Source organism: Eucalyptus grandis, chromosome 11 (assembly GCF_016545825.1).
Source record: "Eucalyptus grandis isolate ANBG69807.140 chromosome 11, ASM1654582v1, whole genome shotgun sequence".
NCBI classification, from domain to species: Eukaryota; Viridiplantae; Streptophyta; class Magnoliopsida; order Myrtales; family Myrtaceae; genus Eucalyptus; species Eucalyptus grandis.
The window spans coordinates 38537499-38672086 of NC_052622.1; the positions used below are offsets into that span (position 1 = coordinate 38537499).

General features: G+C 39.5%; 10 protein-coding genes and 1 pseudogene across 17 annotated transcripts in view; 7 read left to right on the top strand and 4 right to left on the bottom strand.

The window, feature by feature from the left end:
• Window positions 1–2914, top strand: part of LOC104449172 (hepatoma-derived growth factor-related protein 2) — a 6461-nt gene extending 3547 nt beyond the window's left edge. For 2 of the 3 annotated variants that reach the window (XM_010063216.3, XM_010063219.3), the window contains exons 7-10: window positions 1075–1157; window positions 1247–1342; window positions 1436–2365; window positions 2454–2914. In XM_010063216.3, coding sequence (XP_010061518.2) covers window positions 1075–1157; window positions 1247–1342; window positions 1436–2365; window positions 2454–2582 — 1238 coding nt within the window. In that variant the 3' untranslated portion in view covers window positions 2583–2914. The remainder of the gene's footprint in view (window positions 1–1074; window positions 1158–1246; window positions 1343–1435; window positions 2366–2453) is intronic. The other variant, XM_010063218.3, reaches the window with a different exon arrangement.
• Window positions 2915–6932: 4018 nt separating this feature from the next.
• Window positions 6933–8098, top strand: LOC104451809 (putative transcription factor bHLH107). The gene is made up of 2 exons (XM_010066395.3): window positions 6933–7333; window positions 7552–8098. The coding sequence occupies exons 1-2, from the start codon at window positions 7067–7069 to the stop codon at window positions 8026–8028; spliced, it is 744 nt and encodes a 247-aa protein (XP_010064697.3). The 5' UTR covers window positions 6933–7066; the 3' UTR covers window positions 8029–8098.
• Window positions 8099–13280: 5182 nt separating this feature from the next.
• Window positions 13281–15128, top strand: LOC120289932 (annotated as a pseudogene).
• Window positions 15129–22564: 7436 nt separating this feature from the next.
• LOC104449171 (ubiquitin carboxyl-terminal hydrolase 17) lies at window positions 22565–31044 on the bottom strand. Its single transcript, XM_010063215.3, has 11 exons — window positions 30371–31044; window positions 27864–29190; window positions 27654–27742; window positions 26020–26105; window positions 25747–25909; window positions 25515–25632; window positions 25079–25236; window positions 24570–24654; window positions 24241–24456; window positions 23499–23560; window positions 22565–23424 (listed from the first exon to the last, which is right to left on the bottom strand). The coding sequence occupies exons 1-11, from the start codon at window positions 30697–30699 to the stop codon at window positions 23040–23042; spliced, it is 3018 nt and encodes a 1005-aa protein (XP_010061517.2). The 5' UTR covers window positions 30700–31044; the 3' UTR covers window positions 22565–23039.
• Window positions 31045–34264: 3220 nt separating this feature from the next.
• On the bottom strand, window positions 34265–53609 carry LOC104451807 (rho GTPase-activating protein REN1). 3 transcript variants are annotated; one of them, XM_039304874.1, is made up of 25 exons: window positions 53480–53609; window positions 53227–53323; window positions 52854–52967; window positions 52297–52333; window positions 51795–51871; window positions 48075–48145; window positions 47872–47950; window positions 44798–44942; window positions 43961–44080; window positions 43247–43324; window positions 42896–42951; window positions 42653–42722; window positions 42410–42494; window positions 41831–42074; window positions 40329–40565; window positions 39029–39152; window positions 38820–38941; window positions 38577–38626; window positions 37806–37866; window positions 37642–37725; window positions 37017–37130; window positions 36738–36907; window positions 36377–36443; window positions 35862–36077; window positions 34265–35286 (listed from the first exon to the last, which is right to left on the bottom strand). In XM_039304874.1, exons 2-25 carry the CDS (start codon window positions 53254–53256, stop codon window positions 34903–34905), a joined length of 2835 nt encoding a protein of 944 aa, XP_039160808.1. In that variant the 5' UTR covers window positions 53257–53323; window positions 53480–53609; the 3' UTR covers window positions 34265–34902. The 3 variants fall into 3 exon arrangements, with proteins under 3 accessions (XP_039160808.1, XP_039160807.1, XP_039160809.1); XM_039304873.1 differs by having other exon boundaries at window positions 38820–39152; XM_039304875.1 differs by lacking the exons at window positions 34265–35286; window positions 35862–36077; window positions 36377–36443 and having other exon boundaries at window positions 36745–36936; window positions 38820–39152.
• Window positions 53610–57774: 4165 nt separating this feature from the next.
• On the top strand, window positions 57775–62338 carry LOC104449169. 2 transcript variants are annotated; one of them, XM_010063213.3, is made up of 6 exons: window positions 57775–58470; window positions 59984–60074; window positions 60260–60420; window positions 61511–61538; window positions 61740–61848; window positions 62023–62338. In XM_010063213.3, exons 1-6 carry the CDS (start codon window positions 58204–58206, stop codon window positions 62102–62104), a joined length of 738 nt encoding a protein of 245 aa, XP_010061515.1. In that variant the 5' UTR covers window positions 57775–58203; the 3' UTR covers window positions 62105–62338. The 2 variants fall into 2 exon arrangements, with proteins under 2 accessions (XP_010061515.1, XP_010061516.1); XM_010063214.3 differs by having other exon boundaries at window positions 57778–58467.
• A 605-nt stretch (window positions 62339–62943) lies between these two features.
• LOC104449168 (glucose-6-phosphate isomerase 1, chloroplastic) lies at window positions 62944–68850 on the bottom strand. Its single transcript, XM_010063212.3, has 14 exons — window positions 68173–68850; window positions 67648–67773; window positions 67008–67106; window positions 66837–66920; window positions 66019–66162; window positions 65867–65932; window positions 64818–64886; window positions 64610–64717; window positions 64469–64521; window positions 64235–64373; window positions 63877–64033; window positions 63631–63709; window positions 63443–63509; window positions 62944–63358 (listed from the first exon to the last, which is right to left on the bottom strand). Exons 1-14 carry the CDS (start codon window positions 68725–68727, stop codon window positions 63224–63226), a joined length of 1881 nt encoding a protein of 626 aa, XP_010061514.2. The 5' UTR covers window positions 68728–68850; the 3' UTR covers window positions 62944–63223.
• A 6898-nt stretch (window positions 68851–75748) lies between these two features.
• Window positions 75749–78712, top strand: LOC104449167 (chaperone protein DnaJ). Of its 2 annotated transcripts, none has more exons than XR_001988451.2 (5): window positions 75749–76012; window positions 76145–76222; window positions 76557–76632; window positions 76891–77059; window positions 78148–78221. XR_001988451.2 is itself a non-coding variant. In XM_010063211.3 (5 exons), exons 1-5 carry the CDS (start codon window positions 75917–75919, stop codon window positions 78389–78391), a joined length of 396 nt encoding a protein of 131 aa, XP_010061513.1. In that variant the 5' UTR covers window positions 75768–75916; the 3' UTR covers window positions 78392–78712. The 2 variants fall into 2 exon arrangements, 1 of the variants encoding a protein (XP_010061513.1); XM_010063211.3 differs by lacking the exon at window positions 76891–77059 and adding an exon at window positions 78320–78712 and having other exon boundaries at window positions 75768–76012.
• A 2291-nt stretch (window positions 78713–81003) lies between these two features.
• On the top strand, window positions 81004–83892 carry LOC104449166 (14-3-3-like protein B). Its single transcript, XM_010063210.2, has 4 exons — window positions 81004–81645; window positions 82418–82540; window positions 83063–83179; window positions 83634–83892. The coding sequence occupies exons 1-4, from the start codon at window positions 81154–81156 to the stop codon at window positions 83652–83654; spliced, it is 753 nt and encodes a 250-aa protein (XP_010061512.1). The 5' UTR covers window positions 81004–81153; the 3' UTR covers window positions 83655–83892.
• A 468-nt stretch (window positions 83893–84360) lies between these two features.
• Window positions 84361–86733, bottom strand: LOC104449165 (protein CutA, chloroplastic). Of its 2 annotated transcripts, none has more exons than XM_010063208.3 (6): window positions 86448–86661; window positions 86245–86363; window positions 85598–85660; window positions 85151–85182; window positions 84855–84949; window positions 84361–84699 (listed from the first exon to the last, which is right to left on the bottom strand). In XM_010063208.3, exons 1-6 carry the CDS (start codon window positions 86639–86641, stop codon window positions 84618–84620), a joined length of 585 nt encoding a protein of 194 aa, XP_010061510.2. In that variant the 5' UTR covers window positions 86642–86661; the 3' UTR covers window positions 84361–84617. The 2 variants fall into 2 exon arrangements, with proteins under 2 accessions (XP_010061510.2, XP_010061511.2); XM_010063209.3 differs by having other exon boundaries at window positions 84366–84699; window positions 86466–86733.
• An 11286-nt stretch (window positions 86734–98019) lies between these two features.
• LOC120289471 (cyclin-D4-1-like) lies at window positions 98020–100504 on the top strand. Its single transcript, XM_039304386.1, is given in 7 exon segments — window positions 98020–98538; window positions 98541–98758; window positions 99083–99169; window positions 99297–99395; window positions 99489–99690; window positions 99815–99939; window positions 100113–100504. Coding segments are annotated over 7 exon segments (1032 nt in total). The 5' UTR covers window positions 98020–98447; the 3' UTR covers window positions 100323–100504.
• The last annotated feature ends 34084 nt before the right edge of the window (window positions 100505–134588 follow it).

Sequence of the window (134588 nt, forward strand, 5' to 3'; positions counted from 1 at the left end):
CGAATTTCAAGTGACTGCCTTGAAGTCTTGTGTTTAATCTTACACCAGCTTATGTTAGGAGGAGTAAGTAGCAACAGATCCTATTGTCCTGGATAGGAAAAATTTAGCTCAGTTTGTCCCTCTCTTCCCAGTGGGAAATAATTGATTTTACCTCAATGGAAAGGAGGGAGAGCCAGCTCTATTTCGATACTACATATATGCTAAATAGACTTGCTGCAATATTGATTTCTATTTTCAACCTATGACTCATTTATTAGATCATAATCACAGTGATGCTTCTCTTAACTTATGTGTCACAATTGCTTTTGTATGACAAATAATGGAGTTTAGGAAAACTGGCGATATCATATATCTAAATAATTTAACCAAGTTGTGGATGGAAACTGGTGAAGCTTGAACTGTTGCTTGATTCCTCCATGTGTACAATATACATAGATTTGTTTAGTGATTCATTCATTTACTACAAAGCCAGTGGCCTAACTACCTTGCCACTTGAACTGCATCTATTTGATGGGTCTTCAAGAGAATGTCAGGGTGCATAGGTATCTCTAGCTTTTTCCAGCTATCTGAGCTGCTCATTCTGGCTTTCAAAAGCCTGCTCAATTAGCAAGCTAAACTGTACGTCAAATTGGATCATAGTCTTTAGGGCGGTTACTTTCATTTGGGACTGTCTTTTGTGAATATGATACGCAGGGTACTCAACCTTTTCAATAGCTAACATGCTCAACTGCATTTGTTTGACATGGTTTTTGACTAATACGGCCCATGAGATATAATCTATGTTGTGCTCTGTAGATTGAGTGTGAAGGAAACGAAAGACACCTTGCAATTACATTAGGTTTAGCACTTGTCTACACTTGCATGGCTCCCCCGTATAAAGCTGTGATCTGTGATAGGAGTTCCAGACTTCCTGTTTAGTCGTTGCCTGTTTGTTTGAATCCGCCCATCATTGTGGAAAGAGAATAAGTTATCTATCAAATTATTGCCTTCTTGAAGCATCTTTTTCTTAGCTTGCTACCATTAAATGTAAAGATACCAGTTATTGATTATATGATTTTGATGTGTTTTGTGCAGAGAGAAGGAATGGTGCTTCCCAGGATAACGGATCAAATCAAGATATGGAGGATAGGAATCAGAATTTAGAAGACAGGAAATCTGTGGGTTGGCTTAGAATGGGTCTTTTTATTATAGTACTTTTACTTGCTCATAATGACTCTAGAGATGTTGTAAATAATCCTGGTTCCAGGGAGATGCTGATGCAGAAGGTTATACAGATTTAACTGTGAAGAGGACTGGAGGACATAGTGCTCATCCAATAGCTGAGGGATCCAAGATGAAGTTGGTAAATACTAGGCCTTGTATGCATGGTTTTTGGGCTGATTTTCTTGGTGCGCATTTGCTATTTGTACCTGTCTGAAGAGTCTGTTGCTTCTAGGGTTCTCAGAGAGCTGAAGGAGCAACCTTGAGAACCTTTCAACGAAGTAAGACACACAGAAAAGAAAGGCTAAGTGACAATCAAGATCCATCAAATACTAAAGATGGTTTGCCGACAACACCAAGAACTGTAGAGGCAGGAGAGAGTGGCATTTCTAGGAGAGAGAGAATTGACAAGTGTCTAGAGCTAAAGAACGGGAGCACTGAGCATCTGAAGATCAGAACTCCCAATCAAGATTGGGTCGAGAAAAATCATGAATCAACCACAGACAATGCTTCTGTTTCAGCAAAGAGGAAGAGCTCAAAATTGAAGCAAGATAGTGTATCAAGCAGAATCAAGCTGTATGGACGAAGTGCAGCAGAAAAAGCAAAACTAAGGATCTCAGGACAGCTTGGTCCACAGGCTAAGCCCAAGGCCATTGTCACAAGTATCGAGTCGAAAGTGGAAAGCAAATCCTTGAAGAAGCATTATGAGGTGAAGAATGAACAGAAGCAGAAGAGCTTTTGCCAGCATGAACAACAAGGCTATGATGAAGTTGATCGACATGATAGCATGGCTCGAGGGTTAAAGAGGAAAGACCAAATTATGGACCATGATAAAGAATGCAAAATTTTGAAGCAGGAGGAGAAACGGAAAAACTGCAAGCCGAGTAGCACAAGGGTCGATGAGAATTCAATCAATGAATCCCCTTTGCTAGAGAGGTCAGTGAAGAAGCTGGATGCAAACAAAAGAAAAACTGAGCAAGATAATGTGCAGAAGGAACTCAAATCAAATATAAAAGATAATGTGCAGAAGGAACTCGAATCAAATATAAAAGATAATGTGCAGAAGGAACTCGAATCAAATATAAAATACGCCAAGGAGGAAACAAAGATGCGACCTGCAAAAGAAGTTGAGTTGGTGAAGAAAAAAAAACCAGCAAGTGCAACGGTGAGGATGCTACTTTTGCTCATCTAATTATCGCATTTCCGTCTTTCTGCTAGTGACTTAGCCTTTTTTTTTTCCAAAAAAATCTCAGACACCTTCTCCCAGTTCAACTGGAAGAGCTCAAGAACTTAGCACCCGGCAATTGCGAGTAATGAGAAGTCTTGGGTTGATCAGTCCTGCAGGGTCGCCATTTCCAAAAGGGAGAACACCATTGTCGTAGTTTTTGATCCTGGTGCAAAGGAATTGGGATTTTTCCAAGTGTTGATAGTTGTTTTGTCTTGACATCTAATTTGGTTGTCTCACCTAAAGATTTAGAAGGCGGTAGCCACAAAGCTTAAGAAACCCTAACCTTAGTCAACGCATGCAAATATTCTCCCAACTTTTCAGTCATTAATTCACTGTAATGCTGCCTTGAAATTTTGTCCAAAAGAATCATTCCTTTAGTTAGAGGGCGGCAATGATTGCCACAGATGGTGCTTACTGTTTGCCCAGAATCTATCAGAAACGTTAATGCTGAGTTTGAGATATCAGTTTGGTCTGTCCACTTTCAAAGCTTTGCCTAAGTGATTACCATGTGCTTGAGTCAACCTTTCTTTGGGTTTCACTTTTGGGCCCTCTGCATAATGTTGGCCGTGGTGTACAATGTCCCACGATACCAGGATCACGGCGTGACGCAGAAAATTCTCGTGTGGGTCATTAGTCGCTCCATGGATCGTCTCATTTTGTTCAGGTTCTTTGGATGTGCTCTGTCCTGCAATTTTCTTCTTGGGCACCTCTGGGTTTTCACATTCGCATGAATGTGCACGTCGGTATGAAGTCCAGGCGCTTGGCCAAGAGGGGAAAGTATCGAGTTTATGAGATACATTGTGGAAGACAACGAACTGCATCCTGGAAAATCTAGTACGCTGGCATTTCGGCGATGTTGTGGCCATGCATTTTAGGGCCAAAATCTTACAAGTTACTTCAGAAGCTTCACCTGACGGGACAATGAAGCATAGGCTCACATTTTCGGTCCCGTCTGACTTCTGCCTCTGGACAGAAATGGAATCGGTGGTTCCTTGCTCTGGTATTCAATTGAGATCTATTTCCTCGAACATGTAGCAAAGACAGCTACATTATTTTCGATTTTACCCTCTTTTGAACTCGTATTCAACTGGACTGCCTCACTCTGTCAAGTTGGCGTAAACGAGTCGGCCCTGCGCATTTGCTTGCTCACTCTCTTTCTACGATAGGCGACATCTTCAATTTTCGATTTCACGGATTAGAGAAGATTCGATGCAAAGTGCATCTGCTTTCTTCTGGGTTAAGTTGCAAATGCCAGACATGGCAAATGACACGTTGCAGTCCCAAGCCCGGCATGGGCCATTGGGATATGCACCGCGATGGATCGAGCATTGGGAGGGGCGCGTGCTAGGCCAAGGGTCCAAGCCTGTCGGGATGGCGTGGCATGGCTAGGCGCGGCTTGGCACGAGGAATGGGTAAGCGCCTAATATTTTGATCTTTGCAAATGATGCCTAATCCTTTTTTTGTCAAAACGCTGCAGATATCCTCACAATTGTGATCTTTAATGGCTTTTATTCTAGCTGGAAAATGCCCCATAACGGCCCAACCAAATTTTCAAATACTGAAAATCCGATTTAGGCCTTTCTTGTTTTGAGTGATTGTAATTTTGTCATATTAATATTTATAGACTTTACAGTTGGCGGACGTTGACTTTTTACATTTGTAGAATCATACATAAATTTTTCACATAACATATCGAGACTTAAAAGATACATTTTTTTTTTTTGGTTTCAAATTTTGTATTAAAAAATTACAAATAATAAGCGTCATGTTACTATTTTCAAACAGGCCAACCTCCATTTCTTATTTTCTTTTTTATTTCTTCGAATTCTTGATAATGAAATGCAATGATTTTGTGAATTGAGCCTTCATTAATGGCTATCCTTTTCAATTCAAGCTGTGTTCGATTCTTGCGACAAAAGAAACAATTACGACTCTGTATCCTTTATGTTCATACCATATACGAGGAAACAACAAAAATTACAAAATAAATTACAGCCCACGTAATCCGACAAAAGCTCAGAATATTTGAACTAACATTCTTACATGATTGGCGAAATCTTGAATTACCACAAGAGGCGAACATCTATTCATTTTGCATGAACTCTGTAGCCTATGGATTTTGATTCCGATACCAAATTAGAATAGATGATATAGAAGGATTGGTACATTGCTTAGAATCAATCATGTATTACGCCGAAGCGGTATTTATACAAGAACAATATGTATAGTGAAGTAAGTAATCTAAAAATGAAACTAGTTAAACCTAGAAAATAGCCAGAACTACAGAATCAATTATAATCTCATGCAATCCGTCGAAAGTTTAGGAGTATCCTGACAATATTCTAACGAGACCATCAAACATAACAGAAGGAGGATATTTATGAAACTCTGAAACGCCCAGTTTGTATGCCAAAAACCTGAACAACGGGGGTATTTGCAAGAAACAAAACAAGTTGAGATTATGTCTTTCTTCTCTTGGTTTAGCGGTAAAGTGGCGTTCGGGCTAGCGTCCACGCACGTCGGCTAAGCCGCCTTCGCAGGCGATCTTAAAGGTGCCGATATGTATTTTTCTTCTATAATCTCTGAATATATATATTTAAATATATTTGGTCGGGGGAACTATAGAGTTACGAGCGAGCGATATCGTCAAGAGAAACCAAGGAAAGATCATTGAAGTGTCTCTGTCCTTTCAAGTGGATTCTTTGTTCATATCCGACAAGAGGGCAAAACCCTGTTTTCAATGACACAAGACAGACAGCAATGAAGCCAATTTAGGGCAATCGGTCATATTGGCTGTCTTGTACATTTTGCCTTCTTTGTTTTTTCCTCTCTTTGCTTCATCTTCTTGTACTCTTTTTTTCATCCTAATTCGAAGCAAGAGAACAAGAAGAAAACATACGCATGCCAAACTGTTTTGGAACATTATACTGTGGATGTAACCTCGTCTTTTCACAAGCATCCTGGAGATCATGAGCTGTCATTTGATCATTCAATGACCTCCATACTCGACATGAGAATACAACTTTACTCTCTATAAAATGCACTCGATTTGATAAACCGTCGGAAAATTAGCCAGTCCAATTTGCTAGAAGCTTAATAAAGGGGCAAATGGTTTGTTATTAGTGCAGAGAAAACATGCAAAGCCCCTCCAAAGAATATAAAACAGGTAGAAAGAGACACGAGCAGAAAATTCAAAATATCTCAGTTATGGTCATCTGTGATATGCTTGTTTCCCAGTAGAATCTTGGCAGAGGGAAAAAAATAAGTTCAAAAAACAGTGACACAACGAGCATCTATGGAAACTTGCATGTGACCATGTACTAGGATGGACCCCCACAAACCAACCGACAAGCAACCCTATTATTTCTGGAACTAAAGATGGAGAGAGAGAGAGAGAGAGAGCCAGGAATAGCTGAGAAATTGCCCCCTTTCAACACCAACTAGAGGCTGAGAGGATACCATGATGAAGGCGACATATCCTGTGCACTGCTCAGTTTTTGCATGCAGAGTGTCTCATCTCATGCATACTGCTGCTATCACTCACCCATCAATGGCCTTGTGCTGCGTTGCCCTCTTGTATATCACCATTGGACCCCCCAAATATACCTCTCTTCTCCTGGAGCACGACTTCAAAAGAGACTTCTCCAAAAAAGGTTCGAAAGGAATTTAATTGAGCCTCTATTAATCCTATCTATGTTTATTATTTATCAAACTTAACATAACCCCTATCAAGTATCCTTGTTCGTTTCCAAAGGTCCTAAGGAAAATCACATCTCGAAAACCTCAAATTTGCATTTCATAAATTAAGCTTCAATTTGATAAGTTTTCCAATTTTTCTTATAATTCAGGGATGTGGGCATAAAGACTCGACTATGTGAAGACTCATGAAATACCTTGTAAACTCTTAATGAACTGGTTAATTCTAGATTTTTAATCTCAGCAGATGGCATTGACAATTTGCCCAAGGTGGATGAGATTCGAATAAGTTTTCTCAATTTCTTGACATGGAAATCCTTCAACTACCCCTAGTCAATCAACCGCACCAACCCTAGGAGCTTTGGCTCGATTCTTTGATGGAGTGCTTAGCCAAAATGGGACAAAAGGGACAAAGGAAAAAAAGAAAAAGGAAGATGTCAATGTTGGAATTCACTCCTATTAGTTTGAACTAACGCTCTTCATATGTATATTTTTAGGTCATATGAATTTTATACGAATAAATTTGTTATATTCAGCATCCATCACAGTTTATCATATTACTAAATATACAAATTTTATAGATTAACCTCGAGATTGATTTAAATAAAAAATTTCTAATGCAAATATTTTCAAATCAACCCGTAAGTATTTTCTTAACCTCACAAACCTTCTTGTTTTTCTGGCATTTAAAAAAGAAAAAGAAAAAGAACAAGAACAAGAAGAGAGATTGGTCTATTTATATACTGGCCTCCTCGTCAGGACTCAAAAAAGTCTCCCCTCTCCTTTCTCCTCTCTCTCTCTCTCTCTCTCTCTCTCTCTCAGTTCCTCCTCCTTGCCACTCACATATTCCTCCCTCTCTGCTTCATCTCTCTCACCCCCCTACTTCTCATTATAAAGCTGTCCTCATCTTATCTTTCTTCTTATTTAACTCGACATATATAAATGTATGCCATCGGCTCGGGAGCTACTCCAATGGACTCGAGACCTCTCGGACCCGGCATCCCTCATGCCGGACCGGCTCGGCCCTGTCAAGAGCCCCCTACAGCCTCAGTGAACTCCATCGACAGCGCGGACCCGTCGCTGAGTCACATGATGAGGAAACTGTCGATGACGGCAAGCCGGAGCCACAAGGAAGCGGAGAGGAGGCGCAGGCAGCGAATCAACGCCCACCTCTCCACCCTCCGCTCCCTCCTCCCCTCCACCTCCAAAGTATGGCTATTAAACACTCTCTCTCTCTCTCTCTAAAGAGGACTTTGTATGTTAGCTAAACAAACGACGTGCTGTAACAATCATGTTGTGGTCAATGTTTCGAGAATTCCTGAGAGCGTAGTGTCAATATCTCATTGAAGACTCATATCCATATTTGTCGAAATGATTCTCTAAACAAGGCGTCCTCTATATGTTGCGTCCGTCGCGAAATTGTGCAGATGGACAAGGCGTCCTTGCTTGCCCAGGTGGTCCACCGAGTGAAGAAGCTGAGGTGCCAGGTCGCTGACGTGGCACGCCGAGATGGGCCTGCGTGCTTGTGCCCAGAGCTTCCGGGGCCGCTTCCCAGCGAGTCGGACGAGGCCAGCCTGAGTCGCTGCAGCGGCGAGGAAGGCCTGGTGGAAGCGACGGTGTGCTGCGACGACAGGCCGAGCTTGAACCGGGACTTGGGCCAGGTTGTTCGGGCTTTCGGGGCCAGGGTGGTTCGCGCCGAGATGGCGACGCTGGCCGGGCGCACCCGGTGCGTTTTGCGGATCAAGTGGGCTGGGAGGGAGAGTGAATTTGGTGGGCTGAAACGGGCTTTGAGGATGGTTATGGAGAATCGGGCTTTAGATTGTGGTCCGGACCGAGTGGCGGTAGGGGATAAAAGGACTCGGGCTTATAGTTCGATTGACACCGGGGTTGATGACCGACTGTAAGGTCATAAGTCCACAATTAGTTAGATGGCATTGTCATTTAGGTACACATCTTGCCGTCAAAAATCTTATCGATGAATGCTGTAATTATAAAATTAGCTCAAATTCACATCAGTATATGATAGTGAATTTGCTTTCCACGTAGGAAAATGAAAGTATTTCAAAACGCTTTATGTTTCATCAATTCCGACTCGATTGCGTTTGTGTATGTCGAATTAGGGTTTCTCTTACTATATGCATTTTGACTGCGGGATTCGATTTTCACGTTCGGTTAAAGTTTATTGTCTCTATTTCTTTATGTAGATACGTCATAATTGGTTAGCAATAGATCTTCACAACACGCTTAACGCAAGAGGAGAAAAAAAGAAGGAAGGAACCAAAAAAAAAAACGCATGCTTCCTTGGGAAAGAAAAGAATAGTTCCCATATGCTGATTGACACTTTGTTGCACCTTATTTATAGAAAGTTTTGATTTTGATATCATTGAGCACATCACCGCTAAGTATGCTTTAATCTAACCAGACAATGATTCTTACTCACGTAATCTGATGATTTTCTCTAACCGATCAGTCTCTTTTGTTTACTTGATGTACTTCTTACTTCTTAGACAAACAAACAAAAAAAAAAGTCTAAATCTTTGACAGTTGACTCGGGCTAAGAAAGACCGAGTCAAATACCATAGAGGTCAAATTTGTCAAGGGTTGAAGGCCATTAATCATCAGGTATAGTTAGTCGAAAAAGCGAATGGCTTTAGCCAATGTAAGATGTAACAACGAGTAACCAAGTCCTGGAGTATGGGCACCGGTAAATGAAGCTCGGTTTAGTCGATAAAAGCCACAACTGACGATATCTATGATGAGCTTGATCCAAAGCAGTAACCGAAGTGATACAGCCGACAATTTCGAGCACGATTCCCTAAGGCACGTCGACGTAGTTATGAAGAAATGAAACCCGCGCAATCATCGGGTAATGGATGCCATAGATCTCGGTAGCAACTAACGATAGGGACCGAGAGACGTGGGTTATTACAGCCATCGAGTCGTGGAACGAGGGGCTTCAACAGCTAACCAGTGATGCTGGACGGGAAGAGTGGAGAAGGCGTAACCATCAAGTAGTGGAATTGTGTCTAGGTGTTTGATTAACTGTTTGTAAGTACAGGTTGCTAAGTATGAAGAGTCGCGTGGGATGTATTTGTTTCTTTTTTTTGTCTTTAGTTGTTAATTGTCGTTTGTACCACAATTGTCTCGAGTCTTGATATTTTAAATGTTCTTATAGGATTTGCATATCTATCTCGGAATTGATAAAGAACCTTTCGCATCCTTTGTCATTTATCGATCCATAGCTCAAGATATTTTGTTGACATTTTTCAGAGGAACAGTATTCTTGTAAAGATCTCTCTAAAGTACCCATGGATTACAATCTGATCTGTCCTTTTAAAGTCTACATACACACTCGAGATGGTTGAAGAATGCGGATAAGGTTTATGCATGAGGACCCCAGGACACAGCATGCATGCACGCTTCGTTTTCAACACAAATATCAAATTGGACAAAGCTTTGGTCCCGACTGGGTCCCCATTGAAATTTTGTCTCGGACATACTACTGGCTTAGAAAACCACTTGGCAAGCTACTGATCGAACTTTCTGACTTTCTTCCCCACCCAGCAGATCGTTTGCGAATTTTATTAAGTGTGAACCAAGCAAACATGATTGCGATGCTTGAAACTTGGGCGGCTTTAGAAACGAGTGGAATAGGGGGAAAAGGAACAACGTCGTCGTCGTGGCACCATATGGAAAGGGAAGCCTTCCCGTCAAAGCAAGTGAGCTCGGATTTCTGAAATATTTTGGCAGAGAAAGAAGCCAGGATTGACCCTCGAACGAAGAAATTCAAAGGGAGGAGAGAGAGAGAGAGAGAAAATCGGTGTCGTGAGAAATCATCCTTTTGGGGCGCCCGCATGTTCTTTTTGACACGCGATAGTCCGGTCGTAAAAGCAGCCCAAAGTATAGGAATTACTTGCGCATCTCAAGGATGATCGAGCTAATGTATTTCCCGGGGCAAAATTATTTAAGTAATTTTTAAATTATAAATCTTTCAATTATACCAATAGAGTATTAAATATTTTCACGTTTTGCCAATTAAATCTATTCTATCAATTTTGATTGGAAATTGCTAATGTGGATGTTAGTAGTGTCACATAAATCGAAAGACATTGACGTGGATAACTTTTTAAATTATTTTTTCCTTCTTATATGACTAGATCCAATGAGGGTTGCCAGTCAACCCTCGCCGGGCTTGGAAGAAAACAAAAAGAAAAGAAACATAAGAAAAAGTCAAAAATCATCTTTTAAAAAAAAAAATTATGTACAATTTGAATGTTAGATGATTAACATCTACGTCAGTGATTTTCAATTAAAACTAGGCAGATTAACTCAATTGTTAAAACGTGAAAAATGCTTGAGACTTAATTGGCAAAAGTATAATAAGTTTAGAACTTTTTGAATAATTTTCCGGTATTCTAACATCTTAAGATACCCAAACCGTTGGCTTCCCAAGACCTATGATCTTACTAAATACAAAGGGTTTCTCCACCTCATCTTGCACAATCATTGTAGTATACTCAAGCGGTTTTCTATTTTCGGATTTATTTGACTCTCCATAAGAGAAACCCTGTCCGATTTTATTTCCCCTAGACAGTAGAAGGCTTTTTACCTATTGTAATATCATGACTCCGATACAGATAAATTCTTTCTAAACTGTAGTCCATAGAAGTGAGCGGTTCTAGATTCTGTATAGGTTCCACTTGAAACCCGGAACCTACCCATTGAAACAGATTCCTTATTTTTTGGAATCTCGAACCATCCTATCAACAAGTCATAAGGTCGGTTTCATGGTTTACGTAGGTTCCACTTGTATTATTAATCGAACTATTGTAATAAATCATCATATTTAACGACTACTATTTACTGCTACAATCCACTAACGACAACTTATATTAAGACACGGAAAATATATGAAACATTAATAAAATAAAAGTCTCGATTATAAAATGAAAGCTCAGATTAATGCTCCTATATTATACACTCATCATCGGATGCCATAGAATATTATAGAATATCACAAAGACAAAGGCAAAGAAAAATACAAAAAATTATTTTAAGTTTTAGGTTTTAAGTTTCAGATTCTATTTACATAAAACCTGGAACTTACCTATCAAAATAAGTCTTCTAATTTTTGGAACTTGGAACCCACCCTATATACTCTAGAACCTGGAACTAAATTAGGACCTATCCAGTTCCAGGTTCTATCCTAAAACCATGTTCACTCCTATTAGTTCAACGCTAAAAGAACAAAACTTCAAGCACTTAATATCTCATTATCTCCTTCTACATCCTTCGAGGTCTTTCTTCCTCCCACACTTCTATCATGTGCTTCATCCCTTGCTCGCATCTCCTGACTGGAGCATCCTAATACATGGCTAAACCATGCCAAGCAAATTTCTCTAACTTCATCTTTAATCGAGGCAACACCTATCTTTCAATCTCGTCACGCATCCGACAAAGTGTTCTCATCTCTGCCGCCCTCATCCATGCACTGATGGGCATGCTCATGTTTAGCCACCCGGCATTCCTCGCCATAAAAGGACATGGCGTGGCCTAACTCAATGCGTAACATCTCTATGGATTTATGTCTCTTATTTAGGGGTGTGCATGGTCCGGGCGGGCGGTTCTCGACCTAGAACCGAGAACCGCTCGCTAAAGACTGGTTCCGAAAAATTGAAACTGGGATCCACCTGTTAGTTGCATAGATTCACCCGGGAACCGGACCGATCGGTCCGGTCCGGTTCCCGAGTGAATCCATGGAACTGGTCTCACAATAATAATAATAATAATAATAATAATAATAATAATAATAATATCATTTTCTCGAAAGCTCCGATCTTGACAAGAAACAATTTTGGTTTCTACCAAAATGCCGCCTAACCTATTCTTCTTCTCCTCCCTGCAGCCCTTCTTCTTCACGTGTTTGTTTTTGCCCACCAATTGCTCGACATTTTGTCAAGATGTGCTTTGGACTTTTTCCCACTTTAATTAATTTTTTTAATTATTTGATTTGGGTTTGTGAATTTGTAATTTCATTTTTTTAATATTAAAAATTAATATATTATTTTAATATAATCGATCCAGTCCCGAGTGGGCGGGTGGACAAATCCGCCTCCAAAAATCGGATCTGATATCTACTGGTTCCCATAAATTGGAACCAGGAACCGGACCGGTTCCCTCAAAAGCCACCGGTTCCAAGCAGTTCTGGTCCAATTCCGGGCAATTCGAGCGAATCTCAGTTCTTTTGCACACCCTTACTCTTATCCAAGCCCTAATCACTTCGAAGAATTATAAAACAATTCATAAATAGTTCAATACATATGAATTTACTGGAGCATTGTACAAGGTATGACACTGCACAGGGTAAAGGGTATAGACAGTGGGTATGACCCCAAACCTTGATTTTTCTATGTACTCACCTGTTCCGATATTTTGAAAATTGGAACTTACCCTAAAATCTTACAATACCCGTTTTGGTTCTACAGGGCTTGACAACAAGGTAGCCCCCAGACTCACGGGCCGGCTAGGTGACCCCTGGCCGAAGCCTACTCGGCTGTAGGAATTATGTTAAGACAATCTTTAAGACGAGGGAGCTTGAACAATTTGTAGGTCCGGTCTTAGGAACTTTTCCGCTCGATCCCACCGCTACTAATGACCCTCTACTTTGGGTTTTTCTTTCTCCCTTCTTTTTCACCATGACCAGAACCATCCATCTCCCTTTGCGCAAAAACCGACAACCTCAATCAAATTATCTCCTTAGGTCGGAAGCCTTTTCTCTCGGCAGCAAAAGGCGGTTTGAGGTTGAACCCGAGCTCTTTTTTCTTTTCTTTTTCATTTTATTTTTTCATTCATCTCCCCTCATTTTCGCAAACATAGTAGATTGTGCTTTGCCCTAAAATCTTAGTTTTATACAGCGAGAACCAAAGCGCAAACGACAAGATTTTCAAGAAGGTACGAGTCGGATTCCTCGAAAACTCTTTTCGTAGCTGCGGTTCATTCTCATCGAAATTTTCCTCAGGAAGGATTGCTTCGGAAGCATCGATTTAACAACCGAATTAAGCAAAAGATGAAGGGAGCTGAATCTGACGAGGGCGGTGGGACCCTCGCTGTTTTACCTCCAAGACCAGCGGCGCCATCAGAGAGAGAGAATTCTTGAATTCTTGAATTCTTGCTTTCAAAGCTCACCCACCCCTTCCCCTCTTTTCTTTCTCTCTTCCTCCCTCCCTCCCTCCCTCCCCCGAAAGCTTCCACCGATTTGAAAGCATCGCCGTCGCCGTCGCCGTCGCCGTCGCCGCCGCCCGCGGAGAGTCCGTCCCTCCACCATGAAAGGCGAGTATCTGGAATCCCCAGCGACCACCCCGAAGCGGCCAGCCCGCCGACCTTCTTCGCCAAGCTCCACGACATCCCCTCCTTCTCCCTCCAGCACTTCCGCCCTTCTCCTCCCCCCCCCGGCGAGCCCGGCCCCGGTCCCAAGGCGAAGCCCCACGCCGATCCCCACTCCGGCGACGGCTCCACCATCGATGTCGTCCGCCGCCCCCGCGGCCGCCCCCGGGTCCAAGAACAAGCCCAAGCCCCCGTCTTCATCGCCCGCGACCCCGAGCCCTCCCTCAGCCCTTACATCCTCGAGGTCCCCGGCGGCTCCGACGTCGTCGCCTGCCTCCACGGCTTCTGCCGCCGGCGCTCGCTCTCCCTCTCCGTCCTCTCCGCCTCCGGCTCCGTCGCCAACTTCACCCTCCGCCAGCCCCACTTCTCCGGAGCCTCCGGCAACACCCTCACCTTCCACGGCCGCTTCGACATCCTCTCCATCTCCGCCACCGTCTTCCCCCGCTCCCCGCCCGCCTCGTCCTGCGCCGCCGCCGCCCCCAACGCCTTCTCCATCTCCCTCGCCGGGCCCCAGGGCCAAATCGTCGGTGGGTCCGTCGCCGGTCCGCTCGTGGCGGCCGGGCCGATCTACGTCGTCGCGGCGTCGTTCAACAGCCCGGTGTTCCACAGGCTGACGGATTGCGAGGAGGAGGCCGAGAACGCGCGGAGGGCGGCGTCGGAAGGGGGAGCGGCAGCGGGGAGGGGCAGTCTCCTCAGATGTCGAGCGGCGGAGACAGCGGGCGGGCCATCGGCCGCAGGGGGAGCCGGTGTATAGTTGCCATTTGTCATCGGATGTGATATGGGCTCCTGCTCCGAGGCAACCTCCACCGCCACCGCCCCATTATAATTGAGTTTGGTTTCTTCATAATTTGTCTTTTTGTGAAGTATCTAAGATTGTGATATCTTGCTGCTCACCATGCTTTGTTAAGAGGTAATTCATTTTCTTGTTTCAAACTGGGTCGGTTAGTTTTTGCTGTTTCTTGCAAGAGCTTAGGCAAATAGTTACTCCAGTGTGTACTGCGCTGGCATCCATTTTAGGTAGAACAGAAAAATTTGACGTTTTGCTCTTCCTCCTTGTTCCTGCTAAGCAAAGTCTTCCCACGTTTTGGTTGGGCAAGAAGAATCATAAGGTGATCTCGAAGCCTCGCAATTCGGCGACTTCTGCGCTGCGCTCGAGGGGGATGAAGAAGCGAGCGAGCCGACCTCGCTCGGTAGGGGGGCGGGTCGCGTCTCGTTGAGGGGGACATGATAACTCTGGTTCTCTTCGGACCCGATGGACTCGTTTCGCTTTTTCTCGTCCCTGGGCGGTGATGGTGATGGAGGGATGGCCGGGGATAATGCGTGTGGCAGAAGAGAACGTGGCTAGGGTTTCTTCTCGTCGTGGTTGGCCCCCCCGCGCTGTTGCTTGCTTTTCTCAGTTGCAGTTGCAGAAGAGAGAGAGAGAGTCAGAGAGAGTTGAAAGACTCGAGGTGGGGGGGGGGGGTTTCTTCGCTTTTAATGGGGTTGGACTTTACTTTTCTATGCGCGTCTGATCGAAATCTGTACTTTGGCGTTGTCTCTTTCTCTCTTTCCCCGAACCGTCTCTGAGAAATTGAAGAAGCTGTGATAATTCATTGAAAGCAAAACCCTGACCTCTCTTTCCGATCTTCTTCTTCCTACAATGCTATCCTTTTGAAGTTATTAGGGCTTTGTTCGGTCGCCAGCATAGGATAAGGTAGTAGCTTTCCCCCCCGGGGGGGCCCTCTAGGAATCGATCCTTGGCATGCTATTTCTCATTTGATACAATAACAGCGTATGTGTGAAATATGCCATGCATGAAAGGATTTATGAAGAACCCCGTGGGAGTTACCATGAAAATCTTTATCAAAAGGACACTGATAGGATGTTCTTATTTTTTACATTGGAATGTATCGCTTGAAAAAGATTTCAGAAGAAGTGAATCAAAACAAGAAGATTGAGTATTGAGAAAAGAAAGGATAAATTCGTTTTTACGTGTACGGTGATCATAAAAGAGGAAGAATAACATAAAGTAGGAGTTCATTGGATTGAAAAATAGAAAATGAGTACAAAAAGTGAAATTAAATAAGGAAGTATAGAGTGGTGTAATGTTAGTTAGGGGCAAAAGCATTGGAACGGGCACGAACCGATCCAACCAATCGAACCTAAACAGTTCTTGGTTCCTAAAATGTATTCGAATTGGACTGGTAGTTTTTATTTATTTATATATAATTCTTATTATTACAAAACATTGAAGGTTGTATGTATAATTTCACACTCAAAATCCTAATTGTCTATTTTCATCTCGGTGCTCAAGCCTCTCCTCATCCCCTCTCTATCCCGCTATGTCCCACTCATTCTCTGACCCTTTCACTCAACACCTCCTTCTTGCTCGACATCATCTCAAGTCTCGACTCTCGACTCACAGCAGAAATAGAGTATGATGTGCAAGGAGCATCTAAAGTGGGTCCTTGAAGTTTATATCACAATGCCAAAAAGCCATAGTGGTCGCACTATGTTGCTTTTCTTGTTCTTACTTTCTATTTGGAGTCCATCAAGAAGACCCAGAGATGAGATGCTTGTTCTTCCTCTCTTAACTCTCTAAGGGCAGTCTTGCAAGGAATAGAAAAGAAAAAATTATGCATTGCCAGATTCTAGACTCACTTGGGACATTTGGACCAGATGGAACGGTTCCCAATTCCAGAATAAGAGTCAACCCATTCTGGAACCGATCATCCATAATGTCAACTTTTCAACCACAATGACCAACTTCCACAACCAAGTCATGGACGGCAGCTCATAATCACCTCGCAGTGGTTGCCACGCTCTCTTGAGTATGGCTCGAGGGGGAGGGAGGGAGAGAAAGGAGGCCATATCTCATGCAACCATCATGAAGGTGGTGGCCATTCGATTGTGGTGATGATGGTCGATCATCTCTCCTCTCTCTGCCATGTTCTCCTCCTTATGTAAGGATCTACCTTTTCTTATAAAGTAAGATTATTTCATCCTCTTTGTGGGATAGTTTTGTTTGGATTCAATATGGGATTATTAGAATCTTTTCAGTAAAAGAATACCACAAGTGCCAAAACTTGGCATAAGAAGATACTTAAGTATTAAAAGTTAAGAAAGTAACACTTAAATACTACTTTTTTTAAAAAAAATGAGACACTTGAGTGACATATTCGATGAATCCTACCGGAAATCCTATATGGCAATTTTTTATTAATTTTTCTCGCTTACGTGGCTCGCCAGAAAATTGACTCAGCAAATAAATACAAAAACGATGTCATTTTGACACAATTCGAATTTTAATATAAAAATAAATTAAATTAAATGTAAAACCAATTTTAATTTTTTTTTTTTTTTTAAAAGGGAGGATGAAGATGAACAAGTAGCGGTGACCCTTCCCTAGATCCAATGAGGGCTCACAGGCCCTCGTCATCGATCGACTAGGTTCGTCAGCCGGCCCTCCCCACTGCGTTCCTGGCGACAGCGGTCCTCCTCAGCCACCGCCGTGTATTCATCTTCCTCCTCCCTTCCTTTTTTTTTTAATTTGGTTTTAAATTTAATTGAATTAATTTTTATGTTAGTTATTTACCACATTAGCACCAAATGATGTCGTTTTGGTACTATCTAACCATATCAATGTGTAAAATGACATCGTTTTGCACTAGACTTGTCGGAAAAATTGTCACGTCAGTGTTTTAGTCGGATTTTCTCGTCATTGGCACTTAACTGATCTATTTTGCTCTGATTTTGATACTCTTAAATGTCACTTTCCTAACTTTTGGCACTTAAAGTATTCCTTCATACCAAGTTTTGGCACTCTAGGTATCCTTATATCAAATCTTTTCACATTCTAGGACAGCTTCAAATGTTGGATGTATGAATACTTACCCTCTCTCGGGACATTTTCTCACACTCATCAAATGCAGCCTATGGCCATGCGACATCAATAAAAAGAATGAAGAAGAAAAGCATAAGGCCATGCAAGCTTGAAACCCCCTCAAGGGGTTGGCTGATCGGTTAAACTGCCTAGTTTGGATTCAATAAATTTTGTTTCTCAAATTAGAATGATACCTCTTATATTAAGCTTGAAAATCATAGCCGCCATCTTGTGGGTAGAGTCTTGTTTTGATTCATACGAACGGGCAATTTGCGTGTATTATGGTGATTAGTGGAGTTGGAAGTTTCAGTACACTAGCTAGAAGTAAGAAAATTATGCCAATGATGGGAGTATAAAATTTGGTCGAAAATTTGTTTGTCACGTGACATTTGAAATTTATATTTATTTACGTTAGAATTTGCCAATTCAGCTCAGAAAAGGGGAGAAAACATGATAGATTGGTTACCTTTATTCATGTGAATATTTATGCCAGAAATTATTCTTCATATTTGACATTTGATATTAGTTGTCTACTTATATGTTTTGAATGAGCGATTGTAGCATAAACAACCTTATATACTAATAATTTGAGAGAGTGAACAATGACTATGAGTGAGCAGTTTCAGAGTGAGAATATTTCAGACTTGAAACCTGAAACTTACCTTGTCAAGATGAATTCTCAGTTTTTTGAAATAGAACGTACCTTGTGGACCTTGTCTATTTGGTATGGTTCCAATGTTGCCTAGAAACAAGCCAATTCCTTTTTTCTTTTTCCTTTTTTTCTTTTTGTGTATTCCCTGAGAGTGTTGCAGATGTCAGTTTTTCAATTACATAACAAATGCTTCTAAAATATCTGCAGGAATATAGAAATAGAGTTGAGGCATCTTTGATTCTTCTTGTACGGCTAATCGACAGATCTACAAGAGGCTCATGAGCTTCAAATGGTTGATTCACGTTGAGAAAATGTGAAGAAGTAGGCAAGGTGAAGTATAGAGTGAGAGAGAAATCAGACGCGATGGCGGCAACAACACAATACAAGATGAAAGATAAAATTAAAAGGAGAGAATTTATGATTTCTTGAGCTAGTTCCACACCCAAAACCAGGTATATGACCTGTTATAGCCAGTTTCAAGAATCTGAATTTGGCAATCAAACCAAAACTAAGTGGATAGGGTTGATTTGATTCATTTTCAAGGTCTACCCAATACTATTGCTTACCCCTAAGAATCACAATCCTAAAATCAAAGACCGGATAAAATTGCTTGCGTAAAATTTACTTTAAGATGTCAATATATGCTCTATTTTTCCTTTTCAAAATGTAGCTGGAAAATTCTGTACAAAGCCAATTAAACTTGCTAGCCAAAAGTATATTATTTACGTGATATGTACCTTATCCTATGTGGTAGTTAAGTTTTGGACTTATTCACTTTTGATTGACTTGTTGCAACACATGCCACCGCCACATGATGTGACTGTTGAGCAAAATACCTTTATTCCTTTGCCATCAAGATCGTTTGATGACTTTGTTTTTACCTTTGATCATATATCCAAGTTTACTTTCACATTCAGATGAATCAAGTCACTCCAATGCCGATCAATGACACATTGAGAACGTGTCCAAAACTTTCCTTCATAGTGATCTACTTTTAGCTTAGCTTTCACTGCATATCCCACTAAAGCTTCAATTGAATTTTAGATCTAACTTTTCCCAAATGTCAACGACAATTAATTGACAAAGTGGCCCTACTAGAAGTGAAATCAAAGGTGGTATCTTAGAATTGAAAAATCAAGGGTGAAGTTGAATTTGCCACCGCGATAATTTACTTTGCAATCTGTTAGATGGACATTGAACTATAAGTTTCAATTTTTCAAACAAGTTCTATTAATGGAGAAACTATGATTTGTAAAAATAATTGTTTATATCACTTATTAAAAAAATGAAACGAAATCATTTTATTTTCGAAACAAACCCTCAAGTAAATAATAACTAGTTGCTAGTTCGGCATGATTTATTTCTCCTGGGCTTTTTTTACGTTTGAGGTGTGGAATTTGACATTGTTAATTTCCATTTTCTCTCTCTCTATATATATATATATATATATATATATATATATATATATATGTTAAAATTTCGCAAGAAAGCCGCAAGATGCAACTTGTATTTGTTTAGAAATTAGGGCGTCGATAGATTGGACCAAGAATGTAGTAAAAGTCAAACAAGCGAAGATACGAAAACTTTGGCCAAGGGGGTTTGGTACGCCCGAATTTTCGCGGGATTGTAATGATGAAATGCCACGTCATCGCACGCCTGTAGTGGGGCCCTGTGCCCACTTGGATGCCTCATGACGAATTCGTCCACGAGCGCCGCCTTTGTTGACCGCCTATTGGACCGCGCTTGCATCCCAAGTGCCTTCTGACCGCTGAAGTTGACGCAATCATACACCGTAATGAATTATGTATATATTTTAATGATATCTCGTATGTATTTTTTTGGGGCATATAATTTGATACACTCTATGTAATTCCTAATTTTATCTCTTCAATGTCAAGAAGCATAAAAAAATTACGTGAGAGAAATTGCCCAACCATTCCTGAATCTATTGTACGGACATGTTAATTTAGGCATAAACTTGAAATCGAGTTCAAAACTTTTCCAAGAAATTTCATATGTAGTCTTTTCGGCCAATTTAGTAAAAAATTTGCTGATGTAGGATTGCCAACAATAACTGAACTGCCACATCAGTGATTTCCGGTCCAAAATTGATATGAATGATTATATTAATTTACATGAATGTCAATCACTCAATTGACAAAATTGAAATGTTTAGAATTAAATTGATATTTTACACATTAAATTTAAGATTAAATAAGGAATTTTCTCTATTTTATGTATTTGAATATTCACCATTTATATATTATTTTTAGGGTATCACTAAAACCTCCCCCCAAATTAATATATATATATATATATATATATATGACAAATATATCCCAAACTAAATTTTTAACCACTAAAACTCTTAAACCGATATACATGTAATAAATTTACACTCCAATAGTTTTCCTTAAATTTTCAGTTGAATAATACCTCATAGTTAACAAGTATAATAATTTCGGATTTTTCCCTTCATTTTGTTATAAGCATATTCATTTATGATTTTTGTGGTGTTAATCCAATTTAATAGAAGATAAATTTGTCACAAATGTATCATTTTTAGGATTTTGATAATGACAAAATTAGTTTGAGGTAAATTTATCATTGGTATATCGGTTTATGATTTTTTGTGATCAAAAAATTAATTTGAAATAAATTTATCATTAACGTATTAATTCGGAGTTTTTCGTTATATTAAATCTTGAAAAGAGAGATTAAGATATGAATAGATAAAAGATTGCAATCATGCGGAGGGGAGAAATAAGAGTATTTTAAAGAACTTTTGACTCTGACGGCTGCCGTTAGAATGTCGTACTAAATTATATTTTATCATAGGAATCTGGAAGGTATACATTATTATTATTGCTATTACTATCATTATTATTATTATTTCTCAACTAACTGATTGACGTATGCCTAAATCCATTGCATGAGCAGCGTGTTCTTATCAAATAGAAAGGTCTTATATAAAATTCCTTCCTATGCCCCACGTGACTTTACCTGAAGATTTTTTTATTTTTTTTAGCCTGAGCACCATGTGTGAGAAATTTTAACTCATGCAGTTTAATTAGAGATGGACACAACTATTAAATTTAGAAAATTTCGGGTATCATTCTGAAGGTAAATTATTCTTTACTGCTATTTCATGTAGAGTTTCTTGTTTGGCTATTTTAGATGTTTGGCATTACTTATAATTAAGAACCAATTAAATTCCAAGCACAATAGTCTTCCCGTCCTACACACATCGGGGAATTAGAACACATGTTTGTGCTTTCATGGACGTGACCTTGAAATAACAGGCAAACAGGTGGATTTGAACCTGAATTCTCATTTAGAATGATGAGAATGCTAATCGCTCAATCAATTCGATGAGTTTTGGTTCTTATCATCTCAACTTTTAAAGTAAAAAGATAAGATCTAATAGAGTAATCGTGAGGAGACAGAAAAAATCTTGAAAAATGAAATATGACAAATGAAAAAAAGAAAAAGAAAAGAAAGATGCCAACCTATCTAAACGGATTAATCAAAGCACGGACAAAACATCGACAGATGTTGTGTCCGAGCGCCGAAAAGCGGAAGTAACTTCGTCCGTTTGTTATTTCCATTTTCTTTTTCGGAATTTGATTAAATTGTGGGAACATGGAAAACTGACGTTATTGCGCAACTCAGATCGTGTTGCTGCTTTGCTGAACATGTCGGCGACAGAATTAAATCTTTTTGGGCTCGTGCAAATTGGCGTCTCTCACATGTTAGGGCTATAATTGAAAAGCCGCTTCGCGACAAACCGACAATTTGGACGGAGCTATTGGAAGGGAGTTTGGAAGGGATCCGAATAATCACGAGAGAAAAGAAAATTGAGGTTGAGTTGAAATATTGCTCGGAGCTAAGAAGGAAAAAGATTGGAAATCGCGTGCAGATATTGCGGAAAAGAAGAATATGCATCATCAAGGTTGAGCTTTAACGTCAGCTAGGCAAAAGCTCCAGTGAAGGAGAGATGGCTATTGAACCGACCACCGCCTAACCAAGCACTGCCTTCAGTCTACTTCAGGAATCGGGATGCAACCCGATTAGCATATTCATCCAATTTCCTGCGCACAATGCTAAACTTACAGGGTCATATTGCAGCTACATGTCGGACGGCCGAGTTGTCTAATTGTTCATGTCGGCAATCCCCGTCTAGTCTCAATTTGAAAAACAACCATAAGATGGACACTCTGGGACAAGATCGAACGATGAGGGGAAAAGAAGTTCGGCATACAATCTGCAATGTCTTACAAGGCAATTAGTCCCATCATGACTTTCAAAACATCCATTGCTAAGTCACCTTCTTTTCAATAAAGAAAAAGGGGAAAGCTAAGCCAGTAGACTTAAGGTTCCTACATATTCATCAGTACTCTGACCCCGTCTTTTGGATCAGGCAGACCCAATTTTTTTTTTCCTCTCCCTTCTAAAAGGGTTCCGGGACTTCTCCGACAGGAAATAAAACTGACGTCGACGGAATTGATACTTTCAAATATTACAAGAATACATCGTACAGCCATTAGAAACTTCAAAAAAGAAGTGCATCAACATTGATAAAATGGTAATGGCCTCCTTTTTCCAGCAAAAAAGTGCATTTAAATACAAGCTTCTCATGGATCTCTTATTTACATATTCTCCACCTCAATATATTATGATCAAGGTGATTGATCTGTCCAATTTCCTCCGCTACTCGCTTGGCAGATAAAATCTACATTTTACATCTGCAATACAGTTAGCCCCTCCAATGATATCCTCGGGTTAGTCTGCCTACAGAAACTACTACGGCTACTTACGAATTCTCTAAACTATAGAGAGGTATCGGAATGCCCAAAAAAAAAAAAAAAAATCCTCCACCTCCCAGATTCGCCAGCTCGCAACACGTTCTCATGATGTGCACAACTTGTTAGGAAATGACCAGATTCTGGGCATGTGCTGTTTCACCGCAAAAGCCATCAATGTCTTGAGCAGAATGGAGACAACAGAGAAGGGTTAAATTAAGAGGGATTACTCCAAGGACTACTGCTCCAACCACTACCAGACTCACCGAATATATAGTCAGTAAAGTCATCATAGCTGGGAGAATCTCGGGTGCTGATTGTACTACAAGAACCCTCATCAGAATTACTGCTAAACAGGGAAGAAACATCGCTTGAAGAGTCTTCTCGGTGATATCTGTGGAGCGGGGTGAAGTCCGAATCAAAAGAATGGGCACTGGCTGAATCATTTCTACATGCAGAAGAATGGTGGTTGTTCCTCAAGTTTGCGAAGCCCGACTTAAGGGTGGCACTTTTCCCGCTGCTCTTGACATTCATGGGTTTGTTTCTCGGATCCGCAGATGTCATGCTGTCTTTCAATAATCTAGGGGCACGTGGCAAACACCTGTATAGCAATTACTTGATCTGAGTATCAGACAGCCACATTCACACTGTGCAAGAGCTTGTAAGATCTTTTACCTGGCATAGAGAAGCATATAGGCTCCCTTCGTCAACACCCTTTCGAGTTCAGCAGGCTTCACCTATATTAAAGCAGGATGATGATAGTGAATGTGCATTCGCTATTAATGCTAAGCTCCAATTAAATCCATTAAAAAGACAGACCCAAAAAAAAAAAGAGCATATCCATAGCAAAATGCTTATAAAATCTGAGACCAAGTAAAGAATGACACCCTGAAAATCGGAAGTGTTGACTGAACACAACAACTCAAGCAAAGGCCTCACAAACATGTATGTGTGCATTCACAAACTCATCTATGTATCACTTTAAATGAAGTATTGAGCTAAGCGAGAATATCATGCATACACACTAATAAAAACTACAGGAATCTCAATAGCTCAACCCTAGGGAGCTAAGTACATGAATATCACCCAGCAATACAGCTTGAAATACCCAAAAGTAGAAATGTTCGTAATGTCTGCAAGCAGATAAGCTTGAGAGCCTGGTTATATTATGACCAGTCCAGTATCAAGCAAATAACTCTTGGTGAAATATCCTGTTGCATGCAAGATAGATAGCTTCTGGTTCTAGTGAATGTACCCAAGGATGCAAGAAAATGCAATTGCATCAACTTTATTGACAAGTAACTGGAATCTTCAACTTATAATAGAAAGAATAGCCTAAGAAGCAATTAGCATAAAATCTAATCAAAATCTTGCATCCATGTTCTCGAAAATTTAGACTAAAGGAATGAGAATTTACCGTGCTGTCGTCAATCTTGAACCACTTATTGTGCATATTCTTAACATAGCAGACGTAGTGACCAGAAAATGCGGCATTCATGATATCCAAATGAACAATTACTCCATAAAGCCTATATACAGCCGATCTGTCACTTGTTGTCCCCTTCATATATGGGGACAAATCAAGGATCTCTGAAAACCGAATGGACTTGTTAAGCTTTCCAAATTTACCTGACTGCATGTCCAAAAAAAGGGCAAATGAGAGTTTTTCTTCCATAAAAGTACACACCATCTGATTTAAAAAAATATATATGAAACGTGAAAAATAGCTCTTCACAATCACTACACCTGAAATCGCTTCAATGCAATTGTAAGGATATTAGGAGCCTCTAGTACTGTCAGCTTCTTCCTAGCTTTCTCATACGAATTACACCTGATAAAGTCACAAGAAAGAGAACATCATAAGTCCAGAAAAATCAGTTAATAAATTGGTTCAGGCCACTGAATAGTATCATTTCACAATCTATCTCAGCGACAGGAAAATATCTCATACTAACTTACGAAGCAAAATAAGCCGGGATTCACTGTGCAACATGAATAAATATTCTAGCAAGATTGTTCTGTAAGTTCTTTTGATTCGTAAAATTGCCATAATAAATGGCAGCTTCAAGGAGGGGCCAAATATGAAATCAAATGATTTTCAATACTTAACTGCTGCAAGGATGATCTCCATTCTCAAAGAATTTTTTTTGGGGTAAAAACTCTTGTTACAGTTTACTTATTAAAGTACCAAAAACCCTGAAAAATTGTAAGGAAAATGCTTCAAATGAAATAACAAGTTAATTAGGCATGCCAACCTGGTACATTGATACTTGTTCTCTCCATCCAGTGTTTCAGTACTAGTGAACTGTCGAAGAGCCTCCTCCAGTGTTCTAATATCTCCTCCAATCTCAACGGTCAGATCCATCATCCTTTCATGTCGCTCTGACTTTCCATTACACCTTGTGCATTGAATCTGCAAATAGAGAAGGGAATTCCATGCATATCAATTATAAACTCTCAGCATTACACCTTGTGCACTGTATCCGCATATTAGAGAAGGGAATTTCATGCATTGGTAAATAACCTTTGCACCTTATCTGCAGATTAGAGAATGGATTTCATGCACATAAAAAATAACCTTTCAAGTTGGGGGGAGGGAGCCCTTCACAGTTGTACAGTTGTATGCAAGAGGTATATAGAATAGTGGGCATATGACAGATGAAGAAGGAAGAGCATTGGGAACATTACTACCTTTGAACGAAGATAGCCTCCGAATGTGAGGCCAATGAGAGTGGCTTCTTCCTTTGACCTAGAAACCTTCTTGCCAGAGTCCACAAGACAATCAGATTGCATCTTATCAATAGCACACCTGCCATATTTAACTCATCAGGGGTTGCACTATCCAACACTAGAGAGAAACAGCCAAAAAATTTCAAGCGAACACAATTGTAATAGAGTACAGTAAAGAGAGGTGGACTCTCACCTTAAAAATTCATGAGCATCCTCTTCTTTCCCATTTCCAAGCTGCCTTCCAATGTTTCTTAGCTGGGATACAATTCCAATAGGAGAAATAGGAGACTTCCCTTCATTCATCCTTAAAATTAGACTCTCAAATTCACAGGTGAAACACCAATCTTTTCTAACACCTGAGGTAACAGAGATGAATAGTACAGATAATATGTAAGGTGTATTACAACGTGACTGGAAATCATCTAAAGTCACTCACTGAACAAATAAAAGTGCCCCAGCAACTCACATGCTTTAGAGTGGAGTCCTTGAAGGAAATATGCAGTAAGAGGAGGAGTAAACGCCAAGCACTGCAACACAGCGTTCGCATAACAACTGCAAGGAAAAGAGGGCTTGTGTCATAAAAAACCATACAAAGAAAAATTCCTGAAGACAACTCTCAGCAATGAGATAAACAGTATTTCATACTCAAAAGAGAAACTTTCATCAATACTCCATAAGTTTCTTTAAAGAGATGCACTTACAGATCAAATAAATGCAAAAGCTTCAGCTAAATGGACAAATCAATAATTTCAGACATCATTTTGTAAATTGAGCTCTGCCGGAAGCTAAACACATATAACCAAGTCACACATGAAGATGCTAGTTGATTTGTTCAAGCAGAATGTGGTCCACTCTTATCCTGAAATCTAGGTTTACACAGAACAGTCTACTTTGCCTACTTGGTGTTTACAAAATGCAAGAACATATCATATAGTTACTTGCTATGGAAGAGTTAGGAGTCATCATCAGTAAAGACAAAACATCGATGCGAAGCCCTCAGCTGCATTTGGTTGCCAGAACAAGAATTATAATAGGGTAAGAAGTCTGGAGGGACTTGTTCTATTCTATTTTTGTTTGGTAAACCATTAGATATGATGACAGATATAAATGTAAAATTGACAATTCAAAGAATTTCCTTTAATAAGTAAAGAAGCTAAGAAAAATAAAAATAAGAGACAGGGAGTGTGGTTGCTGGACTGCTGTCGTTGGACCATCATTGTTGCGGGGTCTAGCCCACTCATCAGGGACCACCACTGCCTGTGGCGACCACTGTGGTGGTGGTCACGTCTATCGCGCTGGTTGCAGATGACCACCACAACAAAGAGAAAAAGTACAGGTTGAGATCCAGACCTCAATCTGGATCTTGCTGCACAAGGCCACCACTGTCATGGTGGCTGCAACTGTGATGGTGGTCTCCAAGAGCAGCGCAGGGCTGTACAGAAACAGATAAGCAAGGGGGGGTTGTGTCAACCATAGAGCTAAGATCTTAGGCAACCACTGCGATGGCGGTCGCCTGAGTCGTGCAACCACCTGGTGTCACTTGAGTGGCGCGACGACCACGGAGTAGTAGCCAGCAGAACTTTCTGCATTCAACCTGTTTGTCATTTTTTCGTTTTTATTTTTTGTTCTTGTCCAGTTGGAATGATATTGTCCCACCCTCATGGACCAGATAAGTTATCCAGGTTTATCCCAGTCCGAATGTGTATCCAAACACCGAATGGGATTAGTTCTATCATATCCAGCATTTTACCTGGGCGACCAAACACGCCGCTCTTTCCTTTTTATAAGAACATTGCTATGTGAATAATCACTAGTGGCTCTCTGACTCTTTACAGTTATTAGATATAACTATAAGAGCCTCACTCATGTGAATCACCTGATGCCAAATTCTTATCGAAGTGGAACGGGGTTAGTTACCAATAAATGTAAAAGTGTCGCAATCTACTTATTTTGGTGAAGCACACATACGTCCTAAGCAAACAAGGACAAGAAATCAATACAAAAATTCTAGATATTCAGAAACCAAGATTATCAAAACCAAGCAGCATGGATCATCAAATCTCTTAGCCATCCTTCGAAGAACTGGAGAGATACCATTACCTATTCCCACAGTTTATGAGGCCCTGAGGATGCAATTCCACACCTTTCCATGTATAGAGTGTGACAAATAACTCATATGGAAAAATACCCTGCAAAAGGAACAAATAATTGCACATTCAACGAAAACACTTTGGCATGAATAAGAATAATATTTGGCCCCAAAAAATGAAGAAGAAGCAACAAGAAAAAGGTCGCAATATAATGAAAAACCTTGTCATTGCATCTTCCAGGTACATCACTCCCAACTCCTAATCGTTGGTGCTTTGACATCACCGATCCTTTAAATTGATCTAGGACTCTCCATACTGAATTTTTCAAGCCATTTTTAGTGTTTGGAAGATGAGCTGCAACATGAGAGGACACAGCAGCATGTGCTTGGCCGTCACAAACTCTCTCCAATTTGGCACGTGAAGTTGAATGCAAATCAGACCTGGGAAGTCCACGAACATCAAAAACAGAAGGCAATATGCACCCAGCTTCACTGCACTTTGATTTATGAGCATCCACTCTTGAAGAAGGCACTGTCTTGCTGGGAGTTACGTTGGCCTTCACAGAGCTTAAAGGCTCACCGGCACTTAATTTCGACACATGAGAATCACTGCAACCTTCATCAGCAGCATGATTGGGGCCTTCACTTTTTGTGGACAGTGATTTAGGGGCACTTGAACCATCTGCATTTGGCGTTTCAGATAAAGAAGATCTACTTTCAGATTTCTTAGCTGAGATCTCAAAATCTTGCTGATCGAGGGGACGGACAGTATCGTTGGACAAGTTGAAAGAAAACCCAAGAGTAGATCCAGAATCAGGTTTTCCACAAGCACCAATTTTGCTGATACTGGAATGAGAAGAATCATCGCAAACATCATTTCTTGGATGGTTCAGAGTATTCCAGAAGCCAGAAGGGTGTCTCGATGGCTTAGCCATTGAATCTGTGTGCAAGCCAGTACAGCCCGAATGTGAATGACTGCTTGACTTGCACTGGACTTGATCATCAATAAAACCGCTCTTACTTTTGGGTAATTTACTTGAACTTCTGAAACCCTCAATAGAATCAACCAAACTAGCAAATTTAGGAGAAAGTGGCTCAGCTTGTTCCTTGATCTTGATACCACCAGTGCCAGGTATCTTATGCGCAATATCGGATGATAAAGGTTCCTCTAGCCTCACAGAATCATCTGAATTAATGCTTTCACAGACAGAAGTATCATCTGAGGAATCGCTATTTGTAGTGGAGGAGGAAAATCCAGCGGATGCATCAGAAGATTCAGAAGAACAATTTACATCATGAAGCTCAATTGAGATCTTATCACCCTTAGCTCGAAATTTTTCAGAGCAGCTGGATTGAGCCCTTACGCATTCATCACTAAATGATACATTTGGCTTAGCACACTGCTTTGCCTTGCTCTCCAATGTCTCTCCATGATATGTATCCTCTCCTGACCTATTATCCTTCCCATCAAAATGGCTCCCTGCCTCCACAGGACGACATTCTTCCTTATGTCCTTGTCGCCAGTGTATAATTTGGCACTTGCCAGAACTAAGTCATGGAAATGCTAAAATTAGTAGTTGGAGAATAGCCAGATAACTTATACAAGATACGCATGAGAATTAAGACACTTGCAAAGAGATAAAAGGAAATGATCTATATTTACAAACTTATCATCACTGCTCAAAAGTCAGGCAGATGGAAATAAAGAGTATGAGACATCTGTCTCTAAGACATGAGTTGTTTCCTCGTTATACTAGTATTAAACTTCACATAGTTATTAACACTTCTCCTTCACTTTGCCTCACCAAATTCCATTCATAAATTATAGCAAACAAATTGTGGACTAAGGAGCAACTTCACGTTTGATAAAACACAAAAAATTCATATTACTTCAGCTCATTCACCGCCTCTTCAGCTCTGGCAAGAGATTATATGTATCTCAATGCAGAAAATGATTCGACTTGTGATGGCATTTCCTAAAAAGCAGTTAATGATGCTTTGCTTCATCAATTTAATGTCTTGATTCCATTACCAAATATGCCACCAGTATAACATGTCCCAAAAGGTCATATTTTGTAATGTTTCAACGCAATGACAACCTTCATCATGAGGAAAATACATGCATAGTACTCACAGATGCAAAATTGAACGTCAGTTAAGCATCCAACTCAAGAATGTTACACTTCTGGCACGGGAATAATTAACACAACAAAATGATGGTTTGGACGTTTTGAATGCCACAATGTTCCTCAGGTTGTTACCACTGTGATTAACAAGATGTCTAAAAGTAACTCGAAACTTTCCAAAAAGCCGTAACAAGAGCTCATGCTTATCTTGCTATGGCGTCAAGCTGCTATTTACAAAGTTTATTTCAATCAACAAGGTAGACAAAGAAGGCCTTCAGGACAAACTCTTCAAGCACAAAATGGCTTTAAAAATTGCATTCGACGGCAAGCTAAGCAATTTCTTAATGCGATTAAGCCCCTTGGTTTCCAATCAATTCCTGCAATGCCAGGGTAGCCCAGTAGCACCGGTGAAGCAAGTTATCAAGAAATTCCACACCATTAGTTCACCGACAAAACCCACGGACTCCAACACGCCTCGAATCATTGGTTTTATCCCTTTGCCGATCATTCACGCTATCGAAAGGTAACAAGGACAAACTCGCGGCGCCCTACGCGAACGCCTATGGCATACAACAAACCGATCTCCCACGGCAAAAACGTACCAGTATCTCACGGCTTTGCACTGAGAACAGCGGGTCGTGGTAGGGCAATAGCAAACGGCGCAGTAGTAACCCTGCGGAACGGGAGCAGGAGGAGGAGGAGGAGGAGGATGCGGCGACGGAGCGGCCCCGGCGTAGTAGCTGGCGGAGGCCTCAATCTCGGCCCTCGCGGCCTCCTCGGAAGCCAAAACGAGGAGGAGGCGCCTGATCTCCTCGCTCTTGGCGGCCGCGAGGGTCCATCTGCGGCGGAGGAGGAGCCCGAGCAGCAGTGGGAACGCGAGGCAGACCACCAGGACCAGGCTCGAAAACCCTAGATCCCCAGCTGCAAGCATTTATCCAGCCCCAGAGGAGAAGCATCTAGCGAAGTCCGAAGGCCGCAATCCTCTGATCCGATCACCATACATAGATTATTCTCTCCGGCCCTGCGGGGGGGAAGGTGGGTGTGGCCGAGCGAGGTCGGCCGGCCGGTCGGTCGGTACGGCTCCGGCCCTCGATCGGCGGCGGCGGCGGCGGATCCCGTGCGGGGGAAGAATGCGGGATTCTCCGAGGGAGGTTGAAAGGGGGAAGAGGAAATCCTGCCTTTGGAGAGACGGAGAATTTTGGAATTCTGCGAGGGACGGGGTAGAGAGAGAGAGAGAAAGAGAGAGAGGGGATGCGGAAATAAGATTCGAGTTCGCTAAGAATTTGTTTCTTTCCTTCTTCTTTCTTCTTTTAATTTATTCTATTCGTTTTTTTTTTGTACGTTGCGACAAAGGGAATTTGAGATGGGTTGCTGGTAGGGGTGAGCATGGTCCGGGTTGGCCACCCCCTAACCCTGTGACCAACCTCAGACGTCTGGGCTTGGCCCTCAATTTTGTGACCGGCGACCGACCCTATTGCCTGGGCCGACAGCGACCTGGGACCGATGGGTTCGATGGCCCCTGGCAAAAAGGCCAACCCGATCGATCGATAATTTTTTTCGTCTTATTTTTTATACTTCCTAAAAAAAGAAACCTACAAATTCAAATTACACATCCATCAACAATACTACGGATTGTGACTATAAAATACCAATACATATTTAGCAAATTTAAGATGACACAATAATGTAAATTTCGTATCCGCCAACCGCTCATCGAGATATGGGACAAGATGGAAAGTTCTTTGTAATCATCTATCTTTAATATTTATAACACCATATGCAAAAGATTTTCCGATCATGTAGAGTCCACTCAACCAAAAAACGAGCTTCACATCACTGGACAAGAAATCACCGTAAAGAACAAGCAAAGACTTATCTACTTTTCAAAAACTTCTACCATTTGACACAAATTGAAAAGCAAATTGCAAATGAAATTCATTAGTAGAATACAATTAAACCATAAAAAGTTCAAAATACTTAATATAAACCATGAATATATAACTTCACATCTTGTTAATTTACTTAAACTTCTAAACACTTGAAAACAAAACAAATGACACATAACTAATACTCAACAAAAGTTTTAAATTGAAATTACTATTAGTGCTATTGATAGAATATCTCAATATAATATAATATAATTGACATTTTACTTAGATTTGAATATATAAAATAATTATAAATAATATAATATAATATACGGGGTTGGTTGGGGGTTAATGGACCCACCCAAAACTCTGGTGACCAAAGCGACCAACCCGCACGCGATGTTGGCCCCAGGTCGTGACCAGGACCGACCAGTCTCCTGGGAACCAGGACCAGGACCGCCGCAGGTTGGGGGGTCAGGGTCGGTCCAGTGGTCAACCTAGACCTCGCTGCTCACCCCTATTCTTTGGTGGAGAAAAGAAGAAAAAGGAAGGGGGAGAATTTAATGTAACGGATGGATTGGTGCGATAACGAGATAAAAGGTGGTATAATCGACCAAATCGCTTTTCTTTTTTTTTAACCCGCTTGCCATGGATCGCATCTTATTTATCGCTTGTAATGCAATCTATATGTATCTGGCACGGAGATCGTAGAATTTCATATCAAATAATTCATTGATTATAAGAAGGTTTTGATTCGAAAAATCCTAAATAATTATCATCGTATTATAACGCTGATTGTAGCCATTCAAAATTATAACAACATGGGCATATATGATAAGTGAATTGAATCATAAGGTAATACATTGTGTTGTGCATTTTATGGCACGCGTTGTCTTACTAAGTACGAAAACTCTGTATTGAATATTATCTGTGATACCATTTTTTTTTATGTAATTGAAGGATATGAGCTAACTCTATATTGGTAATTGAAAAGTGTGCATCGTTCAGAGATCTACTAGATTTTATAGTTTTTTTTTTTTTTTTTTTGGTCGGTAGGTCTGATGGTTGAGACGCAGTAGATTCAATGCACCGGATGCTTGCAAGATGTGCCTGGGGGGAATCTTGCCTTTTTCCATTTTAGCGTAAGGTCTTCGATCCACCAAGTATTCCCTGTCGGGTTCCATCCACGTGCTGGTGGAACCGGTCCGTGTATTGGGACCGGAACCTGACCGGTCCGGTCCGGGTTGACGCACGTTGTTGGAAGGTGATGGACGGTCGAGATTGGATCTGGAGATTTGGCGGGGACCGAGATTGGGCGGCGGAGATGGATTGGCTGGGACTCCGAGTTGATGGGTACGGTAGGCAAGATGGGGGATGATGATGGCTCACCTAATTTCCGAGGATGCATCTCTCATGCTAATCATGAGGATTTGGGACTAGCATAACAAGTTGCTTAAGAGAATTTTTATAAACATATTTATGAAAATCAAATGAATGATGAAATATATGACTAATCAATACGTGATTAGAACAAGAAAATAAATTATTTTCATGCTTCTTATCATGCGATTATAAATTTACTGAAAAAACAATGATCGAGGGCTTGTTTGTTTGTAATTAAGTAAAAATTAACTTTCGCACCAAAATTTAAAATATCACACAGATTTCAAAACCTTACAAGAAAATCATATGTGAGTTGGTCTCCAAATTTTTTACTAATCCGAGAATAAAATAAAAGTGAGCTTAGGCTAGTTAAAATGAAGATCCAAATGTGTCCATAAAATTAAATAGATAAAAAGGGGAAAGAATTTAATGAGAACTACTTAAAAGATACATAATCATCACTATAAGACATAATATTGTACATGCGTGATACTTAACCAACAAAGATTTCTCAATGTTAGAAAAAGTAAAAGCGAATATTTCCAGCCATTAGCCATACTTCATTCCCAGTACCATATCTAGTTAAATTTCAAAGGATCAATATTACTTCTCAAGTAAGTTACCATTTTGCTTTAGCACATGAACTATTACAAAATCGACTTAAATTTCAAAGGATTGATATTACTTCTCAAGTAAGTTTACCATTTTGCTTTAGCACGTGAACTATTACAGAATCGACGGCGGACATCTCAATCAAATGTACCCGGCCTAAATTACGAAAACTTGCATAAGTTGTAGCAACCCTTTGACTATAAGCAAAAATTAATCTAATATCATCTATCAAAGAAGGAAACACCATCTCGTCCATTTTAATAATCGTTAGCTCACATTAGGGGGGTACGTAGGATCGAGTGCATGCGCGAGATTTTTATAGCTCTAGACTACGTTGAGAAGCACAAGAATCATATTCTACGACGAGTATAATAATCTTCATGCCAAAATTAGGTCTAGGCCATGTCAAATCTTGCGAAATTGGTGAAACTCTGGTCCAGGAGGTAAGTAGGAGGCGACCAAAGGCAGGCCAAGTTGAAATATACTTTGATGTTGGCGTGCAGACTTACGTCAGGGGGAGGACCCATGTGCTTTTGGTGTATTAAAGTACTTTCGCCTCGAGGAGGACAAAAAAATCATATATAATTTCGAGTCTTGACTATGGTTTATGGAATCTTTCCTGGGCGGACTTTCTATGATATATACACCCATAACATATAGCACTGCTCAGAAAGGGAAAAACATGTCAACAGTTTTCATGGCCAGAATAGTAGAAAAAGGAAAAAGTTAAGATGACTCAAGTAGTGCGTGTGCTTGGACAGATTCTAAATCAAAAGAGAGCAACAAGCGAAATTGCTCTGATTGCTGCGCGTGACCTCTCGGGAAATCTTATGCCAGACATGCACTGTAGAGATTTTTGCGGTAAGACTTTCTAGATGCAGAGTCACAGAAAAATGAAAAAACAATGACCAAACGATTAGCAAGTAGTAGCAGGGATCGACACTATGAAGTCATTGGCTCAAGCTTCGAAATGAGAAGAGGAACCGACTACTTCAACGACCTGATGTTCCTGGAGATGAATGACGGTGCCTCTAATACTTGAATTCGGCCTGCAGTTTCCCAAAGGGGCCTCAGACTTTTGTATTGCTCCTCAGCTTTTGGGAGAACATTCCCGGTCTTCACCATACCCTAAAATGTTGACATGGATCCTAACCTCGTTGCGTAGGCATCCTACTTCCTCGTGTCAGTGCCCAAAAACCAATGCGCAGTTAAACTTGGATGTTAATGAAAGCAGCGAGATTAGCACCATTTAATCAAACAATACCATTCCATCATCTAGGACCTGCCCTTGAAGTGGCATCTGATTCCTGATTTCTGCTTGTGTCTTGCGATGGCTGGCCTTCTAATCTTGCTCCTCTATCAGCATCCTGACTATTTGTTTTCTTGTATTTATTGCGATTCAGCAAAGTATTTCCTCTTCCCACCCCGTCTCCCGGGTCCTGGATTGGTCTAGAAGAACCATCTGGTTCTGTACCAGGAATCTCCGCAGATTGAGATTCCAATGCTCTACCCTTTTCTATAACCTCAGCAGCTGGAGGGGAGCCTCGACCTTTGTCCATGTTCTGGAGCTCATTGGCAATTTGAGTACGCCGCTCTTTTAAGAAGTTCAGTCGAGTAGTCAACTTTGACAATGCGGAAGTTGTCGAGTTCAGCCCCTGCTCATTCATAGAGAAGAAAAGAATGCGTCAAGATTGGAAAGAATTAGAGGGATGCTGACTACTCTATACAGTTTCACATTCTAGACTAAATATATGTCCTATCCTATTTCTGCCAGAACAAATGCCAAAAGGAACGAACAAAGAGACAACAACACAACTATCAACAGAGAAGCGGCACAATGGAGTGCTTCAAAAGCTGAATTTTGACAATGTTAGATTTTGCCTAGCTCATATTGCAAGCATATGATCCAAGTTAAACTGCTTAACATCCCTTTAGCTAGGAAAGAAGTGCACTTTAGCTCTCTTCGAAGGAGTTAATTGCTCCTTCTTTATGCCTTTTAATTGCTTTAAATTTAGTCTCTTATTAAGCAAATGATTTGTGATGAATATAATCAGCTCAACGGACAGAATCTAGTGATACAAAAATTTGACATGACAAGCGCTTTTGAACAAAAAAGGGCTTTTGCATAAGTTGGCATAACGTTAGGCATGTGCTGTGATTTCTATTGATTTTTTCCTACAAGAAACATGGCAGCAAAATAAACTCGCCGTAATAAGTTGCTGACATCTACCTCGTTCCTTGTACCAGACCTCTTTGATGACACTGGAGCAAGAGGCCTTCCTGCTGCTGAATCTGCAGCTTGAGAATTGGCTGGCTGGCCCAAGTACCTGGATTTGCTGTTATATGCGGAATCCGGCTGCTGACTTAATGGTTGATGTTTATTTGATGAAGATGTTGATTCTTCCTTACTCTCATTCTCAGTATGCATGCCATCCAAACTCGAGTCCTTTTATGGAAAACATCCAAAAGGTAGGGGGTCATGTTGTTGGTCCACCCAAGAATATGACAAAATAAAATGAGAACCATTCTAAAAAAACTGGGTGAATTTCGCAAGCGTTTGGAGATTTAGCGGCTATAGGTAGATCGTCGTCCGACCCCAAGATTTTATAATGAGAAAATTTTGGTCACAATTATTCATCCACTGCGCAGCTTACAAAGCTGATCGTTCTCTACATGTATTTTGGTAAAGATCTCTGAAGAGAAGTTCATCCGGGTACAGAGACAAAGATAAAGAGATGTGCATACCTTTGTAGATGACCTTCCAGCAAGATATGAACTCTCTGGATTCTTAATGTCACCCTGTGTATTCTTCCTGTTCCATAAGAAATGTGAAAGTAAGCAAAAGTCAAAGAAAAGAAGAGACAAGCATGTTTGCATCTGTGCATGCACCCTAAAACGACATTCCTATATAATTCATGTCTTATTTAATCAGACTTCTTTGAGGTAGAGTAAAAATACAAAAAACTATTCAAGCATCAAACTTTTCTAGAATTTGGCAAAAATGAGAAGGTCATTCATGTAGACACTTCTTTTTCGAAGTTTGACACTAAGAGCACTTACAGATGCTAATGCAATAGCAGAGCAATTAAAGAAATGGAAATCATACACTTTCACACTGTCATCTCCACTTTTATCTTGTTGATCGCCTAAATCTTGCATTGAATGATAGTTCTTTTCACGTTCTTTGTTAAGCTCTACTCCAAGATCATCAACCTTATGCCTCAAATTCGTGACATCTGCCTCTGCCCGAGCTAAATCTTCAAGATCTGCCTTTGTCTACAAGATTCAAAGTTAAATGATTTTTCCTTTTATCAAAGCCACTTAGACTTCCCCTGTTACCCACAAAAAATGGAACTTAGACCTGTTAAGTGAGAAATTCACCAACCTTTTCGTTGATATTCGCTCCAACAGAAACAGGCACCCTAGTTACTTTAAGCCCTGTTTCCAAGGCTTGTCTCAGATCTCTTTCCTTCTGTAACTGTTCCTGCAGTCTTGCCACCTATAAGCAGATTTCACGTCACATTATAATGATGAACTCGCCAACAAAATCAGTTTCACAACAATAAAATGCAATCAGATTAGGTTTGTACAAAAGTAGGAACATCATTTGACAAAAATGCAACAGCTAAAAACTATCAAGAGGTTATGGAAAAATGCTTTGAATTCCATAGAAAGGTCACAAAGGAGAAAAACGAAATTAGTCAGAAAATATAAAACAATATTATTGCTATCAGCTACTAATTCTGAAATATAGGTTAAATGAGCGAATCTGTTAATTGGAATGGTACAGTGCTGTATAGAAAAGACAGCTCTGGCGGTTACATTTCTGATCTTAAACTCAGAGCAGGTACTTGTTTGAGGCACTGAACTTAGGTTCCTTGTGTTCTCTCTGTGTTTCTAAAAGATTGTTATGCGACACTAATCAAAACCAGAGATACAAAAATCATTTGCAATTAAGACAATACGTAAAGCCACCTAGCAGAGGATATCTTCTATTGTATAGAACATACATCTTGCTCGAGAGCCTGACGACGCTGGTGCAATGCTTTCTTCTGTTTGTCTAAATCAGCCTGAAGAACTGCATTCTCCTTGGCCTACAGAAGCAAAAGAAAATTCCGGCATAAAAGTTAAACCACTTCATGCAAAAAAATCTACATGGAGAGTAAGCACGTACCTCTTCTGCAATTCTGTCTTGCAAGTCAAGCTTTGTAACCTCAAGCCTCTGGATTTCAACACTACATTGGTAAATTTGTCATCAGTGGAAAAATTACTGGAAGATACAAAATAAAAAAAAAAAAGGTACACAAGAACTTCTATTATATTTTATGAGACTGAATATGATCACACTTGTTAAGACTACAGCCTCTTATCTTTATAAGGTCTAAATGCACCAATTAAATGTCACCTTTCAATAGGAAAAGAAAGATAAGCTCAAAATTTGTCAATCAGTAAAAGTTTACAAACTTAATGGTTTATGCAATATTATAGGACAATGCCTTGATTAATTTTCCAAGAATCCAGTGAAGCACAAGAGAAAAATCAAATAAGCTCGAATGCAACTAAGTAGTGCACGATCTCCCCGAAGAGCCTACATTCACCAAAGGTGGACATAATAAGAAAAAGTAGGGACTCCAACATCAAGAAAATGCTAAATTTTATCCCTACATGTTTTGGATGCTCAAATTAGGAATATATAATCAAATTAAAGGTAACCAGTGCAGATTCAGATATATAAGGTCTTTCCTAAATTCACTTTAATAAACAAACGCATGCTAATCCCCTATAGAGGTTATACTCCAAAAGGACCAAACAGATGATGTACCTTCAGTCAAAGATGAATTGCAGCAAGATCCAAATTTATCATTGGCATCATCTATCTCAATTAAAAACTTCAACTACAGCGTCTAACAAAAAATTCATGACGAACAGTAGCTGCATCACTTACTCATCAATAATGTCACAGTCGTTGGATTCCATGGATAGGTTCTTTTTTCCCTGAATTCATGCCAAAAGAGGAGAAGCAAGAGTAAACAACGTTATTGTAACACTTGCAAAGAATAAAGATTTGGCTTTTCATGGACCATCCCAGCATTGCAGGCATAAAAGTGATATTGTATTTTGGAGTGAGAGATGCAGGAACTATTTTCCTAAAGAAAGAGGCTAATTTTCATTTAAAAGGAATACTCACAGGAGTACGTCCCCAAACAGCAGGACGCCTAACACTGCGGACAGTCCCACCGGATATAGTTGTTGATTTCTTCATATTGGACAATGGACCATGATCAGTCAACTTTCCAGGAAAATTTATTTCTGCAAAATCATCCACCGGTGCTTGAGAAAATTCATCATCTTTCCATGATGAGCCATGATTATTTAGCTGGTTATCAGTGTGCTCACTCCTGAGCGGTTCCTTAGTTTGGGATGGTAAGGTCTTAGGTGAATTTTGTGATAGCTTCTCTTTTTCATTAGAATCAGCAACTGCTTCTGGAGAATGGGAATGAGGGGTACAACTACCAGATACCTGCATAGACAAATCTTAATGAAGAATCTCAATGAAACTATTTCAACAAACAAAAACTGATCAATCTCAATGAAGAATCTGACATAGCTTTAAAAACAAATCTTAGCCCTCTTCGAAAAAGGAAAAAGAGAAGAAACTCATACAAATACAAAAGCAGTGGTAGAGGCAATTATTTAAGCTTAACACGCTTATTGTCATCAGTGCGACAGAAACCTCCCAACTGGTCAACAATAATAACCATATACTACAAACAATGCTATTATTTGATATCGCCACAGCTCAACTACACTGGAAGTTTAACTTCTCCATGCTACTGATTCACAGAAAGAAGAGGGAATAATACTTATGCATTGCCACAAGAAAGATGAGTGGATAATGTCAAAGTAGATAGAGAAATGAAGGGTCCAAACACAGTGAATGTTATCAGCCCTATGTTCTCTTTCTTACTCCGGAGTGATCCCATTATACTATGTTTCAACTATGTATATTCTTTTACAAGGACACTAAGAAGTCGAGAATTATTGTGTGATAATATCCTTCATAGGAATTGCAATATGCATTGACATGTCTAGGCACATGGAGTACGAGAAATTGCCAAGAAAATATGCTCGTATTGCAGTTAAAGACATTGTCATAAAAACCTAATCAACACGAGTGGATAACAACTTACCTTTTGGAATAAATTGATCTCGCCTTTTTACTTAATATGGTATCAACGACAGGTCTCAAGTTCAATTATGTTGCATTGCCCTCTCACCCATGTATGACATCAATATCTTATGGGTTTTAATTATTCTTTCACCTCTACATTTCTCTTTCATACAGTTCGAGCTTTTGTCATTCCAGCATTGCATTCACATGAGAACACACCGTCTCTAATAGCATAAACTTTTACAATAAACAATTGCACATTTAACTGAATAATATGCACTAACTTTTTTCCCATAACAGGATAAATGTCAGCTATGCTAGCATGCTTTTCTGGAGTGGAGAGACCCAGAATAATGGGTCATTCTATTCCATAAAGTAACTGACCTTATTGTTTACCTGTAGTAAAAAGAGAATTTGGACAGCAGACAACAACACCACACTATGGCTGCTAACGGTACAAAAAAATGTAAGGTTTCTCCAGTCATGATTAAGCATTGTGCTAATTGTTTTAGTGTAAGGAAATACCTTGTCTTGTTGAGCATTATCTCCATCAGTTTTGTTCCTGGAAGCATATTTCCCATCCTCGTCACTGCTGCCATGGCTCGATGTATGTCCCAGATCATCTTCGGATTCCGATTCAGAGTCTTGCGTTAAATCATCATGTTCATCATCCTCATAGGATCCATCATCATCGGTTTCCTCCTCACTCTCACTTCCGCTCTCTTGTGAGTCAGAGTATATATCAGGAGATAGAGCATGTTCCTGCAACAAAGTTAATTGTGAAGCTCTAACAGCACATACAAGAGGCCTTAGCAATTCTGAACAAAGCAATCTGAACCAGATATGTAGAGGATAGACAATAAGAGACCATGTCTAATCTATATGCGCCACCTACTCAGAGCACGTGGAGGAAATATGAAAATTCTGAATCTTCAAAATGGCAAGACTACTCTGAACTTTAAAAGTATAATAATGAAATCAAAGCGTCACAAGAAAACAGTTTACTCATATATATGCTGTCTCTGGATGAGTACAAAGACTTGGATCCTGGATGAGCAATCCCATCTGTAAGGTTGTCTAAAAAGACTTAAGAATGCATGCTAACATGAAGATATTTAAACATCCAACATCCAATACATATTGGGAGCATATTCTCTGAGTGGCCTTAACCTTGACAAGGCGAAGCCCTTCAATGTCCGACTAACAAGAATTTCTTGGAATGTAACCAACAAGAATCAGGAATGGTGCCATCCTTGTGCACAAAACTTGAGGAGAAGGCTAGAATGAGATGGTTCAGATGGGATCAAAAGCTGAAACATTGTTTGAATTAAGAGATATCCCATCTTCATTTTGTGGAAGAAGACAAGTATAAAAAGATTGTGGTGGAGAATTGGCATTTGTTTCAGGAGAAGCAGGGTTTGAAGGCACAATGCCCAGAAACCATGCCTGTTAGGTCCACCAAGATATGGTATCCAGACTTGATCTCATATCCTTTTGCAACTAGAATATATAAAGAAAAAAGTTTTCTAGAGCTACTCGACTTTAAACAGATGTACCTGGTAGAACAGATAATTGACTTGTCATAGACCAAAACTCTTGAAGTTACTCATGCTATTGTTCCTGGCAGTATCACCAGTGCTCAGAGATGAAGTAGCTTATTTTTCCTGTTGACTAAAAATCTACAAGGTACCTGTGTGACATCGCTTTATTTTACCTACTTCTGCTTTCAAAATGGTGGGACAGCTTTACTAAAAGCAAACCTAAATATTTAAGTGGAAACAGGCAAAAGCTGAAGCCATAAGAAGCTTATTTGTGATGGTAATTTGTTGTGGTACAAGATAATTTGAAAGTTGTTTAAGAAATATAATAATAAGGGTAGAATTGTAACGTTAGGTTGCTGTTAGAAGTGTAATGACGATCATTGTTGACAGCAAAGATGTACATATTTGAGATCATTTTAACTTAGGAGAGAGAAACATACTGAAAGGGCTGATGTGCCAAAATAGATACGTGGATTTAGAACTTACCCCAAATATCTTGTTATATTCCTCTAGAAGAGTTATGACAATTGCTTGAGCATGGTTTGCTGCAGCAGCTGCTTGGAGAAGTTGAGCAGAACCATCGCCACCAACATCAAAATCATTTTCAAGCTCACAGTCACCAGCTAGAAGAGGGCGCAGAAGCAAAGGAGCCATACAAGCTGCCACAGCTGAAGAACTCATTCTGTTCTCGGCCTTATGAGAAGCTACAGTTTGCATCATCACAAGTATTCTGAAAGGTGAGACAAGAGAAATGCAAATTGAGTCTGGAAAGATGCATCAGCAAACCAGCTGAAATTGGATATATAAGGACAGACTATCGCAGGCTGAACTTAACTAGTAAAAAATTAGAAGGACCTGATCTTAAATTTATTCTGCCATAAGAGAGCTAAAAAAAAGGGTAGTTGTATGAAAAATGTATGTAATTCTTGAGAAGTTACTCATTAAGTGCAAACTCGTGATCATGCTCTATGAGAACAAAATCAGACTTCTTCAGCCAATTAAAGTATAATTTTCTTCGGGCTATGTACTATGGTAGGATTTAAGTAAAGATACTTCATCAATCACCTCTGCAATAGGCGCCGATTTGGTTCTGGGAATGTTTCACAAATTGCTGTCCGCATTGCATTGACTCGTATATCACGATCAGTTCCTATAATTGTAAGATTATCCAATACTGAATAGCTTTGCAAAATAAAAGACAACACATAAAATTTATACAGAAGATTGTCATGTTCTTCAGTTTTCTCTTTCTGAATGTCTAAAAACAGAATATGAATTTTTCAACCATCAGCTAAATAAGAAACTTACGGCAGGCTTCCAGTAGTGCATTGCAGCATGATGCAGGAACTGGAGATGATGGCAACTCACGGAGAACATACTGTTTCAATGTAAATAAAAATGTGGAAGCATCAATTCAATGGTTCGATTTGATATCCACACTGTAAAGATGCACACCAGCACTTGGCTTGTAAAAGTGAACGTAATTGACTGTAACAAGGGCTAAGACATTTAAGAAAAATAATTCTGTAGGTATCTCAGTAAACACAGTACCTTGATGCAATCAGCAATAACATGCGCATCCTCCTCTGCGGAAAACTCAGTACTCCCTAATCATAAAGCAGAAATTGTTTGAGGCAACCATGATCATTAAACAGAATGCATGGATCCATCCTAGCATTCGATTTTTGTACTATCCACTCAGGATACCACATATATATGGCATTAGTAGTTTATGTTATAATGTACATAAAATAGAAGACAATATTTTCACTGAACTTAGTCCAATATTTTCGATGCCAGTTATCTCAACTGAAACCCATAATGACATAAATCTTCAGTGTCATGATTGAGATGTACCATTATTGATCAATAAATGACAAAACAATATGTAGACAAACAAACCCTGCTCATATTCTCGAATTCGGTGCTCAACATCATCGACATCTGCAGCCTGTCGCAAGATCCCTTCTGTTTTAATCCCTGTTCAGTACCTTCGAATAATCAGATATAAGTACATGTATTGATCTAAAAAAGGAACTCTAGCATAACAGGGCAGATATAAGATGAATATCTTCCCCAATCTACCAAACTAAAGAGTAGGCACATGAAATTGTCAACTTAACAAATTAAATAGTTGGAGGGTGTAAAGCAAAATGCGCAAAGGACCTTATAAGCCTATGACAGTTCTCCATGCCAAGTTTGATATCTCAGTGACAAGAGGGCCTTTTTGTGCTTATTGTCAAGGGGACATTATTAAAGAGGAAGTTATTCCCTTTCAATGTACATGCTCAAACTAACATCTATGAGTGCACTAATTGAAAATTAAGCATCACTTCAAGAGAGAAGAAACAATCTGATAGAAGTAAGCCACACTCTTGTCCTAGAATATGGTGTTCATTAAAAGCACTAATGCTCCATTCAGTTATCGCATATCACCGAAGGTTGTGTTGAGACGCAACATTTTGCTCACCAGATAAACTGGAGATAGCTTCATCATTAGCTAAGCATGCCAAACTTCATCCGGACACAAGCACAGATCCCATCAAATAAATATAATGAATAATAATTTCAGAATGATTTGTCCAAAGAAGCAAAGACAGCGCTAATAGAGCTCACCATGCTCTTCTATGAATCTAAGAGCCTTTTCCAAGAATGAGGGAGTCCCATCAACTTCCTCCAGTGCTAGTAAAATGGGCCGACCAACAACCATTGATTTTATGGTCTGTCTGTCCTTTACTGACAATATAGCACCAGATAATGACAATTTAGCATGATGATGGAAGAGTAATATAATTCAAGGGCATTGATACAGAAAAGATTTATGAGCTATAAGCAATTTTATTGGTTAATGAAGCATCTATCCAATAAATTTGCGATGGCTGAAATTAGCAACTTTTAGAGTAGGAATCAGAATCAAGAGGATGGTTCCAGATCTTAATCAACAAATTCCTAGGTTCGTGCAATTTACAAAATTCTCACATGTAACAGCAAAGAAGTCACAAATTTGTGTTGTTCTATCTAGACTTTTATTCCTAACAGGCGGTAGAAAAGCTAATGAACAGCATTGGATGAGACACTTTGTGCAACCAGCATGTAAACTAAAGCATTCTAGTTGTAGAATTCTCAAAAAATTCATTCTCCACAACTTATTGTAAGACTGATAAAAGTTCTCTACTTTGCTTCATTAATTGTTGAAAAGCAGGCTACTTTTCTAATCATTCTTCAAAGATTAGAGTCCTGAGGAATCTTGCTGAATGAGCTATCGTTGTCTTATATTTTTCGAAAACCTGCAATCGCTGCATTATCCGATAACTAAGCTTCCGATAGAATTAAAGACACCTTATCATTACCGAAACACTCAGATGTTCAATAATAACTATGTGCCACACAAGTTATATAAAGCTGTGAGAGAAGAGCAGGATTTAAGATTGACTTTTGTCAAGTGAAGCATACATTGTTCCAGAGAGCCATCAGGTGCAACAGCCTGATCACTTCGAAAGATTCCATTCTGTCCCATTACAAGAGCAGCGTTCGGTGCTTCAGCCAATGCATTCTCGAGGGCAGTCTTCCACTCATTTAAATCCTCCAAAGTTTCAGCCTGCAACATCAGAGAAAGCATGATATTATAGAAGATAACTTTAAAGGGGAAATGACAATATACATAATATATAATGCGCATATAATTTCTTGTGCTAATAATTTCAAGTTCACACTACTAATATTTTGAATTCTAGGATAAATTACACAAAACTCGCTCGAACTTTAGGGTAGTGCATGTTTTTCCTTACAATTTCAATGACAAATTACTCTTGTGAACTAGCTAACCATCTGTCATATTTTCCATTAGCAAGAATAATGCACAGTACTTTTAAAGGGTAAATATGTGCTTTCATCTCACATTATTTTATTGAAATGTCTCTTTTACTCTTTATTTCTGTAAAAAGATAAGACAATAGAGAAAAAGGAGAACAATAAATTAACTAAAATATTATTCTCATAAAAAATAAATAAAGACAATATTATTAGAAAATAAATACTGATAAATATTTTAAGAAAATGATGGATAACAAAACAATGTTTACAAGTGTCACCATAGATATCAATTATTTATTTTTTCTTATAAGTTGAGGACATCATTTCCCTTAATAGTTTTCTGAATTTATTTTAATCAATCAATATTTAAATTAATCAACCCTTTAAATACACTCCCAAATTGAAAAAAACAAGAGAGCATTAGGTTCTGTAACAAAAAGAAAGTTTAGGGGTATTGCTTAACAGTTGAAATGTTGGGCCAAACGTGTTGTGCGTAGTTTCCCTAACTTTAAATACACTCCCTCATTCTTTTCATCATTTTTTGTCGATGTCAAGCGCCACAATGTTAAAGGTCACTAAATAGCATATCAATTCTTACAAGAATTGCATTTTAGTTGCCAGAAAAGCTTGTGAAATGAGACGTCATCAATAGAGCTATAGGATCTATAAAGACTTCCATATCATCCTCAATCATGAATTGTTGATGGTAGAACTTTATGCAATTTCACTTCTTTCGTTTTCTTCCATCCCTCTACAAGAGTAAATACTTGTATATTGTCTTAGCCCAACATAATGTCCAGTTTGAGATCCTTTACAACATATATTTCTTGTTTAAAAATGAAGTGTTTAAGGCAGTAGAGATTAAAGGATGGACTAATTCATCATGTACATGTGCTTGCAAAGGGATGTTTAACAATGATACCACTTGAAACATCTATTCACAAATGTATTTGCAAGATAACCCCATGCGGCATTTGCACTTGATAAAGACACCTCTTGAAACATTTATTGATAAAGAGATATATGATAATGCCTAGGTCTTTGTTCTTTCCTTCTCAAAATGGAATTTTAATCTCCAATGTAATGAAGCACTTTTCACATTTTAGTAGGGTAGAATAGTATGTCCTCATCTCAAGATGTTCCCACTTGTGTTGTACCTGCCTTTGGATGAAAGGAGACGTCTATTGAATGACCTCTTCCTTTATTGGATCTTTAGGAAGGACAGGAAGGGAAGCCATTAACTTTGTAAAGGACTAACTGATGTCACTCTCTTTGTTGGTCTTTGCAGTGGCAGCTCAGATGATTGATTTTTTGTGAAGTCTATGGATCTTCTGTGTTGTAACTATTGTTGGATACAGGTTGCATACCCTCAATTTTCTCTAATGAATAGATTTTCATTTGCAAGAGGTGGAAGAACTCTAAAAAGATCAACTCCTTAATCCCAATGAGGGACTTTGCCTGCATTATCCTCCCCCTCTTCAGGACTCTGCGACCTTGCAAAATAGCCCTAAGGACATAGCCTCAGGCCACCACCAAAGGATCAAAGTCCTGAGGATAAAGCGCCAGAAGGCAAGCGTCCCTAGAAGTGGCTCTGATACCATGCTGATGCATTACAAGGGGTGGAAGAACTCATCCTGAAAAGCTAGTTGCCGGGAGAGGGAACCTAACCCATTATAAGCCCCAAGATATCTCCTTAATTGCCCAATGTGGGACTTTACCCGCATCAATTTACCATCAGAGGCATTCTACTTACCATTATTTGTACCCTATACAATAATAGATCAACATGTTTTCTCCGATACAAAATGACAAAAATGACCATGAGTTCCAAAGAGTCTCCTTACTCTGTTATTGCAAATCTGGTCTAAACAGTCTCTACAGACATGATGGAAGGACCAAGTGCTTGAACGATACTTCAATCTCTCGTAGAGTTCTAAATAGACTAGACATCAACAATATTGCCTAGCATGTTTACGCAACTTCAATTCTTCTCTTTGATAACAAGTAAATTCATACTCATACTCTTCTTTGGATTTTTAGGGGGAAAAAAAGGAAACAACTATGCAGACAATGTTTTATAAAACTCTTAGACCACTAAATTTGGAGGATCCTACTTTTGGTGGTCATATTTCATTTCAGCTCGAAAATGCAGTCAAATATTGAAGGTAGTATAAGTGATCAAGGAGTAGTAACTCATATCCCGGGAGAGAACTTTGCGGGTTTATTGTAAAGAAAGAATTTATTTTTCATTCAAATTTCTTATTGAACCTCAGTATTTGTGCTGCTTTATAGTACATATAACATGAAACCGCTTTGACTCAGCTCTATAGTTTACATGCTTTTGTGTTACCTTTTGTGCCTCTGTTAGAGGTGTTCCAGAAAACGTCTGCAATTTTAAAGTTTAAAAAATATTATTCTCCGATGTCTAATGAGAAAAACCATCTCATGCATTCATCACTCCTAAGGTCTTGGTGTTCTATTCTCAAACAGGGAAAGTTAGAAAATGAACCATGCATTGTTGCTGAACCAATCACCAATCTACAATTGCAAGCAATTCTCTGTGTAAATTTGCATATTGCATATCATTACTCTTGAAGGAAAAAGCTCTTTGAAAGCAATCCCTAGAATAAGATTCTGGAAACTAGTCACAGGCTAAAGAACCAAAAGGCGTGCATTCAAAATCAATCTAAATGTATAAACTTGAAAAAACGCACCTTAAGTGTAAAGGCCCGTCCATCTCGACCATCAGGAAAAAGCACTGTTAATAGCTTTTTATCTGCTTTGACAACCACACTAGAAATTGAAAAGATTTTAAGCAATGGTTATATTCAGATATAGTCATCAGGATGAGGATGAGGATGAGGATGAGAAGAAATTGGGCATGCAGAACACTGGAAATAAGAACAAGCAAGCCAACCTGCCTGAATTGTTGAGGTCAATACCACCAAGGGTCAGATTCACTTCACTTCCTTTCTGGGGTATGGCACTCTGGAAAATTTAAATAACCAAATGAATCTTCCCATGCCTCAAACTAAAACAAGAGAAAGAGGACGAGAAATGACTCTTAAGAAGGGAAGATATATGACATAGAGAAAAGCAAACATTTTGGAGCAGCAAAACTCATGTGCCACCTTATGAACATACATTGTTTTCCATCAGATGATAAAGACGAACGGTGCTTTAATCCCACATAATTTTGAAATGATGAGCACCTCAAGTACACAAGGCAAGTAGATCTGGCTTTTTGATATAGTAAAATGCATCAAGATTTCATCTACACAATAATCAGCCATTGGACTCTACTACCCTAGACAGTCTTCATCAATTGAATTTTGCTACAAAGGTTCCTCACCCGAATTGTTGAGATATAACGCGCATAAGAGAATTTGGCAATTGATTCAAGCTATAACCAGCAAAATGCAATTGACAAAGAGCAATTGGTTCAACCTATAACCAGCAACTGCCAATAACTATCTTATGAAATATTCAAATTTTTTAAATCTTGTAGTTACCTGACCCTAAACTTATAATTATAGAACCACCTCGCCAACAATACTTAGAACTCTCATATCCTACCTATTGTTCTTTTAGCCTGCACCGTGCCATCGATTGTTTTATGAGCATTAGACAACAATTATTCCCAAAGGCTTAAATAACCATTAGTTGAAGGTGTGATTTGAAATTAAGATGCTCATGAACTCCCCCAAATCCGGCTGGGCTTTGTCATCAAATTGATGAATGGAAATCGCCATAATTGAGGAAGGGAATCGAGAAACCATGACCACCAGCACCTCTAGTTCATGTAGAATAATGCATATTAAACAATATGCTAACTCCACCCCCACTGTGAATACTGCATGTGCACATGACCATATCAAACAAACAACTTGAAGCAAGAATACAAGAAAAGAACGATAGACAAGATAATAATAAGAGGGATTTTTAATTTAGAACCGTGCTCATACCATATTAGATGATTGTTCTCCCACAAGTTTAAATTATTAGGTAAAGGCATCATTTAATATTGAAATGCTCTAACAATGAGCAATTTGACTTGCACCAAAATTGCACAAGGAACAAACTTGTATTTTGCTAGCCTTCGTTATTTGAAATAATTCGAAGATTTTAGGGTTTCCCTTTATTCCTATAGAAGGAAAGTTTTTGTCCATCTGAACAGGTCAGCAGTGCAAAAACCTACGGAACACTCCAAAGTGTCCAAAGAAGAAAAACTGTAGCTTCTATGACCTTTCTCGTCATATTTTATCATAAGATAATCACAATGGGAGTGGAAATGTTAAGGCAATTGCAACATGTAGCTGAAGATCCATGCAGTGTTGAAACGGCAGCCGCCTAGTCAAGTGACATTGTATTACTAACATTCACTAACTTGTTCATCAATGATCATGATGTTGTCAAGCTAGTATGAGGGAAGGCAAGACATGGATTCAAAGCTGTTTGTCAAAGAAAAGACTTGTAAAACAAGACTGCTTGACAATAACCTAAAGTTGTCCCAAATGTCCCGGAGTTCAATCCTTTGACGTGATTGAACAAGCATATAAGGTTGGACATTAGGGGACCTAAGATGTGGAATTGCTATAGAGCCTGCAAAGATTGTTAATTGACTGCTCCTCTCCATGAGTTGAATTAGGTGCATTGTATCTAAGCAATGTAAAAAATAAAGACTTTGTTCTCTATAAATAACCAACTTGGACATCTCTTTGCTTAAGTAATTAGCATCGACACTTAGAGATTCTTTTCCAAATTAAGGTGCTAATTAATTGAGTAAACTTCATTGGCATAACCTACCAATATATGACATGGGTTATACTGAAACTTAAGGCAGCATTTCTTCACAACAAGCCGGAATCAAGCAACATGTGTCATAAAATCAGAAAGATCAAGATCAGCAACAACAATGACATTTGCCTTGCCTTGCCTTGCAAGGACAATTGGCTCAAATAACATGCCACATTCCAAGAAGGGACAAAAGACGCCTTTAAACAGGTGAAGGAAGATCGATGAGATGAATTGTGTCCTTAGATAGCCAGGTGAGAGGGAAAGGAATGAGAGTAGAGATTCCTATTCTGCATCAATATTAGGCCCTCTTATAATTAGGATTGCATGTGAAAACATATGGCTTGCCTTTCAAAACAATATTCAACTGACAATGGACACTTAAATGTCCCATAGGAAACTTACATTGGACCCAGTCCAAGAGGCTATATCATCAATAGAGATTTACATTGGGTAAAGGTTGGAACATTATATATATATTGGATGCATTGCCTTGTAAATGTTGCTTTCACTAATAAAAAGAAGCAAATTATGTCATGCAAAAGCTGAGGCAGGAAGGAACTAAGTTTCAGATTTTCATTCTGATTAGATAGGTTTACCATTCCTGCAATTAGACTGCAAATATACCGGTTGTTTTGATTTGGTGGAAATCAACAGTACGTTACTCCTCTTAGTCCATACTAGGGAAATGAGGAACTGACTGAATTTCTTGGTAGCATAGAGGATGGAGTTAGGCTGGACAGGACTTACAAGGCATGTATGTGACATTTGGAGTAGGGACAAAGTTGCTGTTGTGTGGATACTGGTGATATAGGGTAAGCGTAATATAGTTGAGTTGCAGGGAGAAGGGAAGTTCAAGCAGGATTTAGGAGGTGATGAACCAGATCAAACCACATGACGTTACGCCTAACTTCACCTGAGAACAAGAACTCTAATTTTACCTTTCTAGTTGTTAGAATCTCCAAGTGAAAAGCTTAAGCCATGAGGAAGAAGGAGACCATATAAATATAGGGCCATGTAAACCCCGAAGATAGGGATACTTTAACACTGGTTCGTCTATTCGATGTTATACTTCCAAAATCTCCCAAATGGCCCAGTGAGAGCAAATACAACTTCAGTGAAGTTAAATGGCCAATATTAGAACTTAGAACTTTGTCATGATTGAGATTAACATTAAGCATGTCACCAAAGCACAAATAGATACCAAAGCACACCGTACACGCCGTCCTAATCTAATTATGCTTTGGTTGTCTCTATTGCCTCAAATTTCTATTTCTAATAGATCTTCTATTCTTCTACATCTCTGTCCACATCAACAATGTGGAATTAGCTTGACGAAATTGGGAATAAGCCAATCTCAAGATTAGAAAATGTTCATACACATGATCTGGGCTAACTTTTGCTGAACATTTCTACTAGTCTTTTGGGTTTTTTTGGGTCCTGTATATATGTAGTCTCCCTCTACTTTTAGCTTAAACATCTCTATCCTACTTTCTGCTAACTTTTGCTGAACATCTCTATCCTACATTGCTTGTCTTTTGGGTTTTTTTTGGGTCGTATATATATGTAGTCTCCCTCTACTTTTAGCTTGAACATTTAGGTTTGAATTTCTGTCATTGTGACACAGCCAAGTCTTGATTCTTCATGCTCCATTAAATATTTCACTTTGTGCGTGTTCTTGAACCTTGTTTGTCAATTCCACATAATTCTAACGATTTCTTCAGAAAAAACACTAATAACATTCTCTTTATCTGACGATAATCTAAGCATAAGCTGGAAAAAGGTAATTTCAAGGAGAATTAAGAGCATAAGCATGCTCAATCATTGGAATAGCACTGCTTACTGGATCACTTCGAAAGAAGACCAGGGAGGTACGTGTTAGTATAAACCACCTCTTTTTCCACGATGTCCATCCAATACCTGCATCACGAAGTTTGGTACCATCTGTCGTGTCAGGAGAAGGAATAATAACAGCAGCTTAGACCATCAAAGTTGCACGTATGCCTTGTGGCAAATAATTGCACGATACAACATTGAAAATTACGCTCTTCCATTTCAAACAATGACTTTATATCCAGTAACTGAGTGATGCAACCAGTGAGAATGGTGGATTAAGTTGCCCTTTTATCTCCAAAAAAAAAAAAATTATATATATATATATATGAATAACCTCCTAAATTACATTTTGAAGCCACGGAGTAGAAAGAAGCATGACACCCAACATTACTGAAAATCCCCAAGCATAACAGCAAAACCAGAAGATATTTTCACGCTTGTATTTGTCCCCTGCATTCTCACTAGTTATCCTTTAGCGGAACCATAAAGGTGAACATCATATAACGCACCTTTGGATGACAAAAATAGTGGCCCGCTCTTAAAAACCTGCAAACCATTGACAATTTGAGCAGGGAATAAGCACGTGCTTTTATAGTAAGAAAGCAGGACTGGAGATAGAACGTAAGTAAGTCATAGTAGAATTACTCGAGACATGAAACAAAGACATATACAGAGTGCATTATAAACTGCCTAAAGGTTGATACGGTTATGTCTGGGACAGGAATTCCATTTCCCCGTTCTCACAGTGCAGCATCACTTATGCAAACTAACTCCTATTTTACTAAGGAATTACGATGTCTGAACTCTAAGCATAAAAAAAAAAAAATTTCATCAGTAACAGAGCTCTAATTAAAGGAATAAAGGGATAGCAAATTAAGAATAAAAAGTTGACACGAGCCATCGCTGCATTAAATAATGAATTATGTAGGGATATCACACAACAAATAAACAGCTCCGTCGCTGACAGAAGAAACTAAAGATGAATCAGATTTCCTCGGACACCGAAATGAATAACAGACAACGAAGCAACCAATACAGCATTCGTGATCCGGAACAAGCAAATCACCTTATTGCCCGTGCGAGAAGTCGGCTGATTCAGCGGCGGTCCAGGTGCAGCCGCAGCCGCAGCCGCAGCCGCAGCCGCAGGGGCAGGCGGAGGCGGAGGAACACCGCTCTCTCCCTGAAAACCACACGAGAAACCGAAAACGTAATTTTCACAGAGCAAAAAGCGTCACCCGCTTCGCCAACAACCCCGGCCGCACGGAAACTCCACGGCCATTTCGGAAATCCACAACGTCCGCTCAAACGGGCAAAAAACCAAAAACCAACAAAGGAAAAAAAAAAAAAACGAGGCGAACCAAATCAGCTCAGCTCATCTCATCGTTCCGCCCGCCCCCCCGGAGAACCGGATCGGCCGGGGGCGCGCGCGACGCACGTACCTGAGGAGCTTCGCTGTTCCGAGTAGTCATGGCACCGGAGGCGAGCGGGCGCGATCCTCACCGGCGGACGCCGCTCATCGGACGAGCCGAGCCCTTCCTGCAACCGGCATTCCCGCGTCAGAGCTCGAACAATGCAGGTCGCCCCCCCCCCGGGGGCCGGTCCCCGTCGCCGGACGCTGACACCGACCCCGGCGTCGACGTCGGCGGCGATCGGAGGAGAGAGCGGAGAGGGAACGTCGGCGGCGTAACTTACCGGATGGCGATGATCGTCTTCGGAAGGCGACGAGATTGATGCGCTGCAACGGGAGGGAGCGAGCGGGAGAGAGAGAGAGAGAGAGAGAGAGGATGGTGGTGAGAGTTTCTCTCTCTTGATCGACCGGGGGAGGGGGGGTGGGAATGTTTGGAAGGGGGGAACGTTGGTCAAGGGGGCCCCTCCAATGAGTGCGGGGCCTACTAACGTGCGGACGGTTGTCCACGTCAGCCTCGTTTTCCTGGTTCTCCGCGAAGCGGAAGAGAGGAAAGGGAGGGGCACTCTCGGGATTTCCACCCGCATGACACTCCTCCCACATTCTCCCTCCTCCCCGCCTTTTTTTTTTCTGCTCCGATTAATTAATGCTTTCGGGACATTCTTTTATTCCTCTTTGTTATTTTTTATATACTTGCTATTTTTTAAAAACCGTTTATTTTATTTGAGATCATGATCCCCGTCTTTTTACGGATACTTTACTTGTTCCATCGATTTCCTTTTTTTCTTTATATAATTATGAAGAGATCTTCGTCGGCAGATGCATCGGTTAATCATTGTATTTTCATTTTCGATGAAATTTCGATTTTAAAATTTGAGTCATTTTCATTCTATAATGATTTTATTGTACTAATTCAAGCCCGAAACTCAACACCCTACTGATACTACTTGTTGTGATGATTTCAATTGTTTCGACTTAGGATGGCAATGTTTCTAGTTTTACTTGATATCTAAATCGACTCTCGCCTTGGTCAATTAGAGCTTCAATTCAAAGTTTGCGAAATGAACATGAAATATCATTGAAGTAATTACATAAAGTACAAGACAAATTTGGGTGCTCATTTGATCTACCATGATACTCGCACTCTCTAATTGATTTGAAAGGTGCAATGTTATATAACTGATTATATCAAGTTCAATATTGTCTTGCAACTACTCTATGAAATTGAGTTGAGCGCTCTAAGAATACTAACTTGTTAAGTGAATGATTTTGGCATTTACCAACGTACCAATTTTCCTAGTGTTATTTTCAATTAACACTTTGAAAAATTTAACAAGTGTATTGAAAAAACTCATTAACTTAAATCATTTATATTTATTTATATATATATATATATATCAAGGAATGTGAAATGTCAGTGCCATTGTTAGGCCATATATTAACGTCACATGGTCACACAAGATCAACACACACATAAATGGATTCTTTGGACATTTTTTACGCGATAGAGGGTCGACTGACCCACTTAACCCCTACAGTTATAACAAAACAAATTTATCCAATGAGCATAGAAAGGCAAACATAAAGAACTCCTTTTGTTTTGGACGACACGATCTGTTGACACTGATTTTGTCAACCATCCCGCCAAACGGATATTTTAAATTAAAGGCAGACCCACTGGAATATATCTATACACAAAATCGGTGCATAAATGACCTCTAAAATTTGGCCCAACATACACTTTTAATTCGTTTTCCGTAGTCCTCGAACTATTCTTAAATGCTCGATGTAATCTCTGAACTTTTCAATTTACCTAATCTAGTCTTTCAACTTTCCACGACAAGTTCAAATCGATCCTTCCGTACAATTCGCAAGTTTTCATAAATACACCTTGTTCATTATAGTCCTCTCCACTTAATTTCTTTCGTCGGGTGTTATTTATTGATTTCTTTATTAATTTTCGGACAAAGGGTTTTGATTTATCTAATGAAACGGGACAACGGGATGCTAGCAAACGAAAGCCACGAGGGGCCCGCTACTGAGGCTATGAATCGGCATGTTACTTGCATACCAGTCCGAGGTTTTGCTCTTGCTTTCGCGGGGAGACCACGTTACGCTTCCCATACGCCCCGGCAAGGCAACCAAATTCTACGCGGCACGGCGTAGACGGGGGTGAGGAATATGTCAATAACGTGAAGGCAAGGTTTGATCATAGACCCCCGCTACGCACGGATAAATTGTAGGCCCCGACGCTGTGTCGTTTCCTAGAATCCGCGAGATCGCTAGAACATGTCGACATCGAGGCCCGCGACTCTCGCGAGGGCGTGATCACGAGAACCGCGCGTCCGAAATGAGAACCGATCTGATGATTGATCGGAGATTGTGTTGCTCGTGACGCCCCGGCTTAGTTTCCGACGATGCGTGATGAACGGGAGATTTTATCTTAGCCCTAGGCACCTTCATCCAGGAGGGAGGGGCTGGCAACTTGGAGTTATTTTTGTGGAATAATCTATGAGATGTCCTTACGCAGGTATAGGTTGTCATCTTCTCCGCCTCAAAATTAATAAACGCACCAAGTGACACGCCATGTGTCTTTTTCTCTGTAGAAAATGGAGATGCAATATAGACTATAGAGTGACGTTGGGGGCACACAAAAAAAAAAAAAAAAAAAAAACAGATGATCATTTTTCAATGTGAACGCAATCGATAGCTTGAATATTTTTTTGTACGATAAAAAATAGTTGAGATGAGTTTTGCTACTGCTCCCAATTTTATTTCTTCGCTGTTTATAACGTTACAGGTAAGGCTTTGCAAAAGACGAAAAAGAAAAGCTTGAAATGAAAATGGTAAAATTAAAAAAAAAAAGGAAAAAGAAATGGACTTCAATAATTTCTTTATAATATGGGTGAGTTGGATCAACTCAAGTCATGATTGGTCATGTCAACCCACTTGTTTGAAACCTTAGTATGGAACCAAATCGCCAACTTAAAATATTTGAAATCTTTTATTTTTGCAAATCGATTGACCTTTAGGTAATCAATCATTTGACTTCTCGTTTGTACTTAGGATCTAAGGCTCACAATGGACTTGAGAATGATTGATTGCAACTTCTAAAATAGTTCGAAAGATTCAATCACTTGAAGCGCACCCCCACTTAATGGAGGGAAAATCTTAGGCCATGGACAAATGGGATGGACCTTTTTTCTTTCAGAATTGCATTTTCATTTCCATGCTTTATTGTACTCTTGAGAATCTCCAAGGGGAAGGCACTGCCGTAAGCAAAAAATATACAATTCTTAGGAAAACAAAAGCCTAGGTTTTTAAATATCATCCCCACTTTCATGCCTCCATCTTGACCCTGAACCTATATGTACAAGTATTCTTGTTCGGCAACTCGATCCTCTCACGTTTTCATGTTGCTCATGTGCCGTGTGAAATCTTAGCCCACAACCTGACCCAAGCATTCAAGGCCCGTCACTGACTTGGTGAGCTAGTCTATGGAGCAACAATTTGAAAACAAAAATTACTAAGAATTAGAGCTGGTAGGAGAGGGGGTCGGGTTTGGTCAGATATGAGACAAGTCAACAAATATGAATTGGACCAGTTAAACTAACCTATTTGACAGACGTACCAACTTCCAATCCCAACTGGACAAACTTTTTCTATCCCCATCAAACTTTTGTACTCCAATGTTGTTATGGAGGTTTGCCCCAAGAAAAAGCAGCCTTGGAATAAGTCGCAATGCAAGTAGGATTCAGGACCACTCCCCGGTTCCCACATGCCTAATAAGAACAAACCTTTCTCCCAAGTCATCAGTACACTTTCTCGCAAGGTTGGAGTCATATGGTGTCTCTTTTTTCCTCCAATAGCTGAAGAGTTTGGTGTTGAATTGTCTAGGGAATGAGATTTCTAGGCCTTCCGTTGTCGGGTCCGGTCCATTTAACTCGATCGTGGATAAGCATTCAATCTCAAATTAAGCTCAGACGAAAATTTAAATTTAATCCGACGCAATTTGATTTTCACAATCTTTCTGGGCCTAACCTTGGTTGGTCCTCATCATCATCTAAGAACAATCCCTTTTCCTGAAGTTCATGATCCCAAAAAACTCGAGGTCATACAATGAAGCTTATATACCATTAAACAAGCTAAACAAAAGGCATTGTTATGCTGCCAAACAAGTCAATGCCCGCGTGACGGTTCTTTAAGTATCGAATTCTCTAGTCGTGCGCTCGATTTTGCTATTTCCCCTTTTCAGGAAAATGAATTGCGCACCAAACAAGAGAGACTTATTTATAATCTGTAATTAGATCATGCGGGAGCCCAAAGTGGATTAGACACCATGAATAAAAATGGCCACCTAACACTGATTATAATGTAAAGAAAAGGATTAGCATCCAATTTGTGGCTGAACACAAAGAAGGAGATCCAAGTCCAACCAACCCATGATGGGGTCCACTTGCTCTTTTTTAAAAAAACTTTTATTATCTTAACCACGCCCGCACGCAAGTATTACCCGCAGATATCACACGACAATAATCATCCGTAATTAAATAGCCCCCTCGATTAAATTAAAAGTTAAATAAGAACTAATCAGCAAGGTTGACCCTTTCCTTTTGCCTTTTCCCTCGTTTTCCTTGCCGGCCCCAAATTTTCTCGGGAAAACCGCAGCGAAAAGAAAGAGAGAGAGAGAGAGAGAGAGTTTTTCATCTAAATCGGAAAAGCCGATTGCCGGCGGCTGCAAGGAGGAAGCACCAATCCGCTCGCGCGAGCCTTCCGCCTCCCGCCACGACCGACGCGGCGGCCGGCATGTCGAATCCCGACGGCGAGAAGCTACAGCCGCCCTCCGACCTCCGCGAAGAAGAACAAGAAGAGCAAGAAGGCAGATCTCCGTCCGCGTCCTCGGATTCCGCGGCCGAGGATCGGTGAGGGTTTCCCGGTTTCTCGCGTTGTGGATCGAGCTGCTCTGCTCGATTTAGGGGGAGAGGGGGGACAGCTGTCGGTTGAGGAACTGATGGAGGAGGTGGGGAGCTCGGGCTCGAGCGCTCCGTCGGTCGGGGATGGGAAGGCGAAGAAGGATTCGGTTCGGGTGAAGAAGGAGACACTGCAGGCCGTGCTCGAGCAGTGCCAGCGAGCGCTCGAGCTGCTCAGCAACGGGGAGGTCGAGGAGGACGGCGATGAGGGTGTCTGTGTCGGCGATGGGGAGGGAGATGTCCCGGAAGTTGAGCCGGGTGGGGATGGCGTGGTGACTCCGTGCAGTGATAGCGAAGCCGATGAGGTAGTTGTGCCTATGTTTGTTGCTGGTTTAATCGTGCTGAATTTGGATATATTCTTTGGATGGAGCGTTTGATTCTGGCTTTGGGCTTGCTTGGTTAATACGTATGGTCAGGAAAAGGGGTTTTTGGGAATTGGTCTTTAGGATTTATGGGATTTGTTGTTTTTGGTTTTGTGCATTCATGTCTCTTTTAGGTTGGACTAATTGGGAAATTGTTGACGTGCTTGCGAAAGTTTGTTTTCGGGAATGGTAATTTTCGGGGCTTTTTTGGGAATTGGTCTTTTTTCTAGGTATAAAGACCTGGAAAGCTGCACTTTTAAATTTTTGTTCTTCTCATTGAAAGGGAATTTTGTAGGATCCCAGCGATTTGTGTGCGAGTGTTTTTTGAGTCTGAGGTCAGAACACTTCAGGAGAATGAACTTGCATCTTAGATGCTGAATTTAAATTTGGCAGATGGTCCTCTTGCATTCCCAGTGTTACCTTTTTGTGGATTCTCGAATGCCTGTTGTCCATATGAGATACTTTCTAGGAATCTTTTATGGATGGCCTCATCGGTTGGGTATCCCAGTATTAGTGTTAGCCCCAGGTTTGTTTTGTCACAAGCTTCGTACTGGATTTAGGTCATGTTTGAGATAATTTCTTTAAAGGAAAATGGACATTAGCAGTTTTTTTCAGGCTGTTGATTCATTCTGAGTACAAAGGTTGTGACCATTGTCACAGAGCCTTCACATATATTTCAAATAAAGGGCTTTTGCTTGGACAATGGTCCTTTTGGAATTTGGATTCGATGATATCCAAAGTGAATAAAAAACTTGGACTATATCACCATATACCTTACCAGAGGACTACTTCATGCTTCTTCTAGTAAGTAGTTGTGTCATGGATCCTCACATTTCTCTAGTCTCTGGATTCGATGGTCACTGTGTAAGTGTCAATTTTCATATTACGAGGATTTTGAAGGTTTTGGATGCATTTTTTGGTGTCTACGTTAAACATGACTTGCATGTATATAATTAGAGGGCTGTAGTACATGTGGACTTAGGCATAGATTCCTTCATTTTGGTCCTTTTTCTGTGTTTTTCTTCTGTTAAGGCAAGGCAGAGATTGCTCTCAGGTCCCTTTCAGTTGGTCTGAGTTTTGTTTTACTTATTTACGTCTTTATCCCGTGGATGCAATCCTCAGTAATGCAGTCCAAACATGTAGTTATGTGGGCCTTACAAATTGAAATTTTGGCAAATTTTGGCAAATAGTTTCCCTGTTGTTTGGTGGATCTTACTTTCTGATCATTCATTATCTTGTGAGATGATAGTCAAAGTGAAGGGATGTTAAATAATAATAAGGATGTTGTTGCAGTTATTGACTTTCTGAGCAATATATCACTAGGTGCTTTTTTGTTTCACTGATTTAAATCTTGCACACAGAACACTAATGTTGCGCACAAACTGTGTGTATGTAATGTTAAGTGCCATTTAGTTCTGAACTTAGCTAATGTGTCTTCCTCTGGCTTTTCCTGATTCAGCTGTGTGATCTTCTCAAATCTAGAGTCGAATGCCCGGACTTCCTCAAAAAGCTAGAGTGCGCCCAAGTGTCAATTCCTAATAATGCTGCTGGTATATAAGGCCAATGACTTCTATGTTCTTTAGATTGCAATGATTTTTCACTCTTTGTTTTTTTCTCTTGGCATGTGACAACCTCTAGTTCATTCCATAATTAAAAATATTATGTTAAACAACCTTTTTCTTTCACCAAAGAAAATCATTCATGCAGACTGATAGCACGTTTCCTGTGCAAACAGAGGAAGGTGGCACATGGGATATGGTCAGTAAAGATGATCTATGGGAAGTTGAAAATGTGGATCCTAGTGAACAAGATTATGTCGTCGTGAGACAAGAAGATATTGTAGAAGGTATGGCATCCTTTATGGCTGCCTACCTCCTGTCCCTTAAACAGACAAAGGTATGCTGCACTTCTTGCAAATGCTTGAGACCAAAGCTTCTCGGGTTACCTGGTCATCGGTGCGGGACTTAGAGTGGTCCTATTTTTTGTGACCCATCAGCACCTTGTTATTCTTTCAAGTCGATTGCTGTTTCAGATGAAAGAGGACGAAGAATTTCTGTTTGTTTTTTGGGTTTTTCCAGTGATTAGTTTAGCTGATCGATGTCATCTTAAGTTATATCGAGTATATATGTGCTGGAATAACACGTAAGGTGATTCTATGTGTTGGAAACAACTCTTTCAGGACTGAGCACAGCCTATATTTGGACTTGATAGCTTTGATCCACATCCATTTCCTTTTGGTTATGTGGCTTCTTCTACTCAAAGGCTTCTAATAACGGATAAATATTCTGCTAAAGAATAAGCATGAATAGTGGATTTATTCTCTTCAAACTTATTTCCTACCATGACTTTCACTGCATAGTGTCTATGACTCTTGCAAATATTGATGGTGAACCCATGCTTGTGGTTTATTATAAGTTCTATCTGTCCCTGCGGCCCTTGTGTATTATCTACACATACAAGAGCCTTTAGATTGGGATGTTTGAAAAAAAATACAAGAAAAGCATTTTTTGATTGAGTGACATTAGAGCTTGCATCTAAAAAATTTAACTCCTGAGAACTCCTTAAGTTTCAGAGTTGGTTGGAAAAACATTAACTGGATCTTACTCTGGTCATGGATTTTTGTACTCTTTGCTTGGGGAATTTCTCAAGTTCTTGGTCTTTTATTGAATAGACTTGTTTAGATCAGAATATTATTCCCGCGAGGATTTAGCAATTACTTTTTCCTTGAAGATCTGCTAATGATTTCCACTCTATCTACGAGATAATGCTTCTTTCATCTTGTTGTGATGAGTTAAATTACCAGATTTTGTAGGAACAAATAATAATGAGGCAATTTATGTCATTTGTTGTGCATGGGCCATGACAGTTATTGCTGTTTCTTTCATGGGGTGCTTGTCTTTAGCATGAAATGCATTTGCTTGCCTCTTCTTCTTCTTGCACATTTTTATCCTTTTGGGCTTAGCAGCTGGTGCTTTTCTATTTGCAGGAGTTGACTCCTAACCAACTTCAGGAAGGTCAGCTTGATTTTCATTCCTCCTCTTTCATTGATATAATTTGCACTAGCTTTCAAAATGTTTGTTGATTGCTGCTAACATAATTTAAGATGTATTCATCAAGTTTGTTAATGATGTAACTTGTACATTTGGGTTAAGTTCTTCCCAGATTCTGCGGTCATCAACTCTTGGAGTCCTGATAACCTTTGAATTTTCTTTCAGCTCTTTGCAAGACATTCTCAGTTAAGAAGAAAAAGGGAAAGCTTCGGAAGGCATGGGATGGGAGCAGAGTTATTTATAATGTAGCATCATGGGGAGCAACAGCAATTGGGTAGGTACTCGAAAGCTAAGTATTCACCAACTGGCATTCCTTATTCCATGATCTTGAGTTAAAGATCGAGTTACTAATCACTGCGTGCTGGTACTTGTCTAGATATATACTCCGAACAGCTGCATCTTCTTCATTAAGAATGATATTCTGATGTCTACTTCTCGTTCTCTGCAGGATATATCAAAATCCTGTTATTCTTCAGGCTGCCTCAAAAGCTTTCTGGGCGTCCTGTCATGTTATCTCGAAGCTTCTCTGATGTGGATGCGCCTTCAGGGGAGGGGAGAAAACCAGGGGGAGGTGGGGGGGTTGCCGTTGTTTGGTGCTTTGTGCTGTCCAGGCAGCTTGGTGTTCCGAATGTTGTGCCATGCTGATGTCATTCTTTATTTGTGTGCAGATCAGATCAATTGCATAACCTGATCTACTCTTTGTAAATATGGACTTTCCTATTTGATCATGTGATTAGTGAGATTATATTGGTTTGTTGTGCTTGCACCTGGAATGCATCTACGGCCCGACCGTTCCAAGCAGCTCACTATTAGATGCACACATCAACGCAAAAATTATGATCTGTTCATGGTGTTTCTTCGTTTAAAAGGAAGGCAAAGAAAGAGAGAGAATGAAGAATGGCTGACATTTCCATCTCCTGATAATGCAGTTTCAACTTGGGGTTTAGTCTTCAGCACCAGTGAATCACAGATGTCGGCTTTGACCACCAAAAAATTAGAAAAATCTCAGATGTTTGCATCCATATTTCATTCTGGTTTCTGTCATCGTAGTCAAGACTTGAAGCAATGGAGAGAAGAAAGAAAATGCTAAGGTAGAACCACGGTAATTGTCTGAAACTCGAAACTCCGGAGCAGGTGTGACTAATATTCGTATCCTTTTCATCTCAATGAAGAAGGGCTTCATGGAAATTTGACAGCCGATTTGTTTCAGAGCTCAAGCAAAGTACAAATGCATAATGTAATGTCAAGACATCATTTAACAGAGTCCGAAAGATCAAATAACATGAAATATAACTCCTCAAACTAACCAAAACTGCTTGCTCAAAAAAGAAAAAAACTAACCAAAACTGCGGGAAGGACTAATCGAGCAACAGAGAGAATGGACCAGCCGTTTACTCTCATTCCTCAAAGTATCAAGAACTTCTACAAGAGAATCAACTCATCAATCTGTTATTTTATTTTTTTGTCTGATAAAAAGTTCGACAACGTTGATTTTACACGTCGAACAATTAAGGCAAAGATCCTCCAGTAAAAGAATTCCATCTCCCAAATAATCCCACTTTCTGATGAAGATTCAGTACCACAATCAAAATCAACTTATTGAAGATTTATGAAGAGGTCCGCAGCGAGACACCTGACTTCTGCGAAAATCAAGCGTATAACTCATCAACATTACACTCCCCAAGGAAAACTTTGATGCTTCTAGGCGATCCACAACTGCCCTCAGCTATGATTGCTCTGTCGTTGGCAGCCATGTGAGCAATGATCTTGTAGATCATTTCAATCTGCATCCACAAGGCCAGGAAAAGAATTAGCCAAAATTCTACAGTTCTGGTTACTAATTTGTGCCGAGGGATCAGGCAGATTACCTCTTCAGGGGCATGGCAACGTTCAGCTACTTCTTCAAGAGTCAATGGCTCGACAGGCTCCTTACAGCTGAAAAATGCAATGCCAAGGAAAATTAACAAACCTATCTGAATTTCAGGAAAATGAACGAGAACCCCATTTATTAAGAGCGATATTTTCCATCTTAGATGAGATTGTTCTAGTAAGGTACCTGGCCTCATTGAGTACAGCCAGAACCCGTTTCTGAAGAGCCAATACTTCTGCTGCTGCCTTTTTCCCAGCTTCGACACCTAAGAATTTCAATCGCACATAGTGGCAAAGAAAGGAGACACCCAGTTGGATGAATTGATTTGATTTCCTTGACCCAAAGAGAGGCCAGACATATTCTCAACAGCAATAAGCACTAAACATATGCAATCATCTAATTTAAATAAGAAATATAAGGTAAACTATTTACCAGGTTGATGATAGGCATTGATATTTACTATTGAGGCGTATATCCCAACTGCTCGCTCATACAATGCTATAAGGGCCCCCACTGATCTAGGGGTCACTTCTTCGACAGTGACTGTTATAGACTCGCGATCATTGGCATACAGAGCAGACCTCGTTCCCTACAGAAGTTCACCACATCTAAAAGAGATCAATTGCAGAAAAACAAAAGAGAGATCATAAGTAAAACACCCACTTAACTCATGTCTCCCTTCCAAGAGAAGCGTGAGATCTTAAACTTCAGATACAATAAACATAGGAACTTCGACTATCGCTAGATTCTTCTTAAAGGTAAATATCAGTAGCTCTTGTTGTAAACTAACCTGAAGCATTCCAAACAGATAGTCACCACAGGTAACACCCGGTTCAAGCTCCCAATCATGACCAGGTGGTCTATCACGAAGCACTTCAACAAATGTTGCGAAGAAGTTGTGCACACCCTCTCTCAGCTGTTGTATGTAGCTATATGGGAATTAAACAATAACATGCATCAGGAATAATCATGTCTCTGGTATATAAAAGTAACAGTGCCATTAGTTTATCAAAAAATAACTTACGCATGCTGATCTGTGCTCCCTTTATTCCCATAAACAGTAAGCCCTTGATTGACCTGTGAAATGAACAACTTGAGATTTAACATTTTGGAATCTAGAGATGGAGACAGAACTCCCTATTTCCACCAAGAAATACACACATACCCGATTGCCATCCAGGTCAAACTCTTTTCCAATTGATTCCATCACTAGTTGCTGCAGATATCGACTGAATAACAGAAGGCTGTCTTTGTAAGGAAGAATTACCATGTCCTGACAGCAGCAATTTGAAAAGTGAAACACTTGTCAATGACCGCAAACTGAAAGGAGAAAAAATAACAATTCAGAAGGCAATCTTATTCAAACATAATACCTTCGATCCTACACCATCAGAAGCCCAATACCAACATAAAGCAAGCAATGCAGCGGGGTTGTTCTTCACCTGGAAAAGAAACGAATTATTTTTGCTGACACGGGACTACAGAAGGCAAGAACCATCATTTGATCAGTATCAGTAGAGAAGCCATTCAGACAACTACAGAAAACTACTGATACTTCTTATGTTGTAACTTCTTTTTTTCTTTTGTGTGTGTGTGTTTGGGGGAGATAATAGGGACTACGCATTACGTATATGGATTTTGGTCACTAAAAGTTATTATATGCTTCATTTTAGAAGTAAAATTAGCCAAGAATCCAAACATCTATGATTTAAGCATCAGTGTTCAGTACTATCTATTAAATTCAGAAAATGAGCCATAGTCACTTTCAAGTTAGAAGTATTATTCGACCAACTTCATTTTTGTGAAGTCAAAGCTAAAGCTAAAAACTCAAAACCACAGCCAAAGCCAGAAAGGCAAGCTGAAACCCACAGCCACCCCAAACAGGCCTTGACATTTATGTTTATGATTATATGACAAAATTAGTACAATGATAAGTTACTCGCCAAAGGATTTACAATATAAGAAGCATAAACAGTGTGGATATGCTAAGTTAATCTGTAGTCCCTACATTATTGTTTCTGTGGATCTTCTTCTGACACAACATACAAGTGAGCAATGTCTTGGACAAGGAAACAAGTGGTGCTTCTGCTGCATATGAGTTCACAAGTTACTCTTGCATACATCATGGTGCATACTATCAGAGACAACCGTTCAACTCGTTAGCTAACATTCTTGAATGACTGAATAGCTATCTATAGTCTATAGTCAAGATCGACATCTCAACCATATTTAGTTTATTCTGGTGACCCAGCTCCCTATATCATAAAATGTGCACATGCGGAATCCCGAGCACTACACATTGAGCAGCATTTTACACCATAAGTTGCCCTACTAATACTGAAACTAATTCCTCTACTGGACTTGGGTAACAACAGAACGTTCTGGAGAAACACCAGATAACATTAACTGAAAACAATCTTACCACTTTTGTCCTAGTTGCTTCGTCCATCAAGGATGCACCAGCAAGCATTTCTCTGATATCAATCCCCTGAAGTTGGAGTCGATAGTGAATATGCTCTTCTAGTCAAATCAGAATATGTAACCACAATGAGATTAGAAGTTAGGCTTACGAACTTGAAGGGCTGCTGGAAGTAGACCAACTGCAGACATTTCAGATGTTCTACCACCCACCCAGTCAAACATTGGAAATCTGGCCAACCAGCCCTCAATCCGTGCAGTATTGTCCAACAATGAGTTCTCTTGTGTTATGGCAACACCCTGCATTCATGATGGGAAAAAAAGGGATCAATGCGATATCTGCAAAGTTGAAGGTGCCAAAATTTTGGTAAACAAACCGAAAAGATTAACTTTGACATAACTTCATGCAAGGGCACCATCAGACTGACATATAAATGAAGACATCCAGTTATCCACGATTATGTTACACATCACAAGCAATAACTGTTCCATGCAAGATTAACAAACTGACAAAGCCTCATTAGCAATAATGACTTAAAAAAGCCACTAAACTGAATACTCCTAATTATAAAATAAATGCACCAAAATAGAGTTCAACCCGAGACATCTAGAAGCTTCCCTAAAGAAAATGATCAACCAGAAAAGAAATCAATAGGGTGTTGGATGTTTTTTTTTTTTTTTTTTTTTTTTTTTTTTTGGGATTGAGTTGATGTGCAACAACAGAAAGGCCATGGAACCTACACTGTGAAAACGACATGAACACATCAACCAAAATCAACTAATCTCTTCACAATAAAAAAGATAAGTCCGACATTCAATAGCTTTTAGCCCTTAAGCATCAAGAGAAACTAATTATTAGTTGTCAACTCAAGTCTAGTTTGTATCTTTAAAGAGAACATGAAACTCAATGAATAGTCGGTGAAACTTCTATAGGCAGGAAGAAAAAAAAAGAGAAAAGAACCTGGGACCAATACCTGTTTAGCAAATTCCAATCCCGCTTCACGAAAGGCCTTCTGTACTTCCAATAAGCCATTTCTGGTTTCAGGAGTACCACCACTCTGTAGGACAGGAAATGACAATGAATTACCATATATTCTTCCACACTGCATAAAAGAGAGATCACAAAGCAAAATATATGCAGGCACCTTTGATATCACAATTACTAGGGTAGACGCCAGCTCAGGACCAAGCTGCGCAATTTGATGATCAATTCCAGCCGGATCTGTGTTGTCAATGAATCTAATCTGCCGAAGGTAAAATTAAGATCATTCAGACAGTCAAAAGTCAAAAAATCACTAACATAGGGTGTTCACCCAATATGCCAAGACTTATAACTGCACATTCCTCCGTAGCTTGTAACTTTAACTAAATCTGATGCGCAAAATCTTTAATTTACTAACGCTTTTCAAATACCAAAACAAAGGACGAAGACAAAAGACCTAAGTACAGTATGATTAACAAAAGCAGATCTTTTTTTTCATTGCGCATGAGTGAATCAAGCAGCATATGCACTTGCTCCACATAATGGAGGAGAAATGTGAGTAGGAAGAATACGGGGAAGGAAGTAGGATCATTCTCATATCCACAGTGATAAACTTGCAATGAAAAGCCCGAAATGGAATGACATCACGGCTAATCCAAGTAGGAGGATGAATAACATTAAGAGAACTGCCCACTTGAGGGAAGAGTTGCCAAAACTCAAGAAATAATTTTAGCCAGTTAAAAAAGCAAGAAAGGACAGACAAAACAAGCCACGACCAACTTATCTACAATGTCTGAAGATACCTTTAAGGGAGGATTATCAGGAGCCAATGCCTCTGCAACAAACTGTGGCCCGAGAGCTGAACCTCCAATTCCAACTGAAAGTATTTGAGTAAAGTGATCCACAGGAGAAGTAGCAGGGGGCTTAATCTGCAAATTAAGCGTCAAGCATAATCAAGTCAATTAATCCGTCCCTGATGCAATCAGCAAAGCACACTAAAAGAAAACCAACGATCAAAAACAGAATTTCATGCCGACATTACTCGGAAAACCTGAAGAAAATTTTGAAACTACTGCTTCTCGGAGTAGGGAATTTCCATACACAATCATTTTAAGTGACTAATTCGTTAATGTGCTTTCCATCTCTTCGACCAGAAACCACTTCAATTTATCCTTGGCTCGCGCTTTCTCGAGCGACTAAGACAATGCCGACATTTACCAGAAAACTGACACGGGCAACTACGACAGCGAACCGACAGGAAAAATGCAGGGAACAACAATCTCTCTTGCCGCACGGAGAAGAACAACAACTGGAATTCCAGAACTGACCTTACCGCTGACCACGTCGGCAGCGAAATTGCAGACGGCGTCGAGCGCGCCCTCAATCTGCGCCTTCAGAGTTCGAGTCGGCGCGAGCTCCGACTTCCTCAACCAGTAGTGGCCGACCATGCGGCCCTCGTCCGGGTTCGCGATCGCGCCCTTCTCCAGCTCCTCCATCGCCTTGAACGCGGCCTGGAACCGGGGCTCCATCTCCTCCACGAACTCGTCCGTGAACCCGACCCGGCTCACGTCCAGGAAAAGCCCTAGCTCCCGGTGCTGGTACAGCCAGTCCACGTACCTCCTCCACAGCGAGTGGGAATCCTTCTCCAGCCCGCACTTCTCCTTCTTCGCCGCCCCGTCGGCCCTGCCCAGCTCAGCCGAGATCTCCCTCGCGACCGAGCGGGCCAGCGACAGCGACAGCGGCAGCGCCCGGTCGCCGGCGGGGGGCCTGGCGCCGCTCGGGAACGAGACCGAGGCCACCTCCCTCCGGCCGGCGGCGGACGGCGGCGTCTTCGGCCTGAGGGACGGGGACGACGAGCAGATGCCGGAGACGGAGGACGCCATCGGCGGCGGCGGCTCGGCGGCGGCTCGGCGTCGGAGCTGATGAGAGTCAAATTGACGAGGCGAGCGACGAAAACGAGAGAGACGAAGACAGCTCCTCTCACTTTCTCTCTCTCTCTCTCTCTCTCTCTCTCTTCTCGGCAGAAAAACAAATAAATTTTGATAATTTTTATTTTTCGATTTATTTATTTTCGGGGGTTTTTTTTTTTTTTTTTTTTTTCCGATCGGAGAGTCCGGCGGGCGGAGTGTTGTGAATCACACATTTGATTGGTTGGTAGTTTAGGCAGTTAGGTAATTTTGTTGGACCGATTTGCCCCTAGGGGAGTGGGCCTAATTACGGATCCACCCCGCACCCGTTGGTCGGGAGTGGCCGGTCAAAATGGGCCAAAAAGCGGGACACGTCCGCTTCGGGGAGATGACAGTGCAAGCCTAGCTGTACTGATTTTCATACCACCGTCGCTCTCGCTTTCGGACCTGTAATAAATGGAAGAAAGAGAAAAATCCACGTCAGAAAATCAGAAAAAGAGGATCGTTTATTTTTCTATATTCAGACAACGGAAAATTAGTGGATTTCTTAAAAAGAGTTGTCCATTAGCGGAAAATAACAAATTTAGATCAAGGAAAAAATGAAATTTTCTATATGAAAAGAAGGAAGCATTTTTTAGCTACCAAACAAATGAAAACTAATAATTTTTCTTATCTTTATTATGAAATTCTCGATGAAATAAATGCATCACTGCATTCCTACTTCCGATAAATACTTTTTGATGACGTTGGTCTTTTGGCTCATTGAATGCTAGAGTTGGACATTCCCGGGTAAATCATTTTGGATGTAACGGGTACATGGGCATATGCCACACAACTGTGCATCTCTCTTCGTACGTTCTCCCTACCATATCCTTCTCCTCCTCAAGCGTCAATTTGTGATCCTCCACGAATGGCCTCAACACATGTTGCGGTGCATCGATCTTCTCGTGTTAGCACCAAATATGGTTGGGCAAGTCCTTGTCATGCAGGTGTCCTTGTGAGATGCCTTTAATTGCATGCTTTTAAACGATATTTCGCAATTTCGAACCGCCTAACCTAAGGCTAGTTTAATTTCGCTCACATTCAGATTGGAAACATTAGTGTTCTTTCAAATATAGGGGATGTTAAAATGCAACTTAAAAAATTCTTATTCCAAAAGAGGAAAGATGAAATAAAGCAAACAAATAAAATAAATAAAAAATAATCGTCATCAAACACACTTGAAAGTCTGTATTTTCAATGTCAAAGCCTGTGCACTTAGATCGTCATCCACTATGAATACATATTAAATCTATGTATTATATATATACATCCACAGGCTAGCCACCATGATTTCACGCGCACAATTAAAATTGTCATAAGTTGACCTTTAGAGCCTCTAAATGGTACATGACACGTGGTTTGAAGATTAGATGGCAAAAGAGCTTTTGGTAGATTTCAAGGGGCCACCAACTTCCATCCCGAAGGACATATTCTTAATCATATATGACCCTGCATTTCATTTATAATTGAGGGCCAAACGTTCAACCTTAGGCCGCCCTCTCCAGCACCGTTTCACATGCGGCATGTTGATTCGACAGGGATGTGCAGGTGAGCCTGGCACAGTTGGGCAGGTTGTGTGAGTGTTAAAAGCAAGCAAGATCGGTTCCTTATTCTAAATTTTCAAGACAAGTGCATATATAGTAGATTCCGAAGTTTGAGATTGTACCAACTTTTTAGGGCCTGTTTGTTAATGTTCTTTGTTTCTATTTATGAACAAAATTTCTGTTAAAAAGAACAGAAGCGCATTTATTTGCGTTTTTGTTCCAAATCTATTTTTTTGTTCCCAATAACATATTTGGAACGGAAACAAAAAAAAAAACGCGTTTCTTGTTTCAGAACAATTTTTAAGAACAATTTTTCTCTTTCCTCTCTTTTTTTTCTTCTTTTCTTTTTCTTTTTTCTTTGGCCGGTCGCTGGCCTCGGCCATGGCCGGGGACCGGCCATCAAGGGTCGGCGACCTCGCCGGAGCGTCGCCAGCCCCAGACGAGGCCGAGCGTCCCGGCCCTTGGCGAGGCTCGGCCTCGTCTTGGCCGGGTGAGCTCGAGCTCGCCTAGATTCGGCAAGCCCGAGCTCGCCCGACCACCGGTGAGGTTTGCCGGCCTAGCGATGGCCCGGTGAGGCCAAGCCTTGCCCAACCACGGCGAGGCTTAGCGGCCAAGGGTCGGCGAGCCTCGCCGTGGCCGGGCGAGGCCGCCGACCCTCGTCGGCCGGTCGCCGGCCATGGCCAAGGCCGACGACCGACCAAAAGAAGAAAAAAAGAAAGAAAAATAAAATAAAAATATTTAAAAATTAAAAGAAACAAAAAAGAATACAAATTTTCAAAATGTGTTTGTTAATTTTTTATTCCCGGAACAAATTTACCAAACGTGTTTTTATTCAAAAATTGTTCCCGAGCAAAAAACATTTTTTTTTATGTTCCCGAAACAATTTTTAAACGAAATGTTACCAAAACGCACCGCACCCTACACCGTACCTATGCAAATACCCCACAAAATGATAAAGATAATCCCATTTAATATTTCTTAATTTAATATAAATATATTTAATCATTTATGATGTTCATTTTTCTTTCAGAAATTATTACATTTTAATGTCTACCTGATTAACAACTTCTAGCCCCACGAAAAAGAAGGAAAGAAAAAAATCTCCATCCCCCTTCTTTGTGACAAATTAGCTCGGCTATGTTTAAGATGAAACTAAGTGTCATAATTTTTTTTCGGCCACTTAATTGTGATTTCTATTTTTTTTTTTTACTTGAGTGTTATAATTTCAAAGGATCAATTGAGCACTATATTTTTAAAAAAATGCGGTGAAACACTCGTGGTGAACATTGTTAAAAAGTTACGATATTTAATTGATCGATTAAAAATTTATATGATACTCAAGTAATTGAAAAAACATTTATGGCACTCAAGTGATCGAAAAGGAAATTATGCCACTCAAGTAAATACTGAACGAAAATTATGACATTTGTAGTATCTTTTTTTCTGAGAAAAAGCTAATTCATTTATTTGTTCTATTGATTTCAATGTTGTATCATTCTAGAATTATGTTACTATTAGACATGAACATGTATGTTATCGTGTGGAATGTTCAATGTGCTAATAATAAGAATTACTATATTATCTATTCTTTGATTTCATTTTGAGTATAGGATACCTAAAACTCAGTGAAACTCACAAATTCTAGGGTGGTTTTAGGAGACTATAAGATAGGTATAATTCCAAAAACTTAGATTGATTGCGTATAGCAAAAGTTCTCACATTGGACAAATTTACTATGTAACAACCCAGTCCAATGAGGGCATTATTGATTGGAAAAGGAATTGCTCCTAGCAGGCTTTTAGAATGACGAATGGAGTAGGAATGAATTGAATAGTACACCGAATATAAAAGAGCATTATACTATGTGTGTGTGTGTGTGTGTGTTAATGAAAATTGTAATTAACTTACTAATGTGACTTTTGACGTGACGGTAAACTTTGCTTTATAATTCCAAAATTGAGCGTATTCAGGCTAGATTACTAGCATGATAGGTGACCACATGAGACGGTGCTTGCTTGTATAATAAATGACAAAATCACGAGGCTTAGTATAGAGAGTGGTCGCTGGGGCCAAAAGGCTCAAACATGGAATGACTCATAGTAGGTTTCTAGGATGATCAATGGGGTAATTAGGTATAAATCAAATTGCATACATGATAGTGGGAGAGCGATTTTAGGAAATATATGTGTGTGCGCACGTACGCACAAATTAAAATTAACTTACGGATGAGCTTTTTAACATACTGGCAAGCTTTAAGTGTAGTTAGGTTAAAGCTTTATCAAGATAGGTATCTCCCAAGAAAGTGTATGAGGTTAGAGCGCTCTCGGGTTATAATACTGTCAAAATGAGTGTTTCTTGGGAAAGTGTCTAAGGTCAAAGCTACATACTCTAGGAAAGGGTTTGCCTATCGTCAATACTTCAAATGAGTTAATTCAGAGATGTCACACATTACCCACCTTAGAAGCTACATGCTCTAGATTCGACGTGCCACATCAAATTAAATATTCTCTTTCATCACGATCTACTACAAATCCACATAATTAAACACATACATTGTTATGTCAGCACATCAAATGCGATATACATGTTACATATTAACGATAGGGGTGAGCAGTCTTAGGTTCGTATAGATTCCACATGTAATTTGGAACCTACCTATTGAAACAAGTTTATCATTTTTTGGATACTAGAACTTACCTTACATACCCTAGAATTTGGAACCTATCCTATCACAAGTTTTACTATTTATCCAAGTTTCACCTATATTATTAATTAAACAATTGCAGTAAATTAAAACATTTAATGGCCACCATTTATTGTTATAATTCATTGATCATAACTTATATTTTAATGCAATAAAAATATATACATAAGTAAAGTAAAAGTTTGGTCATAAAATGGAAGCTCGGACTAGTGCTCCTAAATTATACATTCATCATTGAACGGCATAAAATATTGTAGGATCACGTGATGACATAGACTAGGAAAAATAGTTTGGTTACAGATTTCAGGTTGTAGATTCTAGATTCCTTCAACCAAGAACTTAGAACATACTCGTTAAAACAGAGTCCTCATTTTTTGAAACTTGAAATCTACTCCGCATATCTTAGAACTTGGAACCTATATGTTTTTACCGGTCCGATTCTCAGGTTTCATTTTACACCGGAACCATGCTTACCCTTAATTAACGAGTTTTTAATGGTTAACATTTCTAATGGGTCACAACACCTTTACCGATAGATTCGTCAATCATATTACATGTCACCCATTAAAAATTTTCTCCGATTTTTATTTTGTAAAGAAAGGTTCTTAAATTTTTCCATCTAATATTCCAACAATACGTTCTCTTACAACCGTAGAGGCAAAAAGAAACGTAAATGATAAAGTGAAAGTTAGATGATGTTACATCGACTGTGGAGCCACTTATAATGTTCAAAAAAGGTAAAGTGGAGTTCTTTGTCCTCACTAAGATAAATTGACTTTCATGCTTCTATTAGTTGGGCACAGCAAAAAGCATCTTATATTTGTCTTCGTATATCTGGTGAAAGTGACCTTGCGATACTCTATGTAGCATCGATACGGACACGCGACACACGACACAACACGACACGCCGACACGTCATTTATTAAAAATAGAGAATTCCGACACGTTATATATTAAATATATTTTTATATATAAATGCATAAATAAATAATAATAAAAATAGCCTAGAATTAATTTATATGAAAAATACTAAATAATATCATTCATTATTTTAATTTGTTACAATAATACATAAAACTTAGAGGAAAAAAACATTGTTTAAAGAAAAATGCTGAAATGATATTTTTAAATTTATTTATTTATCATATATAGCATTTTTTACTTCTTTCATAGTAAAAGACTTTTAAAAAAACTTTAAAAAATTCTAAAAAACAAAACTAAAAAAAAAAAAATTGACCCCGTGTGTGTATATTTATAGCATTTTTATTACTTCTTTTTTGTATATTTATATTTTGACCCCTCAAGTATTATAAATTTTTAAAATTGACCCTGTGCGTGTTGGAATTGCATGTCGAAATTCTGGACTCGCGTGTTGGAATGTGTCGGAGAGAGTTGACCATGTGTCGGATTTTTCGACACTCGTTGACCACATGTCAAAACGTGTCGGGACGTGTCGGAGCGTGTCGGAGTGTCGGACACGACACGAAGGCTTTCGGAGAGTGTCGGTGCTAGTGTCGGTGCTACATAAGTGATACTTGAGATAAAAACAACACTAAGCTTCTTAATATGTAATATCGTTCTTAAACTTTTAATTTATTTAATGTGATTTCTAAACTTTTAAACATTTTCTAAACTTTAGAAATAATATTAAATATTTATGGGTAGTTTATGGATTATATTATATAAAATGAAAGTTTAGGAATAACATTGCACATTGAACCAAAATTTAAGGATCATATCATACATATTAAAAATTTAGGGATGATATTGTACATCAAATCAAAGTTTCAATATCATTTATGTTATTATATCTAGTTGAACGGATAATTATGGGACACCCAAATGATATGCAACTAAGGAGGAAGGATAGGCTGAGACTTGGGAAAGTTGAAACGTGTACGCTTGTCTAGCAAAGTCATACCAGATCATCATAGGTCTTGCTTAAGCTCAAGAACCAACAAGCTCTTATGCTAATCGAGAGTAGTATAGTAACACATGTAATTGGTACATCCTCATCGACACCATCATCATCATTAAGTGGCGGATGCACAAAATTTTAGCTTAGGAAATGGAGAGATTAATCAAAGATTATAATGAATCCCTAATACAAGGGAGTCATGACATACAATTATCCATAAATTTCACGGATTTTAGAAAATGCTTTATAAGAAATTACATGAAACTATGTTGTTATTAATTGATAAACACTTGATTGTTATAAGGTGATTGCAATTTTCACCTCAATGTTTGCTCGATGCATCTATTTAAGAGTAAAAATGACAAAATAACCCAAAGTCATCGCTCCCTTTTTTCTCTAATCATCCTTCTCCATCGAGAGCGGACGAGCTCCCCAGTTAAGAATCGGCATCGAACCTAATGAAACTCACGAGCATTGGATCGAACGTTGTGCAAACTATTAGTAACAATCCCAGCGAAAACGAAATTCCAAACCGAGCTAAAATCAAGATGCGAGGACACGCACTCGCACCACTTGCTAAGATTCGTTTTGGACAGATTTTTTCTTTAATCATGCGGCGGCTTGCTTTCCAATTTTTCCTTCCACAACCTCGTTAATTCCAAATCGAATCGTGGAGGAAAGAATGGACACATTTTCTAGGCGGCAACCAAAGAATCAAGAAAAATCTCCGAATTATTTTTTCTCCCTTCTCTCTCACGAACGATTTAAAAAAAAAAATTAGAAAAAAAAAATCAGAAAAAATCTGCTCTCCTGCTAGTCGCGAAGATCGAGACCGTCTCTAGAAATTTCCACTATTCCACGGGAGCGTAGCGAGACAATCATTCGCGTTATCCTCTTCCACCCGAAACCTCCTCCGCCGTTCGGGCCACCGCGCGCGGCGTATCGTCGGCGGCGAGGATGATGTGGGAGGACGCTCTTCCGCAGCACGACGGCGAGCCCGAGCAGGAATCTCGCTTCAACTTCGACTTCTTCTCCCTCCTGTCGAAGCCCAAGGTTAGCCGCCGCGAGCTCCCCGGGGGACCGCGTCCGACGGAGGAACCCCGGCGTTCCCGGCTTTTCTAGGGCTCCTCCTTCCGCGCCCCTCCGGCGTCGTCTGATTTTGGTGCTCCTTCTTGTGTTGTGCAGGACTATTATAAGATACTGGAGGTGGATTACGATGCCTCGGAGGACGCGATCCGGTCTAATTACATCCGGCTTGCGCTGGTCCGTGATTTTTTTTTCTTTTTCTTTTGGGGCTGTCGGCGATGGTTTGGTTGCTATGTCGTTGCTATTGGTTCGCCGTTTGCTGCGAATTGCTGAATTTGGTGTTTTGATTCGTTTTTAGCTAATCCATCTATTATCCGCAAGCTAAAAGAGAGAGTTTTTGAGGCCACGAGGCTGTAATTCTTAGTTTCCGGTCGCAATTAGCTCGCTGTTTGTTGCAATTCTTGGTTTGTTGCATTCGTGAGGATCGTTTAGAGAGCTGCATTCTGATTGTATGGGATGGGGAGTTTCTGTATCTTTGTATTGGTCTCTTACGGATCGCTTCGTGGTGCAGAAATGGCATCCGGACAAACAAAAAGGTCAGGACGATGCGACTTCGAGGTTTCAAGAGATAAATGAAGCGTACCAGGGTCAGTTCAATTCTCTGTCTCCTTGTGCGTTTGTCGTGTCATCTCACTCTAGCTTTAGTTCTTAGAAACTGCTCAGTGGTTTGTGTTTTCTATGCATTTTGCCTTTGTATTTTGATTATGGAACTAGGCAAGTGGTATGCCAGCCTCTGGCCCAAAAGAAAAGAAGTTCTTGCGTGCCGTTGTTTTTGGGTCTAATGGATCGAGTGCTGGTTACATTTGTGGCTTGAATCAATGAGATTGGTCAATTGGTCCTTGTAGGGGTGTTCTGTGATGATGAAGTCGAGTCAGAGCTGCATTGGAGGAGGATTGGATGTGAAAGTAGTTGATTTCCACTCCGTAGATCAATGGTACTAGTCCAGGAAACGTTGGCAATAGTCTGGAATACCAGAACTGAGCAGTCGGTGCAAAGTATGCAACTTGCGGCTAGGTTAGACTGGATTGATTGTCGTGGAAAGTAATCATTTGCTCTACAGATATAAATTATCATAACACATGACAATAATGCCAGTGGTTGGTAGAGTGGGTCAGTATGTCCAAGAAACCAGAATTCTGAGTGATGTTATGGAAAGATATCCAGTATCATCAGTTGGCGCGTTAAGCTCGATGTATTTTGACTTTTGTCAGTTTGTATCAATATTTGACTTTCAATGATGCTTCTAAAGATTTTGGCATAGGATTTAATTCGGTTACCAGAGAGTTCAAAAGGGAAGAGTTTGATTTTTGATCATTGATATTGGGGAATCAATTGGACTGATTAGGGTTTCAATAAACGTGGTACAAAATTGGTATCAAAACTATTAAGAACTTAATCTACTCAAGTACTTGGACGGTTATTACTACAGTCTCTTAATAGTGCAGAGTTCAATTTATTTTAATTCTCATCCACTGTAATACAAGGGCCTCCTGTGTCTTTACTAACTTCAACTTGAAAGTGCCATGCCTCATAAAGGGAACTCTTTACTTTTCACTCTGTTGGATTTTCTTGTAACAAAGGAAGAGTTAGTCTTAATAGAATGCATTTTCTGCTCTCATTTGTCCGCCACAGAACTGAGTTTGGTAAGCAGATGATCTAAGCACTGCTGGTGGTGGATCTCTTCATGCAATGAAGATACTTGATTCATGTGGGCTAGTTGATATTTATGTTTTAACATTGTAGAAACTTTTCAAATCATCATTACGAGAACTCTGAGTTGGGTCCTTTGAGAATGAGCATAATAAGTGGTGAAAAAGATAATAGTTTGTTCCATTGTAATCGTTTAGTAATTTATGGGACCTTGATTGTGAGACTAGGCCATTGTTTATGATCTTATCCACATGATAGTTGTTGAATCATGAAAGTTCATAACCACAACAAAGTTTAAATTTTAGGCTTTCATTCAGAGTCTCTTATACGTGGAGCATTTGGTCATTGAGTGGAATTTTAAGTTTGGGTTATTGGTGGTTGATTGATTATGTTTGATAGTAGCAGCAGCTGGATGTGGTTCTAATTGTTTGTTCCATGAATTTGCTTGACAGTTCTTAGTGATCCTGCCAAAAGGAGAGAATATGACACAAAAGGGATGTCACATGTTTATGATTACAATATAGTTGTAAGTTCTGGACTGCATTCTTCATTGGAACAGATTAATATTTTGATAAACTTCCTCTGGATTCAATTGGCCTATATAACATTCTTCTACTGCTGCAGGATTACCTTAACCGTTACAAGGGCCTTATATTGACATGTAATGGCTTGGGGATCCGGCAATCAATTTGGTGAGCTAAATGCTTCTGTATCTCTTGAATCACATATAAGGAAGCTCTAGATGCGTGGCATGTATATGTTAGTAGCCACTAGCTTCGGCATGAGAAGGCACTGGGGATTTTTATTTTCTTTTTCTATTCTCAGGAGTTGAATCTTCAGTGAGTAATTAGTAGCTTCTGGCTCCTGAGGATGCCAACCCGTATCTTTTCGGAAGGGTAACAAATTTGTGATGTGATCATGTTAGTTGATCATATGAGTCATTTACAGTTGACCTGATTTGTCTGTTGTCTTTCACTCATGAGGCCTATGCTGAGAAGGGTTGTAGTACTGGCATAACGATGGAGTGACTCGACATCTTCCAAAGCGTAGATTCATTTCGCCAGTGTGCATTTGTTGTAGTGCAAGCAAACTCGATAGGTCCACATCTGCATGGTCGGTGATGGTCGAGCGATGTGGAGTGCAAGCTATGCTCACTATTTGCGGCGTGCTGGGCAATTAGACATGGTCTGGGAAACTTGGATCGGTAGTGCCACTGCATTCTGGTTCCCAGTGGATGCGTCCATTGATGTTAGTCACAAGCGAACCAGTCCTGAATTTCAATAGCTCGAACCCTATTGCTGCAATTTATTCTGATCGTCCAGGAAAAAAAGAAAAGAAAAGGGATTCCATAGTCTTGTCTTGATCTCATCTTGGCCGTGACATCCCTCCGCTCGCCGTTGTCCCTTGATCTAGGCTGTCTTAACTCGACCCATTTAACTTCGTTTCGCATCGAATGGCATAAATGACAAGCTTGCCGTCTGGGTTCCAAGGAACCGTACCACCAGTTCATCAACGCAAGGCCCCGCCCTGATTTTCGGGCCATGAGGGCCCTCTCTTTGAAAATGAAGAAATGAGGATGCGAATTTATGGCACGACGATCGCACCCGACCAGACCCAATGATGGTTTGTTCAAACCCGGGTTGGGTCATTGTCGAGGCGCGATGTCTGTCTTGTCTTGTTACAGAGCAGCGAATAGCCTGCGAAGGCGAGCATCCAATACGGAACGGACAGCTGGATCGGCTGATTCCCTGGAGCAAAAAAATTCCGTGGGATTATTGTGTCCGTAAGTCGTCCTTTTCGTGTTCAAACGCATCATTACTGCGTTGAATGTCACGGCTATATGTTGAATGTCACGGCTATATGATGGCTTGAAAAGTCTCTTACCTTATTAACTATGTCTGTGTACGATGTTACGAAGCAAATTCAAAAAGTAGTTCCAACCTAATTATGTCAGTTTTGGCCCGATCCGAAATTGAGACGCATTCTCGCCCCGACCGATGTGAAATATGATATCTTGACGAATGTACCATAGCTTTTCAGTTTAGTCTGGCTGGATTCCTTTGATTGGTTTTTTTGAATTCCATGGACTTTTCAAACTTTTACAGAAAATGATGTAAATGCCCCCTAAATTATGACTCAACATATTTTTAATTTGTTCAATATAATATTTGAACTTTAATTCAATCTGTAATGTGATCATTGTATTTTTAATTTGTTCAATATGGTTTATTGACTTTTGATACATGTTTGATTTAATCTTTGAATTATATGAAAAATATTCAATATTTTCCCTAAGCTTGAATTAATTGAAGGACTGCATTGAATATTTCCATAAATAAATCGAACATGTATTAAAAGTCTATGGATCACATTTAACCAATTAAAAATTTAGGATCGTATTTTACATTGAGTTAAAGTTCAAGACCATTCTTGTCATTATCTTTAACTTTTACAATGGACACATTCCAATCTCAGATCCGCGAGAATCCACCCTCGATAATTAGCTCGCTCGATGATTTCTAGTTCTAGCAAGGCCCAACGTCAACCTCATGGCCCAATGAGAGGCCCAACATCTTACCTTTCCCCCAAAATTTTGCCATGATCAATCATAGCTCGAATCATTGACTAAAAATAGTTTGATTAAGTCTTTGAATTATATCAAAATGTTTGATATTGTCCTTGATCTTGAATTACTTAAATGACTGCATTGAACATTTCCATAACTTTGGGGACTAAATCGAATATATACCAAAAGTCTATGGATTATATTTAACAGACTAAAAATTCAAGAACTGTATTGCACGTTAAGTTAAAGTTCATTATCTTTTACTATGGACACGGTCCGATCTCGAATCCGCAAAAAACCACCCCCTCGATAATTACCCTGCCTGATGATTTCCAGGCCCAGCAAGGCCCAGCATCAACCTCGGGGCCCAATAAGAGGCCCAGCATCTGATCTTTTCCCCCCAAAATTCAGCCGCGATCAATCCAATCAATCATGGCTCGAATCATTGACCGGAAACAGTTCGCTTTATAACGAGGGAGAGGGAAAGAATATATAAAGAAATCCGCAAGGACCCATCCCTCCCTACGCCATCCGAGCTATGCAAGGGGCCCCACCCCCACCCGCCCCACGCCCTCCCCGATCCAGAGCAGCCGTCGCGAAGCCCCAAATCAACGGTCCAGAGTCCCCCGCTTTCCTCTCCACAGCCGTCAACTTCATCCGCTCGCACCGTACTTCCGTCCGCACCCGATCACCCGAGCCCCCCCCCCTTCCCTTCTTTCTTTTAACACCACCACACTCTTACTAATCCTCTCTCAACCTCTCTCTCTCTCTCTCTCTTCAAATCAATCCACCCCCAAATCCTCCTCCTCCTCCTCCGCCCCTCGCTTTCTCTCTCTAGATCGATCGGCCGGTCGATTTGATCGGAGCAGCTGCGGCGAGTCGGAGCGGGGCGATGGCGGTGCCGGAGAACCTGGGCAGGGACCAGTACGTGTACCTGGCGAAGCTGGCCGAGCAGGCGGAGCGGTACGAGGAGATGGTGGAGTTCATGCACAAGCTGGTCGTCGGCTGGACGCCGGCCGCCGAGCTCACCGTCGAGGAGCGGAACCTCCTCTCCGTGGCCTACAAGAACGTGATCGGCTCGCTCCGGGCGGCCTGGCGCATCGTCTCCTCCATCGAGCAGAAGGAGGAGGGCCGGAAGAACGAGGACCACGTCGTCCTCGTCAAGGAGTACAGATCCAAGGTCGAGAACGAGCTCTCCGACGTGTGCGCCAGCATCCTCCGCCTCCTCGACACGAATCTGGTCCCCTCGGCCGCCGCCAGCGAGTCCAAGGTGTTCTACCTGAAGATGAAGGGGGATTACCACCGGTACCTGGCCGAGTTCAAGGTCGGCGACGAGAGGAAGGCCGCCGCCGAGGATACCATGCTCGCTTACAAGGCGGCTCAGGTATGTTCTTTTCTCTCCGTCTCTCTCCCCTAGGGTTTTTGTATATTATTTTCTTTAGTTTGGTTATGCGAGAAACTGGAGGAGAACAGTGAACTATGACTAGTTTTGGACTTTTTGAGCGATTCGAGTTGTTGATTGTCTGGTTGAGTTGACGATCTTTCAGGATTTCAGGGGAATTTAAAGATCTATTTAGGCTGCCGACTGGTTATTAGCGGTTATACGATTTCGAACTCTGTTAGGTTAAGAACTGGTGTTTTTGATTTGATCTCTGGATGGTCGTTGAGATTTGATTAAGTCGCTTTAGTAGTAGTGGGCTTGAGTTTTCTTTTTTCTTTTCTTTTCCTTTTTTTTTTTTTTCTAATTGTTGACGAGTTGATTTACTAATTTACCATGTTGACTACAAAACACTTTTGTTGAACCTTGCCTGCGTGCATGACAGGGGAAATCGATGAAGCCTAAACGGAGGATAGAAACTTGTCGGGTGTATTTGGATCCCTTAATTTTAGGGGATCTGTGCATTATAAGAACCATGGCTTGTAAGATCTAATGCTTTTAGTCCATAGTGCTGTTCTGTTACTTGCCTTCAATAGCTCCTTGTAATGTTTTCGAGTCTATGTTTCTAACAAGAGCACAGGCAATTTAGAATTCTGGGTTGTCTAGCATTATGAGGGTGGAGCAGATGTAGTTCGAAATTTATGTGGTATTGCTTAGTTTGAGATTAAATTTTGTCTTTTCTAATCTTGTGAATGATTCATGCATTTGTATATCCTAGGATATCGCTCAAGCAGATCTGGCTTCAACCCATCCAATAAGGCTGGGTCTGGCACTCAACTTCTCTGTGTTCTATTATGAGATCCTTAATCAGTCTGATAAAGCTTGCAGCATGGCCAAACAGGTCTGTTCTTGTTTTTTTTTGGTCAATTTAGATCTTAAATGTTATTGTCTGTCTGTTCTGAATAGTTAGTAAAAATGCTGTTGTAGTTGACAAGTGTATTTCTTGCTCTATCGTCCATTGGATAGCAGAGAGAAATTTCAATGGACCTGAATAACTGTATTGGGTATACTTAGTTGACTCTTGTGAGAAGCTGATGGTGTCGTCATACTGTCCAGCCAAATTTTTCTTGGAGAGTTATGCATTCCCCATTATAAGTTGCTCTACCATTGATTCTGGAATGCGCTTTGTGTTGCTCTATGCACATTATCCATCCAGGATTTCGGCCTCCGGGTTTCAATATCCTTTTCTTTTCCTTTTCCTGCTTAGGTTATTGTATAGCTTTAGGGAAGCAGACATGTTTTATATTTCTAGTGCATAAACGGATTTGCCTATCACGGAGAAAATTTTCCAAGTCATACTTATTGGATATCAGTTGACCCAACTATTGTATGATTGGCATGCTCTTATGTTTTCCTTGTTCAGGCATTTGAGGAGGCAATTGCTGAGTTGGATACATTGGGTGAAGAATCATACAAGGACAGCACTCTCATCATGCAGCTGCTAAGGGATAATCTCACCCTCTGGACTTCTGATGTCCAGGTCGGATTTCCAATCCTTTTTCGCTTCTTCTCACTCTTTCTCACTATTTGCGTGATCAGTCATAATCATAAACTATCCTTTGAATTTCTCTTATTATATGGTTATAAGAGGAAAAAGAAATCTGTTTTTCAATATTCTGAAAAGCACTCCTAAACGCGTTCAAATATGTAAACATGTGCATTCTATCAATAATCACATATATTTCACAATAATTTTTTCCACAAGGATGCTATGTACGCTGTTTTGCATTTGTTAATGGCACATTGACAATGAGCGCAGTTTTTACGGGCCTTGGGTACTATAGCATGTGGTACCAATGACACCGTCTTTTCTTATCCTACCTCCTTATGGTGTATATTAGGCAAATCTTCATTTTTTTTCCTTTCTCTCTGCTCTTATTTGTGATTTACTAGAACAATTTTCTTAATGAAATGCTGTTCTGTCAATGTTGCAGGACCAATTGGATGAGCCCTAGAAGATGCAGCGTAAGCTCAACGGAAATTCGAAACTTTGTTCTGGGAGGAGGTGGGCTGTGAAATGTCATTTGTCGGTACCGATTTAAAGCGTGCATCAGTGACATGTTTCTCTTTTATTTTTAGATTATTAAATCCTTTTCCTGTTTCCAAAACGAATTGGAAAACGCTCTTGGGTTTGTGAACGTGCTTCTCACTGCTTTAGTGTTGGTTTTCACTGGATTGAAAGACCATCTCTTATCTCCTGCTGTCGTAGTCAAAAGTGCGAAGAGTTCTCTCACCCCTAGGTCGAAAGTTAAATGCCAAGTAGGTTCACAATAAAAGACGGTTCTGTAGGATGCCAAGTCGAATCAAAGGGGAGATCGAATTGCTTGCCACTCTCTGACAGGCAAGCAGCCGTGAGAATGCTGCCTTTTAGCTCACGGACCAGGCAAATTTTAGTCCGCCACCGGTGCGATGAGGATGGTTGGTGGTTATGAACTTCTAGAACTCTAGGTCTAATTATGTTCTCTCATCGTAACAATCAAACTCTCAACAAAAGCTCGACGACCTTAATCTCAATTTGGTAGATATTGTTGTTCCTGCTTTGCACGCTGATTTGTAGTTTAATCTTCGATAATTACCTTCACTTATTTCATCCTTGTTCTAGGTGATGCTCTACGTATGCAAAGATAAAATTGAAAATAAAAAGACGAAACACCATTGGCATTCAGAGATACAAGAGTAATACCATAAATTGCAAGGCCGGGTATATATCAGGTAGCAAAGCATGCTATTTTCGCAGGGTGTGCTACAAAGTCTATTCACAACTTATCATTTAGCAAAGATATAGCAAGCTGGGAAAACACATGCCCATGGACCATGGTTATTCAGAGAAAGTCACGAGAGAGGGAGAGAGAGTATACACATGCGATATGAAAAGCAAACTGATGCAGCCAGAAAGCCTTGCCTTCCCACCTTAAAACTTAGTCTCTGGTGCTGTTCTTGATCCATTCCAGGTATTGGACATTGCCGCCCTGGATGGGCAAGCCAATCACTTCCGGAACACTGAAAAACATTAAACATCAAAGATTAGCAAAAATCTTTCACCTAGCTGAGCCCCGCCCACCCTTCAGTCCCGAGAAAATTATATTTCTTTGCATCCCTTAGTTAAAGACACGCAAGTGTGTGATTAGGAGAGAAGGCAGGTGCTTGAAGCTTACTCGTATGGGTGGTTTGCCTTGACGTGCTGGGTCAGAGGCTCTAGCAGTGATTCTCTTGTCTTGATTATGAGCAGTTCCTCGGAATCTGTCTCAATCTGCAATTGGGTGGCAAAAACTAAGACAACCTAAGACTGGATGCTTCCTAATTAAGCATGCATCGACCACTTCTTAGAATCTCATCGGACCAGCACATTTACAGGTACAACTTTTGACGGAGCTATTGGACAAGCACGATAACTTCTAACCTAGGTACAAATGAAATTGATATTTCAACAATTGGTCTTCCACTTCCATACCTTTCCCTGCCAATGGTAAATTGATTCAATACCTGCATTGACACACAGTCTCCTTGGTCAAGTTAAGCGTCCAAACCAACAGCAAAAACACACCTAGCACAAGTTTGTTTAGAGACTAACGGCAAACTTGGTCCAAGCTCAAGGAAAACAAACCCATACAAAAGTTTAAGAGGATTATCTAGCTAGAAGAAGAGGAATCGGTGTGTACAATTCTAGGCCAAAGTGGTTGTTCATAGTGTGTGCTCCAGTTAGTTAATGGCTATAACTGTACAAATGCAATGCCACCTGTAGCTATTTAGCACCCATAATTGGTTCTAACTCACAAAACCAGAGTCTTATAGGGGAGAGCATCTGAAATAGCCTACTTTCACGGTTTGAATCACTCAAAAGAATTCCAACTTGTCCGTTCCTTGCATAATCTCAAATAAAAGCAAATTGAATCAATACCTGGCACTATATTTACGCATGCCGCAAGTCTTTCTTTGATTATGCTCTCAGCCAACTTCTTTCCTGCACAAAAACACAAAAGGCAAACCCAGTTAGGAACTGCAACTACTTAAAAACAGAGGGAGCTCCACAGCAGCATCGAGAGAATGTGAACCCGTGAGCAAATCGAGAAACCGTAATGAACAATCTATTCTAGAAACATATGAATTTGTGTCGCGTGTTATGATTAAGCATATGCATAATCATGCACTGCCATATTCTGATTTTTCTCTCTGCATTTCGCGTTCAGCAGTCGTCCTGCTTTCGGGTTGTCCCGATTCCAAGCACTAGAGCCCCACTGTAAGCACTGGACTCCATGACTTCTTGACAACAGCTACTGAAGTCGAGGCTCGAGTATCATCCTAATTCGACGATTCTCTAATCCCACAACCAAATCCTAAGTCCAAACCATACAAAAGCAAGAGCTCAAAACCCTAAGAAAGAAGATCCAAATTCAAGTGCATTTCCACCAAATTATCGAAGAATCTACCTTACAGAAGCTAATAACATCTATCGAAAGCGCGAAACTCCAATCCTCACGAAATCTCCAACGAAACATCGCCCCAAACTACTCAAATTCCGAAGAGAGAAAACACGCGAAACCAAACCTGCTTCCTTGCTCGGAACCGTGACGTAGACAACGATGCTCGGCACCGTGTTGCCGCTTCCCTGAGCTCCCTCCATCTTAGCCGAATGCAACCCTCTGAAAGGCGCTCCAAGCTTCGATCTGCAACACCAGTTCTCGCTCCATCAACAGCCTAAACCGCGAGAATCAAAGCGAGATCGAAACCGAAAAGGCGAGAAGAAAAACCCAGCAGTAGATCCCGACCTCAAGAGCGGAACGAAGGGGAGGGACCGAGCGCAACCCGTCCTGAGGGAAGAGGAGAAGGAGAGGGCGGTGGAGAACCCCAAGCTGAGCACGCAGAACGCGCCGACGAAGGGAAGGCCCCGTCGTCGTACGGCGGCGGCCGACGTCGCTCTGCAGCGGAGGTACGAGGTTGCCATCGCCGGGGGGCGACCCAGGGTTTTATAGGGTGTCGCGCGTTGTAGGGACGCCCGGGTGGGTTCGTTGCTTGATGCTCTCGGATGAGAAGGTTCTTGAAGGGAAGTTTCGTAGCCATTGTGATCTGGCCACGTGTCTTCATCACGATCGATGAGAAATCGCCGGGAGGACCACGGTAGCCCAGTCTTGAAAAACAGTGATCACCCAGCTCGAGTCATGTGACGAGCGAATGTTTGATCAATTAATTATATCTTGGACGTTTACATTCTGGTATGAAAAGAAATGAGATAAATGTATTAGAAGTTTTAAAATTTATCGTAAAAGTGCAGCTGCATTATAGAATTTTTAGAAAGTGCAATAAAAAAACTTATCATAAAAGTACAATATAATTCTAAAATTTTTAAAAAGTGCAATCGCGTATTTAAATTTGTCAATTTGATACAATTAGATCATTTTATTAATTCCATCCAAATTGACAAGCGAAAATTGCTAACAATTTTTAGGACTCATTACACAAACTTGACCAATTATAAGACTTGATTGCATTTTTTTAATTTTTAAGACTTAGTTGTACTTTTTCTAATAATTTTTAAAACTTAATTACACTTTTCAAAAAGTTTTAAAATTCAATAATACTTACGTGATAAATTTTAAGACGTCAAGGTGGTTGCAGCAAGAGGCTCATCGATAGTAACTATTCGAGTTTCAAATATGCAAAGGATAAAATGGCTCAAATTAAATGTTCCACAAGGAATTAGTAAGGATGAAAGCCTTGTATTCTCCTCCATCTCTAATTGGAGAAACCTCCACTGCAGCATTCTGATCGGTTGGTTAGAGATATGCGTTGCAAAAATCGTATCTGTGTTCAATTAGATTTGCATTTGCCGGATATTCAAAATCTATAATCATTAATTAGAGGTGTGATCATAAGAAATCTCTTCCAATCCGTAGCGAAGGAAAACACGACCACAATGATAATAGAGGTCATGAACAGGCCAAAAAAGCGGTCTGGTCGTGAAAATTCGGCACTCTCGAGCACCCGCCCGGGTGTTCAGGCGGTTGGCCGCTATGGACAGGTTGCTCAGCCCACGGCTCGAGAGTCTGGCCTTTTCCAGACCCTTGGCCGAGCAGTCAACCTCCGAAACTAGGTCGCCTAACCCAGCTCCCTTGGTACATGCACACTACTTGGCCTCATCTTTGGATTTACCTAAACTCAGCTCCGATCCATCGCTCGAATTTTGGCTAAAACTCGAGACATGTCGAACTATTTGTACCATTTAGATTAATGCTTACTCTTCTGAAGACCAAAAAGCCTTTTGGCGCAAGGGGCCAGGTCAGAATGGTTATGAACATGTCAGCTTTTGATGGGCCTATGAATCATAAGTCTAGTCCAACACTTGCACGCTCTTTTGCGCTCCAAGTTGGGATTTGGTCTGTGTTTCGGTCAACTAGAATGGGGAGTGTAACTGTTGACCGTTCAACCAGCCCATCGTCCAAACAGGAATTCCCAAATTGCACTCGTGGCTTAATGGGTCTAAATTGAGAAGTGTAAAGGTCCAGTTTTGGACGAAAACTGGAGGAAAGAAAGTGAAGGATTAAGGATTGGCGAAGCAAAGAAGTGAAGGGCAAAAGTCATCATGGTCATCTTATCATATCTTATAGTGTCAACTCTAGGATAAATTTGGGTAGTTGCATTTGTCCTTGAATTCAAAATGAATTTTGCACGGCCAATAGTATTTGCACACACCAAGTTCAATTTAGCATATTGATGATGACGGTTCCTTTGATGCAACTAGAAGCCCCCTAACTCTGAGAGCTTTTCGGAAAGGATCCCCCCTTTTTTCTCATTTTTCAACTGATCTCTCTAGATGAATCCCCATCCCGGCACATGTTAAACAACCCTTCAGCTGCCAAACCTCGAAGTGGGAACATCAAGCGCTATCCAGCGAGAAAGAAGGTCGGACTGGGACACAGATCTTTGACAAAGTAAAGAAATGTTGGGCTAAGTTAGGGGGGTGGACCAAAGAACAGTGGACACAGATCAAGCTGAGATATACGCGCTCGTTGACCTCTTGGTGTCCTTCAATTCATATGCTCGCTAAAACTATCAACTTCAGTCCCCATAACATTGACGACCGTGGCGTTTCTCCAAACGGGGTGTTAGCACAAGGACAGATCAAGGGTGCATTTGACTAATCTAGCTTCGTTAGAAGACACGCTGCTATATTAGTAACATATATCGAGCAGAGGAACTGCTTTCCCACTCACTCAAAAGACCTCCTTTCGACACCAATCGAGAATCCCCCGAAAGCCATAAAGAAGCCGAGTTATAAAATTAGTGAATTTGATATGTGTTAATGACGCTGGATGAGGACTCGAATGTGCCAAGAAGGGTGGCTCTTGCCAGCTCAACTCGTAATTTGGAATATATTAGGGTGTCGTGACAAATGAGAGACCGAGGATTGGAAGACAGGCTCCCTATAAAGCTACGCAAGTGGCACCATATATTGGGTAGTTGTGGACCCAAGCTTGTTTCCACGTGGGGATCATTTTTCTTTTATCTTTTCCTTTTCTTGGATTTGGGGCCGGTTTTGGGCATTTAATGTTGGATTAATCTTTGGGGTTAGGGTTCTTAATCTTTTAGTGGAGACACAGAAGATACGGCGGATGTTCGGGACTGTGTGTAGATGGCGGACCACGGCGTTGAAGGGGGTTTGCACATGCCAAGGTGACCAAAATGTTGGAAGCTCGATGAGGACTAGGAGAGAAGAATTTATGGTCTTCGCGAAAGTATATATTATTGCACAAGTGATGGGGTTTTTATTTTGTTCTTGCTATGCTTGTCCCTCTTAATTTTCGTCAACAGTGCTATATTATTCTTGATGGTTGGCATAGGACAGGTGCTGTAGATGTTAGTTTATTGAATGCTGAATCTCTAGGCAAATCGTGTTAAATTGGTGGAGTAGAGATCTTACACGTATAGGAGTGACGAGGGGGTGGTTATTATCTTCGAATGTGGATCTCCACAGTTATTTAATTTGCATTTTGATCGATTGGGTCTTGCAGACGTTAAGATAACGAGTTTTAAAATAGAACTTCCTTGCACAAGTGCATCCTCCTTACATAGATATAAAGATTCAATTTTTGTTAGGTATTATCATTGGTGTCTCGATAAATTTTGATCATTGATGTACTCCATCAAAATTTCACGATGACTTTATTCACATTAAATCGTGGTTTCGATGAATGAGACACTAAGTGAAGATGCTAATGGGTACAAAGAATCTCGTCCCAAAATTTTGACAAAGGTGTTTAGGAGAGTTTGTAGAATGGATATTCTAAGTTTAGGGGGCATTAAAAGTGATAAAGTAAGTTTTACATTTCAAAAGTTTAGACACGATGCATAGTCATACAAGACTAGCTCTATGGTATAGAGTCATACGCACCTATACCGTACACCTTACCCTACATAATTGTAGTAAAAATTATCGAACCAGTCTTAATCTTATTGTATGGCTGCTAATTAAATTCTAAACTTTTTAATTTTGCCAATTTACTCCTAAACCATTTTACAAAATTGTAATGTAATCATTTTAACTAATTTTCGCTGGAAATAACTAATGTGACGATCCAAGTCATCAATGTCCGTCCTACATAGTGGACTATCGGGTAAGCAATTTTTCAGCGAAGATTAATTGAAATGACTACATTGGAATTTCTTTTGAAGGTTTGAACTAAATTGTCAAAATTGGAAAGTTTAAGACTAAATTGGCATCTATATAATAGTTTATGACTAATTAGACAATTTGTCCCACAATTTTGTGTGGTGCTTGGGAGCATAATCTTTAAACCAATAAATGTATTGAATAGATTTAAATCTATAGTTATTAATGATTTATTAACTTATCTACTTAAATTTATACGTTTTGTTTATGTTTACATCGATCAAATTCTCTGCTAGAGTTTCCTTAGATTTTTATATAAAGTGGATCCGAATCCCATTAAGCAGGTTTATCCTCTTACTAAAATTAAACATAAGATATAGAACTGCAATATTTATTGTGTAATATATATATATATGCAATATTAATATATATAAAGGAAATATTTGGAGCACATAAAATAATTATATGAATCCAGAAGAAACATGAATTCCCCTCTATTTTGTCCAAATCTTAATCTTTGTGCCATCGACTTGGCATGAAAAAGGCGAGCAAGCCGTTTACGTAGATTATCCTTGAGAGTAAAATTGTTTTCTTCCTCCCCCTCTATTTGAAGATTTTCAAAGGTGATTTTTTCAAGATTATCTTCCGATTTTATATATTTCAGTTGTCTTTTTTTAATTGAATTATCCCTTTTCTTTTGATTCAATAATAATAATGATGATGTGCTGATGAACTCTCCTGAACACATTGAGAATTGATGGAATTATCTTAATGGCTTTGCAACATTCATCGAAATACCTAAAATCCGTGAAACTATTGGGGTTCGGGTTTGAAGGGTGTGATCCTTGGAGCCTACATTCAGGTTCTGAAAACTCAAGACTAATGACTACATTCAGGTAGACCTTAATTAAGAGTAAATATAATATATCAGTTCCCCATATAACTAGGGAAAGTTCAACTTCTGTGCGACCGGGCACTTGTTCAACATTATTCTTTTTGCGTGGTCAAAAATTTCGACTTGATTCTAGTAAGAACGCAGCTTCGTGGCAAAGAGCTTTAGAAAAGAATGCAAAGTTCAGGGCATTAAAGAGAAAACGTGTAGGCTGAGTACCTAACCAGTGCCATGTGAGGGAATAGAAGGCGTGGATTATGCTAGTTGGTACTTAGTAGCACGGAAAATTCTTCAAGTCTCCATTCTTATGAACGACCAATTGACTTAAATGGTAGAGAGTACTGAATAGGAGCACTCTATAATCAAAATCCTAAACCCACCAAACCGGTATACATGAGTGCACTCTTGAAATCGCCTGGTGTGACTCTCTCTCTCTCTCTCTCTCTCTCTCTCTCTCTCTCTCTCTCTCTCTCTCTCTCTCTCTCTCTCTCTCCTCTCTCTCTCCTTCTTGATCACGGAGGCTGCTTGCCTTAGGCGACCTAAAATCTTGCATTGCCTACGCAGGCGACCTTCCAATATGAAAGAATTTTCCAAAAGTATGAGATCATTTTAGTTAAATTGATATAAATGGGTGGTGTTGATGGACTTGAGGTTTCGACTATTGGGAAGGATAAATTGACATTTAGAGGGATGAAGCTGTCAACCTTATCTTAAATGGAGAGGATCCCTACTTATGAATATCATCACTATAATGACAACTTGAGACAACCAAGCGAATCTAATCTAATAGACACATTCTTGTATCATACACTTTCCTTTTACTTAAGAGATGGATTCTTCTATTTGAGTATTTGCAAAGGTTTTGATGTTGCTAATAATGAGGTAGGTTGTACTAGGGTCGACGACCATATCACCGATCGAATCTACCCTAATAATTTGCAATATGAAACCTGCCATTCTTACCATCCTATATGGGAAATGATATTCGAACACTATCCTCAAGCAATTGAAGTCAATAAATTCTGATATTGTTTATGGGCGAAGCGTATCAACTAAACAATCTATTAATCTCGATCTATCCAGGTCATTGTTCATGGACTCGCACCTATGCGACAAACAATATCCCAAACGCATGCCACGAGTATTATGTTTTATTTCTCCAACAAGAACACGAAACAAGACAGACGCATGAGGACTTAAAAGCCTTATTCATCTTATCGTAAACCCTATTATTCTACGTGACCGAAGCATGCAAAGATGAACCGCCCAATACAATACGTGACCTTGAAGTGAACTTTTATATATCTCAGAGAGAGAGAGAGAGAGAGAGAGAGAGAGAGGTGGTCAAAAAGCCAAAGATGAACTGGTCATATGCCCTCGCAGAGAACCTTAACATTGGGGAGCGTGGCAGTAAAAAGGAAGGAAAAGATAGAAAATTCGAAAGTGAGAGGATGAGTTAAAAAATCTGTAGTGGGTGTGAATGACACTCTGGAGAGCTCGGCTCGGATCTCAAACAGTAATATAACACAGAAATGCTCTCTCTTTGGACCGAGAGGAGAGACGAGGGATAAAGTCTTCTGAGGAAGAGAAAGTTAAAGAAAATTATATAAATTAAATCGAACAGAGGAAAGAAACAAGGGACAATGAATAACAGATTCATCGAAATTTGCATCGAGAACTGACAAGAACCATATGGGGCATTCAAAAGTGGGCATTGTTTTTGGCCCCTCGCAGAGGAATTTCTGTGAGCGTGAAGCTGCAAAAAGATGTGAAAAGTAGAGAAACTTCAAGGAGTGAAAAGAGCATTTCACCAAAGGATTGGAGGGATTGCAAAAGGGGGTTGGAAATTTGTGTCCCCAAAGTCTCTTTTGGAACCAAAGGAATTCCCCGTTTTGAAGCTTGTCTCAAAGGGTGCAAGAATAAGCATCCTAAGCTTGAAACCCTAGTAAAAAAACCCTAATTTGTGGTCCAAAATTATTGTGCTTCATGTGATCATTTAAAGTTGGGAGTTGATGCCATTTTTTCATTTTACTTTTTAATTGAAAACGAACCAATTTAATGCTAATCTTTTGAGGCCAAATCCCACACAAAGAACTCCTATTTCCAATTAAAAAGAAATTGTAATTTCTCCCGTGCGGAGAAAAGAAGAGGAGGAGAAACATGTAGTGTGGCATATTCTACTTTGAGGAAATGGGATCCTAACTAGAGGTCAAGAGAAAATTGTATACGGTCGGAGACTATTTCGACACAACCAGCAATTCATCGCTCGAGCCTCGAGAGAATTTCTTGAGCCCAAGTATACACAATTGGCAAAACTAAGCTCATAGGTGGAAAATGAAAGAAAATAATCATTCTCGCAAAGGGAGTGAATTTGATACAGGTCCACATTCAGAGTGATTAATTGAAGCGGGAGCAAAGGAAATAAAAAAATCCAACACCATCTAAAAGGATTCCAACCTAAAAAACCCTAAATTATTTTATACCATTGAAAGATTAATCGTGTACATTAATCTCATTAGCATCTACATTAAAGTGGTTTGAGACTCTTAGTTCTATTATTTGGATAACCCGGTGCTAAGACTCTTATAGCAGGTCCACATGAATCACAATGGCTGATGTTGCAAGGACAAAGCAATTCTTGAATTATCCAAATATATTCACTTAAAAATCTCGACCGAGACAAAGACAGATACAAAAAAGAAGAGCGAGGAGCACCACATCTTGTCTCGGACCGCCTAGTCGAGGGGCATCTTGGAAACGCCATGAACTGGTCCAAAGCATTCGGAGATCGTTCAAGTAAAATCTTCTTACGACCAGCCCCTTTCAAACGGCGAGTCAAGACTCCTCCTCCTCCTCTTTTCCACGGCATTACCAAGAAAACATGATGAACTGCGACCCTGAATCTGGTGTGGTCCACCCTGATGTCGTGGTTCAATCTACATCATCAGCATCACAGTCGTGTCTTGCCTACCTCAGTTAACATGTTTTGACAATCTTTTAGCTTTTAATTATGTTGGTTTTACTGCAACTGGAACCGCATTTGCTAAATCTATCAGTCATCGCTGAATGTTAGGAAAGCAGTTCTGTACTTTTGATTTTACATCCAGCAAATCCAAGGCAGACGCTCCCCCGAAAGTGAAAATTAAGAAAAGGAGAGGCAAAGATACTCATCTTTTATGATGCTCTGGTCAGCCTAAAGAAAAAAATCTCTCTAATTTTTCTTTCCCAACTTTTCTCCAACTTTTTTTCCGGAGGGAATTTGCTGATTTTGAGATGATTTTTTTTTTCTTCCTTCCCTCCCCACTTTGATCCTTCAAATCTGCCTTTTCCCCTCTCGCCGATTTGACAGCTGCGGTGATTCTCTGGGCAGTGATGAAACTGTTTGCTTTGCTTCCTTACTTTATTAGATGTCTTTCTAAGGTGGTCTCTTTAGTGTAATCATATCATATATTTGACGAAATATTCCGTACCTTGTTAGAAAAACATGATATACGGCGATTCTTATTGAAGAGACTAGACATCTTTATCACATGTCTGTTTGGTGAAGTACCACTTTCAGATTTTAGCAAATTTAGTGCAAGTATAAATAATTACGGTTAGTTGGAACGGACATACCTCCAACTAGATTCGATGATACTAATATGATGTTTGAATCCAAGGTCCCTTGCTCATATTAGCTTTGGATGCCACATGCTAGTTGCATAAATTCATAAATGTAAAACTAATGGTCGGATGCTATAATGCTCTCTCCTATGTTTTCATTAAGTGAGTAGGTAAATGAAGGGTCTACGAGATTTGAACACATCATCTCTTCTAATTCATCCATGACTTTATGTTGTTAACAAAACGGTTTAAAGCGTGAATACTCTAATATTGTATGTCTCTATCTTTAGTTGTCATCAAGGAAAAAGAAATTCTCCATAATTAAGATCTAATTGCATTAGATGAATTCTTGTCAATATGATTTAGAGACGACGGATGTGGATAGTTATATACAAATTGACTAACATTCTAGAGTTTGCCACTTAAAATATAGAATCATCATATCTCCTTCAAATCAATAAAGTCTGCCACTTTAGTGTCTTTCAATAGCATGTAGATAAGTCACACTTTCCTTGTCTTGGAATGTGACAAGTTCAAGTTCTCCCTTTTTGACTCGAACGATTGTTTCTTGATTTTCCTAAATGGGTACTTATGGAGAAAAGTAATAAAAAAGTCTTAAACCTTTTATATTTTTATCAATTTAATTTTAAACATTTTCACATTAATATCAATTCGTCTATCGATTGATTTAAATCGAAAATTACCGATGTTGACACCGAATACCTAGCAGCGTGATTAGCGCCGATGTGGACTTTTTATTATAAATTATTTATAAACTTCCTCTACTTTTTTTATCAATTTTTTCTTCTTTTCTTTTTTCTTTTTCACTATGGCCAACAAGGGTTGCTAGAGCTCACTGACCACTAGGCAAGAACCTCGAAGCCCTTGCCCGTGGTCATCTGTGTCTTGCCCATTGGCCAACAAGCTCTAGTGATCTTGATTACCCACAGTGAAAGAGAAAAAGAAAAGAAGGAAAATAGGAGGAAAAAAGGGAAAAGAAAAGAAAGGCAAAAGATTAAAAATAATTGTCTAAATCAACAATAACCATGTTATGTAAAACGGCCAATGTTGTGTTAGTAATTTTGGGCTTAATTTGGCAAAATGGAACAAATTGTATCAATGTAAAAAAAGGTTTATGACTAAATTTGTATTAATGCAATAGTTTTAAGATTTTTTTTTATATTATTTCCGGTACTTATGGTATCCTATGGATCAACTACTATGCACAAAATAGAGAACATTTTTTGTTTATTTGGATAATAGCTAGAGCTTATTATCAAAGAAATATATCTATGATCTTTAGTAATTACTTACAATGAAATTGTTTATAATCTATTTTGTATTTAATTATGTTTGTTTATTTGTTTTCTCAAATCATGTATGTATCAATACCAATCTATGCCGTGACAACTTGAGAAGGGGAAAATGAGCTTTCTTGGTACCAAAAACTGAATTTTCGATTTACACTTTGTTAAGGCTGAGGAAAAGATGGGGGGAGGAAACAAAATGAAGAGGGAGAAAAATGGTTGAGGAACAGGTTTGAAGGTCTAATTCCTTCAACATACATGCAAGAAAGGTAAATCCCGTACTATTGCAATTAATTGATGCATTGGGGATTTCCAATTCGAGAGATTTAAAGTTACCAATCATCAAGTACTTAGGGCGCTAATTTATTTGAGTTGACTAGGACATAACCTATTGACCCGTGAGAAGAAAAACATAATTCAATTTGGATTTCAAAACAAATTACACAAACAAATCAGTTCCTCTCTTTTTGTCTATTTTTAGGGTCATGTCTTTACTTGACATTCTCGTCTCGAGGTAACTTATATGCATGATTGCATATGAGCAATGTACTATCGAACAAAATTATGTCAATTTTTTCCCCCTTCTTAACAGAAAACCCACCTTTATTTGTGTTAAAGCTCCTCCTCCTTTTCCTCCCCCGAAAGAGGTGATGCATAATTAGCAAATGCAACGTACTCCGCCACCGCCGGTCAAAGGGCGAGAAATTACGGTCAACACTCGCATGATTGTGAATCGCGGTGGGGAAAGTTTCCGCGGACTTGTCAGCAGGCGCGAAACGGCCCGCCACGTGTCAGGACCGCAGCGAGAAAAAGACAGAATCAACGTCGATTGGTCCCCCTCCCTCCCTGGGGTCCCCAACCGTAATTTCACATCACTTTATTTCTCCCTCAAGATAAAATAATATTAGAATAATATTATAAAAAGAAAATCCGGAATTGACAGCTATTTCGTATTCTTCCCTGTAGAGCCGCAGCCCTCAATCTTCGGTGCATTTTGATCACATGAGAAAATGACGGTCGGAGGGGAAAACGCCGTAGGGTTTTCACATAGAAATCCCATGAAAACCGAGATCTAATCCAATAAATATTTTGCCAAAATTAAAGCTCCCCTCATAATTATATTTTCACCATGCGATTAATTCCCCATGTTTATTATTAGAAACATTGCCAATGTCTAGATGTGGCGCCATTCACCCTAGTCCCGATTATTGTGAAATGGTGGACAATTAGAATAGTTGAAAATATAAGCATGGATTGGATGGAATGAGAGAGGCGATGCATCATTGGTGACGTCGGGCTCACAATGATGATGCATTTGTAAGCACTCTTTAAGCGAAAAAATGTGTCCAGATAAAAATGCACATGATAAATCAGGCGATTCATTAATAGATATGGATTTGGACGATGGATATGTACCTAATGGGCATTGGATTTATGAGTTTCCTTCCTTGCAGGTCAGTGGGCTTCGATGATTTTTCCATTCATACATGTGAGGTTGTCATGTTTCTGAATACGTAACTCCAAAAAGGGATGCAAGCTTCGCTTAACATATATAGCCAAATGACATTTTACTCAAGTTTAGGCATATCAAATAAGACATTGGTCGCAATGAAAGATCCCAAAAAACAAATGATTTTTTAAGTCGCATCGAAGAAAAACAAAACTCGAGACGTAGCATTTTGCCATCTGTATTTCAATTGCACTGTTGTATTACATATTTTATATTGTCCAATAAAACACTTTTCTTTTTCACTGGCCAGGGTAAAAAAGGCCAATAAAAATGGAAGTGGAAAACCTTGAATTTTCCAAGGAATTCATCCTATGGCTGCAATCTGGGCAATCCTTTTGTGAAAAAGCCCACCTTCATCTATTTTGTATATTTTGCACCCTCTCATTTTCTCTCTCTACTCTCTCTTTCTCTCTCTCTCTCTCTCTCTCTGCCTTTTACCCTAAAAAGATGTACTCCTGTCCTTCATAAACCCTCCTCAGCATCAGTCCCTTTCAGCCTCCAACGCTCTCCTGTCTTGAGTGCTTGAGAGGGGAGAGTGCTTGACAGGGAGGAAGAGAGGGGCTTGAGAGAGGAGAGGCTGAGGAAAGGACCTGGTTTTTGCTTCATTCGGCAGGCTTTTTCTTCTTTGGTTTCGATTGATTTTGCTTCGATTCATTCGTTATAAAAATTTTGTTGGGCAAAAAGGATTTGTATGCTCTTCTTCATTTCATCATCACCATCATCAAGAACCCACCAGTACTGGATATAACGATATCCCCAAAGATTAAAAGGCGAAAAGAACAGAGGGCCCCTGTTTTTTTTTTTTTTTTTTGGCTTCTCTTCCCATTTGAGATGGCACCCAGCTTCGACCGCGCGGTTTCCAGCCTCCTCTGCGTCGAGGACGACACCAGCGTCTTCGGCGAGAACGACGGCGATGGGGCCGCGGGGAGGGCGTCGAGGCCACGTGGCGCCGCCGGGGGCGTGGTCAAGACGGGTGCTTTGAGGGTAGGGAGGAGCTGGTGCCGATGCAGAGCGAGGAGTGCCTGGCCGTGTTGCTGGAGAAGGAGTGCCGGCATTTGCCCGGATTGGATTACTTGACCCGATTGAGAAATGGGGATTTGGACGTGGCGGTTAGAGCCGAGGCTATGGATTGGATGGGCAAGGTGGGCTTTTTTTTTTTTTTTTTTTGTTCTTTTTTGTTTCTTCCATTTCCTCTTCGTGGTCGCGTGGATGGGATTGGACTTGGGTTTTCAGTGTTCATGTGGGTCGGTTGATTGTCCCAGCTATTGTCATTTTAGATGTCATTTTGATGGTAGAATTTGTGGTGTTGCTGTTGGTGGTAGAGCATTGAGAACCCGCTTTGGTTCATGACAATTTCAGTGTTTTCTTACATATCATGGAAATGGTCTCGCATTTTGCCAGTTTGGTTGGTTCATAGATTGCTTGTTCAGTTGAAGATGATTGTGCTCACTCCATCAATTCAACAGGTTCATGCCCATTTCAGCTTTGGACCGCTCTCTGCATATCTATCAATCAACTACTTGGATAGGTTCCTCTCGACCTATGATTTGCCTGTAAGTTTTATAGATTGGAAGTCGAATTTTGTATGGGGTTGTTTAGCATTGATGTTTATTCGTTTATTGCATTGCATCGAATTGGATTTTCACTGTGTCTGAACAATTTATACTGTCCTAATCACAGAAAGGCAAACCTTGGATGACACAGTTATTGGCTGTGGCATGCTTATCTCTAGCAGCCAAAATGGAGGAAACTGAAGTGCCTCTTTCTCTAGATTTACAGGTTTGAATCTTTTCATTCATTGTGTCATTGATTCTCTGTATGTCGAATTTGATTTCGATCCCATTCATCTGATAAATATGATGCACGTCGCAGGCTGGTGAATCTAAGTTTGTGTTTGAAGCCAGAACAATTCAGAGAATGGAACTCCTAGTTTTGAGTACATTGAGCTGGAGAATGCAAGCCGTGACCCCTTTCTCCTATTTGGATCATTTCCTTCGCAAAATCAATGGTGGAAACTTGCCTCTCCGAACATTGATTTCACGATCGGTCCAACTTGTTTTGAGCATCGCCAAAGGTTATCCCTCTTTTAAGTGTTGAAATTGCCCCAAGATTAAGAAAACTCCTCTTTCAGTTCAATGTGCCATAATGTTCGGCTGAGAGATGTTCCAATGGTCTGATGGAATGCTATATACGTGCAGGGATTGATTTCGTAGAGTTCAGGCCTTCCGAAGTTGCAGCAGCTGTTGCGATATCCATTGCGAGAGAGAACCAATTTATGGACATTGAGGAGGCAACTTCTTTTCTCCCTCAACCTGTGAGAAAGGTAAACACTGGTTGTCCAAAATGTGACATTGCGTGATTGAACATGTTCGTCCAAGAACATATGTAGCACGTTCAATTATACTCTGCTCTTATCATTTCATATCCAAATTCATGTAAGATTCTTCAGCAAAGATCACAGTGAACTTCTTTCTGATATGGCGTTGCATTTTCCAGGAGAGGGTCCTGAGGTGCATCGAGCTAATTTCAGACATGGCATTGAGTGTTGCATTCCCCAAAAGTGGTACTTCAGTTTCCTCTGTGCCTCAGAGTCCAATCGGGGTACTGGATGCTGCTTGCCTGAGCTATAAAACCGATGAAACCGCAATTGGGTCGTGTGCAAATTCCTCACATAGCAGCCCGGACCCTAAAAGGAGGAGGACATAGCAATCCCAAAAAAATTGCTGTTGACTGTTTGTTGGGTCGTGAAAGCAAGTTCTATTTCTCATTTACAAGGGCTGAACTTGATTTTTGTATGTAAAGGTGTGTATACTGAAATGCACCAACAAGACAATGTTAGAACACAACAGAAAAGAAAAAGGAAGAGGTGAGAGAAATTGGTTGGAAAAGAACTGGGGAAGACAAATCTTTGGATTATGTGTAATGGCAGAGTTTTGAATAAGTTGGGTCATCAGTTGGAGGATGCAGGAATGGCATAACAGTGTGTGTTCATACTCTTGGTATGAGATGGGAGTTTTGACACCAGCTGTTAAATATTAGACTTCTTAGCAGCTTGGTAAGGACTCAAGGAGGAGATGAGCGAAAAGATGAGAAAAGATTTGTGTTGGTTGTGAAATACAGTTTTATTAATTTTTAGTTTTTTTCTTTTTCTCTTTTTGATTGGAGTTTGCAAATTTGCATTAGCTAAAGGGGAGGAGAAATATATAATAAATCCCCAAAAAACATGGTTTTTATGAGAGTTTTGTTGAAACTGTTGAATCCATTTTCTCCTGCCTGGTTGTTCATTCTGAAGTTTATCCCATGTTGTCTGAGTAGTCATGAAGTGGTCAGGGCTCTCTGCAGAGACCAAACATGGCACGCTTGGAAAAAGATTCTTGAGGAGGTGCGTTCACTTCATGTATTGGGAGTAAATTGCTCTTTGCTGAGCCACTGGATTTGCTTTCTCATGGGTCACTGTCAAACAATCCTTTGTTTGACTGAGCAGTCAAGACTATCGAGGGCACTGCCCTGATTAAAAAATTAGGAGGAGACAGAAGAGCCATATGAATGAAGTAGCAACATAAAGATTCGTGCGCATATTTATTTGTAGAGTAATGTAGCAAAGTATTAGAATTTGGGGATTCTACATGAATGAACTACACATTTCGATTCAAGTTTGGCATGGAAATTTGGGATTTTGTTCACGAGATCTCGAGTTTGATTTTAGAGTAATGCCTATTACGACCAGAGATTGATCGCATGCATAACAAAATCCTTGAACCAGAGATTGTTTGGTATCTTCACTTGCTCGCATTGAGTAATGGGGCTCTAATATGAAATTAAGCACCGCATCATTTTTAGGAGATTAGATCAACCTAGAATTGTAAAGAGTCTAGGAACTTACATTCCGTTTGTTCCTAAAAAATGTGAAATTTTTTTAAAAAATCTATTAAATTATTTTCTAGGAAAATAATAATGTTGTCCATTGCTTGACTAAAATCTAAAAATGAACTGCAAAATATTTTCTATCATTTGATAAAAAAATCTTGATTTTCCTAAATAAATATATATTTTTAAGGCACTAGTGACTTGCATATAGGTAATTAGGGAATAGGGTATAGCCACTAGGGTGCTTGAGTTTGACCTCAATGGGCTCAGGCGTCAAGGACGAGGCATGGGCTTTGGGGTCCCAATCTTGATTTCGATGGACTTGGGCGAGCGTGTCAACGACTCAGGTTTGGGCATTGAAGCATGGACACAAGCCCAGCCTTGATGGACCTAGGTGAGAGTGCTGAGGTCTCAAGCCTAGCCTTGAAACATGGGTGGGCACTGATGTCCCAAGCCCAACCTCAGTGAACCCAAGACCTAAGTCCGGGAGTTGAGGACTTAGGCATGGGCGCCAAGGACCCGAGTCCAAGCGTCAAAGTCCATAGCATAATCTAAATGAGACACAGGCCCAACCATTGCGAACTTAAGCACTAGCATCAAGGTCACACCTAAGTAGTACATGCCTAAGCACGAGCATTAGGGTCTTGGGTCAGGCCTCTATGGACTCGAGCCAAGGTGCCATAGCATTAGAGAGTCGGCGACAAGTACTAGAGTTAAGTCGACCATAGGCGTTGGTGTTCCCAACCCAATCTCTATAGAACTAGGCTCGAGCATGGGTTCCGAGGCTTGGCCTCAATGGACCCGGCCTAGGGCTGCTATCAAGGGCTCAAGAACAAGCATTGGGGTTCCTGTGTCCAAATGTAGGGTTTCCATTTCAAGCACTAATATATAGTTATATTTTAGAAATAATTTCCGATTTTTAGGTTCTATTTGTTTTACGGACAATATTTTCCATAAGTCATTTTCAAGGAAAATGGTAATATTTTTTGGTGTTTGGTTAGAACTTGAAAGAACCGAAAAAATGTTTTCCATCGTTTGAATGAAAAATGCGCTTAATCATTCCTAGAAAATACTATTCGAGCGCTAGTAATTTGTCCTCGAGCAACTAGAAAACCAAGTATGGGCATCAAGATCCTTGGTCTAGTCCTAATGGTCCTCGACCTAGGTGTTGCGAACTTGGGCTCGAAACACTTAGGTCCGAGTAAGAGCATAAGCATCGAGTCCCGGGTTCATAGAGGTTGGCCGGAGACCCCGGGTGTCCGTGCCCAAATCCTAGCACTCGGCCTAATCCACAAAAGCTAAGCATGGGACCTCAATGCCTGAGTTCAGGGAGGAGGCCAAGCTCGTGACCTAGTGTAGGGGCTTGGGATGGTAATGCCTATGCCCGAGTTCTTGACGATCGGGTCCATCAAGGCTAGGCCCGAAACTTTGGTGTTATGCTTAGGTTATAGGTGAATGGACTTAATTTTTTGCAACACAAATGGAGCCTTAAAGAGGAAATCATTTTCCTAAATTGAAGTGTAGATTTTTAGGCGATTCATTATCCTAAACGATCCAAATGTCGCAAAATGAAGAAATTTTTTTTCCATAAAAGGTTTTCCACGAAACAAATAGAGTCTAAGGATGTGTTTGTTTTGAGGAAAGCCTTATGATGAAAGAAAATATTTTTTGAGAAATCATTTTCTAAAAAATAGTTTACGCTTTGTAAGTTAGGGAATTCATTTTCCTAATTTTAAATATGCATATTTTTTTTTTCATAAATGATTTTTTATTATCAAACACATTGTAGTCTAAAAAACTAATTCTCGGCAATTTGTTCCCTTAAACAAACACACCCATTGAAAGAATCAACTAGCAACTTGGGTATGCCAAATTCAACAAGCCACACAATTAATTTGAGCTCCATAGTTCTTCCTTTTTCTTCCATAACAAAATTTTCACGAAACCACACCCATTATTTAAATCATGACCTTCGAATGCCATGCTAATTTCATGGACTAAACCTTCTTTTTCAAATTTTTCTTATGGATTTTCATTAATATCAATAGACCCCTTTCTAGCCTACAAGTATGTTCAGTTTGGCTTTGGAGATGGACTTTAAGGCTCTAATGACCTTTGGGCAGTATTTGATAATTGTTTTTGGAGTCCATCTGGGAATTGCTAGCATTTTCAAAGTCTCTTAACTCAATGCAAATCCTATCTAATTTTGGGTTATGAGTATTTTCAACATGCTAGTTTAGAGATTCACGAATTTTTCTCTTCCAACTTTGTCTTCATCAAAGTTTTGAAATCCCACTTTTACCCTCAACCCATGTTTTGGGCACCAAAGTCTTGAGTTCGGACTCTATGGAGACGGGTCTGACCTTGATGGACTTGGGCACAAGTGTTGGGGAATCGAGCTTGACACGGGTAGGCGCCATGTCCTGAACCTTGCTTCGATGGAATCGGGACTAGGACCAAACCCAACCAAGGACCCGGGTATGGGTGTTAGGGTCTCGGGCAAGTGCATCTAGGTGTTGGGCTCGGCCTTGATGGACTTGGGCACCAAGGACCCGGGCTTAGGCGTTGAGGTCCCAAGCCCAATTTCAATGGACATAGATGCAGCCTTGATTGATGCTATTGCAACCCTCTTTTCCGTTGTGTGAAAAGAAACAAGTTTAAAAGATATTTCCTAATGGTAGGCCAACTATCCTCAATTAGACGTAAGTTTTTAAAGCCCATACCTTGTGTAGCATTGGATTTTGTCGTTACTTTTGTGCCAATTGGACTTTAGAAGTTGCCATTAGCCATTTGGGGTTGACTAAAAACCAATTGAGACACGAGAATGTCATCTCAATTTCTACGTAACTAGAGAATGTCATCTCAATTTCTACGTAACTAGAGATTTTCGTTTCGGGGACTTGATTATGCTAATGTTTCCATTAGCATCTTTTGACCTCTTGACTTGGAAGGTTGATAATCTAAGTGATCACGCAATCTTAATTACCAATTATGAACCTAAAGGTATCAAAACCACTAAGTTACCATGCAATGTTCTTGCAAGATTTATTGTAATGCCAAACTTACCCTAACCATTTAAATAAATTAGGGATAAGTGTTCGAAGTCCTACAACATCACGAAAATACATTTCGGTCCTAAAACTTACCAAAAAGTGCATTTAAATCCTAAAACTTGTCAAATTGTTTCAAACGAGTTCTAAGATCGATCCGTTAGTCTTTTCGTTAAAAATGCGCGTGGCATTTTAAATAATTTTTATTTTGCAGGTGTATTTTTAATTAATTTTTATCCATTTAAAAAATAGATTTAAAAACTAAAAAAATTAAATTTATTCTTATCCTATTTTCAACAAAAACTAAAAAGAAAAGCTAAAAAATTTATTTTTAAAATTATTAAAAAAATTTAGCACGGCTCTTCTCCCCCCACCACCGCGGCCGCCGCCGCCGTCGCCGAAGGGGCTAGGCGACGGTCGCCGGCCACAGGCGGGGTGGTGAACCTCGTGACCCCCGTGAGGGGCCGACGACGACTCACCTAGGGCGGCCCCGGCGCTGGCCCCCCGCGAGGCCAACGGGCCCAAATCGGGGCACCCTCGCTCAACTCTCGGTGCGGGTGCCCGGATCTAGCCCCTGGCCCTCGCGGGGCGGCCACGCCCCCCGGTGAGTCGTCATCGGCCCTCACGGGGGCCGGCGACCGTCGCCCGCTTGGGCGGGCCTCATCGGCCCTCGCTCGAGGGCGGCAGAGCCGCACGAGGCCTCGCCGAGCCCCTCCGGCGATGGGTGGTGGCGGTGGCGGGAAGAGCCGCTTTTTTTTAATAAATATTTTAACTTTTTTTTTTTAAATTTTTTTAGTAAAAATAAGATAAAATGAATAAATTTGATTTTAGTTTTTAAATCTAATTTTAAAAGAATTAAAAATTCACATGGAAAATAAAAAAAGTATTTAAAATGCCACGTCAAAGATATTTAACGGAAAAGGCTAACAGCGTCGATCTTAGGGACTCGTTTGAAACAATTTGACAAGTTTTAGGACTAAATGCACTTTTTGCAAGTTTTAGGGAAAATGCATTTTCGTGACAGTTGTAGGAAAACACTTATCACAATAAATTAACGAACAATTTATTTAAATGCAATGCAATAAAGAAGAAAAAAAACTCAAATGGGAAGGGGGATGTGGGGAGTTTGATTCCCCCACCTTCTCAGGGAAAGTTAGAGGTGGAGACATTTAGTTTCGAATGTAAGGTCCAATTCCTACACTTTGCAAAAGAGGCGGGAACAAAGCTAAGGGTATGGATGTTTAGTTTCAAGTATGGGATTTTGACTCTCACATTCTGCAAGGAGACAAAGTAAAAGTCTAAGAGTTAGATGATAGTTGGAGTGGGACAGACAAAAAGAAAGAAAAGAAATTGCGAAAAGAAAACCCGATACAAATTGAGCAAAAAATACATACGCTTATCTTATAAGTTGCAAGATGAGACGCCTTATTAGAGTGTGCAACCAAACCGGATATACTTGGGAACTGAACCGGCCCACCCGGAAAAGAGAGTCAGGAACCGGTTCCCAAAATTCTAAACCGATTTAAATCAGTTTTGAGTAAGTACCTACTCGGGAATCAAATCGACCAAACTAGTTTGGGAACCTGTTTGGGAACCGGTTTGTAAGCCCACCCCAAAATTCCAAACCCTAATTTGTTCCACTGATTTCCTATCTCACGTATACTTCATACGACAAGTTTTTCCTTCATCGTTTGTGAGTTCCTCTCCTCTTCTCCACTTGCTTCCATCCATCGTCGGCTGGCTCACGGTTGCTCCATCACCGGCTCCCTATCGCTCTATTTCATCCATTGCCAGCTTCCTCATTTGTAGCTCACAAATTTCCTTGGTTTTTCTAGAATTTCCTTTCGGATTAAAGCTGGGTTCTTCTCTTTTTCTTTGGGGTGCTTTCTCGAGCTAAATTTCTTGATAGATTGGTGGAAACTTTTGCATTTTTTTGTTCATATGGGAACTCATTGTGAATGGGTGGGGGTAAGGTGGGAGAGAGAGGGAAGAAGTCATGGAACTCGGAGAGCTTCGACGTCAAGTGAATCACCGTCATGTCAAGACTTTGCAAGATAATGGAGACGAGCAGATCCACTTGGCTCTCGCCCCCTCTAGCCTTCCCATCGGAGGGCGGTAGCAGCGGCTCATGCGGTTGGTGGGCTCAGGCCTTCTTGGCACACCTGTCAAGGGAAGACAAGGGCATCAATCTACTGTACATGTGAGACGGCCTAGGCTTCCTCCATGTAATCCTTCATGCGAACCTTCGCTAGAGGATTTTCATGGTCAAACTCTACAAAAGTCTAAGAGCTAACTTCACGAGCTCTTATGTCTTTGGAGATGGGAGCTTAGGATAGTCATCAAACTTAGGAATATGTTATATTCAAAGCTTATTGCAATGTCACCTTCACACAAAAGCTTAGCGGAACTATTAATAAGAATGAAAATCTATCGACAAAAGTGAGTTAGTTTCAATCCATGTTATGTTATGATGCCTAGTTTCCTACAACTTATGGACTAATGATTCTCTTCATAGTTTAGCTCCATATCTAGCGGGATGAGACTATGAGCAAATCAAATGCCAGCACTTTATGAATTTTGTCAATGCTACGTATGGTTTCTAGAAAACATGCTGGATATACCAAGTGCTAGTTGGTGTATAAAGTCTAACTGAAATGTCTACACTCTAATTGGTCCTCATAGTATAAATTTGCTTCCTTTGCTTACTTTTACGACTGCTTAATTTTTAGGTCAAATGCTTCCATATTAGTCGTGGTTACCGAATGATGACTTGCAAGGGTTTGGTAGAATGTCCTTGCACATGGAAATTTAGATTTTCAATGAGTAAATGTCTTCTATGTGTAAATAGTCATGCATACTCTATTAATCTATTACCAAGGGCTACTTAACAATGACCTAAATGATGATATGTGTTACTATCAGTTACACAATGTCATCCAACTATGTTCATATGGCATTAATTTATTCCTTAGTTTGCTATTTTGTGGCATTTTTTGATAAAGTAGATTGATTTGCTAGAAGGAATTAGTATTCTTTGAGTGTAGCCATTTTGTCTCTTTGTATAATTTTTTTTTGTAGAATCCTAATATTATATAATTTGTTTTCAGTCAATGGATCAAGACAAAAATATATCAACAGAAGTGGATGGATATATTGAAATGAGTCCGGTCATGGAATTGTCACTCCATGGAGCTGATAAAGTGGAATCTGCGACCATGAGTGCGACAAACAAGGTGATGGTACCTAACTCTTGTCCTCTTTCAGGTAAAAAACGAGCTAATCAATTAGAGGTATGGGATAATTTTTCGAGAATCATAAATGAGAAAACACATAAAACAGTTAGGGTAAAGTGCATTCATTGTGGGATTGATTATGCGTATAATGTTGATCATGGAACGTCTACTCTGTCGAAGCACTTGAGAAAGTGCAAAAAGTATCCTTATGCGAATAAAAAGTAAATATTGTTTGTATCACGTGATAAAGATGTGGCTAACAAAGTAGGGGAAAATACTACTAGTGGTGGTAGTGTCTTAACGACATGGAAGTTTGATAAAAAAATATTGTTGGCATATACTTGCTCGAATGATTATTATTAATGAACAATCATTTTCTATGGTTGAGCGTGTTGGTTTTCGTGATTTTGTTACTGAATTACAACATCTTTTCCAATATCTTTCATGATTTACGGTGGCTAGAGATTGTATGAAATTATATACGAGTAAAAGAACTTATTTGAAAACTTATTTTGGTAAGTTTAAATCTAGGATTGTACTCACAATGGATATGTGGAATTCCATTTAAAACTTCAACTATGCGTGTCTCACTACACATTTTATTGATGAAAACTAATAATTCCATAAAAGAATAATCAATTTTTTTGTGATGCATGGTCACAAGGGTAGGGAGATTTGGAAAATGGCGGAGAAATGCATATGTGACTGGAGAATAGAAAAAAAAAATGTGTCACAATAGCCGTGAAGATGCTAATTCAAAGAATAATTTTTTATTTTGAATGGCAATACTTTACATATGAGATGCACTGCTCATATACTTAACTTAATAGTAAGAGACAGATTGAATAAGGTTCTTGATTTTATTGCACATATCTGAAACGTAGTTAGGTATGTAGGGAGTTTTTTTAACGAGAGTTAAGACATTCTAATCTTGTATTGAGAGTGAGAGGATTGCATACAAGGGTACGGTCTGTCTTGATATTGCCACTAAATGGAACTTTATTTGATATTAGACATTGCCATAAAGTTCAAGAAAGCTTTCGAAAAATGGAAGAATGTGATTTATCTTTTTGAAGGGAAATTGACAATGATTCTCCTCAATATGAAAATTAAAAGAAAATGCCATCATTCTTTCTAAATTTCTGAAATGGTTTTATGATGCAACGAGGAAGAATCCCAAAGAAGTTTATATGTTACTTCAAATGATTATTTTGAGGGGATGGTTATGTTGTATAAACATTTGAATAATACAGCGAATTCTTTAGACCCAAAGCTTCAAGTAACGGGTATAAAAATGAAAGAGAAGTTTGACATGTATTATGGGAGTCTGGATAACGTAAATATAATAATATTGATTGCAATTGCATTGGATTCTACAAAAAAGTTGAATTATGTAAAGTTTTGTTTTGAACAAATTTATGATGATGAAGTGAAAATTGATAAGATGCATGATAAAGTGAAGGATGCCTTGGAGAATTTGTATAAATTTTATGATTAATCTTTTGTTGGCTCTTTTAATGAAGAAAAATTTGGTGGTTCAAGTGTGAGTAATAGTAGTAGTGCTTCTAATGCCGATACCGATGACAATGAGTGTGAAATCCATGCTTAGCATAAAAGCTTTCTCCACACAAAGAAAAAAGTATTGAATGAAAACAAATATAAGCTTGATTAGTATCTTGAAACTGAAAGTGAAGATATCATTAATCTCGATCTTTTGATGTGATGGAAAGAGTTTAGGTCAAAATATAAAATGTTATCTTTGATAGCTTGGGATGTTTCGTCTATTCCCGTGACTATCGTTGTTTCAGAGTCGGCTTTTAGTACATCAAGATGTGTACTTGATGGCTTTCGAACTTCTTTAACTCCTAGAATGGTGGAAGGTTTGATTTATACTCAAGATTGGTAGAGAGTTGTTCACATATCAATTAATGTTGAAAAGTGCATCGAAAATGCAAAAAAGTTTAAGACGGATAAGTCGTATAAATTTCTTTCTATCTTGTAATTCATTCGCATAACTATCTACTAAGTGAATGCTTTATTTAATCTCTTTTTTTTTTTTGTATTTAGATTTGAATTGTCTTACCGAAGACATTATCATTGGAAAATGAACTTCATTTTATGGAAACTCTGATTTTGTGGTAAGTAAATAGACTTTATTAAATCATAACTTTTGCATGTCTCTAAAGCATGGTTTTTGTTGATTTTCTTTATGTATAAATTTTAGGTTTTGTAAAAATTTGTACCACATGGATTGGCTCGTGTAATTTCACTTTTAGAGGAGTTACGCTTACAACAAATATTTGTTAACCATTTTAGATAAATGAACAACTTCATGTAATATTTTTGGAATGAGACTAAGAGTAGATCTATGTTTGTTGCTAATGTTTATGCAATGTTAGGATTTTTTGTTTTTCCTTATAATTTTGTTTATAATAATTAGCCTTGTGGATCCTTAGTTTTTTTTAAATCAAAAAGTTTATTTACTTATTGATTACAAGTGCTTAATATTTTAATACAAATTAAGAGTATTACGTTGTTATAAAATTTGAATTCGTATAGGATGAGCGGTTGCAAAATAGGTTCCAATATAACCAGGGTTAACCCTGGAATCGGACCGAAAAAACAAGGTGGTTTGGAGTCGGGGTCTAGTGCAAACGGGGTTAGGTACAAGGTCCAAAAAAGAGAAATCGATTATAACAAGGTCAGGTATAGGGTCTAGGTCTGGAACTTACCCACCCTGAACTCGATCACTCCTATCTCTTATAAGCTAAATGCAAACCAATTTCCTACTTGAAAGATTGATCTACTAAGACAACTTATCTAAGGTAACCCTTAAAAAAAAAAAGTGAACTAAAGGTTGTGCTAACTAAATAAGACAATGCTAAATTTATTACTAAAGCCACACAACTTGGTCTAGACATTTAGTTTCAACTGTGGAATTTGATTCTTATATTTTGCAAAGAGGTAGAACAAAGCGTTTGAAAGTGGAGATGTTTAGTTTTAGGTATGAGATTTGATTCTCATGCTCTGCAAGACAAAATAAAAAGTCGAGAGTTAGAATAGAGCCAAAGTAGGACAGACAAAAAAAAAGAAAGTAAATACTAAAAAGAAAACCTGATACTTGAGCAAAAAATACATACGCTTATCTTATAAGTATGGGATAAGATCCCCCTCTGGTTTAATTTCCTACTTAAAAGATTGATCTACTAAGACAAACTTATCTAACTAAATAAACGATGCTAAAATTTATTGCTAAAGCCACGCAACTTGGTCTAGACCTATCTCTAAGCTATTTTCTAAATATTTGAAATTTCGATTTTTAATTATTATTTTAATATTTTTAAAAATTTGTAATTCCGAAAATGGGGACTCCGACTAGGCCCTCGGGCCGGGTCCAGACATGGGCTGGAGCAGGCCTTTGGGTTTTGGGCAAGGGACGCGAATTGGGTCATTACTGGGCCCCATCTTCTAAAGGCCAATCCAGTGAGGAACAAATTAGACCTAAGTAGTCAATTGGGCCCAAACTCCCTATGACCAAAACAAGCCCAAAATCAAATAGACCTAAGTCAAGCCTATTTTAGTGCCATAGCTGCACCAAGCCCATTTCCATTATCCTCCTTTAGGCCGATTCACTCGAACCATCCCTCCTTACTGCAGGCAAAGCAAAAATATTTTATCGTCCACAATAATGTATAGATATAAATTATTATTGATAATGCAATCATTTTTTATTGGCTAATTATTTCAAGTGACGACAATTGATTATTTTTAGAAAAATATTTTCCAAATTATTTATTTTTCACGAAACGAATGGAGCCTTAATTGTTTCTAAAAGCATGAGCGATATTGTTGAGCACATGTGTTATTCACTTAATTAATGTGCTAGTGGAAAGATATTGTAAAATCCGGGTAATGGTATAATAATGAAAACTTTTGATTTTATTATTGAGAGTTGATGAACTATATTGGATAAATTGAAAATTTTAGAGACTGGACCAAACATTTAGAAACAGTTCTAGGACCATATTGGACGAATTAAAAGTTCAGTCATGGAATTGCATATTGGGCCGAGGTTTAAAGATCAGTGTGTCCTTCTCCCGATAATTAACCATGTAATTTGCCAAAAGGCTCAAGGGTTGTCCCGCAGGACAGATTGGTCCGTTTTGGACATGGAGCTTTTCGGATTCAGCCCATCCCATTGGACCTTGCCAAGCGAATTCTTAATTATGCCAGGCGTCGTCTCTTCACTTGAGTGGCTTGGGTTTAGCTGCATCCAATTTATTTTTCTCTCTTTTTTTCCTTTCCCTGAAATTTCTGTGTACTGCTTACTGAATATGCTGAATCATATGTATATGAAGTAATGTTTCTAGAACTGAATGCTTATTTGTTGAAGCAAAGAGTCGACCTCGCTGGGTAAAGATCGGGCTTAGACTAGAGGGAGCGAATGTCCGCCGTTCAAAGCTACCGTGCCCATGACTTTGGCCCAAACCCGAGTAACCCTTTGCTCAAATACTACCTACTCCGCCCGTTTGTCTGGATTGTATATATCTAAGTAGTTTTCGTTATGTTGTGATTAGGTAATGAATAAGTCTTTATACGTTAGATTATGTTTGATTTAGAGTTGCTTTATCTTTCTTTAAGGAAAATGATACTAGAAGGGTTATGACTTTTGTATGGCACTCATTTTGATACTAAAACTTTTTGTTGGATTTCGTAAGTGTCAAATAGGGGGAAAAGATCACATAAGACAATAATTTCCGACTAGAAGTCCTTCGTGACTATCTTAATAAAACTTTTATTTTAACGTGTGGCTTTTCCTTTTAAAAAAAAAAAAAAATCAGCGTGGCAATGACTTGGCCCTTCTTAAATAAAAAACAGCGCCGTTTGTAAACGAAAAATTCCCCTCTCCCTCAGTCCTTCTCAAAATAGGGAAGCAAGTTCACGTTTTAGACATTCAACGAAGAAATGATCACAATAAATTTAGGAGAGCGCATTCTTAAAGCCTGGAAAAAAGCTAGCTGTTTCTTTAAACAGATAAAACCAAAACCAAAGCGCTCCTTTATTTTGTCAATCAAAACCATCATGCGCATTGAAGACGGAATCTGTTTCAAACTCATATCAAATTGGGTTCCGATGCCGACACAAGCAAGACCCATTTCGCAATCGACGCCAACGTCATCCTCCTGAGCTTCTCTTTCCTTTTGCTCCTCCTCATCGTGGTCCTTGCCCAACCCAATTTGACGAAAAGACACCCACAAAATAAAAATAAATAAAAAAAAGGAAAGAAAAAACTTTTTAAAAGAAATCATCGACCGGTAACGAGAAAATTGAATGTCGCGAGGAAAAAGAGGAAAAATCTGGATGTGGGTATGAAAGGTTGAGCTGGGAAGTGGGTATCCACAATTGAAGTTGTTGTCTATATTGGGCTTCTGAGCCACATTCGCAGTGATATTGACCTTCATGTTCGCTTGGTTGACACGATCTTACGATCTTGAGCCACTTCTCCAGCTCCTGCTCTCCGTCGCAAGTTTCGGTAATTTCGCCCCACAATCATCGAATGCGACTTCGGGGTTTAATGAAGAGATTCGATTTTTCCCCAATTCATTAATATGGGGGCGACATTGTTTCGGTTAAATAATATTGGGTTAACTTTGTCAACGAACCACATCGTACTATTCATATTATAAAAAATCGATACGTTAGATCTTTTGACGATTAAAATTGACGATGGTAGTAAAGTAACCGTTTTTATTTTTAAAAGTGGCATTCAAGTGTTTGAATGAAAAGTTTTGGTATGAAAAATATTGCCATACCAAAGTTATAATACTTTAATGTCATTTACCGCTTTTATTATAGTAGTTCACAGGTCACAATGTGATATAGTGGTGCATGGACCTAGACAATATTTTCTTGTACTTCCAGTGTATCTATTGATTGTCTTCTTTAACAATTGCATGGGAGAAAACGAAAGGAAGTTTTCAATGAAATCGTACGTGAGAAGGTTAGATTAATGCTTATCATACCGAATTCCGTGGAATCACGACCAATTATTCCTTTCGCCTTGTCCCTTTCCAAGGTCCTACCTACCCTATTGGGCTTATGTTCTCCATGTCCCATTTACACGGCCACAATGAGTGGAGTCATCTTGTTGACCGATCGGTCTGTGTTTGGGACGAATCGAAAGGGATTTTTCCCCACTTTGACTCTAATGTCTTCACCTCGACTTTTAATGCGATTGGCTTTCCAAGTCTTTGATGAGTATGCCGCATGCCTTTATCGATTTTTATGGTAGGAAATTATCATTCCTCTGCTTCAACATAAATCCGACACGGCCATGGGATTATGTGCGTGGGAAATCACGACTCCATCCGGCAAAAAAATCACTCCTCTATCCATCACCAAAGGCGGTGAATCAAGGCGACAATGAATGCCGACACTCGCTTTCGAGAATCACACTTTAATTTTTCCACAGAGGTCGAAACGAACGGTACATTAAGGTGCACCACTTGTTTGATGATACTGCTCTGTTTATTCTCAAATTTTTATCGGTAAATTATGAGTGAAGAACAAACAAAGAAATTTTACTGTACTTGCAACAGTAATCTGACATTGTCAAACCAACCACCGAGTTGCAAATAGAGGTAATGTCCATTACCGATCACTGTCGAATCGCATCCAATGCACCCAGCAATATCATATGGATGAAGCGACTTTGTACCAATAATAGGCCATTGGACAGAGCAGTTGGGAGGAACGGATACTAAAAATCTGCACGATTCGAAAGAGTTGGATTCCTAATATCAAGTATCAACTAGTGTGTAACTTCATGAAAAAATCATAAAACCTGTTCATCCTCACCCTGGCCCTGATGCCACTACAGGCAGATGCAATGGGCCAACAGAACGATATCGTCCGCTCTGATTGGACTCATTCGAGTGGCTTTTCAGAAGGCATTCCATCAGGGCTAAGTTGCACGAGCGCACGGACCGTATTTAGGCGAGGTGAAATGAGGAACATATCCAGAGCACGACGATCAAACCTCGACGAATGAATGAAAGTGCTTATGGAAAGCATTTCGGAGCACCATCATTTGCTAGTTTCTGTGGACGGGTAATGCTTCATAAAAAAGCCCACCCAGGTCGATGGGCATGATTCCATGAACCCGCTCCCCCTGATTTGCTCGTCCTTTATTTTTCCCCAAAGCTGCAGTAAATAATTATGTCATGACGTTTTGAAAGTAGCAACACCTTCTTTTCATTTTGGGAAAACAGAAGAGTTGGAGCACAGGGCGGTCCACATGTGCAAGGTTTGCTCTCGAGTAGTAGGCAGAAATGCGTGCATGTGGGTGGATGTGGCTCCACTTTGACTCTTCCTTTGTTTGCTTGTAACATCGAATCCAACAGAATCTTTGTACTGAAAGAGCACTCAACGAGGGTAGAGGGCATTGTTGCCAGAGGAGCACACGGTCTCTCCCTCTTTCTTTCTTCGATCTCTATCCTGCCGAATTTAGAGTGGACATAAAAGACAGAGAAGATGAGCGAAAAGGACGGAACAATCCTTCTTAGCTCTATATAAGCGTATTGGATCATTAAGGTGGAACAGATACAGCTCGTGTAGTGTGAGATCGATACATTTGGGTCTTTAGGGTTGTTTCCCTCCAAAAAAGAGAGGAAGGCTTGATTGGGCTTGGAGTCTTGTCGTAGAAAGATGGCACTGAGAGGCTTCTTGCATTTCGAGATGTTCGCGTGGAGGAAAAGCAAAGTTGCCATCTTTTATTTTTAATAAAAGTCCATTTATCCTCAATTGATCCTCAAGAAGTTGTTGCATGGTCCATCCTTCTTTCTACTCTGTCTTTTTCTCTCTTTTTCCCATCATTTAAGTGGCGCGGTCCGGCCTAAATTCTCTTTCGCTTTCTTTTTTTAATTCGAGACTTGCTTTTTCCCCATTTAATGATGATTTACTTGCTCTACTATGACTAAGCTTGGTTCCATTTTGATACATAAAAGCCATATTCCTTAAATATGATATCTATGTAGCATAATGTGTAGAATTTGGATGATAATATAGAATTTCAAGTAGATTTAACTAATATATAATGGAAAGAATAGGCAGGGCATTGAAAATTCAATCTCGGATATTTTTAATTCCTAGATCTTCAAACAGAAAGTCATGATTAATATGGCCAGAAAATTGATAATGAAAATAGCCACACCAATTTTTTTGAGCTTGTAGCCAAACTACCAAACTATGGAACTTTTTCTTGATTTTAATATGGAACAAGCTATGCCTGAACGAGCCAACTTAAATGCATTTCTATTAGTTTATTTTAAATTCTCAATTCTAAATTCATTACGTGATTTGTGGTCAACATTTTAAGCAGTGAACTTGATCATCAAGGTCAAATGCCACCTTTTGCCCTTGTCTCTCCTCTTCTATGGTACATGACTTGGTATCTTCTCGTTGTTCTCATTGACTATTTATATCAGGACACAAATGTGAGATCCTTAAAATTGAACATGGCAAAAGGTAGTTTGTTTTCCTATGAGAAAATTTAGAAAGTTTATTTGTAAAAAAATAAAGTGTGTTTTCTTATCTCACATAGAAAAGTTGGGAGGAGATAGAGTAATGTAAGTGTGAGCCTATTCTAATATATTTAAAAAAGAAAGGGTTAGGGGTGGGCTAAACAAACACTCATTAGAACTAACTCTTTTATTTTATTTTATTTCGTATGGATATCTTATTAACTATTAGTTCAAAGGTTGTTTTTATTTATTAAGTATTTCAAAGTATAAGAAATTTCAAATTTTATTTATTAAAAAATTATTATTTTTTATTATTCGAATTTTTATATGTGTCTTTTATGACCAACCTTTGGAAATTATACTCATTTAATTTGCAAAATTTCTCAAAGGGTTCCATTTATTAGTTTGCTAACTTTTTTAGAAGAGATACCTCTGTTCATTTTGCAACTTCTTTCGAAGGATACTTTGTTCTTTATTTAACATTAAATGAGGAGGTTGCCTATATTCTTTAAGATCACATATATATATATATATATATATATATATATATATATATATATCTTCATCTAGTTCTCTATCACAAATTTCTAGGTGAGTCCATGCATAGAAGGAAAAAGTAAGGATAAAAGGGGGAAATGTGGCGAATCCCATGGAAATTGGGAAATTCTTAAAATACAGCAGGAAATATCAGACCAATCAAATTAAATATTTTAAAAATCAGACTATGTCCACTTCCCCTTTCGAAGAAAGGGATGTTCCTCTTTCTCGTTCTTATGAAAAAAAATACATCTTTTAAATAAAGAGTCCATCCAAAAGCATAAACAAAGTACAATTATATTCATATAGGACTAGTCCAAGTAGGAAATTAACCTCTTACAAAGAGGTCTTAATACATCCATTCTCTTAGTTTACGAAATTCACGTCTCTTGAGCTATGATGAATCCATCGTTGGAATAGTAGAGACAAGTCTCTGCAAAAGACTATTACATTTTATTTGTTACCTAATTTCTGGAGTTTCTCTTAAGGATGGAAATATTAAAGCCCTTACACTCCAAATCAAAACCCATAGTACAAAGTAGCGGATGGATCATTCCTTTAGCTCTTGTCTATAGGATCCATTTCAAAGCCATGGCCTCAGTCTTTGGAGAAAATGCTTTCAAACATAGTCCACGAGGAGAAACACTTCTCACTCCAAACTAACATTTCTAAACCATATCCCTACTATTTCTAGGTCTATTAATTGGAATTAATTCACTTTACCAGAACAATGGAATTAAGAAACCAAATCTCAACAAGTTGTTCAAAATACTAGTCGACTAATGACATTCAACATCCAAGGAAAGTTGCCATTAGATTTCCCGGAAGATCTTTCGATTCAAGATCTAGTCATTCTTTCATACACATCTTATACAAGGTCGGTAGATCTTAATCCTAATCTTCCGCCATAATCACTATTCCTTCAAGTACGCATAGAGGCACTCCCACACGTGATTCGACACCTTTTCCTCATAATACCACTAGAAATAATCCTAAGAATACCACCTAAACGTGAAATTAGTGGTTTAGACAATAGATCAGGAATTTCAGGCGTTTACCAACAAAATCAGCTTAGACTTGTCCAAAACACAGATTCTCCTCATCATGCTCCAACTTATTCACAGTTGATAAATGCTGAGCTTAATGTTTAAGCATTTTGAACCAAACAAGGCATTCCTTAATAAAAATTTAATTATGAAAATAATAGATAAATGGAGAATGGTTCTTCAAAACCTTTCTTCGATAAAGCAAAAGACATCAAACAAAAATATTATGACTACATATGAATATGAAGTCCATATATTTTCTTTGATTAGTTAGAAGAACAATTCCTCAAACAAAAAAAAAAAAAAAAATTGTTTTGATCATCATTATAAGTTGGAAACTTGATAATGGTGAAACCATAAATTCAATCATCCACCTCTTAGGAGAATAAAAATAAAACATGGCGATAGCGGAGTAAAGGCTACTCCTTAGGCTTCCGGACAAAGGAGACTCTCTTTACACTCACAAAGTCATTGAACAAAACAATTATACAAATCAACATTTGGTGACCATAGGAAAATAATTTGAATATGATAGAATCCACCGTCGAGAATCTACTCAACTCATCACTACAAGTTGACACCTCCATGCATTTAAGGCCTTTGAATTCCCGAAAAATCTTAGTCGAGTTTGCAAAGCCATAGAACAAAAGAAAAATTCTTAGGGAAATCAAAATAGAGTTTGCTCTATACTAGACACTCCTAAATTCCTAAGAATGAATTATTAACAACACCTCGAGACCAACCTACCATTAGTACATTGACTAAACCCTCTAGTGACTCTAATAATGAATCAATCGAGATAAACGAGACTTAATTGGAGACAATCTCAAAAAACTCTATTATGGTAGAGCTACTCCACTAGACATCACCCAAGAAGAATCATCACAAAAATGCATAATAAATACTCTCCGGATGCCATTTATGAATGGAAATAGATGGTGTGTTGCCGAAAGTAATATCATGAATATTTTAAATAACATGGTAATGCTTGCCAATGCCTACAAAAAACACGGCAAGATGTTGCGATCATGCTATTGCTAATCTTTTAGTAGCTGGATTTACTAGATAACTAAAAGGTTGGTGGAATAATTATTTGGTGATGAACAAAGAATACAAATTTTAACTACCTATAAAATCAATGACTTTGGCCAACGCATGGATGATGATCAAGGACATCTCATCAAGATGCAGTGAATACTCTTATCTATTCCATTTCACAACACTTCATAAAAGACCCTTCACATATTAGAGATAGAAACCAGATCTCTTATCAATATGCGCTGCAAATCCTTAGGGAGATTTAGAGAATACAAAACTCTTCCTTCAAAGGGTTTTATCGGACCATTTGCCAATCAACCTTTTTGGAAAGAAAAATTCTTAGCTAGTTTACCCTAAATAATAGGTGACCGGTTATAGATAGAATTAGAAGAATACGGTAGCCAAATCCCTTATGATCTACTTTCTTATGGAGAAATAGTCTCTTATGTTTTATAGGCAATGAACACAAATGTGTAATACAATCAAATTACAAAATAACTCAAAGGAAGAACAATCACTCACCAATAGAAGTTTAGGAGATTTTTGTGCTCAATACGATCCCTCTTATAATGAAAAAACAAAACCAAAATGTAAAGAAAACTTGTCATTCTGAAAAAGAAACAAAGAAACATCGTAACAAACCCTCAATCTTGTAGGAATAAACAAAGACATTAGAATAACCAAAATAGACCTCACAAGTAAGGAAAAATTTAGAAGACATTAAATGTTACTCTTGTGGTGAAAATGTTTTGTTGACACCTAATTTTTGTTTCAAGTACAAAAAAAAGAAAATTAGAGAAAAAAGAAAGAAAAAAAAAACAAAGCAACAACAAAAGAAAAAAGGAAATAGAAAAAGAAAACAGAAAAAAATGAAATTGGCAGAGGCATATTGGGCCGGATCTAGCCTCGAAAGGCATTGCCCCTATTCTTTTCTTTCTCTCGCTTGACGAGGCACTGACTCTTCTTTCGGTTAGCGGTCCTCACCTAGGGTCTTCTTCTCATTAGCTAGGGTTTCGAGGGGAAGTTGGAATGAGAGACAGGAGAGAGAGAAGGAGGAGCTCAAAGAGAGCTCAGCGAAAGCAACCTAAAGCAGAGACGAGAGAGAAGCGGCTCCACCCCGTGGTTGCTCGAAGCATTCGTCGTGCCGGCCGCCTTGCGGCGAGCCGCTCGTCCCAGCGCGCCGCCACCACTACGCTGAGGCTAGCGCACGGCCCGAGCTTCCGCGACCCCCTACGCAAGCTGCCGACGATCCAACACTCACGCCACCTCCACTCGGCGCAGGCACCAGTCGAGCTACCGCCGCCCTCCATCCTGACGCCATATGCAAGATTCACCGCTCCCTGTCGGTTGCCATAGTAGCACCTCAGGCACCCTCCCGCAACCACGAAAACCAGTCACCATTGCATTTGCTCCGCAACACAGCCAGCCCGCCTGACGCCCAACCACGCGCCACCGCCGCTGCCACGTCTCTACTCAACACCGGCAACCCGTGCCGGCCACCGCACCTCGGTCGCCTGCCCCCGCCGCCATGGCCAACTTCCGGCACCACGTCGCCGTGCCTCACCGCGAAGAAGCCAGAGAGGAGGCATAAACTAGGTCTTGTCGCGACCCAATTTTTTGGGTATGAACCACCTAGGGTTTGGCTAATGGATTGTTAAGCCTAGACTTAACTCGGGCTCTCCCCAAGCCCATACCAATTCGCGACTTAGGTTTGAATTTTTAACATGCAATTGAATTTTAGCTAGGAGTCGCCACTAATCTATTTTTGGTGGGTCGATTAGAAACCCAGTAAAGTAACGGGAGATTTGCTTTTCTCCTACGAACCGAGACTAAGTGCGGGGACTTGGTTACGTTAGATTTCTCTCCACGCCCTTTCGGTACCTTTCTTTTATTTTTTGAAAAAAATGTTTGACAAGCAATTTGGATTGATTTTAAACTATCTCCCTAACATGTGAGGTGTTCATGCAAGTGCGCAAACCACCAATTTAGCACCCAATAAAGCAATTAAATAATGCAGAACTTACCTCAAAGCAACGAAAGCATCTGCGGCGTTAAATTAAAATCCACATCAACAATCCTAGATATGGTTTTCTAATTACGCCAATTCCTTTTCTTTGTTTTCACTTTTTTAATGAAAATCATGCAATATGTGCAATATTAACTAAATGACTTAATTCTAATGACATGTAATTTCTAGTAAATGGGCCTAGCAAAAATCTTAAATGACATGCATCTCAATGAATCTAACCTAATGACGTGCATATGAAATTTTTTTTTCTAAAAGAATGCATTTTCATCTTAAATAATAAAACTAATTTAACCTATGACATTTTTTTGTATTTTCATGAAATTCAGAAATTAGGTGAAATGTGAAAATTTCCTAATTAGATTAAGATCTATTTAATTTATATTAGGAATTAGGTTGAGCAAATCCTAATTTAAAACTAAAATATTATCTTAACCTAGATAATCCTAAAATGCAATCTATTTAATAAAATACCTAAACTTATGGTAAATTAAGAAAAACATCTAAAATTAAACTAAATGCAATTTTTACCCTAATATGCTATGACGTGCAAAAATGCCTAATTTTGCACGACATATGCATAATGACTTTTTATTTTTCCCTTTTCCCCTTTTTTTAAATTTCGAAATTAATCATTTGCCAAATAATTAAACATGCAATCAAGTTTTAAAGAAAACTAGCAACCTAAATTAATTGATTTGATTTTTTTATTTTGAAAATTGAAATAAAATTCCTATTATGAATGCAAACCCTAAAACTACATTTTTTATTTTTTGTTTTTTTAAGAAAACTAACCTAAGTAATACCACAACAAATCAAGCAATATTGATACCCAAAATTGACAGACCGTATCTCGGGCATGAGATCGGGTTGGCCAATTTCACATAAATCACGAATCGGATCTCGGGCGGGAGATCGGATTGGCAATTTTTTAAGTAATTGCGAGTCGGATTTCGGGCGCGAAAATCGGTCCATCGCTAATTTCAAGACGATTTTATATCATGGAATTATCAATTTCACATAAGGAGGATAATTACACTAAAAGATAAAATAAAAATAAAAATAATAAAGCAAAAATAAGATAAAGAAAATACCTAAATTTTCTTTTGCACTCTCTTCTTTTTTCTTTTTCTTTTTTTTTCTGAAAAAGAAAAAAGAAAAAGTAAAGCTGGTGGGTCCGGCGAAGGGAAATCTCCGGCTAGGGTTCCGCGAGGGCAGGGGAGCGGCGACGGCGGCACGCAACGAGAGGGGCTTCGGGGATCGGCGCGGCGGCGTCACGGCCTAGGGCGGGCGTCGCGGGCGTGCGCGCGTCGGATCGTGGCGTGGGCTCCGTCAATCGGCGATCGGGCGGCACGGCGGTGTCGGGACAAAGCGCGGGGCCCGGACACACGGGCGGAGAGATCCGACGTACGGACCACGGATCTGCGGCGCGGTGGCTCCACGGCGGATGCAGGACGGGCGGGGGCAAACGAGGGCTCGACGTCGGGCGCGCGGGTCGTGCGGACGGAGATTGGCGGAGCTGCGACGGCGGAAGAGGGCGGCTCCAGATGAGGTGCGGCGTCGCGGCCGGACGGGCCCCGCACGGGCGCTCGCGGAGGCCGGAGGCCGACGGCGGTGGCGCCGGCGCGCCCGGTTGCTCTTCGGGAAGATGAACAGTAGCCGATTAGGGTTTCACCCTTCTTTTTACTATTTCTCTCTCCCGTCACTCACTTTTGACCTTTTTGCTTTTTGTGTTCTTTTTTTACCCAACGGAAAAGAACCACTTGAAAAAACCCCCTTGCCCCATTGTCGCAACTCCTTTTATACCCCAAAAAATTGTATCTTCGTGGTATATTTTACTACCAATTTTGCTTTTTCGCGTAAAATTTCATCGAATATATTATTTCACCCCGCGCAACATTTTTGCATATTTGATCAAAAAATTCCCTTTTGCGCAAAAACACATCAAGTGTATATTACGTAAAATCTTAACGGAATATAAAACTTGCCTAAACTATATGCCATGTGATTTGATTTTTTATATATATTATTTAGCAAAAATTAACTTTAAAAATTTAGGTGTCAACGGTGCCCCTCTTTGAAGGTGAGCTCGCGAGGTTGCCTTCAAAGACAAGTGAACCTAAATTTTGGTCATCTTCATGCAATGAATGATTTTTGTCGGAATATGAATTCCATTTTTTAATGCAATTTGTATGATGCATGGAAATGCTAATGCAAATGATAGATGAACCTACAGGATAACTTACCTTCGAGGAGGATAAAGTGGGTGAGGTAGTGAATGTTACATCAGGACCCATTACCATTCTACGGTCGCCTAGAATAGTAACATGACTTTGTGAAGATGCTGCTTTCCTAGGACCCGTACCATTCTACGGTCGCCCGGTATGGCGAAAAGGAGTTCTTTCTCGGGACCCGTGCCATTCTACGGTGATACAACGAAGGTTTGCAGAACTACTTTCCCGGGACCCGTACCATTCTACGGTCAGCCGGTATGACGAGAAGGTTTTGTCTAGGACCGTACCATTTTACGGTCGCCTAAACGAGGATTCATTTTCCAGGACCCGTACCATTCTACGGTTGCTAAAAATAAGGAATAGGTGTTGTCAGGACCCGTATCATTCACGGTCGCCTCGACGAAAAAATTATTTTTCAGGACCGTACCATTCTACGATTCTTTGAATGAGGAAATTACTTTTCAAGACCAGTACCATTCTACGATTCGCTGTTAAAGCAATAAATGTAGTGTAGGACCATTACCATTTACGGTCTTTAGATTGAGGTTTGCTTGGCTGGACCCGAACCATTCTTCGGTCGCCCAACCTTGTGGAAATCATCGATCGGGACCCCCGAACCATTCTTTGGTCGCCTTAATCGGAATTGAATCGGAGGAAAAATCTTTGGGGGACAACTCAATTGAGTGTCGGTATGCTTAAAAGGGAATACACATTGCAATGACAAATATTCAAGGTATAGATAGAGATATACTTACCTGGTAACATCTCCGTCTTCGGGGATACGTCTCTATGAAAACATGGTTGTAGGAGAAGCAACATGTCATTTGTAATCATAAATATGCATCATTATAATGGAGGTTCATGATGGTTCCATTAATCTTTTTCTCCTAATTTCCATTTGAACACATGAGTGTCATGAATGTGTCAAATGAGGATCCCTTTGAGATGCGAAAGGACTTTTTCTCTCATCCTCATTAAAATGGCAATTTCATCACGACCTTTGATGCAGTTTTGTCAATCACTCTATCTCACCATCGTCATGTCGAACAAAGTACGACAATCCCTCGCAAGTGATGCCCGATCTCCTGTCGAGGTCTTTAAAAGGGACCGTAATGTGGGCTTGGTTAATGACAACAAGGGGACTCTTTTGGGTAGGGTTATTTAATGAGTGATGCAGCCAATCATCCCTGGGTTTACAAGTCAAGAACCCTCGTAAATGAGAAAGAAATAATCTTGCTCGCATTCTCGAGCGATGCTTTTAAACATGAACCCCTTAGTTAATTCAAATGCCATAATCGAAGAGACTTTGCAAGGGACATAAATATAGGCTTGGTCTATGGGTTGGAGAAATGAAAGGATCATTAGGCTCAAAAAGTGTTTAAAGAGGGGTTAAAGTTGGTGATCATCTTGACATTTTCACCGTCGAAGATTTTTATCACAACCTATTGATTGTAACAGCATTTGGAGAGTTTTTTTGGTACGCCTTGTTGGGTATACAGCTTACTATTTTTTTTGGCATTGGCCTTTGCTTTTGTACTGTGCACACCGTTTTTCATGCCCCATTATTTTTGCACTTATTTTTTTGAACTTGCACAACAATCCTTTACGCATTCTAAGCCATGTTACTTGAATGGTTCTTTTTTTTGCTCCCGATTAGGTAAGGGATGATCACCAACTAGGTTTAATATGAAATAAATTCATAGGCTCGGAAGTGGGCTATGCAATGGATAGAAGTGTATATGATAAAGAAAGAACTGCTCTTGTCATCCTAAGGCACTTCAATTAACACATGAATTCAATGCAATAGCACAACTCGAAGATTGATGCAAGTGAGAGCAAGAAAATTTCAATTCATTTTTTCCTCACCTCATGCTGCCATTTTATCTCCCATTTGCCCCAATGTGGGGTGATTCTTGACAGGGTAATTTGAAAGAATCTATAAGTGTATGGGCTCAAAGGGTTAAGCAATGGATCACTATAGTGTTTAGGATAGAGAAAAGAATGCCTCTCATCACCTTGGTTGACGTACCCTTTGAGATAGCCCTTTTCCTTGTGGGCATGGAATTTCTTCACACAACTCACCGATGATTGTTTATGGGATAGTGTATGGAACAAGACTTGCCTTTCATCATTCCAAAGTATCTCATTTGACACATTCAATTTATTTCACACAATTCATCAAGGAAGAAAAAATGCAAGATTTATGACAAATTTGAACAATTCAGCCGATTGAAGCATATTATTCATCATAAAATACTTGTAATTCAAGACAAGACATGGCGAATTCTATCATGGATAATACTTCTTGTGATGTAGTGCTGGGAGTGGAAAACTCACGACCATCCATTTTTGCCAAGATCAAGGCACCTCCGAAGTACTTTCTTCACCACATATGGACCACCATAATTTGGGGCGAACTTGCCACGGGATCGGGAAATCGGGCAAGGTTTTCTCAAAACAAGATCATTCACCTCGAAATATTTTCGGTCGCACTTTTCGGTTGAAGGATCGGCAACTTTGCTGATAAGCTTGGCCATGACAAAGAGCCTTGAGTCTCTTCTCATCAATCAAGTTTAACTTCAAGTCTTTGTTGCGACCACTCGGCTTGAGACAACTCCACTTGAGATAAAACTCTCGAGAGAAGGAATCTCACTTCTACGAGTAGAATTGCCTCCATGCCGTACACACAAGCAAACTGGGGTTGCCCTAAAGGGAAGTGCGGATCGATGTCCGATACGCCATTAATGCGAAGGGTAACCTCATGCCAATCTCTATAATTCTCGGCTGTCTTAGCCAAAATCTTCTTAATGTTCTTATTGGCCGCCTAACAGCGACCAGTTCATTTGAGGGCGATAAGGACGGAGTCGAGATGCTTGATCTTGAACTCGCTAAACAACTCATCAACAAGCTTTTGTTCAAATTTGTTCCGTTGTCGGTGATGATTGTTTAGGGGACACCATAGCGAGCAATTATGTCACGTCCGATGAACTTTTGCAAACATTGCGAAAGTGACACTTGCAAATGACGTAGCTTACGATCCCATTTGGAGAAATAATCTATGGCCACTAAAATGAATCGGTGCCCATTGGAAGCCTTCGGGTTTATTGGGCCGATCCATCAATGCCCCACATTAGAGAGAAGGGCCATAGCTCGGAGAAGCGATGCAGCTCGGTTGGAGGAACATTTATCTTATCACCGTAGGCGGATTTGGCAACGATGACAACTCCGTACATGTTTGATGCATCACTTTCTAGTGTGAGCCAATAGTAACCTAATCTCATAATCTTCTTAGCCATCATGTGCCCATTCATATGAGGGCCACATATTCCCGTGTACTTCTTGCATGATTTGAATTGGCTTATTTCGCATCTATACATCGCAACAAAACAGAAGTCGTAAGATCTCTTATACAAATTTTCACCACTAACGAAAATTTGAAGCCATCTTCGTGATGTATTTTCTATCAGCTTGAGTCTTTCCTTCGGAAATTCATGTCTTTTAATGTAATTCATGATATCGTAATACCATGGTTTTCCATCGGGTTCTCAGGTCACAATCATACAATAAGCCGGTTTTGGCAAAACCTCATCTTCAAAGGCTCAACCTCCTAACCCGTCGGTGACTTGCAACATAGATGACAAAGTGCGAGTGCATCCGCAAATTGATTATGAGACCTTGGCAAGTATTCAAATGAAATTTCGTCAAACTCCTTTACCGAATCTTCTAAGTACTTGTGAGTAAGGAGCAACTTGGCATCCTTAGTCTTCCACTCACCTACGCCCGTAATATGATCGATGTAGAATCTCCAAATACCATTAACTTGGCCACACACATCTCGATCGCAGCTTGAAGTCCGGATGCAAGCCTCATGCTCGGCCACATTGTTAGTGCATGGGAATATCAATTTTGCAGCTACCGGATAAGGCGTCCATCCGGGATATCGTCAGGCGCGTGCAACCGCACAAGTTTACAGCTCCATCAAAGAACATCTTCCATGAGTCTTCATTTACACTCAAGATACGGTCTCAAGGAAACCGTCATCGTCATTATAGACTCGTGAATTTCCGCCAATAGATCGGCAATTACTCGACCCTTAACCGACTTCCTGTGGCATGTATTGCACATCAAATTCGGAGATCAAATTTGCCATTTGGCCAACTTACCCACCAAAGCTGGCCGATCAAGTAAATACTTGATGGGGCCGTTTTCGGTTATGAGAAATGTCGATAATGTAGTGTGTATTGTCGCAATCTATGCAATACCCACCAATGCCACACAAGTTTTTTCAACATCGAGAATATTTCGGCTACGTCTGATGAACTTTTACTCGGATAATAAACGGCTTTTTCGTTCTTTTTTATCCACTGACTTTCTGAGCCAACATTGCACCCAATGACTCACTTATGAATGGTGAGGTAGAGAATCCAGGATCTTGGTGATGGTGGGACAAGAACTGGTGGATTCATCAGTCTTTGCTTTAACTTGTTGAATGCTTCTCGACACTCATCATCCCATTTGATTCGTGGCATTTCTTTAGGAGCTTGAAGAATGGCTTGCGTCTCGAAAGTTGGGAAATGAACTTAGGGCTATGTAATTCGGTCTTCTAGGAGGCTCCGAACTTCCTTCATGTTGATGGAGATTGCAATTCGCATATGGCCTTAGCCTTGGATGGGTCAATCTCAATCCCTCATCGCTTACAATGAATCCGAGTAATTTACCGGATGTTGCCCCGAACACGCATTTAGTGGGATTTAGCCAGAAGCTTGAATTCACGGAGTCGATCAAACAATTTCTTCGGGGTTTCCACATGGCTTCTTCCGGCCGAGTCTTTGCGATCATATCATCAACATAGACTTCAATCTCCCGATGCACACCGGTGAGTTTGTCTTGACAAAATCTTCATAGTTAATGGTATGTATAGGTTGAGTTTAAATACTAATAGTATAAACCATGTGAATTCTACTTTGATTGATCCAAAGTTGTTACACAATAGACTCGGACATGTGAATTACAGGAAAATGCAACATCTAGTTAAAACTCACAACATTCCATTAAATACTTCTATTCAATTTGACAAGTGTGAAGTGTGTGCACATGCTAAAATCATTAGAAAACCTTTTAAGTTGATTTCTAAAGCACACAACTTATTGAGTTAATACATTATGATATTTGTGACTTTAGAAATTATATTACCAGAGTTGGTCGGGAAGTATCTAATACATTCATTAGTGATTTTTCTAGATATTGTCATATCTATTTGTTGAAATCGAAAGATAGAACTTTTGAAAAATTTAAGATTTTCAAATCTAGAGTAGAAAATAAACTCAACTTGAAAAATTAAGAGGTTTAGGAGTGATAGAGGAAGAGAATATACTATGTCAAGATTCAAGGAATTTTTGTGCTTTAGAAGGTATAATACTTGAAACCTTTGCTCCTTATTCACTCCAATCAAATGGTGTTGCGAGCGTATGAATAGAACGTTAGTTGAAATGTTAAGGCTACTATGTTATTTACAGCTGGCATGCCTTCCTCCCCTGCGGGGAGAACGATTCTTGCTAATCACATCTTAGTGAGGTTGCTACACTCTAAATTGTCTACGACACCTTATGAGATATGACATAAACACTCTTGTAGATATGATACTCTTAAGACTTGGGGCTGTATTGCTTATGTAAGTATACGGATCCTAAGAAACCTAACGTATGATCTAGAAACCATTACTTGTGTATATCTAGGTAGTGCAGAAGATAGCTGCAAATAGGTTTTTAAATCTATCTACTAACACAAAGTGCTAGAATCTAGAGATGCGGTGTTCTTCGAAAACAAATTTCTCAAGATTAAGGCTTGAATGTTTCTGAATCTACGAGATATGATTTCAAAATCTCTTGTAGAACCCGAAGTAGGCCATTCGACACTAATTCCATACGATTGGCTATTGAACCAATTACGGTTAAAGTATTTACAAGAGAGAGAATTCCTAAAAGTTTTGGTAAGGACTTTGTTGTTTACCATCTTGAGGATGATCATTCTCACTATCATGAAGCAATGAGATTTAGGAATCCCTACGTGGGCGAAGCCATAGATGATGAAATGCGCTTTTGTTGGTTTCCAAAACCACACTCCATGACCTCTTTTGTCGACTCCTTTGACATCAACCCCAACGACATGTATTCTAGTTTAGTTTCCATGTCATGAATTGCCTCGGTTTTCCTAATTATTCTAAAAGTCTCACCCTCATTAGTGACCATCGACTTCAACACTTGGAAAATTTCCAAGCTTCCAATTCTACCAAAAAAGTAGCACGAGTTTTGAGGGCTTTTGGGTGCCTTCCCAACCTTCATTTGGGACATACGATCTATAGTTGAAAAGATCTTTGCAATGGATGAATAAAATGGTATGAAATAACGTGAAAGCTAATGAATCTTGCAAATCAAATCCTAACGAGAAGAATAATTCACTAAGGAAATCGAAGAGAAACAATATGAACACTAAAGGTTGGCGAGGTCCATTTCAAGTGTCACTACCTATTCCAAAAGAGAGCCAACCGCCAATAAATCCATAATGAATCTTGATGTAGAGTTTAATTGTTTGAGTGTTTCTTATCTCTAAACAAAGTTCGTAAGTGTTATATCGAATCCCTCACATAAAACTCATTCAAAAAAACTCGCAAAAAAAAAATGACACTTTTTTCTTTACTATGTAATGACCAAGTAGAATTTCATCTTTTTACACATATTCAAAATAGGAAACTCTTTTAGAAGCTTATTCAAATTAGGAAATCTACTCACAAATTAAAAAACCTACTTGGATTGGCTTTCCTTTAGGAGCTCAATCTACAAGTAATGAATGAGCCAACTGGCTACATGAATATTGACAAAAAGAAAAACTGGCTATATGAATAGGAGACATATGTATGAGCCTAAATTTCATCATAGTCCCTCAGTTATTTACAAAATCCAATCCATGGGTTGCCTTGTTATCGTTTATCTTTTAAAGTAAGTCGCAGAAACATGATTTTCATTTATAATTTGACTCTATTGTGTGGTTACCCTTTCATTTATTTTCGTCCGCTAGTTGGACATTATTCAGGCGGGAACATCGACACCTGGTAAAACATTTGGGAAAATAGGCACGGAACTTTTTAAGAAGGCCCGGAAAAGAGGGGAGGCGTTTTCCACTTTTCAAACCTGATATTTGTCCTTATTTGCATTTGAAAAACGTAACGGGCGTGCTTTTTGTAAATAAAGGATACTTGAGGGACTCTGGAGTATATATTTTGAAGTTTGTCTTTTTTCCAGGGCCTTTTCTGAAATTTAACTAGATTGAAGTTCTTGTCAAGGGTAATTTAGTCCTACCAAATTTAAGGCTGAAGACGACATCCAAGTTGTATCGTTGGGCAATTGTTATTTATACTTCGCATTTGTACTATTATATACTCCAAAATGCAAAAAATTGAGTCGTGTGTGTATATATATATATATTCATTTCTCCGTGTGTTCTACCTAGAAAATAAATACATAAATATTTAAAACTTAAATAATATTATGCCTATGGCGTGACCTCGAGCTTGTTATTGAAGAAAATTGAGAGAGAAACTTGTAACAAAGAATTTCTCTTATTGGATGCATGCTCAAATTTTCGTGACTATATACTTAGCAATAAGAATCAAAGTAAAGATGAGTTGAAAAATTGTGTAACGCATTATGTATGTCATCTTGCATACGTCATCCGATCAAAATAACCCTATATGATTTGGAATAATATCAGACATTACTTTCCATGCACTTATCTTACGGAACTTCTCGCGGTGCATTAATTTCTATTCTTTATACTTATCGTGTTAAAAATGCAGAAAGTATTTGTTCAATTCCAATTATGAAAATAATGGAAGTAAATTATCAAGATCAATACACCGCCACTACTTGAGCATATGGTTTGCAAATTACTAGAACTTGTCTAAAATAATAGAAAGAAAACTTTAAACAAGACTATTTCCTAAAAGAGAATTTTTACATATCTCAAAATAAAATAAAATAACTGGTCCGGTCGATTCTACTCAAACTTCAATTTAGGTTTGATAACAATAAGTCCATTAGGTTTCTTTTAGTTTAGTGCCTAAACTATTTATCTTCTTTGAGCTAGCTTTATATAATGATACTTATTAATATTTTAATTTGAATGAGTAGAGAAAAAATTAGGGAGAGTTCAGACATAGGAATTACTATATGCTTTTGAAGAGGTTGCTGAAAATTTCTCGCTTTATCTTTTCTTTTGCGTTATTCCCATCGTGCCCTTACTCCATGAGACAATCTAATCCGTACTTTTGATCATACGAGGAACTTGCATGAGGCAAAAATGCAATTTAAGAAGTTGCGCTCACCACATGTAAACGCAACCAAAGCTCCCTTCTCTACTATAAGTACCCAGCCATTTTGCCCACTCGATCTCACTTCACATTAGGCAAAAACCCCTCCTACTCAATTTTCCTCTCCTGCTTGAGTCGATAGTGTCGGAATCATCCATGGCTAGGGATGAGGTCTCGGCGAAGGAGAAGATGAGACTAGCTGGTGTGAGGCCTAGAAAACAACGTGCGAGGAGAAGTAGGGATTTCCAAACCCCCATTCCTCAGGACACCGATGTATCTCTTGTCAACCCTTCTTCTGATGCTAGCTCATCTAGTGCCCCACAACCTATCTTGAGCGACAGGTTCTTATTCCTTGCGCACCTCGAACTAGTCCTTGAGATCTGACACTATTTTCTTCGAATTGACCCTATTTCATGTCGATTTTGGCCTATTTTGAATTCGAGTTTAATCGTGCCGGTGAAAAAATTTCTCTAGGATAATAGTTGAAGCCCTTTTATTCCTCAGTGTTGGTGTTGAAGGTATGAGTGCGGATCAAAACCCAGAGAGCTAAAAGCCTAAAAGAACATCACAGAAAAAAAAAAAAGAGAAAAAAAGAAAACTTGAAGTAGTTAATTCCTTGAGAAGAGAGGTGGCTTGAGGGAAAGGTTCTGGCTATCTTGGCTTCATTAATTAATAACCATTAGTAATGCTTTTTGACTCTTTCTGCAGAGATGATGCTGAGTTCGATGACATGGAAGAGGAGGTGTGGAAAATTAGAAGATATAAGTCATCTGATTTTTTTTTAAAGAAATTTTGATTTAATGATCTATATTTGTCGCGCAGGATGAGCAAGACAAGCTCACGAGGATGTGTACTCTGAAGGCATTAATTGCAGCGCTTGAATGGTAATCGTCTAGATGATTTGTTCAACATCCCATCACTTTTTCCATATTTGCTGAACATATATAATTTATTTATGGTGAAAATGCATCTCAAGAGGATCTGATCTTGGCTTATCTTTTTCCTTTTGTGCATGTGACTCTATTCGAATAAAAATGGCACCGCATTGAACATCAGGTTTGAGGTAAAAGACTGGCTTTATTAGGTTTTCCAAATGCAAGAGGAAAAATAGATGTCATGCAAATTCTCGTTTGAAATTTTGATTGGTGTTTTCGATTACAGAAATTTCAGAAGGAGATTGAGAGAATAAGGCGCAAAGTGCAGGCTATGCAAACCGATCCGAGGTCTTCTTTTTTTTTCTTTTTCTTTTTTTTTTAACTGCTTAAATAGAAGTAGCTATTTGAATATTTATCCTGTATTTTAATAATATTTAGCTTCGCCTTCTTAAAGCGCACATATGGTAGAGGTAAACAAGATTATAATGTGTTTCGCTTTTTTGGAACAGTTGGAAGCCTCGAAGGGGTGCTTGAGATGGATCATTGGGAGAAGAGGAGGCTAAATCGAGTCAATTATCAACTCAAAGTTGTTTGTGTTTGTGATTTGTTTTCGTGAGATAGTAAAAGTATGGTCGAGTCTTGTGTCAGTTTGTGTTTGGTGATGTTTATGTATTGCTATAGCACAATATATATGTGCATGCAAGTGGCAGCTAGCTTTAACTAAGGTTGTTTCCTAGCATGAGGTCTTCCTAGGATCTTTAATGTGTGGTGGTCTTCTCTTTTAAAGAGTCTTCCTCTCTCTCTCTCTCTCTCTCTCTCTCTCTCTCTCTCTCTCTCTCTCTCTCTCTCTCTCTCTCTCTCTCTCTCTCTCTCTCTCTCTCATATATTGCACTCGACAGCAAATTACTTTGAAAACTTATTTTTTTTGGGGGGGTGTTTGAACTTAAAAAGTAACTACATCTTGAATTTCACTGCCAATTTTTATTCTATGATCCACCGTGGAGTGTAACGAGTCTAGGACCAAAAAATGATAGTTAATGCTCATCTTACAAACAACCAAAGAACAAGAAAATTATCCCAAAAAAAAAAAAAAAAAGTGCTAGACTTATTATACTTTTATTAATTCAATCCCAAACTTTTAATTGTGTCAATTGAGTCACAAACATTTTTACATTTTACCAATTAATTCCATTTGGCCAATTTTGGTTAGGAATCACTAACATGAACATCGGTTATTTTTACATGACACGATCAACGCTAACGTGAATATTTTTAATAAGATTTTAATATTCCTTTTCTTTTTCTTTTATTATTATTTTTTTCTTTTTGACTTTCGTGGACACTAAGTGAGGGCAGGACACCCTAATTGTGGCAAGTGATAACCTAGGCCAAGGTCGCAACGCCTGCACCCAATGTCGGCGAGGGCATCCCAACCCTTGTTGGGGAGCAAGGGTTACTCACCCTTAATTTAATAAAAAGAAAAGTAAAGAAAAGAATAGAAATAAAATTAAAAATATATATTATTTAAAAATGTCCAATGTCGTTGTGGATTACACCACATAGAACGCTTGACGTTCATGTCAATAATTTCCAGTCAAAATTAATGAATGGACTAAATTGACAAAATATAAAAATATTGATGATTCAATTAACACAACTAAAATATTTATAATTGAATTGACTCAAATGCAATTGATTTAGGATCTTTTGGTAATTCTCTTTCGAAAGAACAATATCAAAGGTAGACTACTCGCTCATTGGAAAGTACAACTCAAAATTTTAAGTTGCTAGACATAATGAAAATTCACATTCGAAATGATCGATTAAATGAGCATGCAAATTTCCTGCCGCGCCTTATAATTTTTCTCAATGGAGTCTCATATTTTGCTGTGCTCCACAAGCTACCATGTGTTTGTAAATTAGTCTTAGGATTATGCTCTCTTGACCTTGCTTTTGCCTCTTTCATTTTCCCTATATAATTGGCTACTACCACTGTGTATGTAGACACCTTAGTAGCATTTGAAAAATCTGTTTGTGCTTTTAAAGTACAAAAAAGGCAACTTCTTTGCTATAGTTCGAACTTTGTGAAAGAAAAATTCACATGTAAATCGACATGTCGACTTACGCATATTGTGAAAACTTCGGAAAAGTAACAAAAAAGTCCTAAACCTATTACATT

What these genes read in the sequence shown, in the direction of transcription:
- LOC104451809 (XM_010066395.3), top strand. Translation starts at nt 7,067, where the DNA reads ATGTATGCCATCGGCTCGGGAGCTACTCCAATGGACTCGAGACCTCTC. An exon ending in TCCTCCCCTCCACCTCCAAA is followed by an intron (nt 7,334 to 7,551) that starts GTATGGCTATTA and finishes GAAATTGTGCAG; the next exon opens with ATGGACAAGGCGTCCTTGCT.
- LOC104449166 (XM_010063210.2), top strand. Translation starts at nt 81,154, where the DNA reads ATGGCGGTGCCGGAGAACCTGGGCAGGGACCAGTACGTGTACCTGGCG. An exon ending in TCGCTTACAAGGCGGCTCAG is followed by an intron (nt 81,646 to 82,417) that starts GTATGTTCTTTT and finishes TGTATATCCTAG; the next exon opens with GATATCGCTCAAGCAGATCT. An exon ending in CTTGCAGCATGGCCAAACAG is followed by an intron (nt 82,541 to 83,062) that starts GTCTGTTCTTGT and finishes TTCCTTGTTCAG; the next exon opens with GCATTTGAGGAGGCAATTGC.
- LOC104449171 (XM_010063215.3), bottom strand. Translation starts at nt 30,699, where the DNA reads ATGCTTGCAGCTGGGGATCTAGGGTTTTCGAGCCTGGTCCTGGTGGTC. An exon ending in GATGCTCATGAATTTTTAAG is followed by an intron (nt 25,633 to 25,746) that starts GTGAGAGTCCAC and finishes TAAATATGGCAG; the next exon opens with GTGTGCTATTGATAAGATGC. An exon ending in TATATGCTTCTCTATGCCAG is followed by an intron (nt 23,425 to 23,498) that starts GTAAAAGATCTT and finishes ATTGCTATACAG; the next exon opens with GTGTTTGCCACGTGCCCCTA.
- LOC104449165 (XM_010063208.3), bottom strand. Translation starts at nt 86,641, where the DNA reads ATGGCAACCTCGTACCTCCGCTGCAGAGCGACGTCGGCCGCCGCCGTA. An exon ending in TTTACCATTGGCAGGGAAAG is followed by an intron (nt 84,950 to 85,150) that starts GTATGGAAGTGG and finishes ACCCAATTGCAG; the next exon opens with ATTGAGACAGATTCCGAGGA. An exon ending in AAGGCAAACCACCCATACGA is followed by an intron (nt 84,700 to 84,854) that starts GTAAGCTTCAAG and finishes AATGTTTTTCAG; the next exon opens with TGTTCCGGAAGTGATTGGCT.
- LOC104449167 (XM_010063211.3), top strand. Translation starts at nt 75,917, where the DNA reads ATGATGTGGGAGGACGCTCTTCCGCAGCACGACGGCGAGCCCGAGCAG. An exon ending in CCCTCCTGTCGAAGCCCAAG is followed by an intron (nt 76,013 to 76,144) that starts GTTAGCCGCCGC and finishes TGTGTTGTGCAG; the next exon opens with GACTATTATAAGATACTGGA. An exon ending in TTTATGATTACAATATAGTT is followed by an intron (nt 78,222 to 78,319) that starts GTAAGTTCTGGA and finishes CTACTGCTGCAG; the next exon opens with GATTACCTTAACCGTTACAA.
- LOC104451807 (XM_039304873.1), bottom strand. Translation starts at nt 53,256, where the DNA reads ATGACTACTCGGAACAGCGAAGCTCCTCAG. An exon ending in GGAACAGCGAAGCTCCTCAG is followed by an intron (nt 52,968 to 53,226) that starts GTACGTGCGTCG and finishes TGTGGTTTTCAG; the next exon opens with GGAGAGAGCGGTGTTCCTCC. An exon ending in AATTCGAGAATATGAGCAGG is followed by an intron (nt 42,952 to 43,246) that starts GTTTGTTTGTCT and finishes CTTTATGATTAG; the next exon opens with GGAGTACTGAGTTTTCCGCA.
- LOC104449168 (XM_010063212.3), bottom strand. Translation starts at nt 68,727, where the DNA reads ATGGCGTCCTCCGTCTCCGGCATCTGCTCGTCGTCCCCGTCCCTCAGG. An exon ending in GATTGGAATTTGCTAAACAG is followed by an intron (nt 66,163 to 66,836) that starts GTATTGGTCCCA and finishes TCATGAATGCAG; the next exon opens with GGTGTTGCCATAACACAAGA. An exon ending in GGGAGCACAGATCAGCATGC is followed by an intron (nt 64,374 to 64,468) that starts GTAAGTTATTTT and finishes ATTCCCATATAG; the next exon opens with CTACATACAACAGCTGAGAG.
- LOC104449169 (XM_010063213.3), top strand. Translation starts at nt 58,204, where the DNA reads ATGGAGGAGGTGGGGAGCTCGGGCTCGAGCGCTCCGTCGGTCGGGGAT. An exon ending in ATAGCGAAGCCGATGAGGTA is followed by an intron (nt 58,471 to 59,983) that starts GTTGTGCCTATG and finishes TTCCTGATTCAG; the next exon opens with CTGTGTGATCTTCTCAAATC. An exon ending in AATTCCTAATAATGCTGCTG is followed by an intron (nt 60,075 to 60,259) that starts GTATATAAGGCC and finishes CTGTGCAAACAG; the next exon opens with AGGAAGGTGGCACATGGGAT.